A 144,179-nucleotide genomic window follows, 5' to 3' on the forward strand; every position below is an offset into this window, starting at 1 on the left:
GCCCAGAAAATGAAAGAGCTAAGTGCAGTCATAAACTTCTTATGGATTGACCATATTCAGTCTCAGTCATTGGCTTCTAAAGCAGAAGGAATTAAAATATTTCTGCTGCTGTGGTCATCTTCCATGCTAGAAGCACTTTCACATCAACTATTCCAAAGCTAAAGTTTCTATTAAAGTCCTAACTGACAAGTTTTAACCCTGTTAGGTTTTCATTTCAAGGTGGTGATAGTTAGGAAGGGATTATGGGACTCACTGGTTGTGTCCCTTGCTGGTTGCTAGATGATTAACTTAATTATTGAGGTACAGCTTCCTAATTTATCAAAATAGAAATAATTGCAGGATGTTGGTTCTCAAAACCATACTGATTTTTAGGAAAGTGGACTGTTGGTGTCTTTTAGCACTTAGTTATCCTCATTGAGAGTTCTGTGCATGGCGTGTCTGAAGAACTCAGTCCTTAGAGAAGAAAATACTTCCATTCAGCTAAATTTAATTCCAGTCTTCTAATCTCATTGCAACTATAAAAGCTCAATTTCTGGTTCAAAGGTCCTTTTACACCTTTGCCTTCTTCCTAAGGAAAGCCACTTGAGTGGTAATGGCATATTATGTCTCCAGTAAGAATACATCCATGAAAGGAGCAGAACATCAAATGTTCCTTTTCTCGTGTCCAGAATAATGTATTGGCAGATGGTAAATTTAGCCAATTCACCACCACTATTCAGAGAACTAGGGAGGTCAGTGTGGAAGGAGTTGGATTTACTCTGGCAACGAATGGATCATTTGTGTTGTTACAACACCCTGGACAGACGGATGGAGAGAGCAGATTAATATAAAAATGTGAGGGGGAAATATAGGGTATGCAAAGTATTTCTAAGGAAATCGATAAATATTGGTTGGTTCTTTGATGCTTTCTGATATTAAAGCATCTTAATATTGATTCCCTTGGTGTTGTGAATAGTTGGGTCAGTGATTTCATTGCTGAGTGATAAGGCATTTCTGCTGTTCTCCATCCATTCCCATGGAGAACACCAAATGGAGTTCGGAATCCTGAAGAAGGCTGTGAATAAAAAAGTGGTGGTTTCCAGAATTTTAGTATTCAGATTTTGGATTATTTTAAGTGATGTATCTAATTTTCACTGCTGCGGATATGGCCAGATTGGACAAGTACAAAAGGAGTCGTTCCTTGAAAAGGTTTTACTCTTCTCTGAGGTAACAAAATAGTATTAAAAATAGTTTCAATAAACATTTACAGGTTTGTTTTGAATGTCCTGTTGAACACTCAGGAAAAAATAATAGTAAAAATGTATACTGGACTTTGTTCCATCCCACAGATAGCCACCCTTGATTATAGGCAGCGCAGGTAGTGATGCCTGTACTTCAGGTTGCCTGGCGCTTTCCATGATAAGACCCTGTTTTCAGTTGCTTATGACCTTGCCAAACTTAAACTGTTCATACTGGGTGTTTGCCTGAGGCTGAATTATTCTTGGAAAATTTTAGCTAAAATGGTTCAGCCATTTCCAAGAATGAGACTAGGGTCTAATAAGTGATTTTGCCCATGTTTAATTAAAAAAAAAAAAAGTCAACTATTTTGTTGAAAAGCTGTAGCATGTAAAATAGTATGTGGATGTGTAATTAAAACAATCATAATGCTTATTCACAAGGGGGCTGAATTAGGGTTGCACAGACTGGCATTTCCTAACCTTTGAGTGCTTGACTTTGTAACCTTAATAATGATCTTTTAATGTAGGGGTTTTGAATGCAGTTCTGGATAAAGGTAGTTAGATAAACTCTCTATTATATGTGTCTTCTCGTGTGAAAAGATTTTTCTTCCTCCCCTAAGATGGGAGTGGAACATCGTAGCAATGTTCCTGTATAGACTTTCCACTCCTGTTGAAAGTGCACAAAACCAAATTCTTGTGTACTTATTCACTAATTTCAGCTACAGAAATTAAATTTATAAGACAGCAGATGACCTAACCCAAGCGTTGATACTTATTTCTGTCCTTCAAATCCTTGTTAACAAGTGAGACATTGTTTATCCAGTAAGTATACTTTAAACCAAAGTATTTTATCCAATTCAGCATTTTCTGTGATTAGGATACAAATATTGATGAAGATGATATGTCATTTTAATATGTCAAGCTAATATAGGGAGGGCTAGCAAATGTGTTTAAAGTAACAAAACATAACTATAATTCTATTCAATGAAAACATTATGGAATATTTAAGACTGGATTAGGTAGCCATTGCACACTTTTTGAAAGTAATTGCAAATGTTAATTCTATTCAAAAGGCTATGAGCGCCCACAGGATCTATGTTGGCTAGTAGCCGGGAAGGAATTTCCTGTAGGGTAAAGCACTGTACCTTTGGAATGATGCTCTACTTTATTTTTCATCCTCTGTAAATCAGTCTTTCTCTCCCTCCCTCTCTGTGTGTGTGTATATATATACATAAATACACACTCACACTCTCGCTCTCTCATATTTTATGTGCTGGAGGTAGGATACAGGACTAGTTGGACTAAAGGTGTTTTGAGTAGAGCTGTCACATAATCTTAATTTATTTCTTTATTTTTCTCTTTTCTTTCAGTGTTGTCTGCCAAAGCTTAGCAAATAGCAGCTATGGAGTAAAAGGAAAATCACCATTGCAAAAATTGCACCTTGTTTCACGAAGTATTCATCATCCCCATTATACAAGTTCAAAGTTTCAGAGACCTCCACTAAGGACATCAATTCAACAGTTCTCCTCTCGTAATCGTCTTCCCTTACGGAAAACCAAACTTTTATCTGTAAAATATGGATACCTGCCCCGTAGAAATTTCTGGGTAGCTAGACTGGCTTCAAGGCTTCTAAAACTTCGCTATCTTGTATTAGGATCTGCTGTAGGTGGTGGCTATACAGCAAAAAAGGTATTTATTTGCAGAAGACATTTTATATGTTTCATATTGTTTGACAGGCATTTCAGAATAGTAGTTATTGCTGCAGTCAATAAAAGGTAGAGTTCCATCATTTGATCAAATAAAGACAGCAGAGAGTATGAGGGTAGAGAGGGACAAGTTATTTAAATTACTAGAATAGATTTTATTGGACAGAAATGGGATTGGGTTTCGATGACTTTTGTAGATGTTGTGACTAAGCCACAAAGCCAGTGCGTAAGATGACAAGCTAGCGCAATAGATTAGTAGGTAAATTCTTTCAAGTAGAACATTTATATGCTTCTCTTATGACTTTTTTTCTGTTTTTGTGTTAGACGTATGATCAATGGAAGGAGATGCTGCCTGATCTCAGTGACTATAAGTGGATTGTTCCTGACTTCATTTGGGAGCTTGATGAACACATTGACTTTGGTATCACAAAAGCTAAAATATGCTTTGATTGCTAAAGATCAGCGTATGCCACGCTTAGATTTAAGAACATAGGTGTTCAGAAGCTGGTTGCTTCTATACAAATGTTCTTATACCATGATTTTAATAAGATAAGTGCTCAGGGATGTGTCTTAGGAAGGCACACATCTCATATATGCATTCTAAGAGGAAAAGACCACATAACATTTGGTGGTGGTTATTCCAACATCTATCCTGCACATGGGTGCATTGCTTGAGACTAGATGAAAAAATCGAATTATGGAATAATTAATCCTACACTCTCAGTGATGGTATTTAAAGTATGCTGTCAGCCTGAAATCTTTTTGTTTGTTTGCTTTTTTTAAAGGAACGAATTAAAAGTAGCAGCAGGTGCTATACTTGGCAGTTTTTGTTGTTGTTATAATCAAATTCTTGTTTTTGTGAATATTCCTCTTTCTGGTTGCTATGTGAAAGACTCATACAAATAAAAGGAATATCTGACTAAGTATGCAGAAGGAACTGTGAAACAGCCTAGCCACAAAATGCTGTTGAATGCCCCAAATAAACTGAAAAATAGGAAAATACTGTCTTTGAAATATTTCAGAGTAGCAGCCGTGTTAGTCTGTATCCGCAAAAAGAACAGGAGTACTTGTGGCACCTTAGAGACTAAGACTGTTAGTACTCCCGTTCTTTTTTTGAAATGTTTGTTACAGTAATTGTGTTGTACAGATGCTCTCTTGTTCTCTCCCTCTCATATACATAGAAACAGAAACAAACATTAAAATATAGAAAGAGAAGCATTTTGATTCCTGACACAGAAAAATGGAATGAGCATGTGAATGTGTTTTAATTTTTAGATAGTTACTAAATTTTACAGTGTAAACTATTCTTGCTTATAAAAAAACTCACCTTTTTATACTTTTTCCCTAGAAAAATTAAGCAAAGCCCTTCCTGATGCAGAAGACCTCGCTAAACTTCTACCTGACTTTGACAAGATTGGAGAGAGCCTCAGTTCCCTGAAGGGCTTTTTCTCACCTGGTGAGAACAATTTTTCGGCTTTGTTTTACTTATGAGAATGTGTATTGTTACAATGTGAGATCACAACACGTCTTTAAACAACAACAAGAAAAAGGTTTGTAGAAATTGTGTGCTGTTCTACCAGTATCTCATTTGTTTTTTAAAAATAAATTGTGATAACAAATGCTCGGTGAGAACTGAGAGCTGTGAAACTGAACAGCGAATTGTAGACTCCTAGTCAAACTAAAACCAAATAGATTGAAAATGTAAATGTTTCCGTGAGGTGTAGATGCTGAAGCTAAGTTGCCAGTGAAGGTGAGAGGAGAGGTCTAGCCAGTACACTTTAACAATATATCACTGTGCTCGCGGGAGGAGAAAAGAATGATTTTGTTAAAGGAACGTGCTTCAGGCACTGGGTGATTATTTTTTTAAAAAACTACCAAAATATCTCCATTTGTGTTGGGTGTAGCATTAAGTAGATGCAGAAGATTTGTCACTGACCTAGTAGTCTCTCAGGGGCTCAGCTGACAATTTTCTACTTGAGCAAAATTCTGATTGAAGTTAGTGGGAGTTTTGGCTGTGTAAGGGACTGCAAGACAGGCAGAATGGAACAAAGGATGACGAATGAGCTCTAAAACCCAGATGCTACATGGCAAATGGATGGCCATATTATCAAATCCACACACCCTATTGATTGTCCATATCCTACTGAATTTAATCTTTAACCATTTTCTAATTTTAACAAATTCTAAAAATGTATTCTGGCAGTGGAAATTAATAGATTTTAAGGCCAGAAAGGATCACAGTGGTCATCGATAGTGATTCCTTCTGTTCTTTAGAATCTATGAATCTAGTCTGATTTTCTGCATAGCACACGCCGTAGACATTCACCCAGCCATTCCTGCAGTGGAGGAAAGTCTCCTTCCCTGCTACACAAGTGAAACATTATCAAGCCCCCTAAACTTTTGTGGCTGAACTCAAGGTTATCTTTTAGAAACACATCTAATCTTGATTTAAAAATAGTATATTGTAAATTTAGACGGAGATATAAAGATGTAGATGTACATATAAAGCTTCATAGCAATCACATTTTTTTCATTTAAGTGTGCTTGAAAATTACTGTCACTGTTCTAGGTCCATTTGCATGTTCATAACAAGCTTACTTGCATTGTCTGAAACAAAACTTTTAATATTATTAGAATGCATAATATATCTAAAAAAACAACTTTACAGAGAGCAGAATCTAAATGGGATTCAAGTGTGAGGGTGATGAGAAGGGCAATATCAGAAACCAGAGACAAGTAGATGAGACCTCCTATGTGTTGGGGTTTTCTTAACTGGAATGTAATTTTGACTTTGGTGCGAGTTACTTGTTATCCATTTTAGCTGCATTTGTTAGCATACCAAGATGGGCAAGATTGGTTATGACTGCCCAGTCCCTGAACTCTGAGACTGAAATCCCTCACATCTTTGCTTTGCCATTTGTTTGTATTTATAATTTTTATTTCCCCTTTTTTGCTGGTTTTTCACAGGTTACAATTTGGTTAGTGAAGTCATAGGAGCTTCTGATCTGCTTCTCTTGTTAGGTGTGTAAAAAGCCATTTTTACTGCCCTTAACGTGCCTCTTTAAAATTAATTAATTAAACAGTGATACATTAAAAAAGGGAGTGAATAACAATGCAAATGCAATTTATTGCAACAGTTGAATCTTGAATTGGAAACATTTTGTAACTACTTTAAGAAAACTCAATTCCCACAGTGCCAATGAAAAGCCAATGGCTCACTGTCAAAACACTAAACAGATGTCTATAATTCAGGCATTTTTCAGAAGTTTGTTCAGAGAAAATTATTTATAAGATGCAGGAATATTTTGTGTTTCTCATCACAAATGATAATATAACTTATGTCCCATCATCTGATGTCTAACACACGCAGTCATTTCATCAGCAAAAATGTCTTCAGAACTTAAATGCTCTAGTTGAAGTTTCCTGTTACCTTTTATAGTAGCCCATTCAGTGTGAGTTGGATGCTAGATTGGTACAGTTGTTAACAAATCAGTTTTAAGCTGTTTCTATGCTTATTTACAAGAATCCGTAGAATGATTGCAACTTCAGAGAGATTATTTGTATAGTAAATACCTGGGTACTGAGTTGTACTAAAAATTGGACCTCCTATTAGACATAGTTTTGGGTTTTGAACAGGGCGCTAAGGCATTTCAGTAAGTTTCTGTAATTGTTTCCTAGGTTCCCAAGGAGAAACAGCATTCAGAGCTACAGACCAGGGATATGAAAATGACAAACAGTACAAAAAGGTATATTTGCGGAAAGTATTTAGTTATTCAATCACAAAGCTTTAAAAAAAGATTTAAAATCTGTGTTTTTTCTGTAGGAGTTAATTTTTTTAAAAAGGCACTTTAATAACGAACTGTAGATGTAGATTTAAAGAGGCTTGAGAGAGCTGAAATTGTTTAGTATATTGTATATAGTATATTGTAATTTAACAGCTAGACTAACAGTTAAAATATTTTGTGGGGAAGAAGGGAGTAATATAAAGTCATTAAACCTTCTGTCAAAATTATATTCTCTAAAGACTTGGGTTGTAATGGGCATGTTACTATAGTCATTCTGTATTAATTTTAAATTTGTATGCAGCCTGAGGGACTGATCCTGCCAACACTTACTGCTTGTAACTGTGACAGTGTTAGTTGGTTCAGGCCTTAATAGAAAACTCAAAGTGCTGCATCATGCACTAGCTTCAGTTATATGTCTGGAAGTATTGCATCTTATGACCCTTTTCCATTTAGACATTCTACATCAAGCTTTGGGTTTAATTCTTTTTCTGCTCAAAACTTAGTGCAGCAATTGTTCTTATGGCCTGCTCATTTTCTAGAAAAGGAGTTTTTGGTTTTTTTTGATCCTAGAAGATGACTTTGCTGTGTGAAATGTCACATCAGCTGGTTAATAAAGTTTATTAGCATGTATGTTCAGCTTTTGCCTTGCAAGTGAGGAAAGTAAAGTTTAGCATTGCAAACGTCTAGATCACAGATCTTATTTTTATTAGTTCTCTTAACCACCAAATAGCATCTCTGATTGTTTAATTTCATTTTATAGTAGTTTTCATTTTTGCCATTGTACATTTTAAAAATTTCTGAACAAATCGGAATGAAATCTAATACATGCTGAGAACTTCTTTGAAAAATATTTGTCTTGTTTGTGAATCTAATGATCAATACTGTGTATACCTCACAAATGGGAACGTTTATCATCCCAGTCTTAGCAAAACTGTAAATAACACTCTTATTTTAAACACATCTGTGCATGCAGACATGTATGCATGTGTGCTGCATTAAATGCATGTGTACACTTACTGCACATGCCTACAATGAAACCAATACAAGAGATCACCTTTTATTAGGCAACCTCCTTAGGCTGACCAGATAGCAAGTGTGAAAAATCGGGACAGGGAGTGGGGGATAATAGGAACCTATATTTAAAAAAGCCCCAAATATCCGGACTGTCCCTATAAAATCGGGACATCTGGTCACCCTAAACCTCCTGTCTTGGACCACCTCAGAGTCTCCACATTTGAAATGAGTACCGTTCTGTTTCCCCTTTATTAGAAGCCTACCTTTGCTTAGCAACAGATTTTTGTCAGCCTTGAAAGGTTGCTTAAGACAGGTGTTCACTGTTCAAAAGTTAGTGTTTCACTCTTGGATTGTGAAGTAAAGGTCTTCTTTCCTATTGTCTTAACAAATCATTTATGAAGCTAAGCCAAATTACTTGCTTTCATATATATTTTGTTGAATACCACACATGTAATGAATGCTTATTAAGCTTGGTTTCTAAATGCAAATATCAAGTCATAAAACAAACCAAGGCAATAAGTAGTTTTATAATAAATCAGTCTTAAGAAGAACGTGTTTTTTTCATACCTTTTGGTGGAAAACTCACTTAGATGTGAATGAAACAATTGATTAACTGCCCCCAAATCAGACAAAATGCTATGGCTAATCATCTGAATTCCCAGTAATAATTCATGCAAGGATCCTCTCTTAATATGCAGAGTTTCTTCTCCCATGCCTGTGACTGGCTAAGCTCAGTGCTATATTGCTGGGGACTTGAAAACAGAGGAAGAAGAGTCTACAAATCTTTATTATTATTGACTTTTCTGTGGCATTCATTGCCATAGTATTTGGGTGATAAACAATGTTAAAGTCACAAGAAAGCATTTTTAAACTTGAATTTGCTGTTTATGGGCCTGGTTCAACTGTGACAAAAGTCAATGGGTATGTTTTTATTGATTTCAGTGGAGGTTTTATGGAAGGCATTAGAATTTGAATTCAGGCCTCCAGTAAAAGGCTGTGTTACTGCGCTTCTGACCGTCCTTAGTGAGTTAGCAATGGTTTGTTTTGAATGTTTTAATTTTATTGCCTTAATAGCTTCCACTTGCTCTTTCCTTTTATTTGTACCCTGTAGGCAGTGGAATAATTCTCATTCTATTTTCTTGTTCACCTTGTCCTGCTTTTCTGGGCACATCCCTCCTGTGCATCTCTGTTCTCCTGTCTCATTCTGAGGCCTAAATTGGCTGTGAGGAAGAGGTGCTGGCTCTGATGAGCATTACAATTGGGGCCCTGTTCATACACTTGTGGAAATGGGAGAACACTCTACTGGACCTAGTATAAAACAGTACCTCTGTTTTGTTCAGGAGTGAGAGATCTGCTTATGCTGTCGGGCAGAGCCCGCGGAGCATGCTGATAGGCAATCAGCTGTAGTGCGGGGGCAATAATCAATAACACAGTGTGTAGCTACTTCGAAGGTTTGGGATATCAGAAGGGAGAGGGAAAACCCTCTTGTTTTTAATGCATTTACTAGTGACCACAGAACTTTCAGTTTGCCACAAAACTCATGCCTGTGCTGCAGAAAACATGGGCCCTGATTAAATCTATGGGCCTCTTAAAGTTAATCTTAGTTTTGTTATACTAATTATATCCAGCAGCTCTGCTAATGGAATAGCTTTCTTACTGCAGGGGAATGACTCCTCAAAACTGAGGGTTAAAGGTGTCATGGGTTTTCAGGACTGTATGCTGTTGTTATGGTTGTGATTGAAACAAGACGTTCACTGATGGATAATGAAGATAGAATAGCGACTTGGTTTATTGACAACCAAGATGTTTTCTAGACAATGGGTTAGATGACCTTTCTTCACACTGTGCATTCCGTTTCTGATCAGCATTAGGTTGCATTCCATTTTGAGTCAATGTTAGGCTATGTTAAAGATTGAGAGAGGTAGTATGCATACCTTAATAGAGAAGTCCCTGACCTTGGTTACTTCCCTGGTTCTACAGTAATGTGTTTTTGTTCTCATAAGTCTGCCTGCCTGGCGAGCACAGATCTGAAATTATTGTTGCTGTTTTCAAGGGTTTAAAAATTTCAAATTGTATAGGTCTGACAGGTTGTCAATCTTAAGGTGATTTTGATTTTATTTTTGTACTAAGTCCAGTGACTTCTGATTTACTTGTCTTCATGAAACAATTGTGACTACTTTAGCACAAAATCTTTTTTTTGGTCAGAGATCTCAACTTAATGTACAGGTCTTCTCTCATTAGGCACTGTGGGTACGATTTTCAAAGGCACTTAAGTGACAAGGGAGCCAAAATCCCATTAACCGTCGTTGGGACTTAAGCCCTGATCCTGCAAAGATTTATACATGTGCTTAACTTCACCATCGTGAATAGCCCCATTGAAATAATGGAACTATTGTAGAACCTCAAGAGTTACGAACGCCTCGGGAATGGAGGTTGTTTGTAACTCTGAAATGTTTGTAACTCTGAACAAAACGTTATGGTTGTTCTTTCAAAAATTTACTACTGAACATTGACTTAATACAAGTTTGAAACTTTACTGTGCAGAAGAAAAACGCTGCTTTTAACCATCTTAATTTAAATGAAACAAGCGCAGAAACAGTTTCTTTACCTTTTTAAACTTTCCCTTTATTTTTTAGTAGTTTGTTTAACATAGTACTGTACTGTATATGTGTTTTTGGTCTCAGCTGCTGCCTGATTGTGTACTTCCAGTTCCTAATGAGGTGTGTGGTTAACTTGTCAGTTTGTAACTCTGAGGTTCTGTTGTACTCAAGGGAGCAAAGATAAGAACATGTGTAAATTTATGCAGGATCGAGGCCTTAGATCGGGGTGGGCAAACTTTTTGGCCCGAGGGCCACATCTTAGTATGGAAATTGTATGGCGGGCCATGAATGCTCACGAAATTGAGGGTTGGGGTTCGGGGGGGGGTGAGGGTTCTGGCTGAGGGTTCAGGTTCTGGGGTGGGGCCAGAAATGAGGAGTTCAGGGTGCGGGAGGGGGATCAGGGCTGGGGCAGGGGGTTGGGGTGCGGGGAGGGGTGAGTGCTCCGGCTGGGGGTTCAGGTTCTGGGGTGGGGCTGGGAATGAGGGGTTGAGGGTGCAGGAGGGTGCTCCAGGCTGGCCAATGGGAGCTGCAGGAGCAGTGTGCAGACCCCCCTGGCTGCCCCTACACTTAGGAGCCGGAGGGAGGACATGCTACTGCTTCTGGGAGCCACATGGAGCCACAGCACGCACAGAGCAGGGCAAGGCCTGGACCCCACTTCCCAGTGGGAGCTCAAGAGCCAGATGAAAATGTTTGAAGGGATGGATGTGGCCCCCAGGCCGTAGTTTGCCCACCCCTTCCTTAGATGCTTATGAAAATGGGGCTACAGCTCCGAAGCCATTAAGGTTCTTTTGAAAATGTGGCCCTATATAACTAAAGCCTGATAGATTAACTTGAGAAATATGTCTGTTAATGTAAACTACTTACTTATGTGTTATGAAGGGGAAGAAAAAGAAAAGGTCATTTGTAATAGTTGGAACCTATGCCATGGTTCTTCATCATTCCGTGTGATTGTGTATCCTCGTTCCCTCTGTGCGATTTGTACCACCCACTTTGTCAGCAAATTTGTAAAACTGTCTTGATCTTTAGAAGAGAAGTAGCATTTTAATGATGAATTCAGTGTTTTTCTCATGCAAAATCCCATGAATAGATTTTAGTGATGGTTAACTTTGTTAGGAGAAAACAATGGCAGGGTCAGTGGAAGGAGGGGTGGTTCTTTGAGCCTGTGTCAGTGTAGATGCTCCTGTAGGTGTGCATGCAGTATTAGTCTTTTGACGATCAGTGTCTGTCTGGGTCACGCATGTGCCTTGGGCCTTGTGCATGCTCCTGTGTGAGGACATAAAGGGTGGAACAGCCATGACCCTCCCTCCATTCATCTCCTACTGCCTGTGGGCAGCGAGATGAAATCCAGCACTGGCTGACCCATTTCTCTGTTGTTGCTCTCTATATCTTATTTACAAATGTAATTGAAGAATTCATTCTTCTAGTCAAATTGGCCCTTCTTGGACTTTCCCCAAACAAAATATAAAAAAGAAGAAAAAGGACATTCTCTCTCTCCTCCCCCTCCCCCCTGTATAGAGGGGGTTGAGGGTCAGTTCTGACCTGCAGGAAATGACATCCACCAAACTGGAGCCAAAAAAATCATCCTCAGTTAGTGGCCTTTCCAGCAGACACCCCACACCAGGATTCAACAGCAAGGAGCAGAGAAAGACGCTGGCACCAGCTGTCCCAACATCAAAGCCCAGCACCAAAAAGCAGGCCAGACAGAGCAGAAGTATAGCTCCAGGCACCATACCAGGCCATCTCACAAGGAAGGACCTAAACACCAGGCCTCCAGAAACAAATCCCCTACAGTGTCAAGGGCCGAAGCTGCGAGCTCAACCACCTGCACAGCCCAAGGAAGGAGTGGCCCAGTACCAGCCTCGCCACCAGTGCCCACGTTGGCACTGAGGAGCAGGCCCATCCCGGTCCTGAGACACATACGGATTGAGGTTTCTGTATCTCCACTGTGGACATCCTTCACACTGAGACCACTGCCAGCACCATCAGTGCCAGCACTGAGGCCACACACCCCTACCTGCGCTACCATTTGAGGAGATGTTTTTGCTGATATTAAGCCAGGATTTGTCTCCCATACAATCAATTATGAGGGGATCTCACTGAAAGCACTAGAAGCTTCCAGTTCAGAGAGACAGCCCAGGCGAAGCACAAGTGGCAGTGGGCCAGTGGTTCTCAGTCCTCATTGTAAAATGCCATCTTGGCCCTTCAGGCCATAGTTGGGGCTATCCTCACATGTCCTGGAGCAGATCTCTCTCCCACACAGCATGGAAGAGGAGGAGATCTCGTTCTCCAGTGTCATCATTAACCAGGTCTCCCATGCCTGAACCATATGTAGCTCTCCGTGAAGAGGTGATATCAAAGGAATTCCAGCAACCTCCTTCTCCACCAAAAGAGCTTCCTTCAGGCTGGCCTTTGATGACTTCAAGGTGTTCCAGTACCTTACAGGCTCTTCAACGCCAGCCGGGCTTGCCCTCCCCGTCAATAAGGATCTGCTCGAGCCACGCTTCCTCTGATCAGAGAATCAAGAAAAGAGACCAGGTACCATAAAAAGGCTCTGAACATTTCTGTGCCCATCCTAATCCAAGGTACAGAAAAAAATCCAGGTCTGCAAAGGGCACCTCTAAAGAGGAGAACCCTAAGAAATAGAACCTCTTCAGGCAAAGGCATGTTCCTCCATCTCATTGCAGCTCTGTATCATGAGCTCTCAGGCCCTAGTCACAAAATAGTTTTCTTACATGGGAGAGAGTGGCCCTTTTTCTTGACACAACTCCCACCGGATTGTAAGGAGCATTGCAGCAGTCTTTGCCTGTCCTCCTGTTTAGTCGTACTTGGTCTTTTCTTGCTCTATGGCATTGAGGTTTCTTAAAGTCTTGTTACATGCTTACCAACTGGTCAGAGACCCCAGTCCAACATGGTCCTCAGCATTGTCCTTCTAAATCTCAGGAAGCCCCCACCCGCACCTTTGAGCCTCTTTTAGAATGCTCTTTGCACTCTAAGATCATCTTAACTTCGTCCCTCAGTTGATCTCAGAGTTCCACTGAATCAAGCAATTAACTGGCTTGTCTTTTTGTCCCAGAGCCCCACTATGCACTGGCAAAGGAAATGCTACACACTCTGGATGTCTTCAGAGCCTTACTTTATTACATGGGCAGAACCCAACTTTACTTTAGACTATCTCCTCATTTATTTGTAGTCATAAACAGACTGTCCGGGCAGATAACAGTGTATCTCAACATGTCGTCAGATGGCTTGTGTATCTCTCCCCCTTAGTGTTAAGGCTCCACCACAGCTCAGTGCCAATATCAGAAATCTGTAAGGCAGAGACGTGGGTTACCCATTGACCTTTGTTAAACACTGTGCTTTGGAGTTAGCTGACAGGTCAGATGCCAAGGTTGGGAGAGCACTCTGCAGTCACCGTTCGACTGATGTAGCTGCAACTCCTAATTTTCACCATCCAGAGGTAGTTGCCAATCAACTACAGTGGGATTTACACTGACACACATTCGAAGCAGAAAGAAAAGTTACTTATCCTACAATAACTGTTTCTTTGAAATGTTGTCACCAGTGTGGATCCCACAGCTGCATCTGTCCCCACTTCCGGAGTTTTCAGCAGACATGGGTTTTGGATTGTTAGGGAATCTGAGGGAGGGTTGCTGCTGCTCCACCATTTATGCCCTCACAAGGGAGGGTGTGTGTGTGTGTGTGTGTGGCTCCGATGGACACTGCTGTTCAGAAGACTCTGAACTCTCACTCATGAGGAGCATGCGTACTTATGGTGGGACTCTCACAGACAACAGCATCTCGAAGAACCTCCGTTCCTGGAGGGTAAGTAACCATTCCTTCCTTTTGTTGTCTATGTGTGCATTATGGTATTCAAAGATTTCTCTTTCAGTTGTAATGCAGTCATTAAAGACAAGAGAAAGCCAGAGGAAATGTATGTAAAATAATGCTATGGGTCTAATTATAAACAAAGGAAAGTCTCATTCCTTACACTGCCCCCATTTCTGCTTTGAAAAGACAATTACTTAGCCTCAGAAGCTTTTTCCTTAGTTCCCTGGGGAGCAGCAGGCCCAGAGAACAGGTATTGCTGCAAGTAGTGACAGATTGAACAAAACCTACATTTGATAACATGGACCAGTGTTACGCACTGTGCGATGCCCGTTTAAACACTAACGGGCAAGCTAAGGCTACCACAGCAGCTTTAACTCCATATTTTCTTCCTTTTGTAGATTCTGACCCTTAATATAATTTTTAAAGGGACACTGTCAAGTCATTTTGAGAAATTCTTTACTTGGTACCAGTAACAACTTTACTCAACAGAATTCTAAAAAACATACATTATTTTTCACTTGTTAGCTTTTTTGCGCTTGTTGGACAGTGAAATTTGATGGATCGGTTTCATTTCTGGTTCTCATGCATTAGCATGATGCATTTGTGTTTGGTTTTCCAGCAGTGCAGAAATTTAAAAAAACAAACACAAAACAAAATAAAACAACCTCTCCCCTTTGTATTTGTTGAAATATAATATGAAACTGTTTCTCTTCAAACAAAGATGGATAAAGCTTTTTTTTTTTTTTTTTTTTAAAACCCCTAATTTTGGCTTTTTTCTATATGACAGTGTCTGGTTTTTTTTTTTATCCATCCATATAGTGTGTGTCTGTGCTTATGTGTAAATGCCTAGGTATGTGAGTTTTTTGTGCGGTATATGTATAGTTTGATGATACATGAGCTCTGAAGAACAATTTTGTTTTTCTTAAAAAAAAAATTCAAATTCTGACATTTGAGGCTTGTTTTTAAACACTAATGTATATTTTGAAACTGGTAATGCTATTAAATGTTTTCTTTAATGAAAATTTAATGTTACATTTGAGCAGAATATTGTTCAAAGACTTTAGTGTTTTTTAAATAGGTTAATACATTTAATATTAATCTCCAACTTTTAAAACTAGTTGTATGAGAAATTCCAGTGGAACTTAATTCACACACTGTTTCTGAACAAATGTGAATTTTTAAGACACATAGCTATTAATAGAATAATTGGGCAAAAGAAAATTAGTCACTTTGTTCATGGAGAAACTTGGAAATAAGTTGAAGGTATTAAGCGTGACACATTTCTGCAATTCTGGATGGGTGAGAGGACCTATGCAATTTAACTAGACACTGCCAAGGTGCTATAGAGGGAGAGCTCTCTCTCTCTCTCTCTTTCTCCCTATATACCCGTCCAAAAGTCTTTCATTCCTTTAAGTCTGGAGGTTGAGCAGCAGGGCAAATCCTCTTTTGACAAACCATCCAAGCAACTGAGGTGTTTAAGAACAAAAAAACCTTGTTTATTCTCAGCAAAGTTGAACGTGTTAACTGTTACACATACAGCTATATGTACAACTTTGTGAAGAACACCCAAACTTCAGGTCTTTCTTATTGAACTTCCTTCTACTTCTTGTTTAAAAAAAATGCTGATATCTGAAAATACTTTTGAAGTGAATAATTGAGGATGCAGTGCCAAAAATCTCCACAAAGTCTCTTCAAACAAGGCTAGTTTAAACCTTTTTTAGGATTTGGACACTTTTTTTTTTTAATAGGCTACATTTTAGAATTAAAGTCAATTTGTTGTTCTGTATGACCTACAGGCTGGCCAGCTGTTTCCAGTCCCAGTTGGCTAGTAATAGCTGTTGAAATATGTTTTCTTTTTTGTTTGAACTGACCCATTCATTCCTGTCTGTCATCTGTTTTTATGTAACGCTCTTTGGTTTAACATTGTTTTCCTCCCACCCCCAATTTTCCCCTTCCTTCTCCTTGTTGTAAACTCGTGGCAGGGCCTGCTTGGTGAACTCATTCTATTACAACAGCAAATCCAACAGCATGAAGAGGAAGCACGCAGAGCTGCTGGCCAATATAACACGGGCTCTTCCCAGCAGAAGCGAAAGGTGATGGTTCAGAGGGCACTATGTACTATATTCATATTAACCAAGTACTTCAGCCTCCTTCATTTGATGTAGAAGAAGCTAATTTTAATCTGATCACAGGCCCAAATAATTATTACAAAAATCTTTTTGCAAGAGCACGTGGTGTTAAACTGGTCCTGCTTCCTGTCGCTCTACCTAGGGTGCCATTAAATGACGGTGGATGTTCTGGGGGCAGTCTTCGAAGTCATTTAACATCCGTTTCTGAAACCTTTGTTTACTTCTAAATTGACCTGTATTTTGAGTTAATATATTTCTAGAAATTGGATTCAGGGAAGACAAAGAAGCCTAGTCAGCCTTAAACTGAGTACATGCTGATTTAGCTTTGCAGCTCTGATATCAGATGCTGTATTTATCTCAGACCTATCCTAGTTCAGTTTATTCCCATGGGGTGAGAATTCTAGCTAAAACAACCTGTAACATCGTATTAGGATGAAACCATGAACATTAAACTCCCCGATATAGTTGCAGTGATAAACATAGCCCGTGACAAAATTAGTAATAATACAATAGTGAGCCTTAGCCGGTTACCAATGTCTGATGGCTAACGCCTGGGCAAAATCTGATATTTGTAAATATAAACAATATATTGACAAACACCTGTCAGGAATGGTCTAGAGCATACATAGTCCTGGGGACTGGACTAGATGACCTCTCGAGGTCCCTTCCAGTCCTATGATTCTATGAAACCTAGTTTGTGTCTCAGTAGCTTTCTCTTGCCTAGCTTCCATCGTAAATCACAGTCCAAGCTGATTTGGTGCAGCTATTCTGTTGGTCATCTATACATTATTTTACTTGGTGCTACAGTTGGATTTTTAGCATTAGCATGTTGCTGACATATTGCTTACTAGATAGGGATAATTTAGTAGTCATGGGTACTTCAGAGCTAATTTTTGTAGCCAGTATAATCACTTCTGTGACTGAAAATACAGTTATCTGTAGTTCCCATGTCCACAGAACCTACAGTTCATTCTGACTTTTCACAGTTCCATAGCTTTGGAATTAACCACTGGATAACACCTTTAACACTTTCTGCATCTGAGGTTGTATCCGAGAGAGAGATGGAGAAGACTTGAAATAAAGTTCTATACATAATGTTGTATATAGCCATGGTTTTCACCAAAGGGCCTGAAGGGGTTTAAAATCCTAAAACAGTTTGCATTTTAAATGTCAGTACTCCAGTCTGTCTCCAGCATCCTTTGTCAAGCTACTGTTAAATGTTAAGCAAACATTCCTTGCCACATTGCAGCTCAAGAACTACCCTTCCTCCTCCTCTATACAACTATGGGAAAGATGAGTAGTGAGGGGGAGGTATGTTTCTTCATGTTTCATTTTTTAGCTCATTTAGGTAGTGCACCTTTGGGGTTTAGAGAAAATTGACCAGTCCCCTGCCCTCAGTGAGACAACATGATACATAATAAAGATGCTGGAAGTGTAATGCACTGGAGTCTGACTATTCTGAGAAGAATTTGTCCAATAGTACAGGGATGGCCAGCCTGAGAAGGAGCCAGAATTTACCAATGTACATTGCCAAAGAGCCAGAGTAATATGTCAGCAGCCCCCCCATCAGCTCCCTGCCCCGCCCCAGCGCCTCCCGCCCACCGGCAGCCCCTTCGATCAGCGCCTCCTCCTCCGTCCCTCCCCGCACCTTCCGATCAGCTGTTCCTTGGCATGCAGGAGGCTGGGGAGGGAGCAAGGGCACAGCAGGCTCATGGGAGGGGGTGAGGGGGGGGCAGAGCCAGGGGTTGAGCAGTGAGCACCCCCGGCACAATGGAAAGTTGGCGCCTGTAGCTCCAGCCCCGGAGTCAGTACCTCTACAAGTAGCCGCATATTAACTTCTGAAGAGCCGCAGGTTGGCCACCCCTGCAAGAGTAGGTTACACAGTCCTTTCCCACTTCCCATCCAGAGCAGTGTTGCTGGTAAAAACCAGGGATACCTTTAGCAAACTAAACCTGCCTGTTTGTTTACTGATTCCTCTGCATAATAAGAGTGACTCCTTCAATTCCTTTGTCAGGTAGCATGCAAAGTCTGTATTTAAGCAGAGCTAGGTATTTTTTTGTCTTGAGCACAATGTGTTAATTTGGCTCTGCTGAAGAGACTACATTCTGAAACAGAAAGCCAGAACATTTCCACAGAGTAATACCCACTTTTTTTCTAAAGCCTTTTTAAGAAGAGTTCCTATTTGTGTAGTGTTGGATATATGAAAACTTAAACCGTTGCTGGAAAGGGAATAAAGTACTTGATATTTAAACTTTGGCTCCATTTTTTGGGGAACTAGCAAAGAGTTTATTTTTTCAGGATTAATCTATTTCTACGGAGAATTCCCCATCATTATTGCTCTTTGCAACTAATTCCATGGCGTTGGAATTGCAGAAAAGATTTGATGTCTATCACAGTAAATAACTTAGTCCTGTAAGGGAAAGTCCTAAATTTATGTCCCAAATGCTTGAGCATCACGTTCCTTGTAGAAGTATCAAAGCCGATTGTAACATTTAGATGTGCAGTTTTGTGTGCTTTGATGCATGCCAGTGGCAAGGAATGATGCTGCGTTTTATTTTGCTGCAACTAACCCATTTGTTTTGAAACAAATTGAATGGCTGGGTAAACAGAGCACTTGCTGTACGCACCTTAAAATGAGGATGTAATAATGTAAAGATTCAGTCATTGGGCCAGACTCTGTCTTGGCAGAAACAGGTGCAACTCCCATTGAAATGAACCAAGTTGCTTCCACTTATGCCAGGGCTAAATTTACTCACTTTTCTTTTGCAAGCTGATATGTTACCTGTCTACTTGAAAATATGATTATTTCATTTCCATTCCTCTAAGCCTGAGTATTCCTGTTCCTTTCCTTTAATATCTCATTGACATTGTTGTCAGAATGCGTAATGAACAAACCAAGCAGCAGCAGGACTTGCATGCACCATGTTATATAGATCCTCCTCACAGTGATATAAAAATAATTAAACTGCAGAATCTAAATTTCCCAGATTTTCATCTTCAGTATAGAACAGTGGTTCTCAAACTTTTGTACTGGTGCCCCCTTTCACATAGCAAAGCTCTGAGTGTGACCCCCCCCCTTATAAATTAAAACAATTTTTAATACATTTAACACCATTATAAATGCTGGATGCAAAGCGGGGTTTGGGGTGCAGGCTGACAGCTCGTGACCCCCCAAGTAATAACCTCGTGACCCCCTGAGGGGTCCTGACCCTCAGTTTGAGAACCCCGGTCTAGAATATTTGTATAATGTAGATTGTCTATTTTAGATGGAAATTAATAAAAATATTACAAAGAGGGCACCTGATAAGTCATCTATCATTTTTACGCTTGTAATTCTTTCCCTTTTATTGCCCACTTGGCAAATATTATATTTAGCTGAGGGGTTTGTTGTAGAGCAAGAACTCATATGGCTGCATCTCTCTGTGCATTGATGTTTTCAGTGATGCCACTGGGAATTGTTATAGCTCTTAATGTTTAACCGTGAGATGTTCGGGGTTGTTTTGTGATATGTCAAAATAGTGACAATCGCCCAGTTTTTTAAGGTACTTGGGTACATAAAGATGCTGATAGGTGCCTCCTGGGATTTTCAGATGTTCCAGGACTTTCTTAAATGCTTTTGAGAAGAGGGACATAGCTGTTCTTTGGATGTCTGCATTGCCCAGAAACATTTTCTGTATTTATTTTGTGTGTGTGTATTTTCCTCTTTTCTTCTTTCACTGTTTTCTTTGCTTCCTGTCCCGGTCTGCCCCATTATATCCCTGCAGTGCTTTCTATTTGGGTGGGTGGGTAGATATATCTCTGTCTGTTTAGACATACTGTGTATTGCTAAAGGCATCAAGCCACCTTCCCTGTGCTGAACTCTTCTTAGTGTCTATCGTATTCAGGTGCTAAGAGAACATGTTTCCCGTGCTATTGGGTCCATTGGTGGAAACAGAAGGTGGCCCACTTCCAGTACTTTATTTTCAAGGATCAGCTAATGAATAAGAAAATAATTGGATATAGGGAGGATTGTAATTTGTCATTGCCTATTGCAAAGTTAATACATGGTCATGTGTATCTTATAGGTTAAGTAGCTCCAATAAGGCAGTTGCCATGAAGAACTGGGAACTGTTAATCTGCCAAAAGTTACTATGAAATTAAAGAGTGACTGCATTGGTTTGTGTCCTGTAAATGACACGTTATCCATGCATTAAGTTGATATTCTCCTTTGACTTCAAGCTAATTCGTTTGAATTGCAAATATTTAGAGTGACTTCATTATCAAGTTGAGTTGAATTTCTTTATATTGATATTATTACTTCATTAACTTTTCATTTATCATTCCTTCTTAATTGTCCATTAGGCTTTACATTAGTTTTAAAATACTTGCATGATGCCTATTTTTAGTATTTTATATTGAACTTGTGACCTTAATTAGGAAGAAACAGATTGAAAGTTCCATCTGTTTTTACTTTCTTTTTTAGATCTACTTTACTTTACAAATTCAGTTTTGAAAGGATTTCACTAGAAATCCCTTCATGTTTGCGCAACTATAGTAAGATCACACTTTAATTCACTGGACACTGAAAAATTTAACATTATGTTCACTCTTCTACATTGTTTCCCACATTTTAATACTGTCTGAGTGACTATGCGTGCTAATGTAAAGCATCCCATCAAGATTGCATACTGACAAATTAAAACAGTGGAACAGTAAAATATACGTAATACTTTTGCACAATACAGTGTTCCTTTTAGAACTTGGCTACATAAATAAATTAATACGGTGCTCAGTTGTGTACAAGACACACAGAATTTGATCCCTTTGACATTTATAAACCTGACAAGAATGCCCTGCATGATCTATAGGATGCTGATAGTTTAGAACGCTTTTATGTATTGGCATACATAGTGGGGAGTAGTGTTGGAACCAAATTGATACGAGTTAGTATTTGCATTTTCAAAGTGCCGTACTAATTAAACAAATAAATATTTAGGCCCAGACAATTCGGCCACGTGACTTTATCAGTCCCTTGGTGGGGGAGAAATTTTCTGAGGAAGCTACTGAATTTTATTTATCATTAAGCCTGATTTCTCAGTATCTGGTCCTGAAGGTGTTAATTTTTCTACTGGCTTGCACAAAGATTTAGACTTCATTTTATAGAATCTTTCTGCTTTCGATGGAACCTTTAGCCACGTTAAATGCCAAATGATTATTTGATTTAAGAACTTAATTGGATTGGAAATGCATGCTTAATCAGATATTTTATGTTTAATAAAGCTTCTGGTTTGGGATTCAATTGAACACTGAGGATAAACTAAACATATGTGCTGTATAACCAAGCAATGGTCGTGATTATGTTTCTTAATATTGTAGGTCTCTGACAAAGAGAAGGTTGATCAGCTTCAGGAAGAACTTCTCCACACTCAGGTATGTACTGTAGTCCTGGTAATAAGGAACCAAAATTCAGAGGACCGTATGTGCAAAACTCAAATTTACTAAACAAAAATGCACTTAAGATATCAGACATCTTGCAGAAATTGAAGGAATTTTTTAAAGATTATGTCTGGATCCGAAGCTTCTACAATACAATGGATACTCCATCCTGACTTGGACAATGTGTTAGATTTACCCTTTTTGATTTTAGGGTTTTGTTGATTTGTCTTGATTTTTGATGTTTGTTTAGCTGGCATACTTTTGCTATAGAAAGGAAATTGGATTATACATAACAAGATGACATTTTAATTTCTTAATCCGTGAAATGACATTTCTAGGAGAGACACAAAGCTCTTAAAGTGCATTAGACAATCAAGCATCGGGGATCTGAGTGTGGAACAAGAGAAAGTTCTGTAATATTAAAAACCACAGGAGGTGGTATGCTATTCTGTTTATAGTCACAGTAGAATTCACAAGGACCAGTATGTTTCCATTTCTTCCAGAAGAAGAGTTGCATTGTTGGCATAGACACAATTAGGATATGTGGTTCTCTTATCAAACAAGTTTACGCCAATCAGTAACCATTTCCCTCCCATTTAAAGCTGTTTTTATAAGAGGTGCTGTGATCTCCTTTCAGTGTGAAAAGCTGCAAAGTTACAGAATGTTTTCCTTGGGACATTTTTGTCCATTTATCGATGGACTTTAGCAATCTGAAGCCAATAGAAGTGCTCAGGAAACTATCTTAAAACCTTGAGCCATGCTGACAACTACTGGCAGAGCTCTTCAATTTTCCACCCTTTTCAGATGACCAGCCCTTTTTAATTTTATTTTTTAAACTATAAGGGCTTTAAAAATGCTCAAAAACCTGACATTTTACAACTTCTAAAACTTCCTTTTTCCCCCTTGAGCTGTAACAATTTAAAATCGTCTGCCTTTCACATCAGCCAGGAGTGAATCAGAACAGTTGTTCTAGAAGCTGTGACAGGCAGTAGGGCCACAGTGTTCAGTTACGGACCTAAAGCAGGCTTCTAAAGCCACATGCAGACACTGAATATAAGGATCTTTTTCTTGGTGATAGTGAGCACCCACAACTTCCACTGATATATTAGTGACATCTATGAGAATTGTGGGTGCCCAGCAGCTATGAAATTCAGGCCGCTCATTTTAGGTGTTTAAATATGAATTTAGATGGTCCAAGTTTGAATATTTTGGCTTAGTCCCATGGTTCTAAAATAGTCTGATGCTGGAGGTACCTTTGGCTTCTGATAGCTGAAAAATATACTGTCTAAAGCAGTGATTTTCAACCTGTGGTGTACAGACCCAGGGGTCCATGAGCTGTGTCTAAGGGGTCCGTTAAAGGTTGTCGTTACCATAGAACAGTGGTTTCAACCTGTGGTCCACGGACCATGTCTGATATTTCCAAAGGGGTCTGCGCCTCCATTTGAAGTTTTTTAGGGGTCTGCAAATGAAAAAGGGTTGAAAACCACTGCTCTAAAGCATTTTTGTAAAGTGTACGCAATTTGTATTAGAAATACCAGAGAATGTTGATTTTCTGTCCCTGCTTCCCTCGCCATGAAATCCTTCATGGATCATAGTTTGATAACTTCTGGTTTAGGCTCTTGTTACATCCTCTATATCTAGATTCACTAAGAATGGAATATCAAACGAAAGGACATTTTTAATAAGGTCTCTCCTTGTTCTCTCCTATCCCTGACTTTGATGTGTTTCGAGTGTTTTTTTGATTGTTTACAAATTTTCATTTTATTCATGATGGAATGTATAGTCAAGTTGGTTCTTCAATCTGTCATTTTTGAATAGTTTTCACTTGATTATGTAGGATTTTAACAAGCTTTCGGTGGTTAAATATTTTCTGTAGTGTGGAAGGACTTGTTCCACACCACAGAATTTTTTTTTCCATATAATAAAATTCTTAGATAGGGAAAAGTTTGCTGATCTGTTCATACTGTTTTCCATGATTACTTTATTTGTACTACTGTTTTGTAGCTGAAATATCAACGAATTCTTGAGCGCTTAGAGAAGGAAAACAAAGAACTAAGAAAGTTGGTGTTGCAGAAAGATGACAAGGGCATTCATCAAAGGAAGCTAAAGGTACTGTATCCTATAGTTACACAGTCGTCCCTCAGAAGTGTCAGACCAGAATTAGCCCATGAGCTCTACAATGCTTCATTCATACTTATTTAGCAATTGGTCTTTTAGCATTATAAATGGATCTTAACATTTTTAGCTTTTGATGAGTGGACTTTACATTTAAGGATACTGGTTAAGCAATTTGAATGAACCTCATTTCTAACTGTGCTTTAACTGTATGTAATTACATGTGTTAGTAACTTCATAACAAGAACACAACTGAAGTTACTAAGTATCTTGAAGGTTACACAAATTAAAAGTTGGATTTGTGGTTTGTGTAGTATTATGTAACTAAAATCTACATTATTTTTATTTAATTATAAAAATATTCTTCTAGCTGTTTGTATACAGTTCTCTAGCACCTCCATGGTTTGAAACTGGACTTTGAAACTTGGCAGAGGGGTAGTTCTGAGATTGAGGAAGTGTCTTTTGATGGCCCCATATAAATCCATGCAGATTTAACTAAGTAAAGAGTTGAAAAAAATCACCATTTTCAAGTGTTTTGCAGAGTATAGTTTGTTCTTCACTTATTGTCTCAAGGTCTGAGCATTCTATCAAAACTGTGCGTGCACCACCCCTCTGCAGAGTCCCTCATGTGGAGTACTTCCAAACGAGGCACAGACAAAATGGATCTTCCTCCTGGGAAGCAGGAGATCATGAGTTCGTCTCACTTATACCGACTGAGGTTATTAGTTATTGGATTCTCAACTCTTGTGATCGAGCAAACCCTCTACACAAGCTGGAAATTGAACCTACATCTGTTATATGGAAATCCATCACTCAGTCACTTAATTGCACTGTTTCAGAATCTGCCAAGCAGAAGTACTCGGCTGTGCTGTCTGTAAAATGGGGCATGTCATGTATATGTACCCCATTGTTTCAGTAAGCTAGAAATCCTCCTGCACAGGATATCAGACTACTTCTCCTGCCAGTTATTGTAGCTAATACTTTAGCTAAAATGGAAGAGGTCTGAGCTGTGGCACTGGAGGTTTAAGCCTCAAACCTTGATGAGAGTGTAAGCACACAATAATCTTCTCTTCTAGGTCTTCAAGGTGAAAACTGTTGGCATTTGGTCTTAGCTCTTTTAACCAGTTGAGTTTTCTCCCCTGTATTTCAATTCTTTTTAGAAATCTTTGATTGATATGTACTCTGAAGTTCTAGACATTCTGTCTGACTATGATGCCAGCTATAATACCCAAGATCATCTACCTCGGGTAAGTCATTGAAGTCTTAAAGGGTTATGTTACTTCATGACGTAACTACTATAGAGTGCATGAAAAAGTTATAAGTATTGGTTTGCAGACCCCAGATTAAATGTTAGGGGTGATTTTAATCTTACATGCAGAAAAAACAACCTAGACATTTAATCTAAAGACTTTCATACATCCCAGAATGATAAAAATTAGAGCTAATCCATTTGCCTGATAATGCAGGACTTTTCCCTATAGTGTAGTTCTGAATGTTTTGTCCATTTCACTTTTAAATGATTGGTCAAACCAGCAGCCTTGAATATGAACCCCTTGAAATGCTGGGTGCTGGTGTCATTTTTGGTTTTGAATTTCTGCATCCATACATACCACTGCAGTTTGGTACTAATTCAGATCCAGATTGAAAAAGGCGAACTTTCCAATTCATATGTGACCAAATCTTGCGAGAACAGACCATGTGGCTTCATCACCATTGAAGCAAACCCTGAATTAGCCTTGAACCATAGACAAAGCCTGATCCAGATCCAGACACTGTTACTTTGCCCTATCTCTAGTTTTAAATGGCCTAAGTAGAAAAACTTTTGCATGAATAAAATCAGTTGTTAATCTATTAAGGAATTCATTATTTGTGGCAATACTTCTGTTGTCAAAACTAATCAAATATAATGAGCTCTAATATGAGTTCTCAATTGGTTGCTACAGTGTATTGTTTAACTAAGCTGTCCTACTGAAGAAACTGCCTTAATTATGAAAAGCCAGTGACTACTACTACTTTCATTTAAGGTTGTAGTGGTTGGAGATCAGAGTGCAGGAAAAACCAGTGTGCTAGAAATGATTGCTCAAGCCCGGATATTCCCTCGAGGGTCTGGGGAAATGATGACACGTTCTCCTGTTAAGGTAAGAAACAGTATCCTAACAGTATTCAAAATATTGTAGCGTATCCAAGTACTATCAATTCACTTAATCTAAGCTAAGTTATCTTTGTTTGAATATCTGATTATTTTAAAACATTCATCATAAATGTGCTGTTGCATTGTTACTACTGATGGGCTAAATCCTACCAGTACTTACTATCAGGGTGTAGCAGTTACTAATGTGAATGGTCCCATTGATTTCAATTGGGATTACTCACACTAAGTAAACACTATGCCTAGATGTATTTGAAGAATTGGGGCTTTAATTTTTAAATGAAGAATAATACATAAATATGTGCTGCTTATGTCTGAACACATTAGTTCTGCCTCATCCTCCGTTTTGATGAATAATATTTTCCTAACTTCCGGGGTGTTGTGAGGAGAAATGCATTGAAAAGATTGTGAAGTGATGTGCGATATACCAATGAAAAGTGCTATATCAGAGCTGGGGGGTGTTGTTGTTAGTTGTATTCCTATTGTGCAGAGAGCTCCTATGACATCAGTGAAGGACGGTGAAAAGAATCTTTTTAACAAAACTTGCTGAAGGTAAAAAGTTACTAGAAACCGATTGTGCAGATGGAAAAAATAAATAAATAATACTTTTAACTTTCTGCTGTTGGATGAAATGCCACAAATATGAAAATAACACGTGTCTGACTGTTAGGAACTGGCCCAGAGACCAACAGAGAGGAGTTAACACTATTCATTACTCACACCAGAGACACCCGCTGGTTGAATGAGCACGGAGACTGAACGACCCTCCTAGTCCTAGAGGTAGTCAGTGCAATCATGGCTGAGACACAGAACTGAAAGCTTGTACAGCCATTGTCCATTCCCAAGCCTACAATTTTGGCACAGAAGTTTTTAGTAAATGGCACAGTGGCGGTGCAGGAAGAAAACTAAAAGGCACAGAAAAGTCACCAAATAATGTATTTTTACCTGCTTTTTTTAACAAGGAAAAGCGATACTTCCCCCCTTTTAAACAAACTGAATCAAAGGTATCAAAAATGATGTTTTAATCCTTGTTGCTACTAAGAAATATGACATTAATGCTTTCCTTCCCCCAAAAAATAATGTAAACAGTGACTTTTGTTGGTTGTATGTTTGGTTACAAAAGAAAAGAACTGATGCCAAAAAAGTGTACTGTTTAGGGTGTGGGGGGGTGGGAAATAACTGTGGGCTATATAGTGGGGGTGCTGAAAGGTGAGGCCCAGGAGAGTGGCAGGGAGGTTGGAGAGAGAACCCACCCCTTACTCACCTGCAGCGGCGGCTCCTGTCCCGCAGGGCTGGGCCCATCTCCCCAGACCAGACATTGAGACCTGACATACACAGTCACAGCGCCACTCTGGTTTAGCATGTTCCTCGTCTCCATCTGGGGGCTCCAGAATGACCCCACCAGCCTGACGCTCTGCCCCCAGCACCTGTTCTCCCCCCTCACACATGTCCAACCTTCCTGAAACCCCTGATTCCCCTTCCCCCCACCATCCCTCTCTCCACCTTACCCTCCCTGCTGGCCAGCCTGAGGCCCTTGGGTGATGGATTTGTCCAGCTTCCTGGACCCAGCTGGTCCCCGGTGCCAAGAGTTGCTGCTGCCTTGGTTTTGGCAGGGGAGGGCCTGACCACCATCATGCGGCATGATGCAGAGTGGATGCCAGCCTGTAGGGGTGGACCATGGCATGTTCCCTCCCAGCCACATTTTAAAAAGTTGAGGGAGAGGATGGCCCTTTGGTTCCACCATTGCTGGTGCCTCTACCAGGCCCAGCCCCGCAAGACAGGAGCTGTTGCTGTGGGATGTCATGGATTTTATTCAAATTCATGATTGCCATGAACTCCGTGCCAAAATCAAAGCTTTAGCCAGTTCCAAGAATGTCTAAAGGATTTCCATGTAGAGATCTGTCAATCAAGCACCTTTCTTAGGTAGTACATTCCTTTAAATAATTATGATAAATGTTAAAAACCCTTTTGTTTGTTTTGGGGGGGTTTCTGGCTTGCATATCTTGGCTATTAAGATTTTATTAGTTACACATCTCATCCTAAATATTAGGTGACGCTTAGTGAAGGTCCCCACCATGTGGCTTTGTTCAAAGACAGCTCTCGGGAGTTTGATCTGACCAAGGAAGAGGATGTAAGTACAAGAAATGTCTTGAGATGAATGGTGTCCAGTATCAGGGGGTAGCCGTGTTAGTCTGTATCTACAAAAACAACAAGGAGTCTGGTGGCACCTTAAAGACTAACAGATTTATTTGGGCATGAGCTTTCGTGAGTAAAAACCTCACTTCTTCGGATGCATCCAAATAAATCTGTTAGTCTTTAAGGTGCCACCAGACTCCTTGTTGTTTTTGAGATGAATGTAATCTTGATCACATTTTTGTTTGGTAAAATAGATGTCTGTAGTGGCTGTTGCCCACTGAGTATAGGGATTAGAAGACTGTTGAGCAAAGACGGGCACTTTGTTAAATGTTACACTATGTTTCAGTGTCATTGCTATCTAGAGTTAAATGGCAATGAAGTGGGCAATAAGTGTAACAAAGCCTGCTCCCAGGTACGCTACTGAGTTTTGCGAGTCCTAGAGCAAATCAGTAAACCTTTCTGTGCTTCCGTTTACCAAACTATAAAACTGATATTCTGCTTACCGGCTTCTCCCGCGTGTACTGAGGCCTAGTCAATGATTGTAACAATGACCTTTGGATAAAGGGTGTTATATGGCTGCTAAGTCATCTTGTTTGCCAGTGTTGATGTCTGTTCTTGAGTATTCAAGTGATATTTGCCCGTGATGAATATAATCTGATATCTTTATGTCAAAACAGCTTGCAGCCTTGAGAAATGAGATAGAGATCCGAATGAGGAAAAGTGTGAAAGAAGGATGCACTGTCAGTGCTGAGGTAAGGCTCCCCATTCATTTCATGCAGAGTCTCATTTGTACTTGTCTCATCAATTATGAGGCTATGTCCAATCAGTTTGTAGCTATTTCAAGATCTTGTACTGTATAAAGAAATGTATTTATACCATAAAAATTGTTCTGTTCTCAGGCAGCATGGTCATCTGACTTCTTATTTAAAAAAAAAAAAAAAAAGTGTCATACCCTATGGTGAAAAGTTTCATTCCAACTTTGTTTTACAGACCATCTCCTTAAATGTGAAAGGTCCTGGTCTGCAGAGAATGGTGTTGGTAGATTTGCCTGGTGTCATTAGTGTAAGTATAGAGCAGTCAGTTAATACACTCTTACCAAAGGAGAAAATCTTTCATTCCAATCTCTCTTTTTTAAAATATATTCTATTTTTTTTAAAGACTGTGACATCAGGTATGGCTCCAGACACTAAGGATACTATCTTTAGCATCAGCAAGGCCTATATGCAGAACCCGAATGCCATCATCCTTTGTATTCAAGGTAAATTAGGACTCTAGACAATAATCAAAATGGCATTTGCTTGTGCTAATTAAAACCTTGCAGTGTATTCTTTAGGTCATTCATCCAGATTTCTAGAAAAATTACCCTGAACAGAAGTCCGTTCTTAATTTCTCAGTGCAGTTTTAGGAAATGCTGTCGGAATTTGCACTGTGGGTCCCACAGTACACTCTGTGATGTCTTTATTTTTTCTTAAACTCATGACATTGTTTGACCCTTTTGCCACTAATACAAAGAGAGCTTACATTTTTATTACATTTAAAATATAACCAAGACAGTGGTAGTACTGTTTAAACTCAAGATTTCCCCAAAACAGTGTTCCTAAGCTAACAGACAACAGTAGAGAGATTTTTATACTGAGAATTGTCGTGTACTTTTTCCAAACAAAATTTTAGTGAATAGTTTAAAGTCGAGGTGTATTTTAGTTTTGGTGGAGACTTATTTTTATCACTAGTCACCAGGAGGCAAGGATTTTTTGATGCAAAGAACATATGCAAATTTGCACTGCTTGTGCCAAAAGCTAAATAATGAGGGGCATTCTATCATTAATATTTTGAACTTAAACAATTAGCTAAAAAATAACCGTAGGGCCCAATGAGTAGTCAAGAGTTCAAAGTGCTGTATATCATACAATAGTTCTTGAAATGGCATCTTTAAAAATCTTTTCAGATGGGTCGGTGGATGCAGAACGCAGCATTGTCACTGATTTAGTCAGTCAAATGGATCCTCACGGGAAAAGAACAATCTTTGTTTTGACTAAGGTGGACCTTGCTGAGAAAAATGTGGCCAGCCCAAACAGGGTGACTATATAAGCCTTCTATTCTTATGCCACAGCATGAAGAGGGACACTTGTGCAGAAAATTGTGGTGCAAATACAAATATAAAAGTTCATGTAACTTTTTGGGAAGGTTTTTAAAAGAAAAAGATGTCTGTTTAGGGTATCCAATATGAGGTTTTTATTATTTTTAATCTGCCCAAGTTTTTGATTTTACTGACTTCTGCTATATGACCCTGGTCAAGTAATTTCAACTCTATGCCTTATTTTCCCCATCTGTAAAATAGGTATAATGATATTTACCTTCCTTTGTCAAGTGCTTTTTGATATACGGGAGTAAAGTGCTAACTAACTTGCAATTATAATTTAATATTATTCTTTTCAAACATTTATTAGTTATAGGTTTATGTAAGTCTAATTGTTGTAAGAACCTGCAGTCCAGTCAACATTAAATTTCAAGTGGCTTTCTATCTTCTAGCTATGTACTATGCATTTTTATTACGTTTTTCCTATATTTGTGTCTTTCCTTTAACTATAATTTTCAGAGTGCAGTAAAACCTCTGTGTAATCTCCTAAGAAAGTGTTAGTCCTGCCTAATCTATCTTTATATGTTGTTAATATTGCATTAATGAAATGAGAGAAGGGATACAAGATCAACATATTTTTGTACTTATTTGCATAGATACAACAAATTATTGAAGGTAAACTCTTCCCAATGAAGGCTTTGGGTTACTTTGCAGTCGTTACAGGAAAAGGTAATCAGAGTTCCATGTCTGGTTCTTTTCTATTTGTTGATACAGAATCAGTGTCTAAATGGAATTGTTGTGGCACTCTCTCCTTTCTCCAGGAAACAGCTCTGAAAGTATCGAATCTATTAAAGACTATGAAGAGGAATTTTTTCAAAATTCAAAACTGTTGAAGTATGTTGCTATTTATACTTTATATATAAGTGAATCTCATCAATAAATGCTAGCATGCATTCCCGGAGCTTAACTTTGTTGCAGACTTGTAGTGTGAAAACACTGTGTGTATGTTGCAATGTCTGCTAATCCTCAAAGCTTTGGGTGGCAAGGAGAACTATCCTTTCAGACGTACAGCTGTGTGGTCCACCTTCAGTGAACTGAAGAGATTCTGCTGACTTAGCAAACTTACACTTTGTCTGCGGAAAGAACTATGATTCATGCTGCTTAGACACTGAAATCCCAAACTTCCCCTCTGGGGTTACAGGGTACATGGTTTTTTTTCTCATAATTCAAGGAGAACTCCAAATACAATTATGTACACTGGATATTTTGTGGAGAGAGTCAAGGTTTTAGGATGATGCATGTTCTTGTGTTAATTTGTTCTTCAGTATAGAAAGCCAAGATTTATTCCTGGAGTAACAGCCCTGAAAAGACACTTTAAAAATACTGCTATGTACAGATGTCTCTCTCTCTTTACAGGACGTGTATGCTGAAGGCACACCAGGTGACAACGAGGAACCTAAGTCTTGCTGTGTCAGATTGCTTTTGGAAAATGGTGAGAGAGTCAGTGGAGCAGCAAGCAGATGCTTTTAAAGGTAATACCCCTGAAGGCAAAGCCTCATAGTATTGGCTAGAGTTAACCATAATGTGTCCAGGAACTTTGCAAGTTTCCATTGCACAGCTCTATGAACGATCTGTAATTCCAGTGTTTGGCATCCTCTGGCCTGCACATCTCTCCATAAATCCTTAATAAGAAGTTGCCATGTCATGTTGCCTTGGGGATCTCAAGTGAAGGATAGTTCGTGGCACAAAGGTCCCAACTTTATTAAATAAACAACAAGAATGTAAATAAGTGAAGGAGAGAAATGAACATAGCTGCTTGGCCAGAACATGAGCTTCCCCTCATCCTGATTGGCAGATCTAAAGCTCAAAATGGCTTCCTGGCAAAAAGACCCCATCGAACCCACCCACGACTGGACATGTGTCTTGCACCAAGCCACGCTGCTGTGTGGGACAGAGTCCAAGTGTTCTCTGCCAGTGAGCCTTTCGATGAATCCCACAGTGTTGGGAAATATCCTAATTACACACTGACTGTCCCAGCCCAAACAGACGAAAAAATGTATCAGCCTCCAAAACCTGCATCTGCTTCAAAGACGTGACATAATGTAGTGGAACCGGTGGAAACCTGACCACAGTTCTGGCTTGACCTGAACAGAAAAGAGAGCACAATGGGGTGTTAACATCTCAACATCATACCTTCAGCAATGAAATGCCAAAACAATCTCCCCGAAGAGAACCACTGGGCATATGCCCTGCCCTTGTTAATGGACGGATAGGAGGGAAAACCTTGGTGCAGTAGTAGGAGGAGAGATTGAATGGCCCTCTGCTTCTCTTCCAGTTCAGCTAAGAACAGGAACTCTGTCCTTCCCAGCCAATAGTGGTCTGTCTGCACTGCAGCTGGCAGCGAGCCTCCCAGCCCAGCTAGACAAAAGCGCACAAGCAGGGCTCGAGCTAGCACACTACAAATAGCAGTGGGGTCATTGCAGCTTGGCCTGGAGTTGTGTATCTCAAGCCCACCCAATCCCCTAAGCTTAAGAGGCAACATCCGTACTGCTGTTGTAGCATTCTCGCTTGAGCCGCAATAGCGCAAACCTGTCTGCTCGAGCTGGGAGTCTCACTGTCAACCGCAGTGTAGACATACCCTAAGAGGGCTCCTTAGAGCCAGCGAGGCAACCTTTGGCACAGCCTGACACCAAGCTGGGCTGTGATAAGTCAGGAGGAGTAAGAAACCCCTGGTCTCCACACAGGAAACCTTCAGGAAACCCAACAGTCTCCACTGCCCTATGAGTCTGTGGAAGGTGGAGATCTAAAGGGGTAATAGTCCCAACATAACAGCCTGATTTGCCTCAACTATTCTTGTTTCTTGTTATACTGGAAAGGTCTGTTGCTCTGTCAGCAGTGCAGTGTAAGGCAAGAACACAGAATCAGTGTTACGACATACATTTTCTGTTATTGGGATGGCTCTCTCTGGTCCTGCACTTCCTCTTTTGTGCTCAGCGTCTCTGGTTCCTCTGCTTATGGAGAAATCTCTCTTTTCCGGTACAACTTTAATTGATTGACATGATAGAATTTGTCTACTTTTCTTTTTTGCCTGTTTGATCCTAATTCTGTATACAGAGGAATTGAGTCTATCCACAATATAGTGTGGCCCACTCCATCAGTTACATAAATTGTGTTTCAATACAGCATACAATAGGAGTATAACCTGATCTCCAATTTCCCAAGCATTCTGTCTTTGGTCTTTATCAAAATAGGCTTTTGCCTTCCGTTTAGACTTTCCCAATTTAACAGCTACCTGCAAGTGAATCTGATTAAGATATTTCTGTAATGCTTGCATATAGGTTTCCAGTTTAACTTCTTCTAACTGTGTGCTACTGGTATGCCACAAAAGGTCCTCAGGCATTCACATAGTTCGCCCAGTCACCACCTCAAAGGGTGTATGATCTGTGGAGGCAGCTGGAGTTGCCCTGAGTGCCAGTATAATGAGTGGAATCAGGGTATCCCAATTGTGTCCATTAGCATCTACCAGCTTCTGCAGCATTAGTTTGATGGTGCGATTTGTTAGCACTGCCATCCCTGATGATTGAGGCCTGTATGGCATGTGCAATTTTTGTTGCACTCCCAACACGTGTGAACACCTGCCCAGTAAAATGTCTTCCTCTGTCTGACTCTACCTGAGCAGGGAGTCCCCAACGAGAGAAGACGTGTTCCACCAAGATTTTTGCCTTTAAAGGAAATTCTTCCACTCATTTAGAGACCGGGTCAATAATAACAGGAAAATGTTGGTTTCCTCTTTGAGTTTTTGGTAAGGGTCCCACAAAATCAATTTCCAAAGCTTGCCAAGGACTCTCGTACATTTAAGATCTTAAGGGAGCGTTTCTTTTTGTGCGGGTAGGATTATTCTGAGCACAGACCAAACAGTTCTCACAGTACTGTTGCACATCCATCCTCATGCCTGACCACCAACCTACGGAGGTAAGTCGCTGCATGGACTCCGGGGTTTCCTTCTGATGGTGTGTTGTGCACCAGGCAGATCATTTCCCTGCGCAGCTGAAATGGTACAACCCACACTGGGAAATGCTCTCCAAGGTACATCAACACTCCTTCATGTATGTACAATTCTAATTCATGCTTTTTACATGGGGAGCTCTGTGTCAGTGAAGTCCAGATTCCTTGTTTGTCATCTGACTGAGACCGCTGCCTAATTACCTTCACCATTTCTTGATCCTTTCCCTGCAAAGCTTTGAGATATGGAACTTCTATGCTATGCTTCTATGCTAAATTGTTCCTTTGCTGCGCCTGCTGGGACCAGAGCTGGGCTTGCCATGGGATCTGTTTGCTTAAGTTCTTCCCATAGAATCCCACTACAAGCTCCTTTGTTAGCCAAGAAATCGACATGATGGTTTTCCTGAGCATATGGTTCAAGTTTGCTATGGGCTCGCACTTTCTGGACCACAGATCGCTGTTCAGGAGTGGACACTTGTATAGCTAATTGCCAATAAACTGCAAAAGTGATGCATATTTGAGTGGAGCCATGTCTGAGGATGTAACTGCATAAGCATCCCTTACTGTTAAAAATCTGAGTGAGTTACACACCCAAGCTGAATCTAACAAAATGATAGTAGGATGGCACTCGAGTAAATGGATAATAAAATGAACTAATTGGCTACATGTTACAATACCACTTTTGAAACAGGTGGCATTTGTTTAGAAGATATTAAATCAAGCTGTAACTGAGAGTTAAGTGTTGATTAATTTCCTTATGTGAAAGTAGTAAGTGGGGTACATTTTAAAGGGAATATTTTTCTGCAGTGAGTTGGAGCAGAGCAGACAATGGATTGGTTGAGGAACTTTAAATGTCTTCGATAAACATTAGATTAGCTGAACTTTTAATTAGACAGACACTAGATAGTTTAGGCCTAATATTTTACCTACCTTCAAATTGTTCCTATCTGGTGGCAGTCTGCCCCTAACGATAGATATTGAAGCATTTATAGAACAGTCCCCTCAAACACTGGTAGATTCAAACCAACGCTGCCCTTTAGTAGTTCTGTGCAATAGTGCACTGACTCTGTGCCAGCAGGTCACTATCAAACTCTGTTCCCAAAGCTGGGCTCCCATAAGTGATGCCAGTACACAAACAGCTGCTACTGTGATGTTCATTTTAGTTCTGTTGAAAGTCCAGCACCTTGCCTAGTTGGGGCAAGATTGGAAAACCCTCGTTAAGGACTTTGTTGGGGCTTAGGGTCTTGTGCTTGCCCTCTGTTGGAGTGAATTTCATCCAGTGTTAGGACCTGATCCTATTGCCATTGAAGTTGGTGGGTGACTTTTCTGGGACTTCAATGAGAGTTTGATTGACTTTCTACCTAGGGAATAGAATAGAAGGTAAGAAAGCACTACCAACAATGGAGAGTTAAAAACAGTACTGTTTAATAGCACCTGTTGAAAATAAGATCTTACAACATAAATTTGAAATGTTAATAAGCTTCTTTAGATCATCTGAATCAAAAATGATGGGTAAAAAGAAAAATTATAAAACTGTACATTATTGTGAAACTGTTTTGATGATGTGCTTTTTCCTTTTTTTCGTGTTCCATAACTCTTGCAATTAGTAACTTTTTAAAATGGATTGAGTAATTATGAAATGATAGTTAAAGCCACAGAGAAATCATCTGCTAAATGCAGTTTCAGAGAAATGCATTTGCTTAACATTAAAGCATGGAGGTGAAGGGCAAATTTTAGAACAGCTTCGGATAATGGAACTGTGAGCTGTCATCATGTAACCATTGGTCACTAAATAGCTTTATGGTCAAAAATGCCAAAATTTATTCCCTTTCTGTTATGGCCTTTCAAATTTGCCTATGCCTGAAGAATAAAATGCATGATTTTTCTCAGTCACTTGGTTTACTTGAAATGTCAAATGCAAGATTGATTTGTCACAAATAAGTTTCATGGGAATTTAAAGAACAGGTGAGTCCTTAGAATAGCCAGGCACTCTGAACAGATTATAACGGAGTCTTAATAAATGTATATCTCTGATTCTTCTTTTTCTTTCTCTAGCAACCCGTTTTAATCTTGAGACTGAGTGGAAGAACAACTACCCCCGGTTGCGAGAGCTTGACCGGGTAAATTCCATTACACGTTTCCTGATATGTTAGAAAATGTTTATTCAGATTATGGGTTACAAATGATGAGTCTTGTTCTCATTTGTACTATGGCTCCTTTGCTGCGCTCTGGCATTGCAAAGGGAGGGACACTGAAGGTGGCATAATTTACTTTTACATCACTTTTAAGGCCTCTTTCAGCTACCAGAACTATGTAAATTGACCGTAGTGTAAATGAGAATCAGGCCTTATGTGATATGAAATCAGTCACTTCAAAAATGTAGTCATATGAGTTTCACAAAACAGAAGTCTCAGTTTTCAAATCGCTGCAGTGCTGTTAAAATCTAACAAGGAATGATGTTTCTTTGTAATCATGTAGATTGTTGTTCTGTCAACTCTTCCTGTCTTCTCTGTCCTTGTAGGAAGACAGGATATTGAAATAATGATCTTTTTCTCCGAGAGCTTTGTAAAGGTTCTCGGATATTTTAATACCCAGCTTGCTCACAGGAATGGAGCAGCTGTGCAGAGAGCAGAGCATGATACACTAGGATAGCGTGTTACAAGCGTAAATGCTGGCCAGAACCCAACTGGAAGGTTTCGATTTAGGTTTACAAGCCATGAAAAAGTCTTCCTTTGCACCTCATAGAAAATTAGTCTAGACATATTCAAGGTAAAGTCATCATCACAGAGTCTTCACTGACTTTCATACTTGTCTTTTGCATAGAATGAACTGTTTGAAAAAGCGAAGAATGAAATCCTCGATGAGGTTATAAGTTTGAGCCAGGTCACACCAAAGCACTGGTACAGTAACTATTTAGTTTCAAATTTGTTATATGTTCCTCTTCCAAAAACAGATGAGGGTTTTTTTCGTTTATATTACAGATTTTTGTTTAGATTTAAAATAAAAAATGGTAATTACAGCTGAGTCTCATCTTATGCGCATTTAACATGCGCGAATTCAGCTTTGCGCAGTCGGCACAAAAAAAAAGAGAAAAATAACAATTTAAATACTGTATCTGTAGTGCGGGCGATTCCGCCCACCATTACACTCAATGTAATTTTAACTTTACGTGATTTTCGCTTTATGTGCTGACAGTGGAACGTAACCCCAGCGTAAGATGAGACTCGCCTGTATTGCCTAACCTTCTGATAGTGATTTCCTTTGTCCGCCTTTCTGCCAAAACATGTTTCTTGTTCTAGATCACCAAACTTAGTCAATATAGTACATTTTTCTGCCACCTAAGGAAGAATTGATATAACACACACGAGATGGTTCCAGGAGTGAACATGAACATGCAAAGCAAGGATGCTTTTAAACTTTGATAATGACTCAACAATTGGTCATGTTCTCATTTAATATGAATTTTTGTAATCCCCCTAATCTTCCTGGTTTGGATTACCACAAATATGCTGAGAGAACACGTGTGTGCGCATATATGCATCCTTGAAAATATTAAGTTCTGTATCTTCTTTGAGAATCAGAGATTTGGGGGTTGAAAGACAAGATAATTCTTAGCCCCAAAGTTGGCTTAACGGTCCCTGTGACAGAGTGGTAGGTATGAAACCCTGAGTCAGCACTCTGTTCACAGGCGCTGCTGGGTTTCATACCTAGCACTCTGTTCACGGTCCCTTTGAGGATTCCCTGTACACAGAGGACTCCTTGGCTAGCGCAGTCACTGTGCTACATCCTATCCATGTCCTGTCCCAGTAAGACTGGTGAAGCCAGGTGAAAGAGAGCGAAGCCCAAACATTCCTACATTCTAGCGTCAGCCACTTTTGCACCCTTTACCTCCTGAACTGCAGCTTGGTCACGGTTTAGAATCTGGGCAAATACTAAGAGTCCAGTTCATTAAAGAAAACAATTCCCTTAAAACACATCTAGGCCCATGAATGCTTTCTGTGCAGAAGATTTTTCTGAGTTCATATTCTGGCCTACGGTTCCAGAGTTCAGTGCATTCTTTGGGTCATCTGACCCATCACTTAGCTCTTCTGTTCGACCAGTGTATCACATGTGTGAAATACCAGTATTGCTATACTTGTGATCTGTCAGAAGTTAATCTGTCACCACCATGTTCCAATTTTATTATAAAGAGTGCACTATAGATGATAGGGAAACTTGAAACCTGGGCCATAAAAACATCCTTGTGTGAGCCATTGAGTGCAGAGTGATATGCATCAAGTGATCAGTGCATCTGACGTGATAGTGACAAGTTGCTGAGGACTACACATTTATTTTATCATACGTTAAAAATTTCCATTATGTCCTGGGTAGGGTTGATTGGTTGATCTGATGAAAGTGGCATGACAATAAGGAAAATCTTGAGATTGCATTTGCTCATAGTCACCAGATCCGCCCCACTCTGTTCCTTACAATGAGCCACAAACACCAGGCCTGATGGTTCCCGCACTGGCTTAAGCAAAAGTACCATTCAATGTTGTCACTCTCAGTAGCGGTGTTGTTCTTGCTCAGATAAATGAGTTTGTTTGAATGATGAAGCAATTACCTTGTTTTGAATAAAAGCTTTTAAGGAAACCATCATTTTTGCCAGAGACAATAGTAAATTGTATTTACTGATAGTAAATTTTCCAGAATTCTTTCCTACTTTTTAAATACTTGTTCTTTTTAAGTTCCTATGAATAGTTTTACAAGCTTTGAAAACCTATTTAAGCCAAAAGCCTTTTCCAGCTTTAAAGAATTGAGTGACTTCAGCCCCGTCTATATTGACTTGGCAGGCAGACAGTTTTGAAGTTACCACAGGTTGGGGAGAATAGGGATATTTTAATAAAAGTGAAGCACAGATTTGACTTATCATTATGTTAGTGAGATGAAAGGAGCTGCAGTGACTCTTCTGAAAAATTCCTCAGTCATTCCTCCTGAGTTGGCATATCAGCTGACCATGAGAATGCTGTGTCCTGAAAATTGTAATGACCGCTCTGCCCTCTCTAGCCCATATAATGTTAAATCTTCCAAAACATTAATACAGTGTCATCATAGCTGTGTTGGTCCCATGATATTCGAGAGAAAAGGTGGGCAAGGAGCTGAATATGAGCTCTAAGTACACTCGAAAGTTTGTCTTTCTTATCAACAGAAGTTGGTCCAGTAAAAGATATTACCTCACCCACCTTGTCTCCCTGAAATGTTTTAAAACCATATTTAAAAAAAAATATTTTGGGGGGTTGACTCATCACTAATAAAGCCTTTATTTTATTTAATTGTATATTAACTGTCTGTGCTGCAACACAAACAGGAGAAATGGTTGTTAGCTCATGAGGTTGTTAGCTCAATGGTTGTTAGCGACATGAGAAGCTAATTTGACAGGTGAACTTTGACATATATTCATGATGAAATGGACTTGCAGGTTGGAATTCTCAGCTAGTTTCATCATTCATCAAGTCTATGGGTAAAAATTCCAGACACCATCTTTGTTCATTCAGCAGAATGAAAGTAGGGAGAGCTCATGGTTTGAGGGTTGGTGTTAGGAATAATCAAAGTACAAGAAGACATCTGTTTTGTCGGTCTGTTAAAGTACTGGCCATATGGATTAGAACTCCATGGACTGGAAGTTATTACATATGTTATACCTTTCCATTTAGGGAGGAGATTCTTCAGAAAACATTATGGGAAAGAGTATCTACTCATGTGATTGAGAACATCTACCTGCCAGCAGCACAGACTACAAATTCAGGGACATTTAACACCACTGTGGACATCAAGTTGAAGCAGTGGACTGACAAACAACTGCCTAATAAAGCAGTAGAGGTTAGAACTCAATTAGCTGAATGCAATTTAGTTTTATAAATAAAAATATCTCCTTGCTTTCATATTTACCCCTCTTTATTTTTCTGTTGGAAGCCTGTTAAAAGGAAGGTTAGGAGTTGTAAGTAAATGGCAGTAGAGGAGCAGTTCTGATTCCTGATGTCTGCGCTCCTGATCATTGCAGCCAGTCACTAGAGATTGGCGAGCTATTGTCATCCAGGTGTGTGTGCCACAAAAACCACTGGAAATGTTATTTGGCTGTCTCACTAAATATTTTCCAATAAAAATCCCTCTTACGTGGCAAAAAGCTGGAGGCTAACTATACCCATATTTCCCCTCCTCCCAGCAGAATTCACCTTTGTGTTCATCTGTTATTGCTGCTCAGTGAGCAAAGTTTTGTGTTAATTTCTCTGATATGTGAGCCACAAAAGCAAATCACTGAATTCTAATATCTTCTGTTTCTTGGTGAGTGAGTATTGCTGTCTGCTTGGAAGATTATGTTAGTGACTGTAATACATATAGCTGTTCACAGTAATGGACTGCTTCAGAAGGTAACTTTCTCTTATTAATTTTCTAGGTGGCATGGGAGACTCTGCAGGAAGAATTTTCTCACTTCATGACAGAAAAGAAAGGAAAAGAGCATGACGACATCTTTGATAAACTGAAACAAGCTGTCAAAGAAGAAAGTATTAAACGACACAAGTGGAATGAGAGAGCAGAGGACAGCCTGGTATAGTGTAGTATTTGTTCATGTAGCTGCCAAACCAGTTGCCTTTGAAATCATTTTGAGTTAAGATGAATGCTAATTTTGCTTGCATTTTTTTGGTTAATTCCCTAATAGTGTTGGAAGAAGTCATAGGAAATGTATCTATCTCTGCTTTTGAATGTCATGATCTGAATCAGTGGTTCTCTTTGGCTTATTATTTTATTTTATTTTATTCTTTATTACCTTTCATGGACCAGTTTATCCTCCCAGTATCCAATAATCTTACTATTTGGTTCAGAGGTTTTTTCTGTGCCCATGCACCACAGCCTGAAAATAACATCCACAAGTAAAATGAATTAATAATATAAAGCCTAGAAATGTGGTAAAGTAATAGCATTTACCTGCCCCTCTGGTAGGTTGGTTCCATGCTCCAAAGGGATTCATGTTGACATTCTTGACATTGTATGCAGTGTTGTTGTAGCCATGTTGGTCCCAGGATACTAGAGAGACAAGGTGGGTCAGGTAATATCTTTTATTGGACCAACTTCTGTTGGTGAGAAAGACAAGCTGGTCCGTGGGTTTCTTATATATAGTTGTCTGATCAGCCTCAATAATGCAGCCCTACAGACAGCTATATAAGAAACCCACAGATCTCCACACATACCTTCATAGCTACAGTAACCACCTCAAACACAGCAAGAAATTGGTTATCTACAGCCAGGCACTCGGATACCACAGAAGATGCTCAGAGGAGAAAGTCTGGCATATACACCTTAACTTGCTCAAAACTACCTTCACCAAACAAGGATACTTCACCAGAGAAGTAGATCATATCATGGAACTGGCCACTCAAATACCCTGAGAGAACCTGCTTCAATACAGAAATAAACCCCTCTGACCTCACACCTCTAGTTGTCTCCTACTACCCCTCACTGGAACCCATACAGGGTATCATCAAACAACTACAACCCATACTCGATGGGGATCCCATCCTGAAATAAATCTTTCTTGAACCCCCTCTTTTGGCCTTCAAACAACACTCCCCCCCGCCACAGTGCACTCAGTGTCCCCATGACAACTCTGTGGGCAAAACCAGACAATCACTGCAGCTCACACAGAAAAATGATAAAATATAAAAATGCTGTATCACTGTTGGTGAAAGCTTTTCACAAAGAGATCACTCTATCAGTCCTCATCCTCAAAGGAAACCTGCACAACGTTTTCAAAAGACAAGCCTGGAAACTTAAATTAATTACTCTGCTAGATGCCAAAAATCATGGACTGAATGGAGGCACTGGAGTTATGGCCTATTACAACAATTTATAACACACTAACTCTCCCCCCACCCCCCCCCCCCCCCCCCCCCCCCCCCGCTCACCCTGTTCCTTTCCCCCCTATGACTGGGCAGGTGGTAACAGTCTACTTCACCTTAAATGGTCTCTTGAAACATGTCTTAACTACGTATGTCAGTCTGTTCCACTTTATATTTAGCTGTTACACTCCGAGTATGTTTCCCAGATGTGAAGAAGAGCTCTGTGTAGCTTGAAAGATTGTCTCTCCTACCAACAGAAGTTGGTCCTCACCCACCTTGTCTTTCTACTATGTGATATTCCGCATATTCTCCTCCTGTCAGCAAGACACAGCAACATAAGGGGCTGAATTTCAAGGCAAAACATTGTTAGGTGATGTGCAGAAAGTTTCCCTTACTGGAGTAACACACAGGGTAAATGCTGTGTCCACAGAGATGTTCTAAATAGCATATACTGCTAAAACTGAGTTGTTTTCAGAAATCACTTTTGAGTGGGGCATATTTTCATTACAAGAAACAGTGTTCTAAGTTTGACTTTTTGTTTGCTATTTTCTGTCCTGAAGGTAGGTTCTAAATAATTAATTTAGTTGGCAACTAAAAAGATGGGCTGTAAAACCTAAGATTTGTTTTCTGCATTGCCAGCGAGTGATACAGCACAATGCTTTAGAAGATCGGTCAATATCTGATAAACAGCAGTGGGATGCAGCTATTCACTTCATGGAGGATACTCTCCAGAGTCGCCTCAAGGACAGTGAGTGCTCGCACTTTATATTCTATGATAAGAAAAAGTTTTCTGTGCAGTGATGTATGTGTATGTAATCTCAATTACATTCTGTGTATAGTACATTTCAGACTCCTCACTGTAGTACTAGCACAGTTAGTTAAAAAATTGATGAAAGATCTGTCTAAATCCCCCTAGACTGCTTTGAAAATTTCAGTCATTTAAAAAGTGAATGTGAAAACTTTTTAATTATTGAATTGCTTTGAGGGCTCCATAAAAGAGGCGTTAGAAGTCTACTTTTTGATCCTACTTAAGGTTTTGGTTCAATAGACGTCTTTCCTAGTAGCATGTATTTTACGGAGTGATATCGAATATCTTGTTTTCTTTTCTAGCTGAATCTGTTATTGAAGACATGGTGGGCCCAGACTGGAAAAAAAGATGGCTGTACTGGGTAGGCCGCACTAAAGAACAGGTAAGAACAAACCGAAATTGGATGTCTTGCAGCTGCATATTCTTGTGGTGAGCCTGGTGATCATTAATGACTAAACTTTAAAATTCTGGACCTGTGCACTCTAGTGCTATTGCACATGCCAAACAGGTAATTGCGTATACAGTTGGCAATTTCCCAGTGATCATTTCTAAGCTTTGTAAATGTTAGCCCAAAGGACATGATTTCTTTTGCAGATCTGGCATGTGCATAATATAAGAGATTGTAAACTTGTTTCCTTTCTGCTTCATTGGAATTATGACTTTTACTGTTCAGTCGTTAACCTGAATGTTTGTAGTCATGAGGAAAGTTCTTCTCTTGGTAGATAAACCAATATGTAAGCAGGATGTTAATTAATTTAGTCTTTTGCACCACACGGTGTAGTATCCCCCGTGGCTAGATGATGTCATTTCAGTAATGAACTACAGTATTCTAGCTGGCATGTTACTGATAGCTATAGTTAATGTCGCCTGAGCATTTCTTTCCTAACCCACTCTTCCAAGTTATGAGCAAGTGAGAAACTTTCTCCCAATGAATTTAATGTGTCTGTTGGGTCTCTGCCCAAAAGGGAGTTGTTTTTAGAATATCTGTATACAGTCGAACCTCAACGTTACGAACACCGGAGTTCTGACCGGTGAACCCCGCACCTCATTTAGAACCGGAAGTACTCAATCAGGCAGCAGCAGAAAGCAAATACAGTACAGTACTGTACTAAATGTAAACTACCAAAAAAATAAAGGGAAAGCAGCATTTTTCTTCTGCGTAGTAAAGTTTCAAAGCTATATTAAGTCAGTGTTCAGTTGTAAACTTTCGAAAGAACAACCATAACGTTTTGTTCAGAGTTGTGAATAGCCTCCGTTCCCCAGGGTGTTCATAACTTAGAGGTTCTACTATAGAAAGACCTAGGAGGGAGGACCATGCTATAACATAGTACAGGTAGGAGACTGAATCATGAATAATATTTAACAGCCACAAAATCAATATAAAGATTGAATTTTGAAGATTTCCAAAAAGGGGTGACAGAGTTAATTGATGAATTTTCTTTCCATTTCTTACTTTCTCTGGCATTCAAGATCCAGGATGATTCAAAGGTAGCTAGTTCTGTGAAAAAAGTTAAGGCTGAATAAAGAGAGACATGGTACTTTGTCTAAGAAGGAGATACCAGGCTATGAAGTTACAATGCAGCTAAGAGCTGATTTGGGATTAGATATCCAAGGGTGAACAGAGAACAAGTTGAGGGACTTGTTGAGTTGGGTGGCAGCCATGTAGAACTGATGGTCAAGTGATTGATTGTGTCAGCTAGGTGGAGTTTTAAATGCAGACCTTAATTAAAACCATTATTGTCAAGCAGTCTACACTTCAGCCTTTCTGTCCATATTGAGTATGTGATATATTTATTATTACTACCTATAACCCTACTGCGTAAGGGTTTTTGTAGTCTGGGCTAATGGCATAGATATGGTATGCTATGCAAGTTGAGTGACATCCAGCTGGGATTCTTACCTTTGTTGCTCTTCACACGAATTGTGGTGCTGGGAAACTACCAATTATAAGTAACGTGGGAATGTCTGTGTTTGAATTTGAACCTCTTTTTTATTTGAGAATATTCGCAATGAAACAAAAAATGAACTTGAGAAGATGATCAAATGCAACGAAGACCATGCAGCTTACCTTGCAAATGACGAGGTGACAACGGTCCGAAAGAATCTTGAAGCAAAAGGGGTAGCAGTGGACCCATGTTTGGTAAGATCTAACTTTGTAGCAGAACATATGGAAACGTTTGTATGCTCTTTCTAGCTATCATAAAAATAACTATCTAAACTGAACTGGCAACAAAGAGTCCTGTGGCATCTTATAGACTAGGGGCCGGTCTTTACTACCCGCCCGGATCGGCGGTAGAAAATCAATCTTTCAGGGATCGGTTTATCGTGTCTCGTCGGGACGCGAAAATCGATCCCCGAATCAACGCGCATACTCCATCAGCCCAAGTAGCAGTAAGCGCCGTCAACGGGGGAGCCGCGGCGGTCGATTTGCTGCCGTCCTCACAGAGGGGTAAGTTAGATCAGATACGTCGAATTCAGCTACACTATTCATGTAGCTGAATTTGTGTATCTTAAATCAACCCCCCCCCCAGTGTAGACGTAGCCTAACGATGTATTGGAGCATGAGCTTTCGTGGGTGAATACCCACTTCGTCCGAAGGCAAACCTTCCACAGGGGACAAAGGAATGATTAAACCTATTCTGTGTTATTTACGAAGACTTTGTGAATTGTATTTAATTGTATGTGCAGTTGAGTTTGACTGAAGTTCATGTATTTATATCCATGAGATGAATCAGCCAAAGAGTTTGAAGTTAACTCTATCAAAAGGGAGCATCTTTCGTTAGGGGACTGTGTCACTAGGGTGAAAATCTTTTGGAAAATGGTTTACAATTCTAACCGTGTAAGGTCCTTAAAGTAACCAGGCCCTTCATTTCATTAAACATGCAGTTTAAAAAACTAGTTATATAAGAAAATTCAAATATTGTCAATATTAGGTACATGGAGATTTTCTTTAGTTCTGTGTTGATTTTGTAGTAACTTTGGCCCCAGTCCTACAGAGACTTATGCACATACTTAACTTTACTACCATTAATACTCAAGCTAAGTTAATAATAATCATAATAATCATAATAATACTTAGATTTTATACAGCATTTCTCATCAGAGGATCTCAAAGCACTTTACAAAAGGAGGTAGTAGCATTATCACCTGTTTAAAGATAGGAGAAACTGAGGCAGAGAAGTGAAGTGACATGACTTGCCCAAGGTCACTCAGCCAGCCAGTGGCAGTCAGGAACAGAATCCATTTCTTCTGAGTCCCAGAACAGAACAGTGCTTCATCTACTAGAACATGCTGCTCTGATAAGAAACCAGAGTAAGAGTTTGCAGGATTGGGGTCTAAATAAACCTAAGGAGGAAAAATTCTAAATGCTTGTAGTTTCTTCATAAATCTAAGACCCACTAATATACTTCCCTGTGCCCTTTTCTGGCTAAACAGCAAGTTAACTAATGTATGGCATTCAAAGTGCTTGATCTGTTGTGCTCAAATGACAGTCTTTGCAGAGTGTGACCCGTAACTTGCATTTAACTCAGAATAACAGTGTGCCATTTAAAAATGCATACAGTGTCTGCACACAATAATTTAAACTTCTGAGAGGATGCTGCAAACATTGAAGAACCGAAATGTAAACATGCTATTTGACAGAATCCTTTTTAATGTTTGCCTTGGATTCAGTTAAGAAGTTGATTATATGCTGTACAGCTTTCATTAATTTACCAGCTGATAACCACATAATATTTAAATGTATGCAGGGAAAGGGATTGTGCAAATCAATTCTGTACTTTTTTTCATGTGCTTAAGGTGAAATGTGATTATTAAAATATATAAAATATTAACTGGAGAATGCTTATGCAGTTTATCCATGAATTTTAACTACTTCTTTTTTTTTTTAGATTAAAGACACATGGCACCAAGTTTATAGAAGACATTTCTTGAGGACAGCTTTGAGCCACTGTAATCTCTGTCGAAGAGGCTTTTATTACTACCAAAGGCATTTTGTAGACTCTGAGGTAAATTGAGGAACACATGGATACTGCAGTTTGGGGAATGCGAACAGCCTCAATGTCTACAGAGATCTCGCCAGAAAGAACGCACCCATTTTTAAATTAATCTATTTCTTTATATGCTTTTAAATATTCAATATGGTATTTATAATCCGAGCTGGCTATGTCTGCTTTCAATGGACAAAATTCCATTAACTGCTAATTACATAAAATGTCCACTAGATGTCAGTCATCAACTAAGCATCTCTTTACCTGACTGTAACTCTTCAGTGTGTTGTGACAATTGAATGTTACAACAGCCCTCGTGGACTATTGGCGTCTTGCTGGTATCCACTTATTTGCCCCCATTTCTCCCATTAATGTCTGCTTTCCTTATTGACTTTTAGATTTCAAAGCTGTAGTAGAAGAAAAGCCTTAATACTAAGGAGAGTGGCTTTTCCGCGAAGAGGGTAGAGCAGTAGTGTTAGAAACAAAAATAAGGGTTAATATTTGGCACAATAAAATGTGGGCCATATGTAAGTAATTTTCATTTTTAATAATCAACCACAAAGCTAGCAATCAGACCTCCTCTATTGAACCTTTTAGTGTATCTGTGGCGCCTCCAGTATTTTAGATGGAAGGTTTAGAGAGAAATGGCAGTTTTGTTCTGAGGCAAACAGTGTTTTGGAAATCTGTTTTTGATCCTGATAATGGACATCATCCCTTGAGGTATGGAAACGGCTCAGTGCGTATCACAGATTTATACTTAAAATTATGGGATGATAAAGATGAAGAAAAGGAGAAACTGCCAAAAAAAGCTAAAATAAAGGAATCTCCCTATGATTAAGGGAAAGAATCAACGTACATAGTCCGAAATCCTCCTCGTCCCTACCACAGAGGCCTCTCTCCAGGACTGCTGTAGTCAGGGCTCTGTAGCATAGGATGGGGTCTCGGAGAGGAGCTGGGAGCTGCCATCCTTTGGCACCAGGCATGCAGTCAGGAATACAGACAGCAACCCAGCTGAAGTTCAAATATCTGTGTTATAACCCCTCTACGAAGCTGGAGCTTCCCGTGGACCTGGGGTATCTCCTGTTAGCACTCGTGCAAGCCCCTAACTCCCACATGTTTTTCATAAGCTTTTGTCAGGCAGCAAGACAAAGTTTGGAGTATGCTTGTCTCCTTTCAGCTGGTATAATACAGCCTTGAGAGCGCCATGTGCCCAGACCCAGTTTGTATGTAGTGCCTGCAGGTCACTTTCCTGTGCTGTCCCTTCATGACCCTTTCCACTGGAGAAAGGTGAACGACTGGATGCAGGGGGAGTGGGAGAAATATTTAACAAGACTGAGAATGGCCTTTGGCATAGGAATTTGGGGTATGTCTCTTCATCACGCACAGCAAATCTTTTCTATACGTCTTTGCATAAGTTAATGTGTATATACTATAGTCACTGTGTTCAAGAGTGTGTGTCAGAGCAACCTCAGTTTTCTATTTAAGGGACTACATGGTTCGTTGAACCCCCCTCCCCCCGTGGGGAAGGAAGGAAGGGAAGCGCTAACACCTTCCTCTACCTGTTTCAGCTCGAATGCAATGATGTGGTTCTGTTTTGGCGCATACAGCGAATGCTGGCGATTACAGCAAACACACTGAGGCAGCAGCTTACTAACACTGAAGGTAAGGCTTGTCACGACTGCCCTGTTTGCAACACAGTGCTAAGGTTAATAAGCTTCTAGTGCTATCCCATTTAGATATCACTTTCTAGTTCATTAGAATAGAAGGCTGGCTTTGGTTTCATGTTTTGGTGGGCGACGAGAGGTGTCGACTATTAAACTGGGTTTGATGTAGGTAGTATGTTAAATATTTTAAACCCATTGACAACTATTTTCAGGTGCTAGCTTGTTATACAATGCTGAAAAGGTTGAACTTTGTTCTGAGCAAGCAGGGGGGATGCAGGAAGAAACAAGCACAAGTGTATGTAGTATAAAAAAATGCTCAGTAAGGAATACAAGGAGAACCATGACAATACCTGAGTCTGGCCTGAGGAGATTATCACAACCCTAAATTACTTGGTTCCAGAGCTGGAGTTCTCCGTCCACTGCTTCCTCTCGGAAAGGGCATCCTAAGGCTACTTGTTTAACGTGTTGATTATTTCTGATGTTGGTGATGTGTATATGTGAGGCTGTTAAAGCTGCACTGCCATCATCCTGCTGATATCACTCAGCTCTTGACATCTCATACGTCCTACCTCGGAAGTTCTCTCAGCTTCCCAAGCATCTGGTCTAGATGAGAACTAATCGGCTAAGACTGTGCCCATGTAAAACCAGAGAGCCTGAGGAAATGGTGCAAGGAACATCCGACCCTTACACTTCAGGAACTTTTCTCAAACAGTTTGCAATCTAGTGGTTCTTTTGGCTCTCCGGCTCCTGTTGGATGCCCAGATAACAGTGGCACCCAAGAGTACTTTTGTGTACCTTCACTGGTTAAAAGAGATTGAGGCTTTTTCTTCTGGGCATTTCACACACAGAGCACAATATCCTTATGCTCCACAGGATTCTAACAGCCCTCCTTGGGGGAATCCAAGCTAGAGTTCCTTCTGGTTAGGTCCTGTGTATTTTAGAAACAACCTCTCTTTATGCTCCAAGCCAGCACTGGAGATCAGCTGAGCTATTGGCAATGACAGGCACTAGATTTGTCCATCTAGGGATAAAGTCTGCTATGTGGAGGGTTTGTTGATTTTCTTCAGTGCAAATGGCAGGGTTTATCTGTTTGCTCAGGCTTTCTCTGAGAGGCTGTTTGAGGGGAGCCTGTGACTCATGGCTAGAATTTCATTATTAGTAGTTGTCATGGTATTTATTGATTAATGCGATTTCTTCTTCAAGTGCTTGCTCATATCGATTCCAATTAGGGTGTGTGCGCATGCACGATCGTCTGAAGATTTTTACCCTAGCAACACTCGGTAGGTCGGCTGGAGTGGCGCCCTTACGGTGCCGGTTATATACCCCAGCCGACCCAGCGCCCCCTCAGTTCCTTCTTACCACCCGTGACAGTTGTTGGAACTGTGAAGCGCGGCTTAGCTGAACTCCACTTCCCTAGCTTCTAGTGTAGCCTTCCTCCTAGTCTTTTATCCAAAGCCACATGCTTCTCAGCGAGAACAACAGCTGCACTCCCTAGACGTTCACCTTTTACATCGAACGAACAAAACCTTTTAGGAGGACGACCCAGCTGTTCGTAGCGGTGGCAGACTGGATGAAGGGCCTTCTGGTCTCCACCCAGCGCATCTCGTCCTAGATCACATCATGCATCCGTGCATGCTATGACTTAGCTGGTGTCCCAGCTATGCACCTGACCGCCTACTCCCCTCGGGCTCAAGCTTCCTTCTCCGCCTTCCTGGCTCATGTGCCCATACAGGAGATCTGTGGGGCAGCGACTTGGTCATCGGTACATACCTTCGCTTCCCACTACACGATCGTCCAGCAGTCCAGGGGTGACACGGCATTGAGCTCAGCGGTTCTGCACTCTGACGTCTCACTCTGACCCCAACGCCTAGGTAAGGCTTGGGAGTCACCTTATTGGAATTGATATGAGCAAGCACTCAAAGAGGAGACGGTTACTCACCTTTGTAACTGTTGTTCTTTGAGATGTGTTGCTCATATCCATTCCAAACCCGACCTCCTTCCCCTCTGGCGGAGTAGCCGGCAAGAAGGAACTAAGGGGGCGCTGGGTCGGCAGGGTCATATATCCGGCACCATAAGGGCGCCACTCCAGGGGGCGCCTCAGCCGATCCACCAAGTGTTGCTAGGGTAAAAATCTTCCGACGATCGTGCACACAGCGCGTGCACACCTAATTGGAATGGATATGAGCAACACATCTCTAAGAACAACAGTTACAAAGGTGAGTAACTGTCTTTTTCTAGGGAATACCAGGGTTTGTAAATGTGTCTAGATATCACGTTTCATACACTAGAAATTAAGTGCAATTAATATTTTAATACCAAATACGTAGGTTTTATTAAACTTCTGGCAAGATCGGCTTGGGAAGCTGAATGCATTATTTAAATGGTCATGCGTGAATTCAGCCTGCCCATACCTCCCCACAAACTTCACAAGTCCAAAAAACTAGGATTTTTTTCTTTTCTTTTTTGGAGGGGATTGAAAAAAATAGTGTTTGCAAAGAAGAAAGCACATTCCTTTGATTGTAAACTCTTCCCTATCAAAGAATTCACTAGTCTTTTAACATGTATTTTTCACAGTCCGACGTTTGGAGAAGAATGTGAAGGAAGTGCTGGAAGACTTTGCTGAGGACAGTGACAAGAAGGTTAAGTTACTAACGGGCAAAAGGGTCCAGCTGGCAGAGGATCTCAGTGAGTAGCTGTTCTACTAGTATTTCACATACGACTTGAAAGGAAACAGATAATGCAGCCGAGCCCTTTATCGCGTGAAATTGTGATGCCTGTTTGCTGACAATACGAAATTTTAGTACAGATCCTTACCTGTAGGCCAGAAGGTCTGGGTCTTACCCAAAGTGCTGACAACACCATGCAGTGCTGGAGGACTGGTGTGTTACTTAACGTGGCATCCTTCTGATGAAACTGTAAACTTAGATCCCATATACGTGTGTCATGGGGCTGTTAGGACGGAAGTTTTAAGATCTGGCTTTTTCTTATCGGGGAACAAAAGCTGCCTCTACTTTTAGGCTGCTTAATGCTTCAGATAATAATAGATTCTTGCAACCCTTTCTGAAGCACTCTACACTCTGTTATTGCAGCAGGCCTTTCGATTATGGCACAGGGATGGCCTGGTGTCAGGGAAATGCCTTTTGCTGGCCTCATGAAAATCTGCTCAGAATTGGCCTAGTTATAAACTGATGAAAATTGCCATTGCCCGTCTGTTTTTCACACAGCACAGCTTGTTTTTTTTGGCAGCATACCAAAATCCTTCAACATTTCATGAGCACTGCGCTCACCGTGCCCCCGTACCTCACTCCAGCAGCCTACAAGCAGAGCAGAACCTCCAGAAGGGAGGAAAATGTACTGTGCAAAAAAGTCTGAGCACGTAATTGAAGACTGTGTCATAGTGCACATGCACAAGGGGGCCAAATTCAGGTCACAGGAAACGTTAATTCTGGCATTTCCTAACTTCACGTGCCGGACTTCGCAACTACATAACTTTCTTTTAACATAGCTTTTGTGTAAGTAGTGTAGGATATCGAGCGTGGCCTAGCGTGCTGGTCAGCGTTCCCTCACTTAGTCAAGCCGTTCTAATCTCGTAGATAGCTAAGCATATAATTGCTGCCGTATTTTCCTAGTATATATACATTGTTTTTCTTTATGATCTGTGGTTATGATAGCTGACAATGCTATATAAAAACAAATTCTTTATGCTTATTGTAAACTGTAGGCTACTAGAAGGACCTGCTGTTGACACCACCAATCCATATGATTACATTGAGAACCTACAGTGTTGTCTTTAAATTAAAAGTGTAGATAATTGGGAGGAGGGGGATTCTGTAGAAGGTGTTGCTGTAGTATTTTAGGATTACAGAGAATGAGAACTTTTATTGGATGTTGAAGTGGCCTAGTCGAGATCTTTTTAGTCTATTTCTTTTTCTTACCATCTATGTGAAATAGCAGTGATCTGGAGATGCATTCTGGTTGTTGGCGCCTGGCTATCAACACAAAGTATCAGTATTGCTTCAGAAGTCCCGTCAGTCCTGCTGTAATGTTACTCTTAGGCCTGGTCCACACTAACCACCCACTTCGAACTAAGATACGCAACTTCAGCTACGTGAATAACGAAGCTGAAGTCGAAGTACCTTAGTTCGAACTTACCGTGGGTCCAGACGCGGCAGGCAGGCTCCCCCGTCGACTCTGCGTCCTCCTTTCGCGGAGCAGGAGTACCGGCGTCGACAGTGAGCACTTCCGGGATCGATTTATCGTGTCTAGACAAGATGCGATAAATTGAACCCAGAAGATCGATTGCTTACCGCCGGACCCGGAGGTGAGTATAGACGTACCCCTAATGTGAAACCGGCTTTAACCAGGGCTTGCCCAGGGTTCGCCTCTTTGCCTTCAAGCTGTGTAAAGAAAAACTAGAAGCTATTTGGTGTTTAAACTAAGAGTGCAGTATGAGTGTTTAATGGAGAAATTATCTCCTTTGTTAGTGAGGGGTCCTATTCATTTTCTGTTGGTAAATGTTGTCCTTTTAATTCTCATTTTGCTGCTTTAATACCTATACATTATTTTTCTGGTTTGCAAAAGCTTCAGCTCATTGCATGATTCTTTGCTAGCACTGGTTTATCCTTCAGCATTCAGTGCTGTAAAACTGATATTATTTTTTAGAAAATAAACAGTATGTAAAACTATAACGCTTAGATAGTTTGGTAAATTAATGCTGCAAACAAGAAGAAAATTGAAGCCTTGAAGATGTGATGCTGGCAAAGACTCTTGTCTATCTCGTGGAATGAAAAGAAGATGACTGTTAATGTTAAAAATATTACTGGGGGAAGCAGACCCTGCTGTTAGAAATCAGTAGACACAAACTTATGTGCTTTGGTCATGTGAGGTGTAGTAATGGAAATAACCTCAAGAAAGTGACCAAGGAAGTTATAAGCAACAGAGGGTCCTGTGGCACCTTTAAGACTAACAGAAGTATTGGGAGCATAAGCTTTTTTGTGGGTAAGAACCTCACTTCTTCAGATGCAAGAAGTGAGGTTCTTACCCACGAAAGCTTATGCTCCCAATACTTCTGTTAGTCTTAAAGGTGCCACAGGNCCTGTGGCACCTTTAAGACTAACAGAAGTATTGGGAGCATAAGCTTTCGTGGGTAAGAACCTCACTTCTTGCATCTGAAGAAGTGAGGTTCTTACCCACAAAAAAGCTTATGCTCCCAATACTTCTGTTAGTCTTAAAGGTGCCACAGGACCCTCTGTTGCTTTTTACAGATTCAGACTAACATGGCTACCCCCCTGATACTTGAAGGAAGTTATAGTGGCACATCATCGTAGTAGGCAACAGCCAGCAAGGAGATTGATGGATGGTGTGCGAGATCACTGGCGGCCAGCTGCTGAGAGCTCAAAGCTAGCGAGAAGGCTTCTGAAAATTCTGCTCTGATGTCACCAATATTCAGAGATGAATCTGTGGATTTTTGCTGACTTACATAATGCTTAGAAGTGAAAGCAAGATATTATGAAAGCTAAAAGCTTGATACATAAGACAGCTATGGAAGAGTTTAGTACTGTAAAATATCTCAGACCATTCTGGTTTCCAGTTCCATTCTTCGGACACAGCCTGATGTTTCTTGCCACAAGATATCTGAAACAGAAAGCAAGACTTCCAGTGAGAGAAGGATGAATTGCGTATAGGGCCCTCCCAAATTCATGGTCCATTTTGGTCAGTTTCATGGCCAGAGGGTTTTAAAATGAGTCCAATTCACGATTTCAGATGTTTACATCTGAAATTTCACGGTGTTGTAACCATGGTTCAGAGCTGGGCTCTGAAGGCAGCAGCCACTGAGCTTCCTGCAGCTAGAGGAGGTTCCCTGAGGTGGGTCCAATCCCTCCGGAGCTGCTGGGAGCGCCTCAGCTGGAGGCTCCTAGCTGCTAGTCCTGGCCAGTGGTGGATTAATGCAGGGGTTCTGGCCAATATGGGGGCCCTGAGCTGTTGCTGGAGCTGGGGGGGCAGCCCCGGTTGGTGCCGCGGGGGGGGGGGGGGGGGGGGGAGGGCGGAAACCCCGAGCCCAGCTCCAGGTCTGCTGCAGTGCAGAAATGGGGCTGTACCACCCTCACTTCTGTGCTGCCTCTGGAGGTGGTTCTGATCGAGAGCAGGAGAAGGGCAACTCCTGTCCCTCCCCAGCCCGGCCTAGACTAACAGCTAGGAGCCTCCGGCTGGGGCACTCCCAGGAGCACGCGGAGATCGGATTTCAATGGGCAGGGCTTATTTCACAGTCCGTGACACATTTTTCATGGCCTTGAAATCAGGACTTTGGAGCGGAGCCCGGAGCTGGAGTGTGGAGCAGCTCCAGAGCAGTGGAGCTGCAGGTTTTTGCCTGGAGCTGGAGCGGAGCCGGAGCACAGCTCCAAAGCCCTGCTTGAAATTGGTAGGGCCTTACTTATATATTATTAATTCAGTACATGAATAGCAGTGGGTATCCAGTAGTTTATATTCAATAAAATAAAATGTAGCAAGAAAAAATTCCCAAGTGTGTTTTTTGCAGGTCACGGACACTAACCAAAAGTGGTTTTTTTTATTAACTAATCCTCATCCAGTGCCCAGTTACAGTGAAAGATGATGTATGTTGACATGTTCTCTTTTATTGTACCTTTGGGAAGATTTTAAAACCATCAGTGCTTGGCTCCGCAGTCCATTCAGAAACATTCTCCTCACTCTCTTGTGCAAGCTTTTATTGCTAAGTGGTACTAATTTTATGAGCAGATGATTGAGAGAAGACTTCTTGGCTTTCTCCTTAGTGTACAGAGAATGCTTTTCTTTGTTGCAATTTTCATACACCTGAGAGATTCTTTCTGATAACACCGGGCGTTGAAGTCTCAGTGGAACCTACAAGTAATCTCCTCCTTAAGCATGGAGTGGCAATTAGAACTCCACTCCTTCAGGAAAGGAAATCCTCACTCTCGCAATCCACACTCATTAAATGTTTGGATTTTAATTCACCAACTGAGATTTAGCTTCCTAGTTTGAAGCTCTCCTTGTAAACGAAGTCTAGATTATGTAAATAGCTTTGACATGTCAGGACTTGTCTCCTGATAACAAAAGTCAAGCAGTGTTGCTATGCTACGTCAAATTTTTAACACCAAAGCATTGGAAGTGTTTTATTGTTTGGTTTGTTTTTACCCTGAGATGCCAGTTGATGGCATGTTAAGTATTCTAGCTTGGGTGACACAGCCTCATAATGGGACTACATATAAACCACAAATTTTCTCATTTGATGCATGTTTTTATTGCATGTATTCTAAATCCTGGAAATGGAACTTTTAATTCTACATGTTTCATTAATATCACTCAGGCCCTGAATCTAACACTTTCCCCGTATGTTACTTTCCACATTTTATTTATAGACCTTCCAAAGCCTGTTCATAAACTTATTCCTTACACAACTTAGCACAAACTGTATAAAATATAGATGGTTCTGAAGGTTGTACTGAAGATCTTTTTAAGGGGGGAAAGTATGCGTGTGTATGCGTGCGTCATGTGTACATTCATTTCAGAGAAATACCAAATAGTCATATTATTATTTGGAATGTAAATAGTGTTAAATTAATAAATAATGTGAAGTCCTAGGACCAGAAACACCTGGAAGAAGGGGACAAAGAGGGAGAAAAGTATTGACTGGGGAAATGTGCTTTAATATATCTTTAAAAAATGCCTTGTATATAGATGGACGTAGAAGTTTGACTTGTGTTACCTTGAACAAAACACTAAAATTATTTGCCACCGGAAAGCCACAGTTTTAGACATGCTCATTATTTTGTGTAATATTTGCAAACAGGAGGAAGCTGCATGGGTCGTCCAGGTCTGTCTTGTTCCCTGTCTAATTGGGCACTTAACGACGCTTCTGGATTACAAATTCAGCAGTTGGTGGGACCCGTTGTCAACTCACTTGCCCCTAGCTCTTTAACAGCATGATTGCGATTTGTAGCATAGCTAGGACCTTACCTGTGTTTTTGTAGCTTGACTAAAAACACATCCAAATCTTTAGCCTACCTGTAGGATGCTTTTGAAGTCCTGTCTGTGTTATCAAAAATGCAACTGTCTTGTAATTGAGTCCTCTGACTTGTTCATATTTGTAGTTCAGATGGAGCCCAAGTGGCACAATAGTAAGTTTCCCTTATGAAACACGGATTCCATAGCGACCCTTAGATTCACACCTGACAGCTCCTTAAATCTTTACCTTTATATGCAGGATCTACTAGCATTGGCATGGAGGACTAGGAATTAAAGCAGTAATGTTTAAAAATGTTATATAAAGTAAATTTTGCACTCATAAAAGTGCACCTTGTCAGTCTCTTCCTCCCTCCCATTGTCACCTTCATTTTTAAGTCTCTGCTTTGGGCACGAAAGGAGTCCTGTAGCATCTATTGATAGCAAAGTAAAATCCATACTAATGCCCAAGGCTGCAGCTGCACAGAGAACTTTTGTGTTTACTGTAAAAGTTCTAGCCTGATTTCTGCTGTTTAAATGAAGAAGAGTGACGTATTGTTATCTGTACGGTTACAGCATGGAAAAGAGCTAGTCTATGAATCTCCTTGAATAGAATATATACCGTGTATATACTATATGCACCAGGACAGCAACTGGTGGGGAAATTTTTTTGGGGGGAGAAGCTGGGAGTAACCCCTGTGACCATCCCCCACATGACCCCACCCCTAGCCCGGGACCCCCACACTCTCCCCATCCCATCCCTTCCCACCTTATCTGGGGAGGGCCAGGGGAGGATGTCTCTGGCCTGGCTGGAGCTGCTCCGGCAGGCTGGACAGCGCGGCCGCAACCTGCTCCGGTGGGCCAGACCGGGCGGCGCGGCCGCAGCATGTTCCAGCGGGCTGGGCCGGGCGGCAAAGCCGTAGTGTCCTCTGGTGCCCGGGCAGCACGGCCACAGCCTGCTCTGGGGGTGGGGCCGAGCAGCAGGGCTGCAGCCTGCCAGCCCCGGAGCTGCAGCTGCTTCGGAGGCGGGGGGGGAGAGCAGCGTGGCCAGACGCGGAGAGATTCTGGCTCCGCCTCTTCCCTTCTGTCTCTGCTGGCTGTGCTGCCTCTCCTTGCTCCCTCTGTTGGCAGAAGGGGCTGTGTCCCACCTCTCCCTCTCTATACCCGTTCATAAGCCGACCCCCTTCTCTGGTGCTTATGAACAAATATATATATTGTTTTACCCATACATAGTGATTTCTACTGCATTTCTGCTTTATTTTACTTTCATTAAACTAGTTAATGCTGTACACTTCAGTATATTGTTTCTCTGTTGGCCTTACTGAACTTTGTTAAAGTCAAAAAGCGAGCAAATAACTACTCAAAATGTTAAAACTTGTAGGCTTGCTAGTGTATTTTTGTCATTAGGGAATTGTTAGTGGTTAGTTGGTTACTGGGTCCTGTTGCCATCAAAAAGCTTTTTGATGGCACCAGTAAAAGTGGTAAGTAATTGCTAAAGGGTGCAGGTTTTCAGACCTTTTCTGCTGGTTTAATTAGAAGAACCTGTATCTCTGCAGTGCTGTTGTCCAGAATCAGATCACAGATTTGTATCCTACGTGGTAAAGAAAAGAATGCAGGTGAATGACTTTGATCTTGCACTGTAATGCAGAATTCCCTTGATTTTGTAATTTATTTCCTAAAACAAAATAAATGACAATTACTTTAGCAAACAGAATCTGTAACTGTACAGAAGATCAATGCTGTGAGGGTGGCTTTCATCTTCCAACAAAACGCTTCCTGACATAGATGTTCTTTGCTGTTGAGCTTCCCAGTGAAGTGGGTCCCAGAAATATTTAACTGTTTCGAGTGTTCCACTCTGTCTGACTGATTTCTTTTAGAATTTCAGTCAAAATAATTCAAAATATAAAGGGCCAAAGTAAATTTCCTGAATAACATGAACTTCATGCTGCAGCTAAGTTGCTGTGCAGCTTTCTAACACAAGATGGCAACATCCGGCCTGTGTGGCAGCACTCCGAAGGATCAGCAAGCAGGAGTCATGCCACGCCAGGCGTCCGGTCTCTGTTTACTCTTCTTTACTGTTTGATGCCTACGCATTGTCCAGGCAGCAGGCGTTCGTTTCTCGGATGTTAGGGCTGTTTCCTTTGGGAGGATACAACACTTGTCTGGGCTTGCCTCTTATTTTCTACGCTCTCTCTTACTCAGCAGTTTGCACTGCTTAGAAATGACGGTGAAACTTTAGCTACATGGCCAAATTCTTAACCACAGCTGGATTGCAAGGTTTGGCTTTACAAAGCAATTTCAATAAGTAGCAATTATTATGAATTATTATCATATTATAAATCGAAAGAAAAAAAATCTTGCAAATCATTTGGAAAATAACCACACAGAGCAGTGCATAAGGGTCTTTTTCACTTCGGAAGCTCCGTAAGCGACTATAGACATATATTGTAGTAGCACCCACAACATTCTAAGTGCTGTCAATGCAAACAGGGAAGATACAGAGTGAAATCGTGGCCCCATTGAAATCAGTGCAAAGATTTCGCCCCAGTCTCTGCTCAAAGAAACATAATATGGATCTCAGGGTGTCCTTTCTTTTAAAGAGCTTAACTATGAATTCTGCCTAAAAAGAACCCAAACCACTTTTCTTCAAAATCCAGTTTCTGCACAGTATATGTGCATGTAAGAATTATATAATATGCAAAGCATCTTCCTGCAGTTCTGTGTGTGCTATTCATCCAATATTCTGCTGCCTCATAATTCAGGTATTTTAACAAACAAACAAACACCCTAAAACAGAAATAAAAACCCATGCAGATCCTATTTGTGAAGTGCGAGTGGTGGCAGGGACGCAGAAGGAGGGTGAGGGATCAGCAGAATACTGAGGGAAACCTGACTCTCAAATAACCAAGTATGCCTGTGGAAGGGTCAGCCCCCAAGTCAGTTTGTCAGCACATAAGGTATTGACACCTGTGCAGGTGTCACAGATTAGTTAGGACTTCTTTCTACACAAAGGCCTATTGAAACGGCGGAAGGCAGTTGAATGTGCAGAAAAAGAAATTCCTACCTTAGGGCGATTTTCTTAAATTCTGTCATAGTTCTAAAATGTAATCTTGATGCACAGAATTAGCTGTAATTATTTTCTTCTAAAGGTCAAAGTGTATCGAGACTAACTAAACTAGTGTTCCGAAAAACTCTTCTGCTTTTTATATCTAAGGCTAACACTGGGATTTGTTGCCTGTTGAAGTCACTGTATTACTTTTTTACTGTGTTGTGAATTCATTAGAATTGGATTTAAGCCTCTATTGCATTTTATTTTGGAAGTGTCATTTTAGTGTGCCTGATTTATGTTGGTTGAATACTGGACATCCTTCGCATGCCATCTTAGTTCAGCTGCAAATCTATGTACAGTTTCTCACCAGATTAGACTGGTAATTAAAATACAGAGATTGTTGTGGAGCCAGTATTTGGAGTTTATGGGTCGTATACGGCCATTTGTTAGATTCCACTCAAATAAGGGTGTTCCTGGGGTCTGTGGAATGTCTGCTTATAACAGTGTGGTTAAAGACGCACCTGTTTTTAATGTCATACGTTTAAGTGGAGCTGGGTGCCAGAGTCCATTCGCACTAATTTGGGGGCCGCTGTAGCATAGTACTGCATGGTGACATTATTTTCCTCGTTGCTATGAGCTGCAGAATGAAAATGCTGCATGAAACTAATTTTAGAGTGTGGAGTTGACTATCCCATATTTGTGTTTCACTCCACTGAGATGACTACAAGGTTTCTAATGACCGCTTCCTGATCAGATCTCATGACCTGTTGATCACATATGTTCCTTAAAATCCTGTCCTCCCTTAGCTTTCCTGACTCCATTTGTACCAGATTGTTTTGCTTCTAAATCGGATCTTCCCCGTTTAAACATAAGGACTGATAAAACTCTAGCAGCTCTACTGGTCACAACCATGGGGAGGAGTAGTCTCTCAGGGTGGAAGGGTCCAGATCAGTAGGGCAAAACCAACACCTTAAAGTCCACCTGGAAACCAATAGATAACCAATGCAGATTACAGAGAGTTGGCCACTATTATTTTTATTTTATATTGGTCTTTAAAATATTTATTGCAACAATATGTTTGGATTCTGCAAGACTGAGGTAAAGGCTCTAATTCTGTAAGCACTTATTGTGGGGTCCCAAAGTCCCCAGAAGGGACTCTAAAAGATGGACATGGAGAAGATGTGGACTTGGAAATCCAGAGGAAGGAAGAACATACAGGGATCTTTAGAACTAATTATAATCATGGAAGAAGTGAGCTTTTAGAAGAGATTGGAATGACGACAGGATGGTAACTTTGCAACCAGTGAGATACACCACTTAACGAGGGGCAGCTGCATTATACACGGGTTTCCTAATGGCCCTAAGATATCCTCCTAAGGAGCATCTTGCTGTAGTCTAATCTTGAAGTGACAAAAGCAAGGATAATAGTAGTGAGATCTGCATCTGAAAACGTTGGAACTTTCTGAACAGGTGCAGATCAAACAGCCGTCCTGGCTGTCCCTGCTATCTGATCATCTAACGCAGCTGAGGAACTAAAAAGACCTGCAAATTCAAGTCAGATTATGCCCTCAGTTATGGTGGCTGTTATCTTCCACTCGTTCCCCCTCAGTCTCTTCTGGATTTGTTCCTTATTTAGTGCACCCTCATCTATGCCCCAGGCTCAGCCAGAAACTAAATGCTCACCTACACCATCTGTAGCTGATAAGGTGGAAATGTTAGAGGCAACATGACACGCTTCCTCACAACCCTCCCCATATGCATGCTGAATTGTGGGGAGGATGTGTGTGTGCGAGAGACAGCATATTTATAGTTTGTACATGCACACTGACTATGATTGTTATCATTAGGATTAAAATATATTCAGCTATTTTTGTTTAGTGTTCCTACTCTGTTCTATTCAATTATAGAGCAAATTGCTATTATTTTTACCTAGTCACCTTTGCCTTATTTTTAATTCAGTGTAGCCCAGTGCATGAGCCCATCTAAAGCAAATGTACTTTGTGGTAGTGGAGGCAACTTGAATTTAACAGTTCTTTGTTTTGGACAGCTGTGTGAAACTGACAAATTAAAGCAGTTGCTAGAGGAATGTGTAGGATTGTTTGTGTCAAAGTGCAGATAAGGTAGCTCCTGCTTTGTGTCATGGCAGAAAGGGCTTTAAAGAGCCGCGTCTTCTCAAAGAGGGAAGTAATCCTCAAGGGAGAGCATACATCAATTGTAAACCTCCTCTGATGGAGCGATGGTTTTCTTAACTTCAAAATCCCAGATGGCGAAGATCCGAGCGCTGTGGTTTCTTAATGTTATTGATGAAGAGCCAGGCACTAATATCCAGGTTCAAAAACGGATCCTCACAAAGTTTAGCACATTCTTCGCAGACCAAGACCATCATTTAAAGTCAACATAGAAAGATAATGATAAATTGGTGTAGGACTGAAGGCATGTTTGCTGCCTATTAATCTTGTCCAAGTCCAGTGATTTATCCTTTGATGCATGTTGTTCTGGTGTTATATTTACTAAATTTAATCTCTTCCTGAAATTTACTGCATGTTTCAAGGATGGAAACAGAATGTTGGGTGCTAGTTTAAAAAAAACTGATCAGTTATATGTACAGATACCATATACGTTATTAATTGGATCTTCATGTAGAAGTAGTAGTATTTGTAGAAATGCAAAATTATTGCAGGTAGATGAATCAAAGGAAGATGAATCAACCACTACCAAGCTGTGAAATATATTAATCAGACCCCAAAAGACCTAAGAAACTAGGGTCATCGGTGTTTCTTTGCCAGCTTATTTAGTATGGCGATGGTAATTTTTCACCTAGCTTCCAAGATGGAAGGCAATGTAAAATAAGAGAGCAGTATAGTAATTAATATGACAATACAAACAAAAAAGAAAATGAAGAATAAAGTAACATCTGCTCTTTCAGAGCAGGTTTCAGAGTAGCAGCCGTGTTAGTCTGTATCCGCAAAAAGAACAGGAGTCCTTGTGGCACCTTAGAGACTAACACATTTATTAGAGCATAAGCTTTCGTGGGCTACAGCCCACTTCTTCAGATGCATAGAATGGAACATACATTGAGGAGATATATATACACATACAGAGAGCATGAAAAGGTGGGAGTTGTCTTACCAACTCGGAGAGGACAATTAAATAAGAGGGGAAAAAAAACTTTTGAAGTGATAATCAAGATAGCCCAGTACAGACAGTTTGGTAAGAAGTGTGAGAATACTTACAGAGACTGGGAATGGCTGAGCCATTACAAACATTGAATCTATCTCCCCATGTAAGTATTCTCACACTTCTTATCAAACTGTCTGTACTGGGCTAGCTTGATTATCACTTCAAGTTTTTTTTCTCTTACTTAATTGGCTTCTCAGAGTTGGTAAGACAGCTCCCACCTTTTCATGCTCTCTGTATGTGTATATATATCTCCTCAATGTATGTTCCATTCTATGCATCCGAAGAAGTGGGCTGTAGCCCACGAAAGCTTATGCTCAGATAAATTTGTTAGTCTCTAAGGTGCCACAAGTACTCCTGTTCTTTCAGAGCAGGAGCACTTAAGCAATTAATCTGTATTCCTGACAAGCAGAGATGAATCATGGTATCAGTCCTATCTCTAAACATTTCTCTTATAATTTCAGACAGACATTTTCTCTTCTAATGATGAAATTTAACATAAATGTTGTTGTAGATAAATTTTACTGGTTTGTGGTCCAAGTAACTATTGAGTACAACCTTCCTTTGGATTGAGGACCAAAATGTATCAATTTCTAACATTTAGTTTCTATAAAGATCAATATTCACATTTCTGCACTGGGATTTACACAAGTGTTCATGGTCTGCTTTTAGTTTGTTTTTCACCTATTCCCTCCCCAGTTAACGGGCACGTTGCTCTGATACAGTGAATGAAAACAATTAAATCTTCCATAGTTAAATCTTTGCCTGATTGTAGAGCTGATTCAAGACATTTCTATTTTGTGTTGGTTTCTCATCACTGTACTATCTCATAGACTCATAGACTTTAAGGTCAGAAGGGACCATTATGATCATCTGGTCTGACCCCCTGCATGCTGCAGGCCACATGACCCTTCCCTGGACTCTGCCGCACCTTCCAGTCGCGCATTAAGCAAGGTGACTAACATCTATTGTGTGCTCCATTCTGTCTCTCATTTTGGCAGTTTTAATTGGAAATTCTATGCTTAATGAACACTTTGAAACCTGTGGTAGGCTCTGAGCGCTGTTTATGGTAGTGCTGTGGCATTAATTATCTTCCCTTTTATAGGGATGTGGGCCCTGACACATGACAAGTTCTCAAAAATGTAACTAGTGTCAGGTCAAAAGTATCAGTAGTTGTCATTTTCACCTCAGCGTAGCTATCTGAGCTTTGATACTATGCTCCTGCGTTGTCAGAGACGGGGCGATAACTTCGTATTTGCCAGTCTGTGGAGCCCTGGGGACTACTCTGGGAAATACAGTCGGCTTCTGTTCTATTTGATTAGGGAGGGGAAAATGTGTTGCTGGAAACAGTTTCATTAGCTGAGAAGGGCTCATGTGCAGACCTTGGGCCAGTGTGGGTCAAGACGTTGATTAATTAGTAGCCTACACTTTCATCAGTACAATGCACAATTCATGTTTTATGGGTGGTCTTTTTTTCTAAGAGCATTTTTAGCTATGTTAAAATAAAATGGCAATGCTAAGTACTTATGAAAGTATCTTTAATGTCTACAGACAAGCTGGCTTTCTTACTGCTGGTTTTGCTCCATCCCCTGGGGTTTTAAGTGGCGGTTGATACCTTTACTCAAATATGATTTGAGGATAAAGTATCATTAATGCTGGTAGCTAGATTGGCTTGAGTGATGATGATTATACATCTTCTATCTAGACTCTATTCCGAGCATCAGTTTCTTGCAGTGTTTGACCTGGTGTCATGGTTCTCGCTTATAGCATGTTAACCATACAAGCTGGGGTATCTAAATTTCCTTTGGCTGAATCCTCCCCTGAAACAGGAAGGAAAAGAGAGAAAGATAGATTCTCTGTCTGTGGTGGGGAAGCAGGCTCCCCTGATGTTTCCTGTTGTGGTCTAGTTAAGTACTTGGTCAGTTCGCCATCAGGAGGTCATAGAAGAGCTCATGTCCATAAAACTAGGATGTGTTAAACCAACTTCTGGAGATCTGGCTATATTTGGATATGTATAAAATGGTTATGCTAAATATTTTGCTTTTGTTTTAGGGTTCTAAGATGATGCTAACTATTCAAAGTAAGATCAGTAATCCATCATTATAATAGCATCTCACTTGTTCTATCAGCCACGCAGAGCACCTCCTCACACCACTCCCCATACCACCAAGAATACCAGCATTCTAGCAGCACCCAGAAATGAACTCCCTGTTTTCAAGGGCTGGAAAAGTGATTTAGTGCAAACATTGATTAAGTTTTGCCAGTAGCTCTGAGCTCCAGCTAGTAAAACATCATAGTGCTGTTTTTATCTTCCTAGCTCCGTAAAGCGAGTCTTATACACAAATGTGATTAATACTTTTGTGTCATGATTATCCAATCTCAGTGAATATACTTTGAAGTTCAAAATTTACAGGAAGTATTCATTTAACCTTGCCATATATTTGCGTCTCTTGTATGGTACAGTAGATTTGAGAAACATATTTGATAAGAGTGAAAGTTAGTTTTACTATGATGTTACCTCGGTTAGCAGCTTTGTTCCTTCTATGCTGGCTACCAGTAATGAAATGGTACGCTAGCTTTTCTGCAAGCTTGCATTTTAAGCCTGTATATTTTTAATGATTCATGGATTTACTATATGAACTATTATAAATTCCATTTAAACTTCTCCAGTACTGCAGTGCTTTTATTACACTAATGAGCTAATTGTTTAAGAATCATTCACATAATTCATCCTCCTGTTCTGCCTTTTTTTAAAAACTTCAGCCACTGAAGGGCTTTTGACAGACCAATATTTATAACAGTTTGACAGCAGGATGAGGAACAGCGTTTGTCTTTGTAACAGCTTGAAGAAAGGGCCTTTCCAGCCCCCAGCCATGCAGTTACAATCTTGACCTCTTTCTTATGCTGGGAACATACATACAGCAGACAAGCAGCACCTCCCATGTGTTTTCTTGACCCTCTGACTGTCCATTCACTTCCCATCTGTTTTGCAGTCTTAAAGGAGCAGAGGGGGCCCTCTTCTTATAAATCTGTCTTTGCAGGTGATAAATGATGTTCTGTCTCTTTAAGGGCTGCCTGGGTGGTTTTTCCTTTTTTTAAAAAAAGTTTTAGCTTTCCTGTCGGACACATCCAGAGGAAAATATGGTATGTGAACAAGAGGAAACTGGCAAAAAAAATGTGATGAGCCGATGTCAAAGAATTTTTTAAAATTCAGCAGGACATGACCCTGCAATGATCAGTAAATTATAGTAGCTCTTAGTCTTTTGAGATTTGTGAGGTGGGAGAAGGCATGTTGATGCAAGTTTTGTAACTTGTGAGTATAGGGGTTGTTTTGGGAGTTGACTTTTTTGGACAATCTTTAGAACACTGCCCCCACATTGTTTTAGCAAGACCTGGAGTTTTCTATGGTCCTATAGAATATGGAAGAACGTGGCACAAAGGGCTGAACCAAGAAGAGATTGTTTCACTTAGCCCCTTTTATATTTGTTCAGTGTGGTTTTGTATACGTAACTGGGATAATGCGCTAGTTAGAAATAAGTTAAAATCCCACTTCCTGCAGTAGACTGTGGATCCATATTGATATGAAGCATATGATACTGGGCATTCTAATCAATCTGACTATAGACTGGATTTTCTGCTTACTGAAGGAAAGATGATGATTTTATAACAGCGAATCAGCGATTTTTCCTAAAGGAGCTGTAGCAAGCTAACTTCTTGTGTAGAAGGAATTCAGGGAATAGAATGGAGAAAATTGACTTAGGAGGAAAGATTTAAAAGAACGAAGGACGAATCAAAACCTACGAATATCAGAAGGGTGTAAACCCTCAAAACGGAGAGGAATTATTTAACAAAGTACAAGAAGCCAGAACTATAGGGGTTATAAGTGTCGTTTCATACTGCCCCCTAGTCTACAAGGTGCTTCATCAAAGTTTATAATAGAAGATAGGTCCCTATCGTCAAGGAGTTTATAATCTCAGCCCCTGATCCTGCAATTCGATGTCTATAAATGGGCTCCATTGACTTTGGTGGGGCTCCGTGCAGATCAGACTGTAGACTGAAATCCTGAATGATAGACGGACGGACAAGTGAGGGTGCAGCATACATCAAAACCGGCAGGGGGGAGGGCAAGGAAGCGCAAGGGTCAGAGCCCTGCCTTTTGTGGTCACTCAGTTCAGGCATGCATATGTCATGGCTGTGCAAATATTTCCTCTTCTTTTTAAAGAATAAACTTTTTTTGAAGATGGTGGTTTGATACTGAGCAAAAATTTCAGGCTGAAAGGCAGGAGAAACTTTTGACAGAGAGATGTGTTGGTCTGCGGAAAGATTCCTACAGAGTGTTCGATGCCCCAGTTTCTTGGGTTGTTTGAAAGTAGCCTGAACAAAGAACCAGAGACCATCCTGCTGGGAGCAATCCTGTATAGGCAAGGAAACGGACTAATGACCATCTCCCATTGTTTAACTTGTAAGACGGGGAGGCAGCATATCTTAGTTGCAGAGAGGACATTAGAAGTTTTTCTGCCAGCCTTGTGCTCATTCCTCTAAGGCCTCAAATGAGAAAAGCATCTTTACTTAGGGATGCACTTACATGTACTTAAATGCTTATCTAAACAGGGATCTAAATGTTTGATTTCTGAGCAGATGACTTTACCTCTCTGCCTGAGTTTTCCTGTCTGCAAAATGGGAATACTAACTGCTTCCTACAAGGCAGGGATGTTTGTGTGGATTCCTTCTTAATGTTAGTAACATCCTAAGTATTATGATTTAGTTCTCTAAGTACAAGTATCAGGGGGTAGCCGTGTTAGTCTGTATCTACAAAAACAACAAGGAGTCTGGTGGCACCTTAAAGACTAACAGATTTATTTGGGCATAAGCTTTCGTGAGTAAAAACCTCACGAAAGAATCCGAAGAAGTGAGGTTTTTACCCACGAAAGCTTATGCCCAAATAAATCTGTTAGTCTTTAAGGTGCAACCAGACTCCTTGTTGTTTTTGTTCTCTAAGTACAGACAACTCTAGCCCCTTTCCTCCAGTGTAACTGTTCATCTGTAGATGAAAAGAAAAATAGTTTGAGGGTTTTTTCCGTTCATATTCATCTCAGTCAGGGAACAGAGGTGTACAATAAAGAGTAAGGGCTTGTCTACATGGGAAAACTTTCCTAGTATATTTACAGCAATATAATGATGTCATTTTAACTCATTGTGTGGACGCTGTCTTATTCTGGAATAAGAGTGGGTTTTTTTCAAATTTGCTTAAACCCCTTCCAAAGCAATATAAGCTTTGGAAAATGAGGAAAAAATGACATATTGCTTGTGTGTGTGAGACAGACAGACAGACACGTATATTCCCAGCCAGGAGCTGGGAATGGGTGACGGATGGATCACTTGATTACGTGTTCTGTTCATTCCCTAAGGGGCACCTGGCACTGGCCAATGTCAGAAGGCAGGATGCTGGCTAGATGGACCTTTGGTCTGACCCAGTCTGGCCGTTATGATGATATGTTCTTATGACACTATTGTATTTAGTTTCCATGTGAGGAGTTAAAGTGCTGTAACTATAGCAGTTTAAATTTACACATTATCAGATAACAGTATAACTTCCCCATGTAGATAAGCTCTAGGAGGTTTCTTGAGTCCTAAATATTATTCCAAGGTCAGGATGACAACCTTCGTCAGAAGCCCATGCTGCTTCTGCCATATGGATAGTCTAGCAGAAAAAGTTTTAAATTGATACTTTGAGTTAGTTGAAGGGGAAAGGTTACCTGCAACTCCTCTTGCTGCTGCACTACTTGATATACATACATTCATATATATGTGTGTGTGTGTGTGTGTGTGTGTGTGTGTAGATCTGTCTTCAAGTTGCATTTCTCCATCTAGGAGTTTGTGGCTCACCTCATCATAGCATCTAAGCACCTATTATTCTGAAAAGGCAATCTCGTTGCCAGTGATGTATAGCTGTGTTGCTTTTAACGTTAGATTAAGGCAGAAGTGATCCTATATTTAGTCAAATGTATGTATTTTGAAAAACTAAACAAAAATATAGATTTATATAATCAAAGAGAAGAATTCGTAAACAGGACATCGTTGTCTACAGAGATACCTCTGTGGAAAATTTCTAGCCTCTGAAGAAACTTTTACACCATTTGTTTTCAGTCATGACAGAAATGTCTTACACTGGAAAGCTAAATTCCTCTTTTTAAAAAAGTCATTTGATTATAAAGCGGATTATTTTTCTTACTCTTACAGCATTATATGAAAAGTTTCTTTCCGTTTTATTGCTTTAAGTAATTCACCCCTACCTCATCAGCTTTGCTTGGAAGGTAACTGGCTTCAATTTTAACAGCACTGCTATTGCACTCAATGCAATGCTTTTACGGGTGAGGCACATTAATAATGTAGCTATAAAGTTGGGACCAGTAAGTAGACAATCTGTTTTTATGAGACTGAATATTTTGGGTTTTTTTCCTCCTTCCTAAATTGATGTTAACAGCAAAAGTAAACCTTATCCTTGGCTGGGTCTTTCTGTATTCACTGTGTATTCAAATCCTAATTACAGATCAATTAGTCTGGTTTTGAGTCTTTTAGAGTCAGTATCAGAGGATTAATGAAAAGAAAATGAGTGGGCAGCGGTATCATTTCATGTGGAGATAAAGAGGGAACAAGCATGAATGGGTCTCTCAAGCCGTCTGAATAAAGAATTTCTTCATTCTGTGTCAGTGGAGGTTTATGGGATATTGGGAAAGGATTATGGGAATATTCATGACCAGATCAGGAGACATAATGAATTGATGTATGGAACAGCTCATCTTTTAGGTAAACATTGGGTAAATGGAAAGTAAAATAGGCCTACAGGCAATGAATGCCCGTGTGTTTCATTGTTCCAAAGCTAGAAACAAGCGGTTTGTTATAGTTTTCCTGCGCTGGTTTCACTTAAGTTTTGATCACTGTTTAACAGGTGGTGTAAGAATCATGCATTCATAACTCCAAATCTCTATTAAAACTATCAGAGTTATGAGCAGCAGTCTAAATATAAACTTCAGAAGTAAATTATAACAGAACTGTAGCATTTGGAAGCCTGATGTGATATTGGAGCATTGGATAGTAACTCGGGAAAAAGTTCAGTATGTTACAGAAATACATACTTGTTAGCAGGTTAAAAGTGTAACTCATAGTCTGTGGGTTATTTTTACTTAGAATAATATAATATTGCAACATAAATATTCTCAATATGTCATAGCCATCTCCTTAATGTTGAAACCCAAAAGAGACTATTGGGTTTTTAATTGGAGATGGGCTCAAGCCAAGAAGCTTGGACCCAGTTCTGGAGCAGAACACCTAGAAAATGGGTATGGGTGTGTGTGGGTGTGGGTGTGGGTGTGTGTGTGTGTGTGTGTGTGTGTGTGTGTGTGTGTGTGTGTGTGTGTGTGTGTGTGTGTGTGTGTGTGTGTGAAATATTAATCTATCTCACAGCAAAGTGGATCCAGAAGCAAACTTTCCCACAATTTGAGGCAGTTAACATCTATTGTCTGTTTGGGTCAATTATAATGTTGTTTGAATTTAAATTCAATGAAGTACTGACATACTTACCGTAAAGTATTCAGTCACTGCACTATGTTGCTCATCAAAATAAGTATCTCCAAGAATTTACAATTACCATCTTACTAATCACAGTTGTGTAAATACGCTTTCTGCCATTATGCTAAATGAAAAGCAAACTAAATAGCAGGGTACTATTACTGTGTGCTGCATTGTGGATTTTAGAAAGAAAATACATTTTACCTGATGATTAGTATCTGTTTCAGTGCAATAAGCTGTATTCCTACTGCGAATACAAAGCTTAGTATGAATATATTATAATTTCCTGACAGACGACAGACTTTTTCACTGTTTGTTTAAGAAGGTTTTTTTTCCAAAGTGTTAAGTTACTTAAAGACCTCATAATTATTACAGTTAAGGAGTTACTTCAGTTCTATCCAGGTATAAAAACTGATAAAGTGCTTATGATAACGATGGAGGCAACTTTAGTATGTCTGTTCTCTAAACAAACACAACTGATGAACTACATTCTGGTGGAATAAACATTGGCTATCCTGTTACTTTAGCATGCCTTGATTGAAAAATTAAAGTAGGTATTGTTGGCACAGACCGACAACCCCCCTCCTTTTTTTTTCTAAGGGTGAACTCATAAATTATGGATTTTGTTGATATTGTGAATTTATAGCACTGGACTATTTCACTAACCAAGGGTTGAGCAGGAAAAATATTTGCATTTAATGTTGTTAAATCTGTCTGCTTTCAATGACACTAATAGCTTGATCAATATAAAAATCGTATTTGAGGAAAGAATGTTGGACTGAATAAAGCAATCCAAACCAAAAATAAATAGTTCGGAATTACAGTACTCCCCAAAGATAGATGTATATATCATAATTACAAAAATAATTGTGATGCGTTTGTCAAATATAATATGAAATTAGCCTTTGAAAGATATTTGGGTTGTGCGCTGCGCCCCCTCCCCCCCACCCCGCCCGCAGAAACAAAAAAACAATCTTTCCCCAGTTTTGAATCCAGCAGCAGCATGTCGTCTTTAGCAACATGGCTTTACTGAGGGCTCATCTCCATTATATTTTAAGTCTTTGGGGTGAAATCCTGATCCTACTGGAGTCAATGGGACCTGTGCTATTGACTTTAATGGGACCAGGAATTTACCCTCTGTCCGTATCTGCAAGACTAGAAATTATCCGGACCCAGAATAGCTAAAAGACTGTCTCAAACTCCAAGACTTTGGCTGCCCTGAATAGCACTACTCCTGAGGAATGCATATGAATGCACTCAGATTAACAAAACAACCATACGTGTCATTTCCCAGGCAGGGGGCGGGGGGGATTGGAGAGGAAGCTGCACTTGAAAAGCATACATCTCATTATTTAATTTTTAGCTTTGGAAAACATTCAGACACCACAGAGATGAACATGGTATAGGACGAGTATAGACCAAGATAGCCTGACGTCTTTAATGAAATGCTTCTGGTATTTTTAGCCCAATGTAGGGTAGCCAGGAACACAGGTCAGCACTCACTATCACTAAGTTCGCTCTGGTGTACAGATCCTTTCTTTGCTCATTAGAATGCCCCATGACAAAGTTGGTCAGGAGACTAAACTATGTCTGGCCTTCAAGAGGGTGGTCCAGCCAACTTGAGGTTGAGTTCATGGAGAGACCGATGCGAGAGCTGCCTGCCCATACCTGGCATGTGGACAGTAGAGTCAAATTCCCATTTCTGCCAGGCTGTTAACATTATTTGGCTAGCGTTTGAAATAGATACAGTAAAACAAGGCAGTCAACTTTATTTCAGGGTTTCTTGGTTATTTTGTTAACAGCTTTGTTTCGGTTGCAGAATGTTTCTTTATTATTAGAGTATATTTTATATCACTCTTAAAAATCTGGTCCACTGAAATGTCCTTTTTATCCTAAAAAGATTAGTTTATTCTTGTTACACTTTAGTGTAAAGTATGAGGATTGTGTCATTTCATTGTTAGATGAAACGATTATTTCTCCTAGCTACCTCCTACGAGCACTCCCTTGGGTGATCACACTTGGTGCTTGCCCCAGCTGCGCATGTATCCCATTCAATCATGGCTACGGTGTACTTTGGTTTTTTAAATGTAATAAGTAGCCATGAAAATGAAAACTAGTAATGGAAGATAACCAGAAGCGTCCCTTATAACCTCACAAAGGGAATCTGGGGCTTTGTCCCAGATGATATTCTTATTTTGCTAAAACTAGATTTGAATGTTTGCACACACATTGTATCTTTTATTAGGCTGAACGCTTGATTTCCGGATTATTCTAAGTGTGGTGATCCACTTCTTCCCTTTCCTTCACACACTTAAAAAGGAGTAACTGGCTGTACATAGGTTTACAACGGGGTTCTCAAACTGGGGGTCATGACCCCTCAGCCTCCACGCCCAAACCCCGCTTTGCCTCCAGCATTTATAATAGTGTTAAATATATATAATATATATATAAAGTGTCTTTTAATGTATAAGGGGGGTCGCACTCAGAGGCTAGTTGTGTGAAAGGGGTCACCAGTACAAAAGTTCGAGAACCACTGGTTTACAAGAAGCAGCTTCAAGCAGGGGCAGAAAAGCATGCAGGCTTTTCAATCCCATTAGGTTTTAAAGTCTGTTCTGTAAGTCACTGCAGTTTACATATAACATGTAGACACTACAGTGAAGGGTGTTGTACAAGATCTTGAGGGGGAGAGAGGGACACAGTGATGGTAAAAAATTAAGGGTTTGGGTTTCGTTTTTTTTAAATTTCCTACTGACATTTTGTTTTCAGTAACTGAACGTAGGTTTGTCCTGTTAGTGGTTTTGCTGAGGGGGAAAATGATTCCAGATTTAGAGGTTTTACGGAATATAATTCTGACTGCATCCTTTTGGTCAGTGCTGAAATGCAAGGGACCAAGACTTGGATTGAATTGAATATTCAACTCAGATAGGATTCTTTGCTCCAAGCACTCTGTCTTTTGTACCAGGTGTGTTGCACGTTGAGGTCTGATTGCTTGCAATTCTACCTGTTAGGCACTAGTTTTTAACTGTTTCTTGAATGATAAATGGTGGTTGTGCTACTAATGTGGAGAATAATGATATTGGGCTAAAAGAGAGAGGGATTAGTGCACTTTACTTAATGGATAATAACTCCCACGGTATAAGGATGGGTGCACAGTTGACTTGATGTGTGTGAACCAGTGGAAATCTGAGATTTTCAAAACATAGCTATTTCAGATCAGATTGCTTTGCTGCATTTTGGAATTATTAAATTAGCATTTATGGTAAAAAGGTATATACTTGGAAAAGTTCTTTAAAGAAAAAAACAGCCTTAAGAGAGAGTCTATTAATTTTTGTCTGATGTAGAAACTGTTCACAAAGGCATTCAGTGCATCAAACATTTAGGATAATGATTGCTTACAAAATTGGATTTTGCTCTGCTTTATAGTTGAGTTTTTTTGTATCTATTCTGAATAAAATAACTAGAAATTTGAATGGCAATCTTTTTAATCTTTCTAGAAAAAGTTCGTGAAATCCAGGAAAAACTTGAAGCCTTCATTGAAGCCCTCCATCAGGAGAAGTAGATTGTTCAAGCAGGTACAATGTTCTTACTGTCCTATACACACAAAACAACCCATCACACACAATGCTGAAGGAATTGTTTCCTGAAAATCCATTTCATTTTACAGCTTTCCCTTGCTTCTTTCCTTTTTGTTTCCAATTTTCCGTGCCATGATTCTAGTCTTTATAACGGCAAAAGAATGTGAAGTGTGGTGTAAGTGCTTTTAGGTTAGAGAAACAAGGTGGGTGAGGTAATATATCTTTTATTGAACCAACTTTGTTGGTGAGAGACAAGCTTTCGAGCCACACAGAGCTCTTCTTCTGGTCTGGGAAACATACTCAGAATATCACAGCAAAATGCAAGGTGGAAAAGATTGTTTAGCATAAGGAGTTAACACATATTGTAATGGACCATTCAAGGTAGAGTGGCCTGTAAACACCTCTGTAGTCATAGGACAAAAAGAGAGGGTTAGTGGGTTACAGATTGTTGTAATAAGCCATAAATCCAGTATCTCTGTTCAGTTCATGATTTTTGGCATCTTGCAGAGTAATTAATTTAAGCTTCCGGGCTCGTTGTTTCAAAGTGTTACGCAGGTTTCCTTTGAGGATGAGGACTGAGAGGTCAGGTATAGAGTGATCACTTTGTGAAAAGTGTTCACCTGTGGGTGATAGGGTGTTTTTGTCTTCTCATTTTCCTGTTTGAGTTCATTCAAGGGCATAGTGATTGTCTGGTTTCACCCACATCCTTGTTATTGGGACATTTAGTGCACTGGATGAGGTACACCACGTGTTGATAGGTATGTGCAGGTTCTATGGATCTTGAAAGTTGTGTTGTGGGGGGTGTTGATCATTGTAGCAGTAGAGATATGATTACAGGTTCTGTATCTGTTGTTCTGCCAGGGTCTGATGCCACTTTGAGTTGGTGTGTCCTGGTCTGTGGGAAGCTTGCCTCTGATGATGAGCATGGAGAGGTTGGGGGGTTGTTTGAAGGCCAGAAGTAGAGGTTCAAGAAAATTGAGTATGGGTTGTAGTTGTTGATACCTTGTATGGGTTCCAGTATGAGGTGGTAGGGGACAACTAGGAGTGTGAGGTTGGAGGAGGTTTTATTTCTGTGTTGAAGCAGGTTCTCTTGGGGTATTTGGGTGGCCCATTCCATGGTACGATCTACTTCTCTTGTGGTATGTCCTTGCTTGCTGAAGGCGTTTGCGAAGGAAGTTGATTGTACCCTGAAGGAAGCTGGCCCTTTGTGTGGTGAGTGGTTTGAGGTTGGTTTGTATGAGTCCCAATATTCCTTCAGTAAGAGTGCCATGGCCAGATATGATGGGTCTGCCTGGATTCCCTTGTATGTGGGGAATGAGTTTGTGGAGTTTGTCTTGGAGGTGTTTGAGGAAAGATTTGATGATATCCTTAAGTTCCTGGGTAAACTGTGGTGTGAGGTCATCTGTGAGTTCTTTATAGTAATTGGAGTTGGAGAGTTTTTGCTGTGACACTGAGAGTTCCTTTCCCAGACCTGAAGAAGAGCTCTGGGTGGCTCAAAAGCGTGTCTCTTTCATGAACAGAAGTTGGTCTAATGAAAGATATTACCTCCCCCACCTGGTCTTTCTCATATCCTGGGACTGACACAGCTACAACTCCATTCTCTAGGTTAGTTATTCAGGTCTCATGAAACAGCTCTAAGACAAATTGTGCACTCAAAGTGTATATCAACATTAAAATGTGAGATCAGTTATAGCCCATTGTAATCAAAATGTGACGATACCTGTGTTTTTTGTAAAGTATTTTGAGATCCTTGTATGAAAAGTGCTAGATAGTGCACGTGAAAATTATTATTGTCAGCACTCAGATCTGAGTGTCATTTTCAGATTTCATTCAAGTCCATCACCTAATTCTTGTGTTAATTCTCAGAGTGTATAAGGCATCATGACTGAGCTGTATAATGTGATTGCACCTGTTGTTAATTACATTCATTGCCTTTTTATATTTCAGCTGAACTTTTACCATAAGAACACAGGCCTTTCCCAAAATGCATTGCACAAAGAAGACTGAATGAAATGGCTTTTCTGTCCCATTCTTCTTCCTATCGTACCTTTTTGAAGCATCCTGTGATGTCAAAGGGGTGAGGGAAGTAATTTCTCACATGGGATTGAGAAGTATTGAACAAAACCTCCCATTTGAATTTTTGAAGCAAGACAAACATGACAGCAGAATCCAGTTTTTGTTGTGTTGAAATGACAAGATGAGGGAATGCCAAAGTTGTCCAATTAAGTTCTGTTCCTGAGAGGAAGGAGAGGCTTTTATTTCTTGGCTGTGGTCTAGTATGGCAGGACTGGAGCAGATTCATAAAGTGGTTTTATCTAGTGTCACTTTCTTGCCTGCAAATAATCCTGGGAGTTTGAAATAAAGATTTATCATTTGTACATACATGAATTAATGCCCTTCTAACTAATATTGGTTGTATCTGTATACAGTATGTTGACGCATCCTCAAGCACTAGGGTACACCTCTAAATACATTGTGGTGAGAAGGGAGATCTGAGAGAGAGAGAGAGACTTTGCTTAAGCACTTGAGCTATTATCATCGAAGGAATTCTGCCATTTGAAAAGTACAGGCTGTCATTCATTGACTCCTTAAAAAGTCTGGCTCAGGAAATAATGTCAACAGCTGCTCATTTGATGGCTGTTTTCCTAGTAGATGATGTTACTCTGAATCATAGCCAATCACATTTCATTTTGGGGGTTGCCTGGACACTAACTGGGTTTCCTGTTAACTTTCCCCATGTCCTGTTGGAAAGTAAGCTAATTATGTGTGGGTAATACAGAAAAATAATTTAATGGTGTAACTCACTTTGTTTGACCCTCTCAAATAAACATTTCAGAAAAAAAGATCAAAAACCAGATTTTTTTAATATATTTTCTTTTTACTGGGGACTTTAAGGCCAAAATTGCTTTAAAGTAGTGTAATGCACAAGATCCCTTGCTTTGTGGTGTTTAGACTGGTATAACTGTTCAGTGGTGTTCATTTCCTTCAGTCTCTCAGATTGCCCCCAACGCAGTCTGCAAGTGACATACAAGAGCTTGGTGGGTTAAATCAGTATTCACCAATTCTTTGAGGTATCACGTAGAATTTTGCTCACTTGATTTTACTTGTTTCTTCTGTTGTCTCGTCTGCCAGTTATACATTTTGTATAATATAAGCCCCAAATAAATGAACATCGTCTTTTTTTACATATCTCGACTTAGCTACTATTGCTGTTAAAATTGTCAATGAGATAGAGTTAAGAAAATGATCTAAATACAATTTCACAAATGTCCAGTGACTTTTTTTAAAGCCCCTTTTTATTTTTCTCCTGAAACTCTTAATACAAGTGTAGTAATCCAGCTACAATTGACAAACAGTGCTGAATACTTGAATACTGCCCTGGAAGAGGATGTTAGACAGGTTCAAAACAGTTCATTGTGTAATTATCCCAAAACGTAGGTTAGGAAATTGACATAGGCTTGTATTCTTCCCTCTGAAAGAGGCAAATGATTTGAATTACAGGTAATTGAGAATAGGAAGGAATCAGTATGTAAGAACATTTATCATTTTGATTCTGACCCAGAGAGCAACGCTAGAAGTGGAATAGGAAACCCTAACATTTGATAATCAAAAATAAAACTTTAAGCACTATTGTGTAAAAAAACTAAAGTGTAGTTTTTCATACAGTGGTGCTTAAAATTAAACGTAGCAAGATAATCTAACAGATTGAGCATTGAGGCTTCTTTTTTCTTAAAACCACCTGATTACAGGAAAACGAGTGCATTTAAAAAAAGGTAAATTGGTTTATATGATCTTTTGACACAGACTGTGGGTAACTTCAGAAGTTTAAGTTGTTTCCACAACGGTGAAGGAAAGCAGATTCCATAGATTGTATATCACATGAATGAGTCTGTACTTGTATGAAATCCCTCTCTGTACAAAAAACCCTTTTGCGTTTACTTGACAAGATGACTGTTTGAAATCTCTGTGTAGTGTACATGTTGCAAAATGTCACATCCAGTGGTCCCGTATGCACCTTTTTTTCTGCATGATATCTACACTCTTTGATCATAATTTCTCTATTGCTGATCTGAGATTTGGCATGGTGTGTTCCTCGAGAGCTGGGTATTTATTGAATGCAGATGTAATTGAAGGGAAAATAATAAAATTCAGGCTTTGAACACTAAATGTTCATGTCACATGCACAGTTTAAAAGTTACTCAACCTCCTTGTGGCTCTGTTTCCGCATCTGCAAAATAATGATAAAGGTACCCCACCTTTGTAATGTGCTTCGAGATCTAGGAGCATGGAGCATTATGCAACTGCTGAATATGGCTACTTTTTTAATGTATAAATAACATCTTTGGGTTCTGTTTTTTATCAGATTTTCCTGAAAAATTCCCGGGTTTTGAAAAAGCCAGGATTTGGGTTTGACCAGTTTTAACTCACATTCTGCCCCCTCACAGAGTCCCACTGGATGGCACAGCACATCTGCAGAAAGGAGGGTGAAGGCTGTTTGGTGGCTGCTGCTGTGCAGAGGGAGAGTGAGACCGGCAGGGAGCTGGGTCCTGGGAGCTGAGAGGGGCTCCCTGCCTATCTTGCTCCCCCAGAGATGGGCAGGGAGCCAGGTGACCACCCCATCTGCTCTACCTGCCAGACAGAGCCCCCTCCTGACTTTCAGCATGGCCCCAGGCACAGTGGCAGGGACTTGGGTCCTGGCAGCCAAGAATGCTTGACAGCTGCAGAGCCAGGCCCACAGGAAGTGGAAGGATCCCCTCACCTCTCTCGCCCTCTGGCCCCTCCTTTTTGCTTTTTTACTGATTTTCACCTGTTTTTTGTTTTTTTTATGCAGACTGATAAATTCCCAGGAAATTGTAAATAAAATAAAAACAAAATCCAATGGGCCTTATGTATAAATGACAGTATTTCTCCGTTAGTGTTAATATAGCACTATCTATAGGCGCAGTGCTTTACAGATAAACAAGACACGGTCCCTGCTTGAGAAGCTTATCAGCTCTCTCCTGTTGTGGTAGTGCATCGATCTTTTTCTCAGTGTAAGTGAAATTCTCACAGGCTTTTACACTGGGTACCAGGCTTTAATGTTTGTTAGGTTTTCTTATGCCACACAGATGTTTAGTAAGACAGTGGAATTGGGAATTATGATGAACTAGAAGTCAACTTATCAACAGGTGCATTCTGGAGTGCTAAACAATGCCTTACAGATTCAGGAAAATGTTACAAAAGCAATAAAAAAAAAAACAACAACAAGTAAAACTGATATTAAAGATGTTGCTTACCTGTTTTGCAAAGCCTAAATAGACACAGAAGTACCGGTACCAATAAAAGGTTACATCTTTTACTATTTTGATTTAATGTCCGGCTTCTACTAACTAAAAATTCTTCGAGTGTTTGCTCATGTTGATTCCATTCCAAGTGTGCACGCGCCCACGTGTGTGTGGTTGTTGGAGTTTTTTGCCTTAGCGGTATCTGGAGGGTCAGCAGTGACACCCCCTTGAGTGCCATGCTCATGCGTTGGTATATCAGGCACCGCCAGCCTTACGCCCTCTCAGTTCCTTCTTACTGCAACGGTCAGCAGGCAGACTCAGGTGTCGACAGCCCCACCGTGGCCACTGGAAGGGGATTGCTTGGAAGGGCAGTTCAACCCCTCGCCCAGACCCCATTGTCATGAGTGGGCACCCGAGGTCACGTCAACATCGGTGCTGCCTCGGCAGCATGGCCAGTGGCTAGTGCAGTGGCCTTATTGGAGTGCGTGGGGCGTGCTGGTCATGGCGATGCCCCCTTCGCACACCGCTCATCTGCCACTGCCTTGGAGCAACATTTGGCGGCACCTGGCGTGGTGCATGAGGCATGCTCAGAGGTCGAGGCAGAGGATACTGCACCCACCCCTAAACCTCCCTCCCCCACGGTTGACAATGCCCCGGATGAGGTGGTCGCAGGACCCTCGAGGGCTAGCCCGCCAGACGATTTTAAAGAACACCAGGCCCTGCTTTGACAGGTGGCCAAGAACTTGGGCCTAGAAGTGGAGGAGATGGCCGAGCAGGCGAACACAGTGTTCAACGTCCTCTCAGCCTCTACCCCACTCGTATCGCACTACCAGTGCATGACGGAGTCCTCAAAATTGTCCAGGCCCTCTGGCATACCCTGTCGTCCATCCCTCCCACCTTCAAAAGGGCCAAAAAGAAGTACTTAGTCCCGGCCAAAGGGTGCGAGTATCTTTATACTGACCCTTCCCTGGGCTCACTGGTTGTCTCTGCGACAAATGAAAAAGACAACCTGGGGCGCACCAGCTCAACTCCTAAAAACAAAGAGGCCAAAAAACTGTTTATTCAACTCCGGTTTGAATAAGGACTGGGAATGGCTGAGCCATTACAAACATTGAATCTATCTCCCCTTGTAAGTATTCTCACACTTCTTATCAAACTGTCTGTACTGGGCTAGCTTGATTATCACTTCAAAAGTTTTTTTTCTCTTAATTAATTGGCCTCTCAGAGTTGGTAAGACAACTCCCACCTGTTTATGCTCTCTGTATGTGTGTATATATATCTCCTCAATATATGTTCCATTCTATATGCATCCGAAGAAGTGGGCTGTAGTCCACGAAAGCTTATGCTCTAATAAATTTGTTAGTCTCTAAGGTGCCACAAGTACTCCTGTTCTTCTTCAAGAAGTTGAAGTTTCGCATGGTCTCCCTGGCCTCCATCAGCCCCTCCCTGAATCCGGGAGACTGGTATGCCTCCCTTGACTTGAAGGACACTTATTTCCATATTCCAAGGTCACAGATGTTTCCTCCATTTCATAGTGGGCGGACGCCATTTCCAATTCACGGCACTCCCCTTTGGCCTCTCATTGGCCCCAAGGGTCTTCACAAAATGCATGGTGCCAGTGGCTGCGTAGCTGAGATGTCAAGGGGCCCGGGTCTTCCTGTAGCTCAATAATTGGCTCATCAAGGGCAGGTCTCAGGGGAAAAATGCAGAGAAGCCTCTGTCTGGTGCATTCCATCTGCAGCGACCTGGTCCTGCTGGTAAACAAGAAAAAATCCACCTTAAAGCCAGTCCGACAAATAGAGTTCATTGGGGCGGTTCTCGACTCCATGCAAGTCAGAGCCTTCCTTCCGAAGGCATGTTTTCAGAACATGTCAGACCTGATTTCCCATGTGAAGAACTGGCTGATCACCACGGCTCACACCGCCTGCAGGTGTTGGGCCACATGTACATATGTGGTCAGCCGTGCCTGGTTTCATCTTTAGCCTCTGCAAATGTGGCTGGAGTCGGTTTACATCCTCAAAAGGCACAACCTAGACCGGGTAGTCAGGGTGCCAGATCACATCCTATTGTCTCTGCATTGGTGGATGAACCCTAGGTCAGTATTGCAGGGAGTTCCCTTTGCGGCCCTGGCCCCGTCACTGACCCTGATGCTTCGGACCTGGGCGGGCTTAGCACACAAGGCCGCTGGCTGTGAGATGATCTGGTCCTCCATATCAACGTCAGGGAGCTCAGAGCAGTTCGCCTGGCCTGCCAGGCTTTCTTACCCCACCTGAGGGGCAAGGTGGTGCAGGTCCTTACAGACAATACTGCCGAGATGTATTACATCAACAGGCAGGGCGGAGCCAGGTCTTTGGCCCTTTGCCAAGAAGCTCTCCACCTTTGGGACTTTTCTGTGCAGCATGCCATTCATCTGGTAGCCGCACATCTGCCTGGGATCAGGAACGTGTTTGCAGATTGCCTCAGCAGGACCTTCTCGTCTCGCCATGAGTCGTCGCGCCATCTAGAGGTGGTCAGTATGATCTTCTGGAAGAGGGGGACTCCCCAGGTGGACTTGTTGAACCGCCCTATACGGTGTTCTACAAGGATAAGGTCCAGCTGTGACCGCACCCGGCGTTCCTGCCCAAGGTATTTTCCCAGTTTCGTACTGGCCAGGACATATACTTACCTGTCTTCTTCCGGAAACTTCATAAATCAGAAGAGGAACACAGGTTGCATGCCCTGGATGTCAGGAGGACGCTGGTCTTCTACATCGACAGGACAAAGGTGTTTCGCAAGTCAGTGTAGTTGTTCGTTGCAGTGGCAGACAGAATGAAAGGTCGCCCAGTGTCTGCTCAAAGGATTTCGTCCTGGATCACAACCTGCATCCGCTACTGCTATGAACTGGCGAAAGTGCTTCCACCACCAATAGCAGTCAACTAGAGAGCAAGTGTCATCAGCAGCCTTCCTGGCTCAGGTGCCGAGCCAAGAGATCTGTAGAGCTGCTACCTGGCTGCCCACACATTTACGTCCCATTATGCACTTACCCAGCAGGCCCGGGACGATGCTGGCTTCTGCAGAGCAGTGCTGCACGATGCCAGACTGTGAACTCCATTGACACTGCTTGTGAGTCACAGAGAATGGAATCAACATGAGCAAGCACTCGAAGAATAAAAAAAGTTACCTACCTTTTCATAACTGTTCTTTGAGATGTGTTGCTCATGTCCATTCCATTACCCGCTCTCCTGCCCCTCTGTCGGAGTAGTCAGCAAGAAAGAACTGAGAGGGGGTAGGGCTGGCGGCACCTGATATACAGACGCATGAGTGCGTCACTCAAGGGGGCACCACAGCTGACCCTACGGCTACCGCTAAGGCAAAAATCTCCGACTGTACATGTGGGTGTGCGCACACCTGGAATGTGATGGACATATGAGCAACAAATCTTGAAGAACAGTTACAAAACGGTAGATCCCCATTTTTTACCTGTCCTCACTGAAGTAGTTTAACACAATATGGTGTATATATAAAGCCCTTCATTGTCAGTTTGTGCTGCTTTTTACTGAAAAATTCCTGGGTTTTATAAAAACAATTTTGTTTTTACTGATTTTTTTTTTCACCCAAATTTTGGGTGCACTCAAGTACATGAAAATGCTGATTATGTTGGAAAAATCCCTTGCATTAGGTAGATGTGTTTATGGTAATGAGTTGGTCTAAATGTAAATGTGAGGCTGTCTGTTAAAGTCAGGCAGTGTAGTGGAAGACCCACACGTGTGCGTTTGGGCACAGACTGTTAATGTACCACAGCTTTAAACTGCTTTTATTTTCAATACTCTGACTTTTCTCCATTTGTTGCTTTTTTTGTCCTCCCGTCCCAAAATATTAACCTCAATATTTACCTAGAAAACTGTGAAGTTAATTTTTTGGCACTGATTTTCATCCACATTTTATTTTTTGTAGTGAACACTCATAAATTCCTGGTAAATTTTAAACAAAATAAAAACTGCAAAACTGAAGGGCCTTGGGTATACAATACAGATTAACCACTCCCTCTGATAATTGAGAGGGCATGTCAATTATATTAAACAGATTGTACCTTGCTAACAAGCTCATTGTAAAATTAAATGACCAGATGAAATACTGAAACATTCAGAAATCAAAAGAGGTGTGAAGCATTTACTTCGTGATCTGTGCACGTTCACCAGTTGGTTTTACGTGATCCTGCACCTTTAAAAATTCCCCTTGCCTTAAGGAAGGTGGCATTTTGTCTTTTTTCAGGAAATTAATGTCGTTCAAAGGAATTCACACTGCAAGACAGTAGAAATTTGAAAGGGGCAGAATTGTGCAGTTATTACATTAATATGCAATTTTAAATGGATGAGAGAATGACCTAGATCTGAATTCACTGAAAAGATGCTATCTGGTTGGTTGTGCCAGTGTATTTTGAGTCTTAGCCAATCAGAAACCAGCCTCCCAGTTCACCAGAGCTGATTTTAGGTTGATATTTTGTTAGTGGTTTTTGTCTGGGGAAGGAGTTGGTATTTAGGAGGAGGTTGTGCTTAACGCTTCCGTAATTAAAGCTTAGCCATTCAGCCGCATAACCAGGCGAGACAGATCACAGTTGGTAAAATACCAGAAGTTAGACATTTATGAAGATCTCTGAGTGCAAAGAAAATGCTTAATGGATTTTTCCTTTTAATTATCTAAAACCAGCATAATGAGAGAGATTTGCTGCCTACATTTATCTTGAAACTATATTAAAATAAAATTACTTTAATTACCAGTATGATTTGTACAAGGGAAAGAGCAAATTATCCAAAAACTCACTATGTACTTTAAAAAGTCAAGCTAGCCAACACGGTATATTTTGTGACTAGTAAAACCAGTTTGGCAAAGACTTTAGCAGATAGATGGGAAAAGACCTTAAACTGTGACCTTTTCCGTCCCCAGCACTTGATATTTATGATTGCACTAGACTTGTAAAAGCATGTAATGTTTTTACATTGAACATGACGCCTTTCCGAGTCTGTGTAATGTAACTGTAATTTCTGCATACGTCAAGCAGTAAAGATTAAGCCAGAACAGTAGTGCAGCTTTTTGAGAGATTATAGTTTTTCATTCTTGATCCCTCAACTGTCTACAGTAGGGGTGATCCCTTCCAATGCACAGCATTTGCTATCGTGTGAACGTACTACCTGACATTGGCGTTTCCCAGTCATGTAGTGGTGAGCAAATATACCCAACTTCCTCTGGAATTTCTTCAATTAAAAAGTAACAAAAGCATATCAGAAATGTTGTTTATTTTTCAAGTACACGGACTTCTTTCTTCTAGAGGTGGTTATCTAGAGGTTCAGATCCAGGACAGATGAAAGACCTAGAAATGTGCTGAAAGCAAAGCATTCAGAGCTAGAGTGTAGTCAGATTTGAAAAAGAAGAAACAAGTCGATCTTTTAGCCAGCAAGAGGGGCACTGTTACATATTTGATCACCTGGGCATTTTTATTAGCTATTCCTAGTTGCAATTCATCTGATAGTTTAGGTGAACACAGCTATGGCTGAAAAATACATAAAGTTCATGTAATATATTTCTAGAGGGTGAGATATGCAGAGTTTGGGACACATAAATCTTATAAGGATATTCCTCACATGTTCAAGTGTATAATAAAGCTCACTAATAAGTTTTCATTGGTCTCTTGTTGAGAAATGGAAACACTTCTGGAATGCCAGGCCTCTGGGCTTCATTCAAAGCCCTTTGAAGTCAGTTCAGAATTACGGACCTCATTGGGCTCTGAGTCAGGGCCTTTTGGTGATTGTTATGGAATCTTTTCCTGTAACAGAATTTGTTACACTACGCACTAAGCATCTCAGTTGTGATGATCCCTCTGGTTTTGTGAATGTGACGTGTAAAATGGAGTTTAGCAGCAGGAATGTGCTTCATGAATGATCAAACCTGTTCCGTTTACAGCTGGCCCCACATCCTCACCCAACTAGTGTCTGTGGGTCTTGGGATCACTGACAGGGAACTTTATAATCCCTGCACTAATTTGTAACTAACCAACAAGCTGGTATGCTGCCTCCCTGGGAATACTTTTCCTTTTCTCAGGAAGCAACTGGCTGCAATACTTCATTTATCAAGGTCTAAAAACTGGTGCATTTCCAGAAGCGCAGACAAAGATTTGGCTACAATCCTTGGAGAATTTGCCTTCCAGACAACCTGAATCACAGTTAATGCACCTACTGCTGCCTCCATCATACAGGAACTGTCCCAGCCAAGATGTTCCTAGATTTTAAGGCTGGAAGAGATTATTATGAACACTTAGTCTGGCCTCCTGCATAGCTCAGGCCATAGACTTTCACCCCGTGAGTCCTGCATCCAGACCAATAACAAACAGTTGATTTTAATGCCTTTCTCCCTCATTAATCTTTCTAAATACAAGGAAAGTTCTACAAGAACAGTCTACTCCAGATATTTCAGAATTCTTAAAACAGCGTTTTGCCAACTCTCCCGTGTGTTTGCCGTCGGTGCTTGGCGTTTAGATATGGCACATTCATTGCAGCTCTCTACAATGGGTCTGTTCTGGTTCATGTGAAAATCAACATCCTTTTGTGTGGGACTGCCTGACAGGATGCTACAATACTATTAGCATTTGCAAAGGGTTTGCTCTGTCTAATAGTGCAACCCCCAGATCTTGGGCTGCTCAGTTTGTGTTTCTCTATTATGCGAAAGACACAAAGAAGCTGAAGGCTGGCAAAGGCCTGTCAAATCTTGTAATGTAGCAGCCGACCCCAAAGCTTCATTCTGCTTTATAGCATCCCTTGTTCCCTGTCCCACCCCTTTGCCTGAATGGGCTCTGAGGTAGGTAAATGAATTCCGCAGTATGGTGGGCGGACGATTCCTTTCTGACCTCATTCCTGTACCATTTGTTTCCAGGCTTGTCGGAGGAAAAGGGACATCTTGGAATCTTTTGTTTCCAATCATTTTCCTGCAGGTTGGGGAGTTAATGCAGCCCTTGTCTGAAGCTGCCCGAGCCGAAAGCATTCTGTGTATGAGCTGGGACGTGCTCGGCCCTTTCAGAACGGCCAGATTAAAGGGGAAAACTGCTCCCAGGAGTCCTTTCACATGTGGCCACGATAGACACCTGGACACCTTTTTTTCAGTGCATGGGAGTGTTTACATCCTCATTCACTCTTGCCTGCAAATGTTTATCTTCAGAACACGTGAGCGATTGAGTTCATCCTCCAGTGAAGGGGAGGCAGGAGCTAATAAACCACTGTCTGGGGAGGGATGTTTGAGACTCTTGTTATAGCTGAAGATGTGTCTGCAGAGGAGCTAGGTCTCGGGCAGGAATGAACAGAGCCATCTCCATTTGGGGCTGATGGCTGCCTTCCGTTCTGGATATTTCGAAGAAAAGGAGTTGATTTCCCATCTCCTGAGCGGGGCGTTGGGACCTATGCTCAGAATGTTCCCAGGACAGGGCGCTCGCTCCCCGAGCAGGAGAGATTCATGCCACGGGAGGGGCAGAGAAAGGTGGCCTGTTGCAGGGGGTGGGAGGTAGCTGCCACCACACCTGCTGAGCTGCAGTATCCTGCCATAGGTGGTTAGTTTTGCCATAGGTCTTGTATGTTTACCCTCGGTACAATCAGGGCAATGGCATTGATTTTGTGGTCAATCTTACCTCATGGTCTAGGCCTCGGACTGGTAACAACACCCAAGTGTTACCTGCTCAAGGCAGGGGGGGCCTGTCACACAGGAGTGTTAATCGGAAGTACCTCTACAGTAGTTGAGCCACTGTGAGATACACACACACACACACACACACACACCCTTACCCTTGCAGGAGGGCACTGTCAGGCTGAATGAATTGGCCCTTGGAGCAGATCCTCAACTGCTTTATTACCCCCCTGCAGGCAGTGGAGCTGGGACAATTTCCACCGGCTGAAGCTCTGCCAGGGTATTTTTTTAGAGACACAAACTTCCCTCCACGCTATTTGCCACACAAACATTGTAGCAGTGTGTTAACACAGGAGACCCGGATAGTGAAACCGCCTGTAAACCAGCGGGAAATTGGCCTATTTTCAGAGTCCGGATGAGAGACAGGCATGAATAGTGAAAAGTAAATCTGATTGTAAAAGCTTTTTCAGTCTGAATGCTCTGAGGGTGCTGCTGACCCAGCTGAGGCTCTCTTGTGTTTTTAAGAGTATGGGTTTTACCCTAAAGATTCAGTGTGCCAGGTTATGTCTGAGCCTCCCAGCCTGGGGAGACAGTGCACTAAAAACGGCCATGTGGATGTCCCGGCTTGCCTCAACGGCTTTCACAGGGGTGCTGCTTCACCACGACGGTGAGGTCCTGAAATATCCTCGACACGCGGAAAATTTTCTTCGGGGCGGGTCCGCTCCTAAAGTGCATCAATCATGAGACAAATAGCATGAAATCCGAGAACCAATTTCCACCCCGCAAAGGTGCAGAGCAGGTCTCCTTAGATAAACTTTCTCAGACCTCACTCCTCATATCCTTTGTGGTACTAGTCTGTATCTGAGGGGGAAGTCTAGCTCACCTGGAGCTTGTAAATCTCAAACACACCACATCCGAAAGGTCCTTGTTTGTGAAAGAGTTATTGTAGTTCTAGGGCAGACTAAATATCTTCTCTTCGAAGAGGGCGTATTTGTAAGAACATAAGAATGGCCGTACTGGGTCAGACCAAAGGTCCATCCAGCCAGTATCCTGTCTGCTGACAGTGGCCAATGCCAGGTGCCCCAGAGGGCGTGAACCTAACAGGTAATGATCAAATGATCTCTCTCCTGCCATCCATCTCCATCCTCTGACAAACAGAGGCTAGGGACACCATTCCTTAACCATCCTGGCTAATAGCCATTAATGGACTTAACCTCCATGAATTTATCCAGTTCTCTTTTAAACCCTGTGATAGTCCTATCCTTCAGGATGCTGTTCGTGAAAGGCTGGGTTCTTGTACAGAACCTGCTTTGTGCAGGGGGTTGGACTAGACGACCTCCTGAGGTCCCTTCCAACCCTGAGATTCTATGATTCTATGAGACAGTGATTTAAGGCTGGTGATAGCTACTTGCCTGAAGTCGCTCTGCGTGACACATTCCCTACGTTTCCACAGGTCAGTTCAGTGTGAGCAGTTATCGCAATCTCCCTCCACACTGGCCCCTGCCATCCCTCATTCACTAGCTTAGGACCCCAAAAGGCAATGCAGTCTCTGTTCCCATCAGTATTTGGTGCCTCTGCTGAGACCTGCCAGGAGTGGAGCTAATTGGCCTGTTGGCTTTTGGAAGGTGAACACCTGGCAACTGGACGTAGATAACCAGCTCCTCTCCTAGACGCCATCAGATAGCTGGCAGGGGTTTTTAACTGTTCACTGTGTTTGCTCTGCTGCCATTAGTGACCTGGGGAGCCCATGTATGATGCTGTTGCAATAAGAAGCACAATCTTTCTTGACCAGTCGCCTCCTGTTTAGGACTATTACGTGCCCACCAGGTTATCCACTACCCATCATGTCCAGCCGAGTGGGGCATGTTTGAAACCACACTTTGCTTCCCCCCCGCCCACTCAGCACCCAGGAGGCTGCGACCGCACAAAAAGCTGGTGGCCACATTTAGAATTCTATCTGGGAATGAATCATTGCCAGTGAATGGAAATGCAGCTGGTGAGAGGGTGACGTGAGAGATTCTCCCTGCCCCCTGCTCTGTTACACCTCCTTACACACTCCGGGTGCCTGCTCCAGCACTCTCCTGCCCCACTGGTATGTGAATTGTCCCTGCTCCGGGTAACGGTCTCTGGCTTGTTACGCAGGAGACCAGAATGGTCCCAGCGGGGCTGAAAAACTGATGAAAGTATCATTGACTCTGCCATTTACATCACTTCTGAATGTAGCTCCTGGTGTCTGATTTACTGGGGGTGGGGGGTGGGTGTCTGTCCATCCCCGCACTTGTATCCAGTGGAAAGCTGGTTTAGTTGGTGTCTGGTGCTGCAGAGATCCCAATTTGCTGGCTGTCCTCTGCACGGCAAGGATAGAATTGACTTGGGCGCCTAATCTAGTCTGAAGAGTAAACAGTCTTAGTAGATGAGCAGTGGAGACGAAACACTGAGGCCTGGCCGGTGGCAGACGCTTACTTTCATGTGGAGATGAGGGGATGCTCTGGTGTACACTAGTGTGCAGAACAACCTCTGGATGAAACCTAGCTTTGGGATGAAAGGGCTTCTGGGCTTTGGGGCCGAGCGGGGGGAGGGGGGGGGGGGATTATGAGAATATTCATGACTCTTGAGGATCAGCAGGTGAGACCTAGAGGCCTCACGGCTCATCCCTTTGGCAAACAGCGCACAAAGGCCTGGTTCCCAGGATGACAGGATAGCAACCGAGTTCCTGATCTCTCTCTCTTTCTTATTCTTCTCTAAACAGTACTGCGACGGTTTTGCCACTTGTCCTGAGCAGAAGCACGGACTGTCTCTTTCATTTCTAAAGAGCAACTGTGTGGCCAAACCAGAAGTCTTGTGACATGACTTGAGAAACAGAATGGTATCTTAGCATCCGAGACCCCTTTTATCACCCAAAGAAAAGCCTTTCTTACAGCCTAGATAAGCTGGAGAGGAATCTCCATGACATATGTTCATTGTCTTAGGACAGCTAGGGACGAACCAACCTGTGGGACTCAGTTCCAAATCATCCCGGGGACTTTCATGCATATTCTGGTGTATTTACTAGGCTGTGGCCCTCGACACATCTGGGTGCCTCCTAGTGTGGGGACTAGCGGGAGCAATCTAGATGGGGCAGGACGCTGGATAGGGGAATGGGGGGATGAGTAGGGGGTTCACGTACACAAGGACGGCCTGTATGGGGGACCCTGATCCAGTATTTCACAGTAAAATGTAAAGTGGTTTATTGCCGATAAAATTATAACCGCGGCCCAGGGCTGATTTCATCTCTCAAGGGCTCGGGTAAGGAAAAGTGCCCAGGAAAGAGGCTTGACACAACTGGCAGGCTCTGCTCAAGACACACGCTGGCTGTGGCTTCAAATCCTGCCAAATCGGAGGCGCTCTCATTGCTGATCTGTAACCGAGGAAAGGCTTTGCAGGATGCTGAGTGACGTGTCCAGCGCCGGGGAGAGCTGGGTGCCGCAGGCTGGGACAGAGAAGGCTGAATCCTACACTGGCTGATTCTCAGCTGCTACAGTTCAGCTTGTGCATAGTCTGTGCAGGGTCGGGGCCCTTGAGGAAGGGGAGCGCTTTCGGGTTTTTATTGTAACCGAACTCGGGGCTGTTGGGTGCTTTCCCCTGGAGGAAGCAGCCATGGAATCTGCAAGGTGGGGGTGGGGGTGGGGTGGGAATAAGCTCTCCTGTAACCTAGCACAAGCCAGAGCTAAATTTAGCGCCACTTTCTCATGTGCACTAATGAGAACTGCCGTTGGGCAGGAGAAATGATTGAACTATGACCCGAACCCTGGTCTACAACAGAGCTCGATCGCCGCGAGGCAGCTCACATTGACCTGACTCGGTAACCGTCTGCTCCCACCGATGTTCCTCGCCCATTGCACCGACTGACTAACTCCCCCCCCGCGAGACGCGTGGCACTTCGGCTGCTGTAGCTGGACTGACGCGGTGTCCGTGTAGACGCTGCATTGCTGACATTGACTGTTGCTGTTTTTAAGAAGCCGTCGCTCAACGCCCTGCACTGGCAGTTAAATCGCTTCTAGTGAGGTATGCACTGCTGCCACGAGAAGTGTCGTGTGGACGTGTAAAACTGGTTCAATCACTGCGGAGGCTGTACATAGACGTAACTGAGGTACGCTTCATTCTGTAGTGTAGACTTGCCCTGACTGACATCACGGTACAGCCACCACAGTAATGACATCGGTTTTGCACGTCCACACTATGCTTTGGCAGCACGCGTCCTTACTAGGAGCGTTTGCACCGATTTAGCTGCCAGAGGGGGGCACTGGGGGACAGCTTCCACGTGCTCCCAGCTGCCTTCACCGCTGCCGGTACCACCCCACACACGCTTAGGAGCCCTGCGGCCTGCCCGGGCAATTGCTCCCTTTGCCTCCCCATCCCCTCTCTCCCTCCCCCGCCGTCGGCGAGTCTGGCTTCATCCATGTCTGCCGAAGCCCCTAATTCCAGCTTGCAAGCGCCCACCGGAGCAGCGGAGTCTGACCGTTCTGAAAGGACATTCGGGGAATTCTCGGGAGCATCTCGTCCTTTCCACGAAGGGGGTTTGCAGCACGTTTGAACGAGCCATTTGAACCACCGCCTGTCATTTCAATCTGCCCCCTCGGAGTTGTCCGGCTTTGACAGCGCGGCGGCATGGGACGTAACAGTGCTTCCCAATATAGACATCTGTGTGTTCGAGCCCAGGAACAGAGTAACAACTAGATTTAGACTAGTTTCCTGTTACTCCTAGTGTAACTCCACAGGATCTAATGCTGGGGCTGGAATTCGGTCACCAGCTGTTGAAACTGAATTCCCGTCTGGTCAATCTAGTTTTTCTAGTAATTGATGCATCTAAGTCAACAGACTGAGCAGACACTACTCACTTCGCCTCTTGGCAAATATTGAACTAAAGTCTTCAGCACTGTAACACTGTTGACAGTCACCAGATCATGGCATTGTCCCCTTTGTCACCGTGAAGTGCGACTTGGCGTCAGATCCTGGTATAACGCCCTCTGTCAACAGCAGGGATGTTGTGATCTGGAGTCCCAAGTGTTTACTCTGCCAATATAAACCCAGCGCCTGCTCTCTGGAGCTAAGCATCACCCCTCTGCCATGGTTACTTCAAACTGCCCTGCAAACAAGCCCCCCTTCCTGCAGGCCCTGGAGAGCGCTCGCTAAGCAGCTGCTGAAGGGGATATTTACTGTACTGTTTATCATCGTCTCTTACTCTGTTGCAGGGCTTGGCTGGGAAATTTCAGTCCAGGGCTCAAGAACCTCACCATGGATGATTGGCAGGTAGGATATTGCTCTGGGATAGCGCCTGCCAAGGGAAATATCCCACTGTAAAGCTATGGTTAGAATAGCCTGAATCGGTACCTGCCCCGTCCAGCCAAAATGCAGCTGTTAAAACGATCTCCATCACTCTGACCAGGTCGCCCCCATGGGGAGGGGTCCCTTGGCTCCCCGCTGTCCACCACATCAGACTTTAGCCTCATGCCCCTGGCTTCCAAATCCCAGTTTAACTTCCCCTCTGCCTGCATCACTGACCTAGGCGTATCACACTGCCCCATCCCCTCTACTCCACCAGCTGTGATGGCCATTTCTCCTTCTAAGGCCGAGCCTGTGTTTTCCCCACTGCTGCCCTGCATGCAATGCCCTCTCTGATTGGGTCATTAACCCCTCACCCTTCCTTGTGCAAATTCCCCCTAAGGCTGCAGGGCCAATTGACCAAGGAATGGAGGCCCCAGGAGATGCAGATAAGCACCTCGTGTGGTTTCCAAAAGTCCCTAAGCAGGTTTGGTGTCTTTGGACAATGCTCTGGGCACCTGTCTGTCTCTCTCTGTGCTGAACCCCCTTTGCAGATCTGGCCTGTAGGGTCTGTAGTGCCCTCAAGCAGTGACTCAGGGAAAAACCAATGGGCCATTTAAAAAGAGCAAACCTACATCCTAGTCGTTTCCTCCTCTGAGCCTCCCTACACTCCCTCCCGCCTCCTTGTCTGCCTCGCTTACGTTTTCCTTGCCCTGGGGAGTTTGCAGTTGATCCTGTGCAGAGCTGAACACCTTCCTGGTGCTGAACCAGGGGACAATCTCAGCAGCACGTGAAATGCCAAATATCTCCCGAGAGCTTCACAAAGACCGAGGGACTCGGACGTGAGCGGGGTGAGAGACCCGGTGTGATGTCAGCAGCTGAGAGCACCAGCAGGGATGCTGCTGTGGCCAAGTCTGCTTTGCATGCGCCATGTTTAGGCCAGAGCTGACGACAAGGCTGCTTGGCTCTGCTGAAGCCCGTTATTGATTAATGAAGGAATTAATTCAAGGCAGGTCTCTGGCCTGTCATACAGGAGGTCAGACTGGAGGATCAGAGTGGTCCCTTCAGGCCCTACCCATGAATCTCTGTTCCTTCTGGGGATGGTCTTTGTTTAGAGAGACGCTTGCTGGTCAAAGAGGCAGAAAACCTAGAAGAGGATGAACCTGTTCAGAGGCGTCTCCTTTTCATTTTCAATACATCGATTGTGTGACAGCCTGAGAGCCTACGGGACAGAGATCCCCTGGGCAGCAGCAGTTCATAGCTCGTTCTTTGAGGAATGAAAGGACCTTTCCCTTTCCCTGGCCGCATGGCCTGGTGGGTAGAGCATGGGACTGGGAGTCACATCTGAGTTCCATTCACAGCTGTGCCACCAGCCTGCTGGGTGATGCTGGGCAGATCACACCTCTCTGTGCCTCAGTTTCCCTCTCTGGAAAGTGGAGATAATGCTACTGACCCAGCAGAGGAGCCTGCTTTGAGGTCTAGGGATGGACCCCATCCCGGCTCATTTCACACAGGCCATTAAACAGCTCCCTGGCCAGAGCCGTTGTTCAGTGATAACCACCCTTGGTCTGGGCTCGTAACCTGAGGGAGAGCAGCTCTGGGTCACGGTAGCCGTCAGGTTTTGGACAAAGGTTAATGGAAGGTAAATTTAACCCAAACCCAAGGAAATGCTGCTTCACCCAGTGGCTTTGGGGCATTCACAATTGTAATCAACTGTAGCTGGATTTAAATGGGAGCTGCACAACCATGTGCCCTGTCGTATTTGTAGCTGGATGGGGTCAGATTAGCGGGGCGGAATCGCATCTTTTCCTGAAGGACAGCAAGTGACTGACTTCAATGGAGTCACTCCAGATTTAGGGCCCAGTGATGAGTTCCTGCAAATCAGGAGGTGGAAGGTGTCAGCAGCTCCGGGATTGGGCCCTTCCACTGATGCAGGCTAAAATCAAAATACAGCTCTTGATATCCCCCATTGGCATCCAGATGGCAGGACTTGCCCGGGCTCCTACATGGTTTGGCTGCCAACCTTGGCTAATGATGGTTCCGTTTCGTGTCCCCTTTTTTCTGTGCATCAGGAAAATAGCAGCCTCTTTGTACGTCCTACAGCCGCCGCTTGGAAAGAAGTCCTGTGTCTGAATCCGAAGAAGAAGGCGGAAGTCAGCCCAGGCTGGTGGGATGAGCCGAGGCTCAGGCTGCGTCATCTGGAGGTTGCAGTGTTGTCTTGGGCGATCTCCGAGCACGGGGTTCCCGACTGCGCAGAGAGGAACTGGCCATTGCTCGCCTCGGAATGGCCACTGTAATTCCCGCCCCCCCCCCACCCCGAGCTGCTCATTGATCACGGGGCTGGCAGCCTTTGTGGCTGATGTCAAACCACCACTTCTGCGGATGAGTCACCAATTGTCTGGAATGTTTCTTTGGCCGCAAAAGCAGCTGCTGAAGCCTGTATATCCTGGGAACAAAACCCGCGTCTCGAGCTTTCAGGGGAGAACAAGGCCTTCACTGTGCTGAATTTACAGCGCCGAGGGAGAGCGGAGCCCTGGTGCTTTCGTCTTCCTAAAACAACAATTCCCTTTTTGATTTCACTTGTTTTTGCACTCCCCAGCGTCTTACAACAAAAGCTGGGGATGCAGCCAGGGGAAATCAGTAGGTTTCAAATTCGAGACTCCCTCTGCTTGTCATCGTAACTCCTGGCTTGGGAGGGCCAGGCAGTCAGCCCAGAAATGAGCTACTGATTTTCCTGACTTTCCCATTGACTGTGCAGCTCACCACATGGTATCCTTGTCTCTGCCCCACTGGGATCCCGTGAGGCAGCCGAAATGCAGTGGGGGATCCCTCTTGGGCGCACACAGAGCGGGGACGCGAGCTCGTGAGAGAAAACACGCAATAAAGCAGGTCTCTGAAGCCAATGTTGTCATCCTGGCCTTTAAAATAAAATGACGTGGAAGGACCAGATGCTGTTGAATTTAAAGCGCAGTGACAGCGACTCCAAGCCTCACCATAAGCGTTCTTGAATTATGACATTGCCCAGCTGCTGCGTAGAGCTCTTTTCGGATGAGTCGTTCATTCACAGAAAAGCACACTTTGGGGTCAACAAAAACTAGGCGTCAATCTGTAGAAGTCGCTAAATAATCCTTGGATTGGGGCCCTGGATTTGAGTCTCCGCCAGCCCAGGTGAGGGCCCAAACCACCAGGCTAGTGAGTCATTCTCATTCTCGCTGCCTGGCCCAAGAACTGTGCAAGTGTTTTATAGCCGTGAAACAGCTTCAACAGGAGAGGTTGAGAGACCTGCCCAGGCTAGCCACCAGCTGACTGACTAGGGCACCTGCCAGGAGGAGAGAGGCCTGGGTTTGGGTCCCTGACCAAGAGTGGGGATTTCAACTGCATCCCAGGGGAATGGCCTAGCTGTTGGGTAACAGGAGGCTGACCACCTCCTCCTGCTGATTTGTGAAACTAGCACTTTGTTTCCTTGCTTTTTATCGAACAAGTTAAAATGCCCACAACCAAAAAGCTTCATTTGACTCAGAACAATTTTTACTTTTTTGATTTGCCAAAGCTTTCAAAAAGTCTCAGAAATTCAGAACTGCCACAAACTGAAAAATTGGTTACTGGCCCAGCTCTACTTCTGGGCGCTTGACTTGGCAACCTTGATTGTTTTTAGTACAGTTCTGTGTGTGTGTGTGTGTGTGTGTGTGTGTGTGTAATTACCTACATTTAAAAAAAAGAAAACTGAAAAAAAAAGAGAGAGAGAGAGAAATTCCATCACGTGGTGTCATATCTACACCCACATGGGTCATCAGGCAAGGTTGGATCCTTTAGAGCCACAGCACAGACCTCTACTATCTGAGCTAACAGAGTGACCGATAGCAGTAGTAGGTTGTCATCATCTATGGAGATTTCTACGCAGCATTTTGGAGCAAGCCTCCAGCCCAGGTCAACAGACTCGGCTAGCAGGGCTCACGCTGAGGCTGTAGAAAGAGCTGTGTAGATGGTGCTCTCAAGTTGGAGCTCAGGCTCTGAAGCCCACATCCCTCCTGGGCTTCACAGCCCAAGCTCCGGCCTGAGACACAACTTCAAAGCAGCTTCATCTCCTTCTACTGGCCGGTCACTCTCACTCATCATCGAACGTTATTGGTGGGATGTCCAAATGTGCACAATGGACTTTAGGGCCATGTCCCCTTAAAAGTCACTGGGACGTGTGCTCATAAGTCTCTCGGGTGCATTTGCAAAATCCCACCATATATCCATAGACATTACTGTTGAATGTGCATGTCTGTTACAATCAAAAATAGGTGAATGTCTGAACTAAGGTGGCTAAACTTTGAGATTTGGTGGCCATGAAACATGGTTTTTTTTTGTTTTTAGAACAATTTTTGGCATTAGTTTTATGGTACGCCTGCTTCAGCAACATCCTACATCTATAACGATAGCAGCACTCGTGTGACAACTCTGCTTTAAGCAGGCTTTCATTGACCAACCCGCCATACTACCTGTGCTAAACAGTGCCCAAGTTGACCAATGCCTGACCCTGGACTTCCTTGCTAAGAGACGCCGTTCACGTGCAGCCAAGCAAAACCACGAGTCCTATGCAAGCGCCAGGGAGAGGAAGCCTTTTGATGGAGTGGAGAAGCGGCTGTGGTGAGACAGACCTGCAGAGAGGAGAGAATAGGTCTTGGCATGCCACACTGAACATCGACACAGGGATATTCGGGACCTTGACAAAGACCTGGAAGAAGCTATTGAATTTTAATTGTGAAAACCCATGTGGCTGATTAGAAGAACAAGGATGTTTTTTTTTTCTGAATAGAATTTTAAAATAAATGCCGTGTGTGGTGTCAATCAGAGGCCTCCCTTTCTGTTTTTATAGCACTGCTTGAATCACTCCGCTATGCTGGGGCTGAATTCCTCTTTTCTGAGAGTTCCTGGAAACAGCTTTTTGGACTTGAGGCCTCATTTTCGGTAAAGTGACAACAGGATTCCTGTCAAATTATCTGAGACGGAAGTGCTGAGAGATGGTTCACAGGATGTGACTAATGTACCACGGTCACAATGAACTTTACAACCCCAGTGGAGCTGCAGCTCCCCAATACCGAGGTGCTCATAGAATTCCTTGGATTTCAGTTAATAAATGGACCACGATTCCTCCAGAAATCAGGTCACTCACTCCCCCTATGTGCAGTTCACATTCGTTAGATGTTGTTCAGTTATAGCTGCTCTGATATTGTACCCCCGTGTTTGCTGGCAATGACTCTAATGAAGAACTGGGGGTGAGACGATGCAGTGAGAAATGGGCGTCGCTGATAAATGGATAAGTTAAATGTTTTTTAAAATGCTGGTACATAATGATTTTGGGTGGCTGGTGCTGGAACTCTCAGGCAAACACCGACGGCTTAGAAAAAACAGATTCAGTTTATGAATAAGACAAAAACGTATCTCCGGTAAGGTCTATATGAGATTAATCTGCCATGAGGAGTCTGGCTGGTCAAGAAGGGAGAGATTTTAATTTCTACCATGTAACATGCTAAGATGTGATTGTATTTGCAATATATGGTCAACAGAGCTTATTCAATCAAACCCTCTTCTGAGTTAATGGCCTTTATGCAGTTTGATAGCCCTGAGACACACAGGTTTTCAGGGCAGCTTGATGCACGTGTCAGTAACAGGTTTAGCTGAAAGTCAGCTCCGTGATCCCACAGACGCTGGGCATGGAAAGCAAAGGAAGTTTGTGAGTCCCTGAAACGAGGCAAGCCCAGCTTTTCGTAGTGCCATTTGACAGAGCAGGGTGAATACGTTCATTGTCAAAAACTTATCTGATGAATTTCCCCTTCACAATTTGTCCTGGGCAACTTGAAGTGATTCAGTGAATAATGGGTGTGCAGCCTATTCACAATCAGTTCGCTGCAAGAATGTGAAATTTCTACCATGTCAGTTATTTAGAGATATTTTTTTTATTTTTTGGGAGGCCTGAAAGGAACATTCTAACCATCTGGTCTGACCTCTCTGCATAATGCAGGCCAGAGAATATCACCAGGTGGTTCCTGCAGCCAGACCATAACTTCTGGCTAAGCTAGAGATCAGTTAGAAAGAGATACCCCATCTCCACATGACAGAGAATCCAGCCCATTGACAGGTAAGCTGTTCCAATGGCTAATTACGCTCACTGGTAAACATTGTCATCTTGTGTCTAGTCTGAATTTGTCTAGCTTCAGCTTCCAGCCATGGGATCACCATCTGCCTTTGTTTCCTAGATCAAAGAACTGGCTAGTATCAGAATCTTCTCCCCAGCTAGGCTAGTTTTGATTGGCCACAGAGGTCACAGGTCTTTGTTTCTATTCTCTCAGTGGATGGGCATCTCTCGTACAATCAGGTGTCCAGTGTGAACCCTCATGTTTGCAAGTTCTGAATTTGCTTTTCATGAGTATTCTCTGACGTTTGCTTAAAATGTGGCTGTTTCTGTGACTTGTCGGTAAATGCGTTCACTAAGGTAGTCGTGGAAAGGGAGCACGCAAGAGTCAGATCTCAGCTAAAGCCAAGTCGCTCTTTTATTTGTGTAAATGTTCCCAGAGAAATAATTGCTGGCGTGTTCACCTCACTGTAATATTTTATAGAATCCTAGAAATGTGGGGCTGGAAGGGACCTCGAGAAGTCACCACACCCAGCCCCCTGCCCTGAGGCAGGGCCAAGTAACCTGCACCAGCCCTGACATGGGTTTGTCCAACTTGTTTTTAAACGCTTCCCATGGCGATGATTCCACGACTTCCCATGGGAACCTGTTCCAGAGCTCAGCTACACTGAGAGTTAGAAAGTTTTCCCTAATATCTGACCTACATCTCCCTTGCTGCAGACTAAACTCATTGCTTCTTGTCCTACCTTCAGTGACAGGGAGAGCAACTGATCACCGTCCTCTTTAGAACAGCCCTTAACAGATTGCAAGACTGTTATCAGGTCACTCCTCAGTCTGCTTTTCTCAAGGTTAGAAAGTGCTGGAAGGTCTAACTAGACAGTGTAACTTCATGATCCGAACCCGACAACGCAGCAAAATGGGAGAGAGCTGAATCCTCGTGCAGCCTGTTGGCTTTTTGCTGCATCTTCCTGGTGAGCCAAACCTTGCCGCTCAGTCAAATCCCCCATGGCGGATGCATCCTCCCTCTGCAAGGTGCATCCCGGGGAGACCAGACTGACTGGGCAGGGGTGAGTGACTGTGAACATCAGCAAACCTAGACTGTGACCTGTCGATGTGATGTCATCATGCCATGAACTTTGTCAGAATCTTTGCCATGCAGTATGATACCAGAACGTACCATGACTGCGGGGATGGAGTACAATCTATAGGAGTGGCTGGCTAGCTGCATGGACAAAGGGCTAGCCAAAAAATTCCCTGTCCTCTGGATGCCTGATCTGAGTGAGGGGAAGGGGCAAAGAGCTGTCTGCTTTCCCTCCGCAATCAATCATCTTTCAAGGGTGGGCTCCTGAAATATCAGGATCTGCAGGAGTGGCACTGTCCCCAGACATCACAGTAAGAGACAGCTGTCATCCCAATGCAATATTAAAGCTGTTTCCCAGTCTTGTGTCTAATGCACAAGGAAGGGGCGAGTGACTGAGAGCCATGGGGAACACACGGAGAAGGAGGGAGGAATCTAGTTAGATGATGATTAGGCACAACACTTTGTCTTGCTGCTTTTTGAATAATCAGCACTTACGAAGACTCTGATCCCCAATTTACTGGTGGGGAAACTAAAAAACTGAGACATCAAGTGAATCAGGCAGAAATGGAGCCCAAGCCCCTGATCTAAGCACAAGGTCCCCATTGCTCATTGAATAGAACTTTAGTTCCATCGTGAGCATGCCAGGTCAGTTTACTCCCCAGGGCCTGGGCATTGCCCTGTGAATTCCTGATGGCTGGTGAAGTCTTTGGTGCATTAAATAAACCCCGCACGGGACTAATACTTCCCCTAAGACCTGCTCTTGTTCCCTGTGGGCACTTGGCAGGTGTACCCCCTCCCCCTCTCATCTTTGCCTTTTTTAACCTTCTGGGGGTTTGGCCACGCTTCAGGTTGTTTTACTTTCCCTTTGGGGCCAGCCCAGAAAAAGCAGCAATGTTGGTTTGGAAATGGTCACTCAAGTTTTTTTTTTTTTTTTTTTTTAAAGTAGAAGTTAAACCAGCCAGGCAGGGGAACTTTTAAAAAGCAGGAATTTCATGGAAAAACAGTGTAGTCCATTAAGTTCCCCTTGCGAGCTTTTATGGGGACAATTATTATTACTAATGAAAATGACACTCCCACAACTTGAATTAATGGGAGTCACACTGGCTGGTGCCAGCGTAACCGCAGTCTTTACAGCTAGTTTGGAAAGACTGAAATATTTGACTGTCTAGGTTCCCTTGCCATAGGCTTAGACTAACTTAACGTATGCCCTTCCAGAGTCCTGCGATTGTCTGATCCCAAACGCCCATCACAACCGAGAGACAGGGCGGGCCCCCAGTGGCAGATAGTGGAAACCCAGGGAACTCTCCTAAGCAGGGAGATTCCGCTTTTTTTATTTTGTAAAGTTTCATCAAATGGCAACAATGATTTTTTTAACTCAGCGGCACGGCTGGTTGGAGGGGGTCTCGGTGCTCCGTGACCTTGCCTGTCTCTCTCTGCTGCCACTGCCGCTGCTCTTCAAAGCGCAGCTTAAGGGATCTGAAGCTTCTGTGTGGCCTTGATGTGATCTGCTTCCCGGGTGGAGGTTTTCATTAACTGGCTCTTTGGTAAGCCTGCTGCGGCTTGCGCGGTTCCTGCTGCGGGATGACCACTGGCTCTGGGGCTCGCCTGACCCTGGCCACTGGGTTTAATAAACCGGGGCTGCCTGTTGCCATGAGCATTATGTTCATATCAGACGCTGCTTCCTGGCCCTTTGAATGGCCTCTCTTTATTCCCTGCCCCCACGTCCCTCCAAGCCTGCATCAAAGGCTCCCCAAGAGCAAATATTTTAAAAGTACAGTTGGTTGGAAACAGCAGTGCGACCGAGCGGCAGGTTTCGCCAGCTGCACGACGCTTCTGCGTGCCCCTTTAACGTGACCAGTGTGGACCTGCGCCTTTCCCTGGGAACTGGGTTTTTACTGCAACTCCCACCGTGATGTGTCTTTTCTCTACAGCCACAGGCCTCTTCCAGCAGCGATTTTACTGTTCCACTGTTTATATTTCACAAAACAGGAAAATAGACATTCTTGGGAACACGTAGGTCACTGAAGAGGTTCCCCAAATTTGGGACACACCATGGTGACAGCTGGCCAGGAGCTGATCTGGAGAGAAATGCACAGACGCGTGTAAAACACACCCAGGCGACCAATGGGCTTCTCTCCGGACTGTCCTTGAGCAACGAGAAGAGAGTGCTTGTTGTCAGCCCGTGGCCAGGAATAACTTTCTGAGTCTTTGGCATCGCCCTGCAGTTATAGGAGGGTGGCCAAGGATTGCGCTGCAGGGCCTAGGGCCACGTCTCCCCTTTGGTCCCCGGGCAGCCCAGGATGAAATGTCTGGAGCAAACAGGCCCCTGTTGTGTCTCAGTGCGGCAGTTGTCCCTTTGGGGTGGCAAACTGACCCAGCAGGTCCTTGAGGTGCTGCGCCTGGTCCCTCATGGGCCCATCCCTTGTTCAGGTGGCACCAGGCCACGCGGCTGCTCATGTGTGAACAGGCTGGGCAGCACCAATGGAGTCTGAGCCGGGGTTCCTGGGAAAACCCTTCCAGGTCCTTTGTCCTGCTCAACTTCTCTTTCAGACTCAGCCGGCTATGGATTCCCCGGGGGAGCTGGACAGCTCACGTCTGTTCCCCATTTACCCTGTGCACTGGAGTGGGGAGAGACGGGCCCTACGGGCAAGCCCTCACCAGCCAGAGAGGATCCTTATTTTCTAAGCCCCCCGGTTATTTCATTGCCAGCTTTGAATGCTTCTGTCTTCAGCTCCTTTATTCCCAATGGCACCGGAGCGGTGTGAAACACAGGGATCCCTTTGACACGCCTGGCTTTGCTTAGAGCACTTTGTGCGAGGGGCTGGCCGGAGCAATTACCAGGACTCGCCGAGATGCTGGAGTGTTTTTCTTTACAAGGTGTCAGTACAAACCTCGAGCCATTTTTCAGACTTTGCCAATGGCTATAATTGAAAAGGCATGAATTGCCCTCAAGAGATTCCCCACTGCTCTGCATTCTCATCTGCTGGATGGCAGCTCTATAGACTTGCACTGGGCCATGTATCATTTTTTTCAAATAACCAGTTAATTACTAAATAAAACAGCCCAGTTTTCAAGCTGATTAGCCCAGATTAATGGACAGAAGCATGTTTCACTCTCCTCGACAATTTATCATGGAAAAGAACCACATCTTTAATGATTTCACTACCTGGCCTGTTGAGGCTTGCTCCAATCTGTACAGCCTCCAATTTGATTTAATTGCTCTTCTTAGTTTGTGACCTGGAAAAAACCAAGTGACAGATTCTATTAGCGAAGCCCAGCTTGCAACTGGCTTGCCCTGCTACAAAGGCTCACGGGGAGTCTTTCTCCGCTGACTTCATTAAGAAGATATATAGAGGTCAAGTGTCACTTTGGCACCGAGCAATAGCACGTCGTTCATCAGCGGAAACAGGTTGAATCAACCTGTGTATCTTATTTTATTTTATTTTATTTTTCGCTGGCTCTTTTTCCACCCCTAGTTTTTTAATCATATTTTTAGAAGGTTCTTGGTTTTGTGGAAGCTCAGTCGGTGTTGCAGACCAGACTTAACAACGTTAATGGCGGTTCATTTACTGTTGTTTCCGCATGAAATGGGAATTACACTCCTTTACCATTATTCATTAAAAGACCCTTTGTTATATTTTCTGGTATAAGACCCTTGAATTTGCCTCCTAATTAATATTCAATTCCATCACAGTTCAACTTGTTGTAGTACAAAAGCTTATCTCCCAAAGATGCTGCTGTGAGGGCACATTGAATGTCTTCAAGTACATCCTGAATTAGTGACTTAGTGGGTGAAACCCCTGAAAACTTCACTCCACTGAAGACAATGGGACTTTGGGAATTGGCCCCTCATTAGCTGAGCTCCAGCAGATCCCTTGACATTCTGCAAACTAATAAATCATGGTTCCTGCCCCCAGGAGTTCATAGTCTACCCTAGAGACAAAGATTACCCCAAAGGGAGAAGACGGTGAGCATTCTGAACGGGAAGTGGCGTCGGGGCCTAGCCGTGGGTCTTCCTGGGGTGCGTGTTGAGAGGAGATGGGAAGTTGTTGGCACACGGTTGGCTATTAACATGATCCATGTAAAAGGGTTGGTTTCAGTGCGGGACGAGGCCATGGCAGCTGGCACTGGTTGGCCCCTCCAAGGTGGGACTGAGGCTCATAGCTGAGCCTGTGTGGAGAGTTCACATTGCAAGTATCCCTGCTGTGCCTCTTCCGATGGACAAGGGCTTCACCAATAGGGCAGTTGGCCTGACGCTCTCACGTGTGTTGAAGTCCTGGAAGGTGAAACTCCCACCTGGGCAGAGGGGCAGTCCTGGGCCTGTGCATCCCTCCTGGGGGATTCTTGGGCCCCCACCGGCTGGGAGCAACTTCCCCCTCGTCGCTCACTCCCGACAACGCTCTCCTCACTGGCCAGGAGTTGTTGCCCGCTCTAAAGGACTCGAGGGGACAACAATGGTCTGTCGTCCGGTGTGCTTGGCACTAATAAAGACACCAAGGGGAGAAAGCAAGCCAAGTTTATTTCAGAGCTTTGAAATGGCACTAGGAGACCAGCATGTTTTAAATTCAGTGCTACAAATACAAACAAATTTTACTTTTTATATTTTAAACTGTTTGCATACATTTTTTTGTTTGGCTGTTTTTTTTTACTCTTTTTTTTTTTTTAGACAACTGTTATAATAAACTTTACATAAGCTTGTGGGAAAAGAGTTTTTGCAACTTTGGATTAGACGCCTGCAAACTAACTATTTTTTTTTTGTTTTTTATTTTTATTATTTTTGCTAGTGTGATTGAAACTGCAGCTATTTGCTAAAAAGCTGACATTACATTTTTGCTTTAGCTTATTTCAGAGCATGTAAGCAGTTAGCATAGAAGTAGGTGAGAGTTTCTAAGATGGAGTCACTGTGGTTCACAGACCTAGAGCAAAAGAACTTCATCGGCACTTTTGGCCTTCCACTTTTTTGAGTTACTTGGTAGCTATGCCTAGTGGACTCTAACAATTTTTTTTTTGAGAACACTCCTGATCCCCCTCTCCTCACTGGCCAGGAGCAACCCCCCCCCCATTGCTCACTTCTGACCCCCGTCTCCTCACTGGCCAGGAGTGACCCCCCCTCATTGCTGACTACTGACCCCCCCTCCCCTTGTCGCTCACTCCTGATGCCCCTCCCCTCACTGGCCAGGAGCAAACCCCCCCCCCCCCCGTCGCTCACTCCTGACCCCTCTTCCTTCACCAGTTGGGAGCGAACCCTCCTCCCCCGTCGCTCACTCCTCTCCCCCCTCCACTCACCAGCCGGGAGTTGCCCCCCAAATCTGAAATGGTGCCCCTGACATAAGGAGGGTAGGTCAGCACTAGCTGTCCTGACTCCCTCAGCCTGTGAAAGGACGGGGGTAGCTGGAAACCCTTTGAAAGGAAGCTGCTCAATACTAAAAGCCCGGAGCAATGGCCGCCATCTGTAATGGAACCACAGAGGAAACGGTGGGTTCCTCAGACAGAGAAACCAACCGACCCCTTCCATAGCCAACGTCTCACTTCTAGGGACGTTGAAGAGGCTGGTCAGGTGCCTCTAGCTTTTCCACGGTGGTCGTGTTGTTGCAGTATAAAGGCCAAGGGCGTAGGCCTGCCATCGGCCTGGGATGGAGAATGGCCTAAGCTCTCCATGGGATCTCTGCCATGGTACCAGCCAATCACCACACGCCGCAGCATGTCACCGCGCTGGGCCTTCCTACGCTCAGTGCTCTGACGAGGCACAAGGCAGGCAGAGGAGCGCTCTCTAGGGATGAAAACTCACAAGCACCAGGGCTCAGAAACGCCACCATTTGGCTTGGCCTCCGCTAACCGTTATTAGCCTCATTCTCTGGGCTACCCAGCCTGCCTGGAGGAGGCCACTCCAGACTCTCAGCTCTCTAAGGCTGCATCTGCCCTAGCATTTCCCTTCAAATCTCTCCCACCCCCACCCCCAAATACCGCTGCTGTTGGGAGGGCTTTTGTGGGAAAGGCGCTTGTTTTACACCGGCTTCCTCCAGAACCCTCTCTCCCCATGCTGAGGGCAGTAGAAGGTGTGCATGGGTCAGACTGACAGAGGAAAGCACTGTGGTCTTGCCCACAATGGGTTTTGTTATACCCCGGCCCCGCTGCACTCGAGCAGCAATGCAGCTCCGCCAGTAGGGGCGCTAGTGAGACAGGGCACAAGTGTCTTTATCGCCATGTCAGGCTGGACGTACGATAGCCAACGACAGGTTCACACCTCCTTGTGGTCCTGACCTGTGTCACGCAGAGCTCTGCAGCCAGCCTGGGTGGGTGAGACTTTCCAAGTGAAGGCGGAGATATTCGCAGCCTGCTATTAGCATGTTTACAGTCACTCCTTTCCACGACTCCAGACCTGGCCTGTGCTTGCCCCAGTCAAAGTGTGCGGGGGTCTAAACTAGCTCACGGAGGCCAACTTTGTGCTTTCAGACTCAAACGAGGTCGAATAAGCTGCCTGTTCGGTGGAAAGAGCCACCAACCGTTGTCTGCTTTCTCTTAAGACTGTTCAGAGAATGGGGATTGTGGGAGCTCAGTGTTCGCTGTTTGAGAGTGAGTGTCCTGCATTGTCCCCTTTGCTTGGGCCTCGAGGTGACTGTCTGGCTGCACGTCCTGCAGACCAGCACAAGCAGGAGATGAGGTGTCTGCACGAGCAACCTGTTCTAAAACAAATAAATGAAGTGGATGTGCTGACGAGCACCAGTGAGTTACAAGTGGCCATGGGCAAATCTGAAAGATTCAGAGGCTCTGTCCATCCATACAACCATCCCACAGCCTTTCTGTAGCACTTATCATTGGGCTACCTCTGGACATCAGGAATTCGGAAGTTTATATGAGGCTTCAACTCTCTCTGAACTTCTTTCTAGGAACCTGAGACGAATGCCAGGCTTCTACCTCCCACATGTGACAGCGTCGGAAACGCACATCCAACCCGACAAAAGAGGTGGCATGTGAGAAACTTTAAAAGTCACCTAAACTTTCGAGCTCTCCGAAACTGGAGATGTTTCAGATTGGTTTTTATTCAGTCTTCAATAGCTGGTCGGCTAGGTTATCGGAGCCCCTCAGGCCGAAAGCCACAAGGTGCACAATGACTGGTCTTTGCAATGTGTCAACCATTGCCTCAAAGTAAAGTCAGTTGTGCCCAGGAGAAGCAAGGGGATAGTTGGGACTGATGGGGGATTTTCTCCCTAAAATGGCATTTGGGGCTCTGGGTATGTGTGAGAACTCGTGTTAGTTCATTACCCAATATGCACTGTGTGTATCTGGTGGGGTGAGGGGAGGCGAAAATTGACAAAGCCACTGACTATTTTGAACCCAGGTTCCTTCCTGTGCAGGTCAGCCTGACTCAGGGAACTGGCCCATTCCTGGGAAAGGATTTGCCTCATTTAGTGAGCGGGCTGGGTGAAATGCTCTTCAGCAATGTCCCTTTCGTGAGCAAGACGATGACCAAATCGGGAGTGGGATGTGTGAGCCCAAGGCCATAGCCCAATATTGGGGATGATCTGATTTGGGTTTCAGTCTCTTATAGACTGAGGGGCCGGTGATTCCTAGAGTTTAACACCAGGAGGGACCCTTAGATCCACTAGTTTGACCTTCTGCATATTACATTAAATATCAACCCGATGCCTCTGTATTGAGCCCAATAACTTGTTTGCCTAGAACATCTCTTCCACCAAGGCTCCAGTCTGGGTCTGAAGATACCAAGAGATGGAGAAGCCACCGTGTCCCCTGGGAGTGTGTTCCAACAGGGAGCTATCGTCTCTGTTTAAAAAAAAAATAAATCTAATTTGAATTTGTCTGGTTTCCGCTTGCAGCTGTAGGTTCTTGTTCTGCCTGTCTCTGCTAGGTTAAAGGGCCCATTAGTACCTGCTATTCTCTCCCCGTGAAGGTACTTAGCCCTAGTAATGAAATCACCTCTCAATTTTCTTTTTGATAAACTAAACAGATTGAGTTCCCTTAGCCTCTCACTGGAAAGCATTTGCTCCAGCCCTTGAATCAAGTCGTAACTCTTTTCTGCAGCCTTTCCAGTGCTTCACCATCCTTTTTAAAACGTGGACCTCGGAAATGGACACCGTATTCTGGGTCAGTCCCACCGAGGCTGGATACCGAGGTAAAAGCACCTCCCTGCCACTACTCACCGCTCCCCTGTTTGCTCTGAAGTATTGATCCATCCAACACTGTACTGTGCTAGATCTCCCCTCTCTAGTACTGTGCAAATATCTAGGATGCACAGCTTGGATTTGCATCAGCTCCAGTTCTGAACACATCCACAGGTTAGGGGGCTCAGCCCGGGGGGGCGCTAGGCCCATCTCCAGCAGCGGCAGTTCCCCAGCACTCCTTGTCCCATGAGCGCTGCAGAAGCATGGGAGTCTCTTGGGGCAGCATCACCCCTCTGCCCTGTGCGCTTGGAGGGGGAGCCTGAGGCAGACCGCCGGCGCAATGGCCTGTGGTTGCATCCCCAGCGAGTCCCTGCTTTAATCACCGAGCAACAGATGTGACACTTCCTCCCCTCCTGGCTGTGTGAGCTGTTTGATCAGTGCTCCAGTCACACTGGGACTGAAGAGGAACAGCTGAAAAGCCCCTTGCTAATCCCCACAGCCATGCACCCAAGCTCTGTGGTGTGCGATGAACCTGTGCCTCAGATCTTCATTTCACCAGGCCTGAGCTGCTTCCCCACCCCCTCCTCCGGCCCCATCCGACTTGCCATCTCTAAACACACTTTCTGGTTGTCCTCGCATAGCTGTTAAATCTCCTAATGCTCTTGCCCCCTCCCTCTTGCTCTCAGGTTTGTTGGGGACCCGTTGGTAGCTCATTTTGGTGGGGAAGGAAAGCGGTGCCTTTTACTGAAGTGAATATCCTTGTCCCTTTTGATTGTTGGCATAACTGCCGTGTGACACAGCCCACATCTGCTCCAGCTGCTGACCACGCCGACGTGAGCAGCACAGCAAGGTGAGAGGCTTGTACGGTGTCATTCCAGGCTGCCCGGAGCCACATGTGGGGCTCTTAAGCCAGGCTCAGTGTTGAGCGATACAACCCCCACCCCCAAGGATCTCTCATTTCAAACCCTTTCATGTTGCTCATGAAGAGCCAAGAAATAAGGCAGGAGGCATTTTTCCACTGAGCTTTATCTTGTTACGCTGTAGATCTCCAATTGCCCCCCAGCTGCTCTCTCCACAGCTCCTGCAGAAGCCACTTGATGACATGTATCTGAAGAAGTGAGGTTCTTACCCACGAAAGCTTATGCTCCCAATACTTCTGTTAGTCTTGAAGGTGCCACAGGACCCTCTGTTGCTTTTTACAGATTCAGACTAACACGGCTACCCCTCTGATATTTGATAACATAAATAGCTTAAGGAAAAGCAGTGGCCCAAACAGGAGCACTTGAGAGGAAGGCTCTGCCTTGCTGTTCCCCAGGGTCAACACTGTTGATCTCACACCACGCGAGCTTGTCAGCGTTTCCTTACCCTCAGAGCCAAGTGAATAACTTGCCAGGAATAATGTATCCGGTGAGCTTAGCAGCTCTTTCTGCTCCAGGAATATCTGCACACAGAGAGCACCTTCTCCAAGCCCTTTGAAATTACGGAGCGTGTTTTATGCCAATTTTTACCCCTGCGGCTGGATCTCAGACAGTCGCCTGCGAGGACCGGAGAGCCAGTGTGTGCTACTCGAGCCGCCACTGGTCAGCTGGCCAAGCAGAGCAAGGTCATACATTCAATCTGATGGCATGTCTGTCTTGGGACGGTTGTCTGTCTGGATGCAATGAGGGGATTTTTGTTTGTTGCATCTTATAGATTCCAAAATTTGAGAAAGGAGGGACACGCAGAGCCCCTGGTAGTTGGTTGGCAGAACCACCGCTACAAGCACTTCTGCAATTGTCAGTATTTCAAAGAACCGGCTGCTGGCACTCATTGCATTAGAGGGGGTAGGAGGAAGGCATGTGGGGAGTTTGGGACGGGATGGAGAATGATGCCAGGAGTCCATGGAGTATGCAATGTACTCGGCTGCACAAGAAAGAAAGAGGGCATCCCTTAGTTATGTTACATGGTATTGTGCGCCCAGCTAGCCAGGAGCAGAGACAAGTCTTTCCACCAGGGTGAACGCTCGCGCATGTGAATTTAAAATTCAGCTTCTGCTAATGCTTGCCCATGTGACTTTGACATTCACGCTTCGTGAATGTCCGTGAGCACATGGGGGCACAAATGTAACTGGAGCACATTCATTTTGAGATGATTTCTCCTGGACAAATGTTGCCTGATTTGCCCCCTCACTCGATATGTCTGTCTCTGTTTTGATCCACATCCGTTCACACGTACACACGCAACGCGCAGCATACTGTCAGTCGGGCTCACCGCTGCTGTCACATGGCTTGGAAAGAGGCGGGTTTGTAACAGCCGTGTTGTAGCCTGTTATTTCTACTCTATGGAATCATTCCAACTTTGTGTGTCACACACATTCCCCACCAGGGGTCTATCTGAATATAACTGGTCAAATGTAGGCTAGAAATATGATTCCCTTATTATTAGCGCCTTCCATCCAAAGAGCTTCTAACACTTGATAAGCAGTGACCCTTCCAGTGTATCTCAGCGTGGATGCACTTCATTTCCCAGATGGAACCTAGAAGAGCAGAATCAGGGGGAACAGACATTCCAAAGCTTGGAGCCTTTGGCGTCAATGGGAGTGAGTCATTAATATACATGGCCACCATGCTACGGCCACGGCCTCAGGAGGCTTTCTTGACTGGGGCGGGTTTCCTGAATCAGGGCCTGAGAGTCTCTCTTCTCCCTGAGAATACAAATCCCCTCGGGAATCTTTCTGGGGGTGTCGGGAGCAGCCACCCCAATATACAGAGTAGCCCCGAGCACTCTGGCACACACTAAGCTGAATCCGCACACCCAGGCTTTCATCACTGGTGCGATATTGATGTTCAGCGTGCCGTGCAGAGCAGGTGTTAATGGAAGGTCACTTGCGGCTTGACCTCCGTATAATTACTAGGCTGTTTCCAGCATTCACCTTCCATGTTAACACAGATCAATGCTGCAAATTGTTACGAGGCTTGAAGTGAATGTGTGTGCGGTGCTGCTCTGCTGTCCACCTTCCTCCAGGGGGTTGTCTCATTTATTAGATTTCTAAAAACCTGCCCCATTGCCTAGGCCTCTGAGTGTGTTTGTATCAGTAACAGCACGACGGTGTCTAAAGAGCAGGTTGTGTCACCAGCGACTGGCTGTGGGAAAAAACAATCCCCATGTTTACCGTCCTCGCCAGCCCCGCTGGGTGTTAGAGCAGACGACTGACTTGTCTCTGGGTCCGTTCCCACTCCCAGAGGCGGCACCGTGTGATCCTGCAAAATGGAGAAAGAATGACAGTGCCGAGCTTCTCCCACAGGGCCCCCGGAGCAGAGCGCAACAGGAGACGGTGGTCTTGGGCAAGGACGGGAAGGATGCTGTGTCTAGTAGCTGTGGGGGGAGGGAAGGTTGTTGGCACATTTTAATTACCCGAGTTGGGCTGAATCTGGGGACTTTTAAATGTTGAAGAAATCGCTTCCTTTCTTATCACCTCAGGTTTGTTCGTGCCTCTGCTGTCCGTCTGTCTCCTTGTTCGTGCCACTGCTGTCCGTCTGTCTCCTTGCTCACCCAGCCAACGCCTTCCATTTGTAGCTCAGCCATATCTTGTGGGACCTGGGAATGATTGTGAGTCATCTTGCGGTTCTGTCCCCACACTGCCAAAGAAGAGTTGTGTGGCTGCATTCCTACACAAGCCTGGAGCATCTGCGTCATCCCAGAGACGACGTAGATGCACATCCGCTGCCTGGCTGGGCTGCAGGGGATCTGTAGCTGTAAATCAAAGCCAGCCATTGTCTCTCTTAGCCACGCAGGACTTTTCATCCTTGTACCGGGCTGCTGCAATAGGGTCAGCTGGCAGCTCACAAGGCTCAGGCCTGCATCATCCTGTTGTGCTGGCTGAGGAAGGAGTTTTTCAAGACAGTGGAGAAGGTGACAGGCAGAACCGCCCCAGTAGAGTCCGCTTGGTGGTAGGTGGCTTTGGGGCTGATATTCAGGAAATCCACTTCCCTCCTGCTGTAACTTCTGTTCATTTCTTAGGACTGGATTTCTGAACCAGTTCTGAACTGCAGACCAAGCACTTCCGAGGTTGGCAGCTTGGCTCACTTTTATATTCTCTTTCAGCTCAACTAATAACACACATAGTCCCAAACATCACCAAGCTTTGGGTAGTTCTGGATTCAGGTCCAATTGCAGCAGCTGCCTGTTCCCTCTCTTTCTCTAATGGGTGAAACCAACAGCCGAAATCCAGCCACTTCAGGGGGAATTTGCACCTGAGCGAGTGGCTTTCACTAATGCGCTATGTTTCACTTACCAAGGTTTGAAAGCTATTGCATGCTAGAGGAATGAGAAGCACTACTTTAGTATCCGGTTATTACCTTGTGGCTTTCCACTGAGTTTATTCTGAATTCTTCCTTGCAGTATTTTAAAGTCAATGGGCATAATTCTGGTTGGTTGGTTGGTTTGTTTGTTTACATTAAATGCTCATTACTTCACTGGAGTTACTCCTAATTTACACGGGTGTAACTGAGATCAGATTCGGGTCCAGTTTCTGTTCTATGTCTAATGGCAGCTTTCTGGGATGTTTCCTGAGTGATGATCAGAGAAGAACAGAATCTGTATACTGGAGATGATCAGATACTGAAATTGTCAGTTCAGTTTATTCAGTAGATTACACTTATTTTGCGCGCGTGTGTGTTACATGTACATACACACACTGCACCAGGGAACAGCAGTCTACAATAATGGCCAAAGTATGTCGGTTCTTTGCAGCTTTCAGAATTTTGTAGTGTGGGTTGGTTTTTTTTTTTTAACAAAGGCAGAAGTGGCTTTAAAATAATATTGGATAAAGGGATCAGGCAGAGAAAACTGTGGGCCTGATTTCCCACTGCTCCGCTGCTTGTGTTGTCACCAGTGCAAGACAGGTGTGAAATGCCCCCATTCTGACCCGGTAATGTTTTATTCTCGATCTACACAGTAGATGATGACACAAAGCGCTGGACAGGGGGATCCAGACCATATGCATCTAGCACCTCAGCCATCCCCAGTCTAAGGCCTGATCTATACGTGGGTTTTGTACTGATGTAACTATTTTGGTTAGAGGTGTGATTATTTTACTGAAATAGTGAAATAGAGCATATTCCTATCAGTATATCCGGTGGTACCTTAAAGACTAACAGATTTATTAGGGCATAAGCTTTCATGAGTAAAAAACCCACTTCTTCAGAAGTGGTTGCATCTGAAGAAGTGGGTTTTTTTACCCACGAAAGCTTATGCCCAAAGAAATCTATTAGTCTTTAAGGTGCCGCCGGACTCCTCTTTGTTTTTGTGGATACAGACTAACACGGCTACCCCTCTGATGCTCTATCAGAATAAGCACCTTCATAACTTTATAAATGTGTCCACCCTTGGCGGATCATGCTGCCATAACTCTACCAGTCAGTACTTTATTGCTTTACTGATACCGGGGTCTGCTCTACCGGTATTGTTCAAGCACAGTTCTTGAATGTCACCAAGCCCTGAAATCCATCTGTCCTGCTTTATTTGTCTTTCATTTTCTGTCCTCTCCCAGCTGAATGCTCAAAGCAACGTCCTCCAGCTCGAGGGCTTTCGTCCACCAGCATGTTAACTTTGTTGACAAATTTGGGTGTCCCAATGATGCACATCTTAATTCTTTGTGCAAACTCTCCAGCACGGCGCATCCCTGACTCGACATCCTTCTCCTCTCTCTCCACAGAGCTTTGTGTCGGGGGTGCCTGTGTTATTGTTCGAAATAGTCTCATCTTATGGGATTGAAAAACACACACAAACTGGAGGAGAAAATACTTAGGGTGCTTGGTGATTTTTAAAAAAAACGATTCCCTTTCCTCTGGCAGCTATAATTTTTCTGCGGCAATGTTGCCATAGAGATGGAGTCCAATCTATCTCTGTTGATTTTCCCCTTTATGAAAGGCCATGAATAGGCACTGAGGTAGGTAAATGTATGCAGTGACACTGAGCGGATGATTCTATTCTGACAAATTCCTGCAACGTTTGTTTCCAGGCTTGTCTGAGGGCTGGGACACAGTGTTGGGCTTTTTGTTCCACGTGCTGCCCTCACAGGGACGGAGTTAATGGAAGCCTTGTTCTGAGCTACCGGGGCAGAAATTTTTTTGCTGAGGGAGACAAAAGCTGAACAGGCCACCTCAGAGGTTGCTTTGGGAAGGCCGTCTCATGGGGGCTCTCAAAGGAAATAGGAGATAACGCGCAACCCAGGAGACTCATCAAACGTTTTCAAGCACCCTTCCTGTCACCCCTTTCTTACACATCTGCCTCCTCAGGCTTCTTTGCTGGGGAAACAGGGGGCTGTTCTCCATCAAGGGTATTCATTAGATTTGCCTTTTTTCTGCCTGCCAGGGGAATAACATACGACTCGCTGCAGCATGCCTAGGGGTTCAGCTCAGGGGATGTGGCCATGGTGGGATGGCTGGAGCAGAGCTCCCCTCTCTCGGAAAGAAAAAGTTTACAATATGCTGAAATCCAAACGCAGGGAGCCAGGAGACTTTGTACCATTCACGGCACAAAGGATGTTCAGGCTGTCGCATTCCAGGTCAAACCAACAGTGATTGTTTAGGGGTGGCACAAGAAGGTATAATGGGGAGTGATAGCATGCGACTAAAAAAGCAAAATTTAGGCTGAATAACAGAAAATGCGACCTAACAGCAGTGTTGCCTGCTCTTATAATTTTACCCTAAGGCTCTTGATATCTGTGTTTTCCTTTACAGCCCCAGCTCCTGGAGTCCTGTGATTATGTAAGAATCTCAGCTTGCAGTTTTTTTAAGGTTCTAGCCCTTGTGGTTGTAGAGGAAAGTCTGAAAGTGTGAAGCAAGTGCAACCTAGCAACTCAAAGAGCAGAAGACAAAGAAAAATAACCTAGCAGGTCCTTATGTCTCATGATTTTTAAGCCATTCTCAGGACTTTTCAGATCTGACTCATGTTTTTTAAATGCTGGGGTTGGTGACACAGTACCTGGAAGTTCTACTGGGCCGCAGAATAACCTGTCAAGGAACAAGATGGGAGGCCTCAGTGCTAAAGACTTTTGAAACTAAGCAAAGCATTAGAACCCTGCACTGTTGAGGGGTGTTGCTGTGCTAAATTTCTGCTGCTTTCCTCCCCAGAGGTGGCTGCATTTTAGCAGTGGGAAAACGTATTCAGCTTTAATTTTGTAAAGCACATGGGATCCATAGGAGTGAGAAATTGTTCATCAATGTAAAATATCATCTGTATAATCTGCCTATATATACTAGCATGGAGGGAATACTTTCCAGTGAATAATTTAATAATTTAGTCTCTGTTTCTGCTCGCCAAATGCCCACACACAGAGGGGTATTTCTTCAAATGCACTTAATGAATTTTTTTTAGACGTATTATGTTGATGACTCTGGAGTGACTGCAGTTTGCTGTGAATTGAGCTTGCAATAGCTGATATTTAAGATGTCTTAATTAGTTGAGGTGAGTTCCATAAATCACATAGTATTGTTTCTGTCTCCTGATTGGCTGAGAGTAATTCTTTTAGTGACCGGTCCTGCAAATGTTTTAGCATCTGTAGATACCCAAGCAATCCTATTGGACTATATTTATCATGAATGTATTTAGATATTATATGAGATCATTTGTCTGGGACCCTAATGATCAAGACCAGGCTGTCTGCTCTGGGTGATGTGAAAGGTCTATGTCAGGTTTTTAAGAGTATGACTTTGTCTTCTCGCTTGTGCACTCATGTGGTTGGTTGCTGCCATCCACCCCATGTATAATTTCATTTTCAACGATGCTGTGTGGATAGAAGACTTCAGCCTGCAAAGACTTAAGCGGGTGAGTAACTTCATTGATGTAAGTATCACATTTAACTCAGGAGGGCAATTCCTATGCTTGTGTGTTTGCAGATAAGGCCATAGTTTGTAAAGTGCTTTGGGATCCTTTAGGATGAAAGATGCTGAGGAGATATGAATTCATAGATTCCAAGGCTAGGACTGTTGTGATCCTCCAGTCTGATCTCCTGATAACACAGGCCAGAGATCTGCCCCACAATAATTCCTAGAGCAGATTTTTTTAGACAAACATCCAGTTTTGATTTTAAAATGGTCAGTGATGGAGAATCCACCTGACCCTCGGTAAATTGTTCTGATGGCTAATCACTCGCATTGTTAAAAATGTATACCTTCTGTTTAGTCTGAATTTGTCTAGCTTCAACTTCCAGCCACTGGACTGTGTTGTACCTTTCTCTGCTAGGTTGATGAGCCCAGTATGAAATACACATAGGTACTTACAGACTGTGATCAAGTCACCCCTTAACCGTCCCTTTGTTACGCTAAATGGATTGGGCTCCTGCAGTCTATTGCTATACGGCAGGTTTCTAATCCTTTAATCATTCGTGTGGCTCTTCTCTGACCCCTCTCCAGTTTATCAACATCCTTGTTGGATTGTGGGCACCAGAAGGGGACCCAGGATTCCCGGAATGGCCATAGGCACAGTACCAAATACAAAGGTAAAATTACCTCTCTGCTCCTACTCAAGAGTCCCCTGGTTATACATCGCATTAGCGCTTTTGGCCACAGCATCACACTGGGAGTCCATGTCCAGCTGATTATCCACCACGACTCCCAAATCTTTTTCGCAGACACTGCTTCCCAGGATAAAGTCCCCCAGCATGTAAGTATGGCCTGCATTCTTTGTTCCCAGAGACCTATGTTTACATTTAATTGTATTTAAATGCATATTGTTTACTTGTGTCCAGTTTACCGAGCCATCCAGCTCGCTCTGTGTCAGTGACTTCTCTACATTATTTACCACTCCCCCAATTTTTGTGTCATCTGAAAACTTTATCAGTCATGGTTTTATGATTTCCCACAGGTCACTGATAAAAATTTAGGATCCCACTGGAAACACACCTGCTCAGTGGTGATTCCCCATCTACAATTACATTTTGAGACCTATCAGTTGGCCAGGTTTTAATCCATTTCATGTGAGCCATGTTAATGTTATACCATTGTAGTTTTTAAATCAAAATATCATGCAGTAACAAGTCAAATGCCTTATAGAAGTCTAAGTGTATTATGTCAACACTATTGCCTTTATCTGCCAAACTTGTAATCTCATCAAAAAAAGATATTGAGTTAGTTTGGCAGGATCTATTTTCCATAAACCCATGCTGATTTGCATTACTTGGATTACCCTCCTTTAATTCTTTGTTAATCGAGTCCCGCATCAGCCACTCCATTATCTGACCCGGGATCAATGTCAGGTTGATAGAGCTATAATTACCTGGGTCCCCCTGTTTACCATTTTTAAAAATTGGCAAATTAGCTTTCTTCCAGTTTTCTGGAATTTCCCCAGTGCTCCAAGACCCAAAGAAAAATTAGTCTTCCTAGGATCATCTCTGTGTAAGTGCAAACAGGAATGTAACCTCAAAGGAACTGTTTACTGAAACGTGTATGATCTAGAAAACGGATAAACTATCTGGGCATGTTTCTAAACTTGCCACAAACCAGGGAACCAGGAAACAAGCCAGCTTTGATTCTGAACTAATCTTTTCTTTTTTCATTTGATTAAAATTTCACAAGTTAGACAAAACCCAGACACTTGCATGTGTGATCTTTACACACCGGAATGGTCCCCGTGAACTCAGTGAGATTATGTGTTTGTAGAATCAAGGCCCTGCCTTGGCGGTGTTAGTCCGGGTGGCCAACGACTTTCCTTGGACCAGGTGTTGCCCACCTTAGTGAATGATGCTGATTTCTCCTACCTTGAGCCCCACTGGTGGAGCTCAGAGGGGAACTCAGTTTGCTTTTTCCTGTAGTTGTTTAAAGGGTGGATTCTCTCTCAGTGCATGACTTCCATGTACAGGAGAGCCTGGGGACCCTTTTGCTGCTGTGCACAATGTCTGACTCTCTTTTGTAATGAAAGCCTGGTGGAAGTGGAACTAAGAGCACCAAACCCTGGTCGCTTACAACATATAACCCAAAGGGGCATCACTCTCAATAGCAAGTAGTAACATTGCCAACCCTTATAAATAACCCTCTAAGCCACACAACGTTGTAGGAGGTAAGTCTGTCAGGATTACTAGAAGGTGTTGTTCTTTAGGGAGAGCACTGACCATTCTGCAGCCTAGAAAAAAAAATCTTCCAATATAATACTGCCATTTAAGGGAAATCAGACCTGAAAAGCAGCTGTCAAACTTTAATTTCCTGGCTAATTAATGGCTGAGAATCCATCCTTCAATGACTCTTGACCCTAGAAACAAAATTTATTAGTACTTTCAGATTTTGCACAGTAGTGCTAAATGGGGCATGTAATGTACTAATTTAGTGCCTCTTTAGCATAATCACACCCCACATACAGAGCTACATTTCCTTGGCAGGCAGCTTTCACAAGACCTGCAAAGAACTTACGTAGGACATTTCACCCTATTATTCATTTCACTGATGCCTGGGAATCGATAAATGTGATTCTCCCCCGCCCTGTACTTCCCTATGAAAAAGCATAAAAACACCCATTGATCTTAATGGGGATGATTAAAATGCAGACAATTCAGTTCTCTTCACTACTAGCCTTGGGGAAACGTTTCCTTTTACTGTATGTCTAATCTGTGATTCTAAACTCCCCAGAAATGATGACCTAGGAGATAAATTCTACTTTCCAGAAGGAAGAGGCAGACTCGCACGTTGGCCACAGCTCTGTCTGTCTGAGTCAGAGCTATATTTAGAGCATAGTCCTTTAAACTGTAAACCAGACACCCCACCTCCAACTTGTAAATATTTCTACGGCACTGAAATTTTGTTAAAAACCTCCCTTTAAAATTGAACTTGGACCCACCCCCAAAGGGAAACAGTCCATCGCAGTGTGATCAAAGCTGCTTAACCTGCTGATTAATTACTCAGCCTTGTTTTTCTGGCTTCCCTTGGGTTGCAGGTTAGAGCTCTGGCCACAGAAAAATAAAGCCACGTGTCTTGCTCATCTGCATGCCAATAGGATCTCCTTAAACATGCTCTGAGAGTGGCTGTGCCCGGGTTCTGTGTCACACACAAAGCACTCCCCAGTTTTGTTTTTGCTTTTTTCATCCTCCATCTCTGGCAGTTTGACCACGCGACAGAGTCGTTTTCAGAAGTTTAGTTATTTTTCTAGCTGTTTGTTCAAAGAAGAAGAACACCTTGTTTTCAGTGAAAAGGAATAGAAATAGTCTGATGTTTTGAATTTCTACTAATAAAATTCATTGTAGAAAGCACAGCCCCCACTAATGTTAGTTGCTTTCTAGAAATGCTTTTAACTGGACAAAAATGAGAACGGTTCGTTAAATAAAACGGGCTCTGCCCTCGTATCAGCCTGCAGCCGACCAATACTAATCAATACCCAGTCCTGCAGTGAGCCCGCTTCCCCGAGAAGCCCCTTTGACAGGGCTGGGACGGGCAGGATGACGGCCGAATATCACTGATTAACACCTTGCAGTTTACGGCCCAACTCTGCCCTCAGTCGCGGTGGTATCAATGCGGAGAACGCCACCAAGGTCACTAATTACTCTGGATTGGCGTTAGTGTAAGTGAAAGCAGGCCTCGCTCTATTGACTTTGGAGTGACTCCGGATTTACACCAATGCAGCTGAAAGCAGGATTTGGTCCATATAGGCCTTTTATCTGAGGATCTCAAAGCCCTTTGCACAGATGGGTCGCTATCATCCTTCCCGCTTTACAGAGGCAGAATCCGTGGTGCAGAGAAGTAGGGTAAATCCGAGGGCCCATGGTCCATTTCTGGCAAGGCTGTGACTAGAACTCTGGTTTCCTGACTTGGGGCCTAGTCCTGTGAGGTGCTGAGCCCCCCTTTACCCAGCTTCCATTGCCAACAGTTGGAGATGAGACAATTCAGAGCTTTCCCTCCCCTGTTCTACCTTCTGCGTCCCACCCGCTCTTTGGAGTGAGCTGTGTAAGGGAAGAACGGAGCTGAGCTGAGCGATGCGAACCTACCAGCTTTCAGACTGCAGGATGCTCGTGTGTGACACCTGAGTCCGACTGTGCTCCCAAATCAGACCAAACGCCGACTGATTTCGAGGCTGATTGATCTTTCCCTGACTGAGGAGCTGGGGACGGCGACAATATCGTTTCTTCTGGCCACTGCACATTCATGTTTCTAAGTGAATTTGCTTCAGCGGTGTCTGCAGCTCTTTGGATAGCTGAGATGATGCCTTTACTGGCAGGAGTACTGGCAGTGTTTAGAAAGAGAATTTCACCTTCGTAATCACAAGCATTCACGGTAGAAACCTGATCCTAGGAACAATGCTTTCCCACCCAGAGGGGAAAAACGACACCACGTAACCTGCAATGTGTCCGATCAAAACAGCTGACATTTCAAAATTGGAATATTTGCTACAGCCCAAGGATGACTTGCAGGAGTCGATCATTTTAATAACAAATGCATGTGAAGAAATCCCAAGCAGAGAGAGAGGCAAAATGAATACAAAGATTACTCGTTAGCAAGCTTTCACCCTGCTCTAGTAGGAGAAGTAATTAATACTGTCCTACCCGTCAGGGAAATTAAGATTTAGCTAGGTACTATGTATACAACACTTGGAGGGGCGCATGTGGAAGGTGCAAAATAAGTGTAAGATATTATTACTGGAAATAATAGTTAACCACAGGAGACATATGGCCACTGTTTCCAAAGTGTTTTCATAGAGTGCCCCCCCCCCACATTACAAACAAATATCATTGCTTTAGAAATAACAGACCAAACCCGCCACTCGTGTATATCAGCATCGTGCTATTGACTTCAATGGAGTTAAGATTTACACCAGATAAGGGGCTTGCCCACTATATTAAATTTTTTATGCAATTCATTTCTTGCCCTAGTGTCTGTGTGCCTTAAAATATGACTGAATGTAGCCTTACAACCCCTGGTGAGGGAAGGACTTGTTCACGACCCAGCGGAACGTGAGTGTTAGGAGCTTTGGCTCCATGGGTTTCCTATTAGTCCATGGAAGTTTCACTGATGTAGCTGAGCACTGAGTTGGCTCCTTAGGAGAGGGAGCGTGTGCTTCAGTGCAACTGAGAACAGAATTTCATCCCTAAAGTTTGAACAGGCACTTGCCAAAGACTTGTATGGACTTCAGTGAGCTTTGGATCAACCCTTGATGAACTGAGCTGAATACAGTAGCTATCTGCAGCACCACCCCATGCCCTGTTTCAGTTTCATTTGTACCCCACAAAGAAATGCAGAGCCATCTAAGAACGCCTCCCCCAGACATGCGTGTGGTGCCCATGGCCAAGCCCAAATCCTCTTGTATTTCCCAGGGTTATGTTATGCCTGCCACAGCCTACGGTTGAAATTACATTTAGGAACCTTGGTATGCGTGGGTGGGATCTGTGGGGACGGGAACCCCAGCGCACAAGTCCCAAACTGTCTGTCATTCTTCTGAGTCACTTTTTGTCCCCTGCGCCAGCTGCTATCTCTTTTCATGCCTACAGAGGGAGCCAGCAGTTCTTGCTAGCACTGGACTCACCGCTTAAACTCTTAGCTGCGGAACTTGCAATGGGAGAGAGGGCAAATCTGAACTTCTTAATACGATTTGGACACATTAGAAAAAAACAGTCTTAAAGAAAAAACCACTTCCCCCCCCCCCCAAGCCTCCCTAAGCTCTGGCAGCTGCACGTGGCAGGTTTGTGGCCTGCTCCCAACCGACGTGCTCGTTTCTGTGGTGCGGGGCAGGTACGCTGTGCAAAGGGCAAAGGTTTCTCTGGCGCGGCTATTGAAGAAGTGCCGGCAGCCAAGCTTTGACATGCACGGTTGCTGGGGAGGGTTTAATGACATGCCCCTATGGGTTTTTGTAGAATAAAATTAAACTCTCTCCTCTCCCAGCCTATGGGACCCAATCCTGCAATCCTTCATCAGACAACACCCCAACAAACTAATGGGAGCGTCACTAAATGAAGTTGAGCAGGGTCAGGCATTTGCTGTCTCAGCATCAGGCCGGGCCTGATTCTCCCCTGACTTACACCAGGGTTTCTCTGCTGCTTCTGTGGAGTCACTGCTCAGTTACATCAGCGTGAACTGAAGGACACTCGAGCACAAGGTGCTGCTCAATGCTTGAGCAGGAATCCAGGCGCTTCAGTCCTAGTCTCACCTCTGCCACGGACCTCAGACAAATACCCCTCCGTGCCTCAGTTTACCTACCTGTGCTCTTTGTCTTGACAGGGTGCGGCACACCTTGATCCCTGTTAGATCCCTGTGGTTTCCTGATGAAAGCTGGTGCAGAAGTCCAAGGCTTAGAGGTACTTTGTCAGAACGTTCCTATCCAAGCAGGTACGCAGCGGGTGCCTCTGCTGTTAGGACCTTTCTAGATTGCTGTGCCAGGGTGCGGAATACACCTGGAGAAAAACCAAATGAAATGCAGACAAAAGTATTGGATTTCTCACACTTCTGAAGAATGTGTTTGTTTAGCAGAATACGGTTACCTAATGGTGCTTTCAAAGCAGTAACGTGCCCCAGTTCGATTCCCATTTTCCACCAGGCAGCACACGTCGGGAGGGAGATAATCTCTACCCCGACCCTGCAGTTTTTCTACCAGTTTTTCATTGTTTCAGTTTAATTTGAAAATTTCAGAGTTGATTTAAAACCAGAGTAAAGAGGGGACCCAGTTCTGCAGCTCTAATGTACAGGAGCCGTCCACTGGTTTCAACCGGGCTGCTCACCAGAGTAAGGACTGCACACTCCGCGGGATCACTTGCATTCGTACATTGCAGGATCACGCCACAAAGCGCTATGTAAGAATCTTTCGGGCTCTGTTGTAGGGCCTGATCTTGTGCAGCATTACTCACCTGAGCAAGCCTCTTGATTTCAGAGGAGTTATTTGCATGAAAGTGGATTTACTTCTGTGAGCAAGGTATACAATATTGGGACCATTGCACCCCTAAGTTATAAGACCGAGAGTACCTGTGTGCCTTCCTCTGCAAACGGACGTGTCCTACATTTTGAAATACACACTACAGAGGTAAGCAAAGACACATACTGTGCCAGGTCAAAATGGTTTATGAACCAGTTTCTGGCCAGGTCTGTTAAAACATTTAATAGTTTGGCTGCTTGCAGCCAAAACACAAGCAAGTATTTAAAGGCAGCAGTAAAAGTTCCTGTGTGAGTCAGAAAGTCCTACAGAAATCCTGCGAGTGAATTTCCCTGTGATAGCTTGCAGGGCTAGCTGGAAAAAAAACCACAAAAATCTGCTGGTATGAAATATTTGTTAACAGGTCTTTTGGAACTGGCATGGAACGTCCCTGCAAGGCTCCTGAAACCGGATCCCAGGCGTGCAGCGCCGGAGCAGCAATCTCCCTAGCTTTTTAATTACTGTAGCCGCAAAATCCTCTCTTATTCCTGGGGACCCACAAAAGAGCCAGTTTGAAGTGTGACCTTTCTGTGGCATCTCACTTGTTTAGTGAAGACTCATGAGTGTGTAAATCTTAAACCTGGAATCCAGCAGGTCTGAACATCTAAGCTTATATTGCAAGTTAAAGCAAGATCCCGCTCTGACAGCTGCATCTTCTCGCCTTAGTTGTTGTGCTCTCACATCTCACTTGTCCTCTAAGGTGAACAAAGATGCATCCATTTCTCCCCCTCTCCTAGGGCCCCTGGCGTAGTGCAGAGCCCCCGGGATCTCTCTCTGTTTGGAAGTTGCTCCGAGGGCCAGGTTCAGGGGAGAGGAGTATCATTAAAGTCCATTCCACTTCTCCCTGCTCGCAGGTGACCCTCCAAAGTCTGGTCTACACAAGGGGAACTCATGTCTCTCTGCTGCTACCATTCGTTCAGCTCCGCCATGGGTAGCGATGGAGGGAGACCTGGAGGTTGGCAGCTGCTGGCATCTTGTGTTAGGCTCACTCTGAGCCGGGTCTGATCGCATGGTGCTTAAAATGCTGGCAACCGCGAGGGCTCCCTTGCCATGCTGGGCTGGTGGCAGTGCCATGGTCGGGAACATCCTAGTGTAACCCCACCAAGGGGCCAGTTCCTGGCTGCCCTGCACATCGGGCAGTTAGTTATCCCTGTGCAGGGCGGGTGCAGTTTCTGCTCTGGACTTGCTTTATATCCACTGTGCACGAGGCTGCATGCAGGGCAGCCAGGCCCCAGTGTTTGGAGTCCGGCTTTGGGTGGGATGCTTTTCTCCGGGGTGCACGAAGCTGCGCCGGGAACCAGGACCGGCAGAGACTGTCTCCCCAGGATTCCAGCACTTCTGCTCTGGCTGGAAATCCTCCGTGTACTTCAGCTGGCATGTCCAGGGCTGGTGCTGCCAAACAGGAAGAGGAAAATCACTTCCCCAAGCCGGCACCTCAGGTAGGATCCGTTTGAGTTTGGGTGTAAGAACTGATGCAGCACTGGGGGGGTGGCTGTTTTCTGCACCAGTTCCCCCCACCCCTGCTTTTTACCGTGCACAGCCAATGACACGAGCTGCAATTCTATGGCCAGGGCAGCAGAGACGCCGAGGGCTTGTCTGGACTAGGCCAGTTCAATGCTGTGTGCAAGCCCAGTGTGGACGCACCCAGGGAAGCGAAGCTGGGCTCATGCTGGCCCGACTTGCCCTGGGAGATCACGGGGGAGGCACTCCGTGAGTCAGTGGCACAAAGAACCCAGAACGCCTGAGACGCAGCTCTGTGCTCTAACCACAAACTCCTCACTCCACACAGGGTGCACGCTCTAGGCTGTTGGCCTGAATTTCGCTGTTTGAAGTAAAAGACGGGAGGGGTGAAGATTGCGGCGTGGGGATGGACTCCGCTCCCCATCCACACTGGCAGCCAGACCAGCTTCTCCATCTCCAGCTCTGGTGCTTGGCTGTTGTCCCTACAGCCTATAGAGGGTGCCTGTGGACTGCAGCTGGCCGAGCGGAGAGCGTTTCCAGCTGGCTGCCTAGGCACCCGAGAGAGAATGCAGAGGGTTAGCGGGAAGGCCTGGTAGACTCGCTCTCCCTCCCCACTCATAGAGATCTCAACAGCAGCATCTGATTGGACATCCTGTCCCGCTGTGGTTACTTCCAGCAACTGGTCGATCTAGCGAGCTGCAGAATAAGGAGCAGACCTGGGAGGCCGTTCCTGGGCAGCTGGGGATGTGCCTTTCCAGGCTCCTGTGCAAATATCCATTTATATAAGTCACAGGAGAGGCAGACCTTCCCCTGCCACCCAAACAAAGCAATATTACGTTACACACGTCGCCTCGTGTTTTCTTCCCAGCCAGGGCAGTCTCCACTCCGCTCCTCGCAGCTCTGCCGGTGGAGGGTTTGACAGGAGCAAAAGAATGACAAGCCCAGGAGCTTGTAACTACTTGCTCTGGAGATGAAGTTTGCACTCAGGGTGCTGGTGGGGGCGTTCTCTGTGTCTCTGAAGCCGTTGTGTGCCCCTCTTCCCAAGGGGTTTCAGTGCCACTGCCAAGCGTTCTTACCATCCCAAGGGCAGCCTGCGGCGCTCGTTGGCCGAGCTGCTGGGGTAACGGAGGGCTGGTAGCTGATTACAGAGGTAGGTCACCACCAGTTCAGATCTGGCCTAGGTCAGCAGTGAGTGGTGGCTGTTCCCTGCCGTTGGACTGACACGATGAGCTAGGGAAAAGGGATGTGGGTCTCAGACCAGTTCCTCATGGATGAATATCCACAGCTGGAGCCTGCCCGGCTGGTGGTGATTGCTGAAGTGGGGGTGGAAATCTATGAGGGAGTTTGTCATCTGTGCAGAGGATTCAAATACAGAAATAAAACTCCCTCTAACTACGTACCGCTAGTTGTCACCTATCACCCCACAACTACAACCCATACTCAATGGGACCCCATCCTAAAAGAAATCTTTCCAAAAACCCCTTTTCTGGCCTTCAGACAATCCCCCAAACTCATCATCAGAAGCAAGCTCCCCACAGACCAGGACCCACCAACTCCAAGTAGCACCAGACCCTGGCAGAACAACAGACGGAAAATCTACAGGTGTTTGTCCAACATGTTCTTAAAACCTCCAGTGACGGGGTTCCAAAACCTCCCTTGGAAACCTGTTCCAGAGCTCAACTACCCCTGTAGTTAGAAAGTTCTTCCTAATATCGAACCTAAATCTCCCTTCTTGCAGATTAAGCCCATTGCTGCTTGTCCCACCTTCAGTGGACATGGAGAACGATTGATCCCAGTCCTCTTTATAACAATCCTTAACAGATTTGAAGATTATTATTAGGTTCCCCCTCAGTCTTTTCTCAAGACTAAACCTGCCCAGTTTTTTTAATCTTTCCTCACAGGTCAGGGTTTCTAAACCATTTATCAGTTTTTGCCGTCCTCTGGACTCTCTCCAGTTCTCCCCCCCCGCCCCCTTCCTAAAGTGCGGCACCCAGAGCTGGACACAGCACTCCAGCTGAGGTCTCCCCAGTGCTGAGTCGAGCATCACAATCACCTCCCCTGTCTTACATAACACGCTTCTGTTAATACACCCCACGATGCTATTAGCCTCTTTTGCAACTGGCTCACACTGTTGACTTGTATTTAGTTTGTGATCCACTAGAACCCCTGATCCTTCCCCGTTGTGTAGTTGTGCATTTGACTTTTCCTTCATACGTGAAGTACTTTGCACTTGTCTTTATTGAATTTCATATTATTGAATTCAGCTCAATTCTCCAATTTGTCAAAGTTGTTTTGAATTCTAATCCTGTCCTCCAAAGCGCTTACACCTCCTTCCAGCTTGGTGTCATCTGTAAATGTAATAAGCATACTCTCCATTCCATTACGCAAGCCATTAACTAAAATATTCACTAGTACCAGACCCAGGACTGACCCCTGCAGGACCCCACTAGAGACGCCCAGTTTGAGAGTGAGCCATTGATAACCACTCTTTTGAATATGGTCTTTCAACTGGTTGTGTATCCCTTTATATGTATTTAATCTAGACCACATTCCCCTAGTTTGTTTATGAGAATGTCTGGTGGGACTGGGTCCAAAGCCTTACTAAAATCAAGATATATCACGTCTACTGCTTCCCCCCAGCTACCGTAGTAAAACACAGCACTAGCTTCTGAATTCTAATCCCAACGGAGACCCTGGTGCATTATCTGCTCCACATCAAGTCACTTATTACCTTCTTAACTCCTAGTTACGCTGCAGCCCAGGGAGCTTGGTCGGGATTGGGGCCCCAGTGGGCTGTGCTCTGTGGACACATCCTCAGGAGAAGACAAGTGACAGAGGCAGGGTTGGGGGGAGGGGACAATCCAGATCTGTACATTTGCATTTTATCTTTTGAAATCACCTAACTAGTGAAAGTCGGCCCCAGCTCCCTGGCTCTGCCGCTCTGCCTTGTGCTTGTTGGCTGGTTGGTCTCGGCAGTGCCGGACAGGGGCGGGCGCAAAGGAAGGAGGTGAAGGAGCCGAGGGGAGCAGCGCGGGGAGGATGGTGTGTGTGGGAGAAAGCCCAGAGGTGCTTGTGTGGCAAACAGAGGAGTGGGTGGGTGAGGCTGGTGCCACTGGCAGAGCAGAGGGGATGTGCAGAGGGGTGATCAGGGAGTGGCAGCACTGTGAGGGGGTAAGTGGGGAGCTGATAGAGGGATGTGGAACAGCGATGAGCAGACAGTGAACTTGGCAGCGACACCCTGGCTGGACTGGGGGGAGGTGATATGAGCGGGAGGTGGTGGGCGCTCAAAAGCAGCTGGTTACGGTGAGCAAGGCCTCTCCGTGTTTCTTCTCCCTGTCTGTAAATCAGGGCTAGGCACCGGGTGCCTGGGGACGTCGCCAGGTGGCTGCTGAACATTTTGTAAAAACAAAGCATTCATTTTCTGGATCCAAGGTCTTGAGCACCTGAAGGATTCAGTGATGTGACTGAAGAGACGGCCCCAGACCCCACACAGCAGCAGGACACGAGCTATTTCCCAGGCTCGGGGGCTGGTCTGAAACCGGAATTCCTCTTCTGCAGGAACATATGACATTTCGATTTTTTCTTTCATTCTCAGTTGGAACAAACCCTAAATTTTGAAAATTCACAAGCAACGAAGATTTCAAAACCGTTGCGTGAGGACAATTGAATCGGTTCATTGCAATAACATTGAACTGGTTTATTTTGAGAAGGTAAAAACACTTTGTTCTGACGACATTGTTTTGATTTGTTGTGTTATGATTTATGTATTGTATATTTTAATATGATACGCATCATACATATAATAATACATGTAATTTTGTAATAGAATATAGACGTATTAAAAATAAACTGAAACGATAAAGTCAAAACAAAATGTTGTCTTATCAAAATGAAACGAGGACGTCAAAACAATTCTTTTTCCTTTTTTCCATAGGAATTTTTGACGAAATCAGCATCTTACAGGGAAATGTTTTTGTTTTGCCGAAACTGCATTTTTCAGAGGAAAACTGTTCCATTGAAAATTTTCAAGCAGGTCTAACACTGACCCCTCAGTTTGGGACAATGCCATCCAGAAAAATACAGCTAACCTGAATTCCACCTATAGCTTGAACAGAACCTTTCTGCTGCTGCAGACTGTCAAGATAATTCAACGTCTTTGTTTATCTCAGGTCAGATTTTCAAAGGTAATGGGCACCTCTATCTTCCATTGGCTTCAGTGGGATTTGTGGGAGCTCCACACCTTTGAAGATCAGACCCTCCATGTTTAAATATTCTCTGCACATCCTGGCATAACCAGGAGTGCCATTACTGCATGATCCCATGTTTGTCTGGGGCCAGACTCTGCTCTGGGAGATCTGTGAGACACCAGGAGACAGGAGTCAGCGCTGGTCTCACTGATACTTTGCGAAATGGCGTGGAAATGCCCTGCTTGTCTAGAGTAACCCCTAGAACTGGGGGGTAAAACAGAATAGCATTTTCACAAACTTTTTTGTGAAATCTTCATCACTCTTTCTTCTTGAAAATGTCAAAGTTGATACCCAGCAAACAGGCTGAAATTTTCATGAAACTGTTCACCCTTTTTGGGTGGGGGTGGGGTGTCAGAATTCAAAATTTAATTGAAATTTTTAAAACTGTTGACTAGCCCTAGTTGTTTTGCTGTTTCCTCTGTGAAGGGCCCCCTCCCCGCCCATGGTGTACTTTTCCTTGAGGTTATTTCTGTGATTTGGTTTGGATGAAGTTGGGTTCCAGTCTGTAAAGTGGCTCTGTGTAAACAGCACCTCCTCACTCAACAGGTTCACTCCCTGTGTACATCCAGAGTCCGCTCTGCTCACTACTAGTGAGGAACGTGTGGTTTTTACTGCTTTCCCTCTTGTGAGTCCTGTAGAGCCACGTGAGATCAATTCCATTCCTCCTTGTGCCCATCCACAGAGCCAGAGCCAGGGCCAGCTCATGGGTTTTTGCCGCCTCAAGCGGCGCAAAAAACAAACAAACAAACAAGCCGCGATCGGGATCTGTGGCGGCAATTTGGCGGAAGGTCCTTCGCTCCGAGCGGGAGTGAGGGACCGTCCACTGAATTGCCGCCGAATAGCTGGACGTGCCGCCCCTCTCCGGAGTGGCCGCCCCAAGCACCTGTTTGGAAAGCTGGTGTCTGGAGCCAGCCCTGCACAGAGCTCACACCTGAAAGACTCCAACAAAGGCCCTGGGGTTGTACAGGTGTGACTGAGGGCCTTGCTGGGCCCTTGTGCAAGAAGGAAAGACCCAGTTTCTGTCCCAGACAAACCTAGCTTGCAGGGCTGGCCCTCGGGGGAACAAAAATTGATTCGTTTGTACATTTGATCAGAACCACTGAGAAGCAAGCAGGGAACCCCACATAAAACTGCACAGAAACTCAGTGCCAAGCCTGGGTTCATTGGCCTTCAGACTAAAATGCCCCTGATGACTGTGTACGTGTGTTGTTATGAAATGTCCCGGTGTGTTGATGGAATGTTCAGCTGAGAGAGTATGTGCAGCGACCGGCCGTGTGGGTGCAGTGATTCATGGAGTGCAGGACGACCTTGCCTTATCTTAAAGGAAAGATCGACAGGAAGCGTCGGGTTTCGAAGCCCTTGATTCACTGGAACCACGGGTTCAAATCCGAAAGGGTCAAAAGAGCGCTTTGTGCATCGCAGACAGGGCGAGTGCCATGTGGTTGATTGCACTGGGTTTTCTTTGCTGTGCATGGCTGTTAGAGGTACCATATTACACGGAGAAAGGCAGCATGAACAATTTCATACATTTTGGGGGAAAGAAATCTTTTTTTAAAAAAGAGTTAAGTTTTAGTTCAAGAAACGTTGACCAGCCCTAGTAATCGTTAGAGCCTGTGAAGACTCTGGGGGATGAAAGACACTAAAGAAACATAAGTTGCTGCTCTTCTGTTATTTCTCTGCTTTTATTTGACATGATTTTTTAAAATGATTTGATAAAACACAGCCCAGGGTGGGTTCTCGCCCCTTGCCAGACAGCTCCGTGATCCAGCGACCTCCTGGGAACGTGACGTGAGGAACCTGGACTGCCTGACGTGACTGCACGGCACCTGGAAGGAGAGATGCAGGTTGGTTGGTTTGATCATAGAGTGCTGATTCCCCTTTCACATTGCTCGAGTAGAGAGAGTGTTGCGATTGCGTTGCCACTCTCCCAAGGAAGCAAACCTCAGCAGTCCAGCTCTCTCCTGCTCGTGAACTGTGGAAGCTGTGACAGAATCAGGACTGCCAGATTGGTCCATGCTGCGTAAACAGCACCCTCCTACTTAGCATAACAGGTGACCCCTGGATGTATTGGACTATAAAACGTTATGCTTATTCCCTTCGGCCCATTGCTATTCCGCAAGATGCTCCAAATTGCTGTGTGTACTAACATTGCACAAAGCGTCCGTGTGTATTCCCCTATAGACTGACACCGAACCAAATACCTGTGTCTGGGAATACCACACCTGAATACCCACTCATGTCCTCTACATGCGTTTATGTGCAGAAATGCCTGTCTAAGCATGTAAGCTTTCTTTCATTTTTCTCAAGTTTTTGTAGATAGCTGTAATATTTTACTATTGCCATGTAACATTCCTTGCCCAAGATGTTATGTAATGTACTAGCCAGGATATTAGCTGAAATGATGACAAAACCAGACATTCTATATAACAGGATGAAGGATCAGTTATTTATTTATCCCGCCTCTGACACACAGTGCTGGTCATGTGATATCAGACACTTAGTAACAATTAGAAAAGCAAAGTTTCTTTCTAAATGTCACTTGTCCTGCACACTTCTTTCACGCCTCCATTGGAAGCCCTCAGTGCGTCACAAATGCATATGAGTCCTCGGATGGAGGTAAGAGTTAATATCCCCACTGTGCACATGGGGAAACAGAGATTGAGAGGTTAAAGGCCCAAGTCTTCAAAAGTAGCCCCTAATTTTAAGTCTCTCACTTTTTGGGTGCCCAGCTATAAACGCTCCAGTGCCCGATTGCCCACTGGTTTGACTCGTGTGTAACTACTGTTAAGTTATGTTAGTGTAAGATCAGTGTAACGCTGGGGAGAGTCAGACCCCCGGCCCCACCCCAACCCCACCGGGGTTTTCACACGTGCTGAGCACCCATGACCCTAAGGGGGCGCTGTAGTACCCGTCCCGCCGAGAGTCTGCTGGTGTCGAAAGCTGGGTCTGGAGAGCTAGTGGCTACGTTTTCAAATGTGTCTCTCAGTGATTTTTCCAGGAAGTCTGTGCTGAAGCTGAGAACACAGCCCAGATCTGCTGGTGCCCAGTGCTGTGACTTCAGGCACAAGTCAGTCTGTCCAGGTAGACACGGATAAAAAGTAAACGCGGAGACCTTGTGACTAGCCCTATGTGACATCCGCAGAATCATGAGAGACTTGTTTCCAGGTTCCCATCCGCCAAGTGCGAGGTTTAATATTCAAAGCAAAATTCAGCAGGGAACGGCTCCATTCTCGGCTTTGGGTCATATGTCGCTCCGGGAATGATCACCTTGAGATATCTTTCTAAATTATCATATTGTTCCTGCGGGCAACTGCTGCACAGGTGTCTGTCCGCCCGTGCACCTGTCCGATTTTGGAATTGCTTTGGGAAAAGATAACGGAGTTGAATGTTCAGGGAGTTGGAGAGGACAATCTAGAGCCGAGCAAATAATCCCCAGAGCGGATTCCGCTGCCTGACTAACCCTGATGGTAGCAGACACCAAGAGCAGTCGCTGACTTCCACTGGGCGACTGGCGGGCGGAGGTGCTGTTCCGAGAGCCTGTGGCTTGGGATCAGGACTGGTCTCTCGGAGGTGATGTGCGTGGTGGGTTTTCCTGTTTTCATGAGTTCTCCAGACGCAGCTTATATTTTGCTCGTTTTGATTCATTAACCAAACTTGTATCTGGGGCAGGCACTGTCTGTGTCTGTGTGTCGGTGTCTCTACTGCACTTCTTGCAACGGGCCCTTGTTCCTGTATGGGCCTTCTCCTGGAGCTGCCCAGATCGATAGCGCACCTAATCGTGGGAATGGCAAGTCATTTGCAGGCTGTGCGTTGTTGGTGAGCATTGGCTGTTTGAGCCAGGCTGGGAAGTTTGGGCTGGTAATGCAGGTTGCACGGCATTGCTTCTGCTCTCTAATTAGATGGCTGTGATCCTAGCCACAGCTTTCTGGTATGAAGATATGTTCAACGTTTGCTTTACGAGAACATTCTTTTATTTGCTGTTTGCACTGGACATACCTGTTCTCTAGCTATTGGCAGAGAGAGAAAGCACAAAGGGCAGGGGTTGGAGTCTGTGCTGCTTTGCTCTGCTTTCACACTGATGTATCTCCGCTGAGGTTAATGGAGCGTCCCTGCTATAAGACTGGGGTGACAAAGGGCTGAATCTGGCCCCAAGACTCAGGTCCTGATCCTGCAATAAGCCCGGAATAGGCAGCCCACTACCCCGAAGCGGAACCCCACTGATCTCAACAAGGCTTTGTGTGGATGCACAGTTCTACCCGCTGGCGCTCCTGGCAGGATCCGGCAGGCAAGATCCCAAACTGAGCACCATGTTCCTAGGGCTGGCCGGGAGCCTGTTCGTCCTGTGAAACATTTTCCTATGAGAATGATTTTTTTATTTATTTATTTATTTTTTTTTTGGTCAAAAAAAAATTGGCAAAAAATGTTGTTTTCATTGGCAAAAGCAACAAAAACTGAAAACTTTCAACTCAAAACCAAACACTTTCAGTTTCAAACTGAAAACTTCTCCATTTTGGTTTTTCAATGAAAACCTGAATATTTTGGTTAAAAACAAATTGTTTGTGGAAAAAAGTTTCAGCTCACAAACCCCATTTTTTGAAGGGGGCGGGAACCCCCTTTCAGCTGAAAATATTGTTCTCCATGTTGCAGTTACACGAGGATGTTAAAAATTCTCATCATCTTCCTGGTGTGAATACACAAGACTTTCTGCTTCCGAAAACTGAATCTCCCCCTGGATTGACTTTGCTGCTTTGTTGATCCATATTAATGTCACTGGAGTGTGTAAAGTCAAAGAATTTGAGTGACTATCATCATATTTATCACAATATACTGCAGGGAACAGTCTCGGCCTGGCAACAGGACACGGGATGACCTAATAAGTCATTTCCCTCCCTAATTGCTCTGATTCTATGATTTAAGGAATTAGACAATATGTATTTTAGTTGGAACAGGACACTATTATTGAGTAAAGACGTGTGTAATAATTGTGTGTCAGGGGGAACATAAGCGTCTATCACCAGGCACTCTAATCCATCATTGTACTCTGCTAAATTACTGAAATTGCACCACATTCAATACTCAAATTACCCATAATAAAGGCCTTGTTGAACTGACACTCACGGGAAATGTCTGGTACCTACTTTTTTTTTTTCTAGCTTGCAATCTCGGATCCCAGTCCAACCACGGAATGAGCACCCTCGGCCCCCAGGTAAGTCAATAGCAATTGAGAGTGGCCAGCCCCTGGAAGGATCGGGCCCTTTTAATACGGGCACGTTATGTCTCTCCTGTATGCAAGAAACATTGGTTCCAATTTCTCCAGGCAATTAGGTTGTTCTGTAAGTCATTGGGAAGGTAAATTTTGCCTACATTTGTAGTACAATTTAGGTCCTGACCTAACTCCTAGATTTCATAATTCTCTAGTGTTTATACTGCTCTGCACCATTCTTAAGTACACCACGAACATTCACTAGTTCATCCTGATAACTAAAAGTGGGGGAGAGGATAGCTTTTCTTCGGCCAGCGTCTGTTGGGGAGAGAGACCAGCTTTGGCGCTTACACAGAGCTCTTCCTCAGCTCCTTACCTACCTCGTCTCTAATATCCTGGGACCCACCCGGCTACACAACACTGCATCCAACAATAGCGAAGGGGCCTTGTCCGCATTTTGCAGACTGGGCTGAGTGACTTGGCCAAGGCTACACAGTGTGAACAGAGCACTGGCACAAAACCTACCCACCTCAGATGGGACTTGATTGGGATCTGGGACTCTCAGGGGCCCTCTGTGCAAGAGTGAGCCCCCCCACCCAGTATGGATCAGTGGCAGAGCCAGGACTAGAACCCAGGGATGTAACCATTAGACCAGGCTACCTATCAGGTTACAGCACCCCTCGTTAACAAGACCTTTGTCGATTTGCTAACACGTTACTAACTTAGACAGGAATAAACTCAGTTCAAAATATTATTTTTATAAATGTCACTCAATTCTATGATCCCATCTTTGGAAGGAGGGCTGCGTTATTTTTTTCTTTTGCTAAGCAGTCCCTTTAGCAAAGTTATGTAACTTATTATTCATGGGCTTCACTGAATAGCCGAGGAAGTCTGATGTATGTAGGAAAAAAGGTTTTCTGTTCTGTGACAATGATAATTCTGTTATACTTCAAAAGGAACCTTGTAAAGACTGCTGGCCTTGGGAGACTGGCTCATTGTGGTCAGAAGCTTAAAATCTCCCTTTCCTTCATTCCCAGTGATATTCCTAATCTGCAGCAAGAAATTTGGACATGACACGTAAGAAGTTATCTTTGAAAGAGAGCAATTTTGTTTTCCGCTGCATGTGCCCATGTGTGTGCGTGCGCACACACGTACACGTGTACACACGCAGTCGTGCATGTGCGCACACACATACATACTTGTACACACACGTACGCGCACATGTACATACAGGTACGTACACACACACACACACACACACACACACATGCTCTCTCCCCCTTCATGGAAAACTGTCTAAATCTCATCTTGGTGCTTTCAAGGGAGGGAGAGGAGAATGGGACTTTCTTCCATTGCAGCAGATATCGTCCCTCTTGTGTTTGACTAAGTGTATTAAAAATACATCCTGCAGGTGCACTGATTTCCCCCTCCTCCACCATACGAAGGAAGTCTTGAATGTCCCTTTTCTTCTCCGGGATTTAATATATTAACTTATGCATATGGCATAAGGGCTATTATGAAGGAAGAAACAGGGTTCTAATACACTGAACTATGTGAGGAATTTTGATGGGAGGGAATTAAAATTGTCCATTTTTTCCTCCCAAAATAAATAGACAAGTTAATCTGAAAAAGTGAAGAATACCAAATATTCATCCCATGTGCTAGAGCGACTTCATGGCTGAAACTGACAGGTTCATTGTGCGATTCCTTTGCTTGCACTGGAAACGGATGGTTTCCAAGCAACACTTACCAAACAATTAGGGCGTCATGGATAATCAGATTTGTACGGAAACATTCAGTTACGCGATTTAGCTGTGATCTCGGCTGGGTGTCGGCACAGTGCTGCGCTGGGGCGGAGGGGCCCTCTCCATTGAAGGTGTCTGACTCATGCAATTAAGCGCTGCGAGGCTGGGCCCGGAGTGCTCCTCGTTAGGATGACGCATGGCTGCTCTGCAGCGTGATTGTAAGCTGTGGAGCGGGGAACCTCTTTGCATCAAAACAAAACGTAACCTGGACAGTAGCTCCAAATTTCTGTCTGATGCCCGGCTCAGACTGCCTGCCGTCCCCCACTCCAGGTGAACCAGCCCCAAACTGAACTTGACTCGTGAGGTTTGAAAAGGCGTGTGCGGGACTTTTACACACGTGTGCGTGACACCAGAGAGGGGCTGGGAAGATGTTCAATGTAAATATAATCCTTTGAAAATTCTTGACCTTTTAACCATCTGAACTATTCCCTTGTGAGCTGGTTGTGCAAATAGGGCAATAACTGAGCACTTGGCACAGACATTAACTCATCATCAACCCCTCCTGAATCCTCGCCCCTTAGGGAGGTCAGCATCACGACTTCATTGTGCAGCTGTGCACATGGTGCCCCAGCTCCAGGGACAGCGGGCCCAGGGCAAGCCCCTCCACAATGCAGGGGGGGGGCTAGAATTTGGCTACCAACGCACAAAGGGCGAGGAGGGTGAGGGTAACACTGCAGCAGGGTTTATCAGTTCGCATGTGGCGTATCGGCTGTAGCTATGGGCAGCGCCAGGCGCCTCCGGTGCACCAGGCAGTACCAAGATGGCTGCACTGGGGGACTGCAGGCCGCAACTTTTTTACAGGTGTAGCAGAGGCTGCCCCGCACTGTGCGGTATTAAAATTATAAACTATCTCAGGGGTATTCCTAGTCCTGTCGGCAAGGGGGCTCTGAGTCTAGCAGCAGTCAGTCTACAAAGAGCCAGCCCACAGCAAGGTGGGGTGAGTTGTGCTGCTTTCCTGTAGGGAGCAGCCTGCATTCTCTCCCCCTGGTTTTGGTTTGTGTGTGTTAAAATCCTGCATTTTAAGAAATAAAGTTGTGATATTGCACCCTTCCAGAAAGAGTATTTGTGTTTATCTAACTTCTCTGCACATATGCTCTGAACATAACACTCCCCACTTTCCTCTGCTCCTCCTTCCTGGGCGGCAGGCCCCTAGACATTGTCCATGGGGAAAGGACAGTGCTCCCCGGTATTCCTCTACCACCTAACTGGCTTAATTTAGCCCTAAATGATTGCCTAAGAGCAAGCCAGACGCTAGGTTAGAGCTCAGCAGTTCTTGGATTCCAGTCCCAGTCTCTCATAGCTACACACCAGCGATGCGCCATAGAGGCATGCGCAGAGTGCTCCCTCGTACAGCGCTTCAGCTATGTTGCATTTTGAACATGTCTTATTCCTGGATTCCAAGGCTGGAAGGGACTTTTGTGATCATCTGCTCTGACCTCCTGTGTGACACAGGCCTGAGAACTGCCCCCAAATCATTCCCAGGGCAGAGCTTTTAGAAAAACATCCAATCCTGATTTTAAAATGGTCAGTGGTGGAGAATCCACCATGGCCCTTGGTAAATTGTTGCAAGGGTTAATTACTCTCACCTTATTTCCAGTCTGAATTTGCCTAGCTTCAACTTCCAGCCGTAGGATGAGATTATACCTTTCTCTAGCAGATTGAAAGGCCATTATTAAATATTCGTTCCCCATGTGGGAATGCAGAGGCTGTGATCAAGTCACCCCTTAACCTGCTCTTTGTTAAACTAAATAGACTGAGCTCGTTGTGTCAAAGGCTTTCAGGCAGGTTTCTAATCCTGTAATCATTCTCCTGGCTCTTCTCTGACCCCTCTCAATTTATTAACATCCTTCTTGAATGGTGGACCTCAGGACTGGACACAGTATCTTAGCTGAAGTCACACCAGTGCCAAATGGAGAAGTAAAATAACCTCTCCTCTCCTACTCCAGATTCCTCTGTTTATTCATCCCAGGATCAAATTCGCTTTTTTGGCTACTGTCACTTTAGACGCTCATGTTCAGCTGATTATCCACCATCCTCTCCAAATCTTTTCAGGGTCACTGCTGCCCAGTATAGAGTCCCCCAGCCTGTATGTCTGGCCGAAGTTCTTTGTTCCAGGATGTACACGTTTACATTTAGTCCTGTTAAAATGCACATTGTTTGCTTGTGCCCAGTTTACCCAGCAACCCAGTTGGCTTTGTATGTGTGCCTTGGCCTCTACATTATTTCCCTCTCCCGCAATTTTTGTGTCTGCAACTTTCAGGGATGGTTTGTTTTCTTCCAGGGCATTAATAAAGAACTGATCCCTGCAGGACCCCACTGGAACAAACCCGCTCAATGGTGATTCCCCATCTACAATTGCATTTTGAGACCAGTTAGCTGGTTTTTAATCCATTTCATGTGTGCCATGTTAATTTTATATCGTTCCAGTTTTTTAATCAAAATGTCATGTGGTACCAGGGCAAACACTGATAGAAGTCTAAGTATACTACACTAGTACCTTTATCAAACAAACTTGTAATCACCTCCAAAAAAGATATCAAATTAGTTTGACAGGACTTATTTTCCATTAACCCATGCTGATCTGCATTAATTACATTACCCTTCTTTAGTTCTGTATTAATCCCCATAGCAGCCGCTTCTTCAAGGAGAATCTGAAAGTGAACTACGTGTTTTGCTGCCTTTACAAATCCTGCTTTCTGCTGGAAGTAATAAAAACAAAATTCAGTGGGAGAATGAGGCTGCCCATTGGGCCTAACTTCACTTGAGCTGGCCTGGAAATCTCCTAATCGTGCCTGGCCTCCAAATCCAAAGAGGCGTGGGTAAGTTTAGATAAGCAGTCAGGCTGCTGGGTGTTCGTCCACTGACTCTTCTGTAGGTTTGCCCATCAGTAAACCAGACCACATCAACTGGGGAAAATGTTAGGGTGAATCAGAACAGAGTGGGGCTTGAACTGAAGCCCTTGACCAAAATACTTCAGAACTTTGGGGCAGTTCGACTCCATGACTGAACCTCCAGGGTGGCCCCGTCTCTGAAATAGTTGAAGCCAAAGTCCAAAGCTGAAGCCCATTCCCACACTTCGAGAGAATGCAGCTTTGAACAGGCGCATTGCCCCTTAGGGCTCATTTCCAGGGTTGCCTGCAAGACAGCCTGGTCAGGCAAGATTTTCAGCCCAGTTTTGCAGTCCCAGCAGCCCTGTCTGCACTGGGGCAATCTGAAAGGTTTTATCTGTCATAGTGCAGCTCCACCAATGTGGCAAACGGTGGGAGTTATAGTGGAGACAGAGTGTAGGTGCTTTTACCGCTGATATCCTGAGCAGGGTGACAGGTTTCAGAGCGGTAGCCGTGTTAGTCTGTATCAGCAAAAACAATGAGGAGTCCTTGTGGCACCTTAGAGACTAACACATTTATTTGGGCATAAGCTTTCGTGGGCTAGAACCCACTTCATCAGATGCATGAAGTGAAAAATACTGGAGCAGGTATAAATACCTGAAAGGATGGGGGTTGCTTTACCAAGTGTGAGGTCAGTCTAATGAGATAAAGCAATTAACAGCAGGATACCAAGGGAGGGAAAATAACTTCGGAAGTGGTAAGAGAGTGGCCCATTACAGACCATTGACACGAAGGTGTGAGTAACAGTAGGGAGAAATTAGTATTGGGGAAATTAAGTTTAGGTTTTGTAATGACCCAACCACTCCCAGTCTTTATTCAGGCCTAATCTGATGGTATCTAGTTTGCAAATTAATTCCAGTTCTGCAGCTTCACGTTGGAGTCTGTTTCTGAAGTTTTTTTGTTGAAGAATTGCCACTTTGAGATCTGTTATTGAGTGACCAGAGAGATTGAAGTGTTCCCCTACTGGTTTTTGAATGTTATGATTCCTGATGTCAGAGTTGTGTCCATTTATTCTTTTGCGTAGAGACTGTCCGGTTTGGCCAATGTACATGGCAGAGGGGCATTGCTGGCCCATGATGGCATATATCACATTGGTAGATGTGCAGGTGAACAAGCCCCTGATGGCGTGGCTCATGTGGTTAGATCCTAGGATGGTGTCCCTTGACACTATCCTTGGTATCCTGCTGTTAATTGCTTTATCTCATTAGACTGACCTCACACTTGGTAAAGCAACCCCCATCCTTTCATGTATTTATACCTGCTCCTGTATTTTTCACTTCATGCATCTGATGAAGTGGGTTCTAGCCCATGAAAGCTTATGCCCAAATATATTTGTTAGTCTCTAAGGTGCCACAAGGACGCCTCATTCTTTGAGCAGGGTTAGAAATCCTGAGCGTACAAATCTCTTACACCTTGTCTACACTGCAGCCTCCACATAGCACTGGTGAAGCCGCATTGCTGTAGACAAACACATACAAATGTTCCCATTGCAGATGCCCCCAGAAGGATCAGGTCACCTGGATTTGATGGCTCATACAGAGAACGCCCCTGAATCTTTAGCTAATGGCCCAGCACCGCTCGTTCCTCTGTTAGGTCTGTGAATGTTTCTGCATTAAGGATTATCCAGAGCGAGTGAGTTCATCGGTATTTTCAGCTGGGCTGTTTTTACAACCCCCTGAAGTTATGAAAGCTCAGAATACGTGAGTCCATCCGCAGCTACAGATGCACCCGGAGCCTCAGCAAGTGCATTGGCACCACTTGCTATTTATTCACCGACCGCAGGGCTGTTGACTGTAAACACATCCTGCAACTGCTTATTGTGGTGCCCGAATTCGCACATTTTATTGCCTAATGCACCCGTCTTTAGTGTGATTTGTTTCAGCTGCAGGTGAAAAGGGTGTTGGGATCCCAGATGGAACAAGGAGGCTGTTTGGCTTCCAGGGTTTGTTGACTTAGCTAAGATGTAACAAACGTGCTTCGTTAAGGCCCGCTAGGAGCTCTTTCGGGTGGATCTAGGGGCTATTGGATTAGGCAAATGTGAGGCAGAGATTGGCATGACCTCTTGACAGGACATGCTGGGTTAGACTGTTGGGCGCTGGTTGTAAACTTGCAGGGCAGCAGTGCTGTGACTCGGCCTCTTCTCCGCCCCAGCCGAACTCCCCGTCTTTTGTAAAGTTCGGCTGCAGGGCGCAGGCCCAGCCAGTTTAACTGCCGGTTGAATTGAATCGCGGTGTTTTGTTTCTAGCAACCACCAACCACAGACACGCACCTCCTAGGTTACACAACTATTCCGTGGTTACCAGGCCCTGCTGCCCACGCTTGCTGTGGTGCTGTGTACACGCTCTGGGATCTGGGGGACTAAAGGGGTGATACAAATGCAAAATATTCTGATTAATAATGTCGCTTCCTCCCCTGAGCCTGCCAGGTGCCCATCTCCCCCTCAGACTGGGCCTCGTTCCATTCCTACCCCCCGCCCCCCCAGATCATAAATGCTCCCTATGCTGTATTGGGTGTCCCACAATGCCCTTCCCTCTCCCACAGGACACCGCTGCCCTCAGATGCAGTGAGCTCCGGAGGGATTGGGAGTGCTCGTCCTGACAGACGCAGAAGACGCACTCCGGCAGAGTGACGGGCCCCGACAAGAGCGTAAATGTTACTTTACACCCCTTGCGGTGCCTGAGTGTGGGGCAAAGGGGATTCTGTGCGAATGAGAAGCGAGCCAAGAGAAAAATCACTTTGCAAACCCCACTGAAGCGCAGCCCCTTTGGGCTGTGGCAGGGTGGCGATCTGACAGTGGGGACAGGAAGGGGAGAACAGTACGGAACCCAGTCCAAAAAGCAGAGGAATTATTTCATATAGTCACCATGCCCAACATATCAGTTACCTGGTTGTTAAAGTCCCACTGACCCTCAGTAGAACGCTGCTGCCTGCTACAGCCTGGCCTTCCACGGCCGAAGGGCTGGTGCCTTCTCCCTTCAGCCCACCAGAAGTAGGGGAACCAGCCCAGCGCTCCCCGCGAGCCAGCTCCCCAAGGCAGCCTTGCTTATGGGACTTGCCTGCACCAGGCTCTGCCCCAGCTCTGGGCCAGTGGGAATTTGCCAGTGCAGCTTTCGGACCTGGGCCAGGCCCCAGGAAGCAGAGTTCAGTAAGACGCAGAGGCACTTTCCATGGCTGAAGGCTCTTCGCGTGCATGGGAGCAGTGTCTGGATGCGACTGGCCAGTGCAGGTGGGAGCAGGCTCCCGAACCTTGGTCATTTGCACCATAAAGGTGACCTCAGGGTCTAACCAAAATGTCTCGTCGTCCTTGCACTCGGGGTGGCCGTTCCACCCTGTCATTTCTCCTCTCCATCCCACACCTCAGCATGGGGCTTGCCCCGCTGCATGGGGCCGCAGCCCCAGGACCTGGTCGGCTGGGGGAGCCTGTCAATGGTCTGGACTGGAGTGACAGCTGACCGAGGAAAGGCTGCCCTGTGTGCAGAGGCTAATAGCAGCTCCTCAGCCTGACTATCCACAGCGACAGGAAACAGAGGCCGGCTCCTTGTTCCTGACGTGCTTTTACTAGCCCAGCGGTGAAGGGGGTGGAAAGGGTTGTAAATTATGGGTCTGTCCAACCTGATTCTCTGCTAGGGCATCACTGGAAAGAGGGTGGCTCTCGGGCTGGGAACGTGCCTGGAGTCTGGAGCGTAAACGAAACCCTTGGCTGGTCCCAGGACACAGCGAAGAGCCTGTGGGTCTGCCCATGACATACGTAGAGGCAACACCGGCGCCTGCTCTCCTGTGCTGCTGATGGCTGGCACCGTGCCCTTGTGGTTAGAGCACCTGGCCAAGCGTCTGCAGACCTGGGCTCCTTCCCAGCCCTGCTGCTGACTCACTGTGTGCAATGGGGCACGCTGCGGTAGTCTCCGTGTGCCTTGGTTTCCCCACCTGTGGCTCGGGGGAGTTAATCCTCCGGCAGTGCAGCAAGGTGGCTGGGTGGGATGTGCCAGGACAGTGCAGCGTGTAAGGGGAGCTCAGGTTCCTGTGTCGTGAGGGGCTCTGCGGCTGGGGAGGCTTGGCTGCCTGAGGGATTCAGGCCTCAGTGCAGAGGCGGAGCACTGGTGTCGGTCGTGACACGCGGTGTAACAGGCGGGTGTGGAGCCCAGGAGCACGGCTCTTGCAGCGGAGAGGAAAGACTGCAGTAGCAAAGGTTAGCTCTGTGTTTGCAGTATTACCCGAACTTCCCCAGGTTTAATTGGAGGGCCCACAGGTGCTGCAAGGGGGCAGGCAAGTTGTTATGAGGATCTCAGGTCAGAGAACGCCCAAGGGCACAGGTGCTGCCCAGGCAGTCAGGATGGGCCCTCGGCTCCTCTTCACTTGGTGTGCCGGCCCATGTGCTGTGTCAGGAAGAACACGCTCTGCCCTGACTGCCTGTGGGATTCAGGCCCATCCCTCCCTCTGTGACATTCGCTATGTAGGCCCAGCTGTGGGCACAACGCCCGCCCTGTGTTAGGGCAGCTTTGTACTGCTCTGCCGGGGCAAAGGTGCCCTAAAGCCAGTTTACCCAGCCCCTGCTGAGCCACCGTACCTACTCCTGCCCTGCTCCCACTCTCTGCTTCTGCCCCTTTAAAGCTTCTCCATGACCACAGCGGAGGCCTTGGCCCCCTTGACCTGCCTGCTGAATGGTGCCTAGAGCAGAGCAGTGTGTGCACACAGGTACTATGGGACTCTCGGGGAGCTGGGAGCGTCCCCCTGAGAAATCAGGCCCAACTCCTGAGCATTAAGGAACAGCCCTATTCGACTGCCCAAGAACTAGTTCCCATTTTTCACCGCTATGCACTGAAGCAGCGTTCTCCTGCAGCGGTCCTGGCTTTGTGGGGCTGCCCTAGAGTTCCTCGCCCTGGGGCAGAGAGGAGAGTTGCCCTAGAACTAGGGGGACCAGATGTCCTGATTTTATAGGGACAGTCCAGATATTCATTTTGCTTATATAGGCGCCTATTACTCCCCACCCACTGTCCCGATTTTTCATACTTGCTCTCTGGTCACGGTACATAGAGCCCTCGCCTGCCTGCACACGTCACTTCAAATACCCTGCGGCCCACCACGTGTACCCACCCACTCAGCCGGGCTTTCTGTCAGGGGAGTGCCTTACACTCCTGCCTCACTCTTCCTTGGCATAAGGTACATTGAAAAAACATTCTCTCTCTTCTCCCTGCACGCCATCCGCAAATGCACCAGCGCCCCTGGAGGGTCTGGCTCAGAGCCTGCGGAGTGGTAGCGAAGCAGACAAAGTCTTCCAACCGAGACTGAATGTTTCTTTCTAAAAGTTATTCTCACTCAGCCAGAATTTATGGGCTGGATGCAGGAATGGCTGGGTGAGGTTCCCTGGCCTGGGTGATGGAGGAGATGAGATTAGATGATCATAATGGTCCCTTCTGCCTTTATTTCCATGCCCTATGAGTTCCTGTATGAGGATTTAGACCATGCAAAGGGGAGAGGGAATTGTTGGGATATAACATCAAATCCTAAGGTCTTCTGGTTGATACATCGTCTCTGTTTCTCCTGCCCCGGAGGCTCAAGTCTTTGCAGCATGCCAAGTGACACAGTATCCACCGGAGAGGGAGGGGGGTGGCCGGAGAAGGAGATTGGTTTGCAGAAATATTTCATTTCACGGCTTGATAAAGTTCTTTAACAGCTGCAGGAGCAGGAAGAAGCTGCTTGAATATCATGGGGCTTTTGCACCAGCTCAAGTAACTGTTTCTGCTCCAGTGCACACAAACTACAGGGATATTGTAAAAACAAAACTACGGTTGACATTTTTTGTTGAAACTGGAAAAATGGTGGGGGAGGGAGGGGGTCAGGGGTTGATTATATTTAAATTGTTTGCAAAAAGTTTCTGCTCTCTGTGCAGTATAACTTTTTTCATCAAAAAATGGCATGCCCCCAAAATGAAACATTTCACTTCTAAAATGTCATCATGGTGCCTCATGGGAATTGTAGTTGAGTTGCCTCATGTTCCCCATTTGCTTCTCTGGGCCAAGCTCTGCAGATAGACTTCATTTCCCATGATGCACCATGACCCTGGGACTCCCCAGATGGACTGCCACCCATTACCAAGAAGGTGAAAATCTTATTTTATGACCAGCTGGAATGTATGTAATTAATGTGATAAAACTGGAGATGGGCCTGAACGGAAACCCCCAGCGATGAGCAACCCAAACTTTGGGAAAATTCAGCTTCAGACACAGCTGGTTCTGCTCTCTCCCCACTAGCAGGAAAATAAGTGAAAATGTAGCATCTGAAGTTAACTGCCAAGCTTTGCTGGAAGATCATGACGTGATCAGCATTTCAGAGAAG

At 43.9% G+C, this 144,179-nt stretch overlaps 1 protein-coding gene across 5 annotated transcripts; it reads left to right on the forward strand.

Moving 5' to 3' along the window:
- Window positions 1-2,567: 2,567 nt before the first annotated feature.
- On the forward strand, window positions 2,568-79,093 carry OPA1 (OPA1 mitochondrial dynamin like GTPase). 5 transcript variants are annotated; one of them, XM_034780900.1, is made up of 30 exons: window positions 2,568-2,906; window positions 3,248-3,344; window positions 4,272-4,379; window positions 5,891-5,944; window positions 6,602-6,669; window positions 16,133-16,243; window positions 21,635-21,688; window positions 23,699-23,803; window positions 24,970-25,056; window positions 25,834-25,947; window positions 28,009-28,089; window positions 28,772-28,846; window positions 29,085-29,156; window positions 29,253-29,352; window positions 30,040-30,170; window positions 30,828-30,900; window positions 30,993-31,065; window positions 31,588-31,703; window positions 36,229-36,293; window positions 36,997-37,073; window positions 39,867-40,032; window positions 40,607-40,759; window positions 42,687-42,795; window positions 43,158-43,237; window positions 44,855-44,995; window positions 46,746-46,862; window positions 48,413-48,506; window positions 51,083-51,193; window positions 73,775-73,852; window positions 75,803-79,093. In XM_034780900.1, exons 2-29 carry the CDS (start codon window positions 3,269-3,271, stop codon window positions 73,837-73,839), a joined length of 2,676 nt encoding a protein of 891 aa, XP_034636791.1. In that variant the 5' UTR covers window positions 2,568-2,906; window positions 3,248-3,268; the 3' UTR covers window positions 73,840-73,852; window positions 75,803-79,093. The 5 variants fall into 5 exon arrangements, with proteins under 5 accessions (XP_034636791.1, XP_034636793.1, XP_034636792.1 ...); XM_034780899.1 differs by having other exon boundaries at window positions 2,770-2,906; window positions 73,775-73,848; XM_034780902.1 differs by lacking the exon at window positions 16,133-16,243 and having other exon boundaries at window positions 2,569-2,906.
- The last annotated feature ends 65,086 nt before the right edge of the window (window positions 79,094-144,179 follow it).

This window comes from Trachemys scripta, chromosome 9 (genome assembly GCF_013100865.1).
Source record: "Trachemys scripta elegans isolate TJP31775 chromosome 9, CAS_Tse_1.0, whole genome shotgun sequence".
NCBI classification, from domain to species: Eukaryota; Metazoa; Chordata; order Testudines; family Emydidae; genus Trachemys; species Trachemys scripta.

What these genes read in the sequence shown, in the direction of transcription:
- OPA1 (XM_034780900.1), top strand. Translation starts at nt 3,269, where the DNA reads ATGCTGCCTGATCTCAGTGACTATAAGTGGATTGTTCCTGACTTCATT. An exon ending in TAGGCCGCACTAAAGAACAG is followed by an intron (nt 43,238 to 44,854) that starts GTAAGAACAAAC and finishes TTTTTATTTGAG; the next exon opens with AATATTCGCAATGAAACAAA. An exon ending in TAGCAGTGGACCCATGTTTG is followed by an intron (nt 44,996 to 46,745) that starts GTAAGATCTAAC and finishes TTTTTTTTTTAG; the next exon opens with ATTAAAGACACATGGCACCA.